The sequence below is a fragment of the Microcaecilia unicolor genome, chromosome 11 (genome assembly GCF_901765095.1).
Source record: "Microcaecilia unicolor chromosome 11, aMicUni1.1, whole genome shotgun sequence".
Classification (NCBI taxonomy): domain Eukaryota; kingdom Metazoa; phylum Chordata; class Amphibia; order Gymnophiona; family Siphonopidae; genus Microcaecilia; species Microcaecilia unicolor.
The window spans coordinates 78,408,918-78,516,886 of NC_044041.1; the positions used below are offsets into that span (position 1 = coordinate 78,408,918).

At 45.6% G+C, this 107,969-nt stretch overlaps 1 protein-coding gene across 1 annotated transcript; it reads left to right on the forward strand.

The window, feature by feature from the left end:
* Nucleotides 1-20,794: 20,794 nt before the first annotated feature.
* Nucleotides 20,795-68,146, forward strand: ABHD17A (abhydrolase domain containing 17A). Its single transcript, XM_030217417.1, has 4 exons — nucleotides 20,795-21,865; nucleotides 28,594-28,788; nucleotides 61,279-61,458; nucleotides 62,749-68,146. Exons 1-4 carry the CDS (start codon nucleotides 21,546-21,548, stop codon nucleotides 62,975-62,977), a joined length of 924 nt encoding a protein of 307 aa, XP_030073277.1. The 5' UTR covers nucleotides 20,795-21,545; the 3' UTR covers nucleotides 62,978-68,146.
* Nucleotides 68,147-107,969: the final 39,823 nt, after the last annotated feature.

Sequence of the window (107,969 nt, forward strand, 5' to 3'; positions counted from 1 at the left end):
CCCTCTGGCAAACAAGACCTAATACTTGGTGGCAAAACCCTTGTTGGCAAGCACAGCGGTCAGACGTCTTCTGTAGTTGATGATGAGGTTTGCACACATGTCAGGAGGAATTTTGGTCCACTCCTCTTTGCAGATCATCTCTAAATCATTAAGAGTTCTGGGCTGTCGCTTGGCAACTCGCAGCTTCAGCTCCCTCCATAAGTTTTCAATGGGATTAAGGTCTGGTGACTGGCTAGGCCACTCCATGACCCTAATGTGCTTCTTCCTGAGCCACTCCTTTGTTGCCTTGGCTGTATGTTTTGGGTCATTGTCGTGCTGGAAGACCCAGCCACGACCCATTTTTAAGGCCCTGGCGGAGGGAAGGAGGTTGTCACTCAGAATTGTACGGTACATGGCCCCATCCATTCTCCCATTGATGCGGTGAAGTAGTCCTGTGCCCTTAGCAGAGAAACACCCCCAAAACATAACATTTCCACCTCCATGCTTGACAGTGGGGACGGTGTTCTTTGGGTCATAGGCAGCATTTCTCTTCCTCCAAACACGGCGAGTTGAGTTCATGCCAAAGAGCTCAATTTTGTCTCATCTGACCACAGCACCTTCTCCCAATCACTCTCGGCATCATCCAGGTGTTCACTGGCAAACTTCAGACGGGCCGTCACATGTGCCTTCCGGAGCAGGGGACCTTGCGGGCACTGCAGGATTGCAATCCGTTATGTCGTAATGTGTTACCAATGGTTTTCATGGTGACAGTGGTCCCAGCTGCCTTGAGATCATTGACAAGTTCCCCCCTTGTAGTTGTAGGCTGATTTCTAACCTCCTCATGATCAAGGATACCCCACGAGGTGAGATTTTGCGTGGAGCCCCAGATCTTTGTCGATTGACAGTCATTTTGTACTTCTTCCATTTTCTTACTATGGCACCAACAGTTGTCTCCTTCTCGCCCAGCGTCTTACTGATGGTTTTGTAGCCCATTCCAGCCTTGTGCAGGTGTATGATCTTGTCCCTGACATCCTTAGACAGCTCCTTGCTCTTGGCCATTTTGTAGAGGTTAGAGTCTGACTGATTCACTGAGTCTGTGGACAGATGTCTTTCATACAGGTGACCATTGCCGACAGCTGTCTGTCATGCAGGTAACGAGTTGATTTGGAGCATCTACCTGGTCTGTAGGGGCCAGATCTCTTACTGGTTGGTGGGGGATCAAATACTTATTTCCCTCTGCAGAATGCAAATAAATTCATATACTTTCCACAATGTGATTTTCCGGATTAAATTTGTGATGTGCTATCTCTCACTGTTACCAATAACCTACCCTTCAATTATGGGCTGCTCATGTCTTTGTCAGTGGGCAAACTTACAAAATCAGCAAGGGATCAAATACTTATTTCCCCCACTGTAGGTGCCATAATGTGTGAGTGTAAGTGGACATACACATGAGTGGGACTTGGGTGCATTTCCTATTTACATACACACCTCATACTATACGTTGTGGGCACTACATGGTGTACTTAGATATGTTTATTTAGTTATTTGGATTTTGCTCACACCTTTTTCATTAGTAGCTCAAGGTGAGTTACATTCAGGTACACTGGGTATTTCTCTGTCCCTAGAGGGCTCACAATCTAAGTTTGTACCTGAGGCAATGGAGGGTTAAGTGACTTGCTCAAGATCACAAGGAGCAGCAGTGGGATTTGAACTGGCCACCTCTGGATTGCAAGACCGGTGCTCTAACCACTAGGCCACTCCTCCACTCTGTTATCTGTTTTGGCCATAGACCTGGCACAATTGTAGGTGTGTTGATGCCAATTTATACTAGTATTCTATAATAGAATATTGGTATCAAGATGCCATTACATAATTGGTGCTCGGCGCTTGCAATCAAGGTGCCTAACCAGAGGGAGCAAGTTATAGAATTACCCTCATACTGTTTAAATACAGCCAGTGCTTAAATTAAAATGCTGACTGCTGCCACTGAAAATTACACCGTATATATCTTTCTTCCTGACTCAGGAGTGGGCAACCATGGTCCTTGATAGTGATTGCTCATCCTTGTCCTAACTGGGTTGTCTTAGCTGTTTCGCTGGATTTATCCACTGTAATCGACCTGGAGGATCACTCCCTTTTACTTTCCCATCTTTCTTCACTTGGTGCAAAAGGAACTGTTCTGTCTTGGTTTGCTTCTTTTCTCTCTAGTTGCTCATATAGGGTTGCTACTTTGTCATCCTCATCCTCACCTTGTCCCCTAGCCTGTGGTGTGCCTCAGGGTTTAATCCTTTCCCCCCTCCTTTTCAACCTGTTCCTTAGTTCTTTAGACATAGTTATTCAATCTATAGAAGTCTCTTGTTATATTTATGCCAATGATATCCTATTACTCCATCACCCAAATCATTTCTCTCCTAGACTTAGCCCCTTCAAAATTGTCTTAGTCTGGTTTCTACATGGTTGATAGACCACAAACTCATTTTAAATAAGCAGAAGACAGTTGTCTGCTGGCTTACCGGCAGGTTATCCTGCCCAAATATCCTGATAACCCTTTTTTGGAACCACAATTCAACCCAGTGATTCATTCTGATATCTTGGTATTATCCTCGATTCCCAGCTTTCCTTTGCTCCCCACATCTTCCATGTGTAAGGCTGTTTTGAGTTTTTTTTTTTGTTCTCCATCAGCCACGCTCAGTTAGGAGGTATTTTGATCAGCCTACTTTCCACTCACTTATTCTCTATTGACTACTAGACTGGATTATGGTAAGATAATCTACCTAGGTTGTTCTCATGTTTGTCTGAAGAAACTACAGTCTCTGTAAAACACAGCTATCAGACTCCTCTGCCATGCCTGTCACTATGACCATGTCTCGCCCCTGTTCTGTAAATATCATTGGTTACCAGTCGAACAATGGGTTCTCTTTAAAACTCTGATACTTGCATTTCAGGCATTCTGTATTCTTATTTGTTACATTTGTATCCCACATTTTCCCACCTATTTGGAGGCTCAATGTGGCTTACATGTTACCGTACAGGCAATCACCAATATTGGTATGAACAAATACAGAGTGATGTAGTAGAGTTCATTGGGTAATCATAGGGAAGGAGAGTTATGTCCTGCATGAGCTTTGGTTACGTTGTGTTGCAGAGTTAGGACACAAGTTGGATCGTTAGGGTATGCCTTTTTGAACAGATTAGTAGTTTCCGGAAGTTTAGGTGGTCATATGTTGCTTTCACAGCGTGTGATAGTGCGTTCCATAGTTGTGTGCTTATATAGGAGAAGCTGGATGCATAGGTTGATTTGTATTTGAGGCCCTTGCAGCTTGGGTAGTGGAAATTTAGATATGTTCGTGTTGATCTTGTTGTATTTCTGGTTGGTAGGTCTATGAGGTCTGTCATGTATCCCGGGACTTCGCCATAGATGATTTTATGAACCAGGGTGCAGATTTTGAACACAATACGTTCTTTGATTGGGTGCCAGTGCAGCTTTTCTCATAGGGGTTTGGCGCTTTCGAATCTCCCTTTCCAAATATAAGCCTGGCTGCTGTGTTTTGAGCAGTTTGGAGTTTTTTAATAATTTGTTCTTTGCACCCCGCATAGATTCCGTTGCAGGAGTCTAGGTGACTTAGTACCATGGATTGAACCAAGTTGGGAAATATTTCTCTGGGGAAAAAAGGTTTCATTCGTTTGAGCTTCCACATTGAATGGAACATTTTCTTTGTTGTAGCTTTCACTTGGCTCTCTAGCATGAGGTTTCGGTCGATTATGAGTCCGAGAATTTTCAGGCTGTCTGAGATCGGGAGGGTGTAGTCTGGGGTGATTATGTTGGTGGGTTTGTGTTGTATTGAGATGAGAGGATGAGACAAGCGTGTTTTTTCAGAGTTAAGTGTTAGTTGGAATGCATTCGCCCATGAGTTCATGATGTTCAAGCTGAGTTTGATGTCATTGAAGATTTCTGTTGGATCATGTTTGTAGGGGATGTATATTGTGCCGTCGTCTGCGTAAATGAAAGGGTTAAGGCCTTGATTGGATAAGGACTTGGCTAGTGGGGTCATCATTAGGTTGAAAAGGAGTGGTGATAGTGGTGATCCTTGAGGTACTCCATACTCTGCTTTCCATGGTGATGATATGTTCAAGTTTGATATCACTTGATAAGTTCTAGTAGTTAGGAAACCTTGATCCAGCTAAGTACACTTCCACCAATCCCGAAGTATTCTAGGATTTTTAGTAGGATCTTATGGTTGACCATGTTGAACGCACTAGACATGTCGAATTGGAGGAGAAGTACACTTTTGCCTGTTGCAATTTCTTGTTTGAATTTGGCTAAGAGAGTAATTAGTACTGTTTTGGTGCTGTGGTTGGAGCGAAATCCTGATTAAGATTCATGTAATATTGAGAATTTGTTAATGTAGTCAGTGAGTTGTTTGGTTACCATACTTTCCATCAGTTTGACTACCAGTGGGATGGATGCTACTTTCACCCTACCTGTCTTCACGGACAATCCCTTACTCACCAGTGCGCGCTCTCAGGTTGATCAATGACCATTGGTTAGTGCTTCCAGTTCCCAAACAAGCCCAATTAGAAACCACATGACACTGGGCTTTTTATTTTGCCGCCCCTACCTTATGGAATTCCCTCCCTCTCTCAAGTTATGTGGAGCCATCTTTGAAAAACTTTAAAATCGCTTTGAAAACTTGGCTTTTTCATTCAGCATTTGACTCAATTTGGTTCCATACTGATCAGTAGTACTCTGCATTTTATTCCTTTAGCCCCCGGTCCATTTTTTCTGTCTTGTCTACGTGAAATGGCCTTGTGTGTTTGCTTGCTCTTTACTACCGACATTTATAGTTCCTTTCTTTTTCACCAAATTTGTTATTGTGAACTGCATTGATCTGCGAGTTAACAAAGGTGATATAGTAAGTCCTAATAAATAAATACATTGAATTAGCCTGTAGAAAAAGATGATTTGGCAAAAATGGAGGAGTAGCCTAGTGGTTAGTGCAGCGGACTTTGATTCTGTGGAACTGGGTTCAATTCCCACTGCAGCTCCTTGTGACTGTGGACAAGTCACTTAACCCTCCATTGCCCCAGGTACAAAATAAGTACCTGTATATATATAAACTGCTTTGAATGTAGTTGCAAAATACCACAGAAAGGCGGTATATCTTCTACTACTACTACTACTTAACATTTCTAAAGCGCTACTAGGGTTACGCAGCGCTGTACAATTTAACATAGAAAGACAGTCCCTGCTCAAAGAGCTTACAATCTAAAGGACAAGTGAACAGTCAGTCCGATAGGGGCAGTCCCATTTCCCTTATTAATATTCTTGTACAAAGTGTACAAGTATGTCCTGCCCATTCCTCTCTCTGTGACTTAACTATAAAAGGTCCTGTTTGGTGCTTTGGAGGTGTCCCACTTCCATAGTCCCTTTCAATCACATCTGTACAGTCTGCAGAGAGGACTGGGGAACACAGCTGCTACTAAACAGACAGGGAATGCAACATTGCTGGAAAGTATAGTAGATACCCATGAAAAGAATGGACAAACTGCCATGACTAGCAGAATATCACTATTTCAATGTGAGTCCACCTTTTCTTATTATTTTTAATTCTTTAAAAGTGCACCATCTACAATGGTAAAATGACAATGTGGTGCAGCAGTAAACATATGGAAATTGGAGCCATATGACTGGCTATTCCTACTAAACCAGTGTGTATTGAGCTATCACCGTGTAAATTTGACTGTACTCCCACATACTCCGCTGTTCTATCCCCAAATGATACCCTGTATTTACTTTGTTTTCGATAACTTTTCACAATGTAACTCAGAATTGTACTGCAACCAATTGCAATTCCATCATTCACAATGTATTGTAAGCCAAACTGAGCCCGCAAATAGGTGGGAAAATGTGGGATACAAATGCAAATAAATAAGTAAATATGCACATCTATCTCATCCAGTACAGGTCAAAGAAAAGATAATTCTTAACAGAACATAACAGATCACATTGAGAAGGAAATTTCAACATATATGTTGCCCCAAGTGCCAGGACTTTTGGCCTTAAAGCCAGAAAGTCTTTCTGGCACTTATGTGACAAATAATAAACAAAACAAAAGGAAACCTCCTTCTATTTTTACACAAATAATTTATCAAAGGGAGGAGATATATAAACAATGTATCATCAGCTCAGAAAATACCCTTAAGAACTTCAGGAAAACGTTGCCTCAAGAAGCCCCTGGCTCTAATATAAATCTCTACGGAGCTCGTCGGGGCCGAAATTGCTTCATCATCGGCAACGCTAACCTATATCTATATATACAGCAGTCTGTGCCCTACATAGGTCAAATACTTTTTTTTATCTTTTAGTTTCTATTTTTCAATTTAAACTTATGAAGGGCATTAGTAAAGTCAGTGTATAACGGCTACTTAACTTAATTCGGTCCGATCCTTCTTAAAGTAAGTCTATAATCGTGGCGCGACCAGGATTATAGACTTACTTTAAGAAGGATCGGACCGAATTAAGTTAAGTAGCCGTTATACACTGACTTTACTAATGCCCTTCATAAGTTTAAATTGAAAAATAGAAACTAAAAGATAAAAAAAAGTATTTGACCTATGTAGGGCACAGACTGCTGTATATATAGATATAGGTTAGCGTTGCCAATGATGAAGCAATTTCGGCCCCGACGAGCTCCGTAGAGATTTATATTAGAGCCAGGGGCTTCTTGAGGCAACGTTTTCCTGAAGTTCTTAAGGGTATTTTCTGAGCTGATGATACATTGTTTATATATCTCCTCCCTTTGATAAATTACTTATGTGACAAATAAGACAGATCAGGAAATATGCAGACTCAAGAGCCCAAAAACCGTTAAAGGGTCATGGACTTGATATACTGCCTTTCTGTCATACAAGGAAAGCAGTTTACACAGTCTGTGCACGTACTTTCTCTGTCCCTACAGGCAGGGCCGTGCCTAGGGTCTCTGGCGCCCCCCTGCAGACTATCAGTTGGCGCCCCCCCCCCCCCCCCCGCAGACTATCAGTTGGCGGCGGCCCCCCTCCCCCCGTGAAAATGATCGCTCACCACTTGCCACACTGACAGGAATTGTCAGCAATATTCTTAGAAACAAATTGCTATACATTGTAAAATAAGATAGCAGATGTAAATTCTCAAAGTGGACATATTCCAAACACTAAAATCATAGGCGGTCGGTGGCCCAACTGTTTGGGGAGGCTAAAGGGGGCGGGGTTAGGGGGTGGGGCCAGGGGTGGAGCTTAAATCCATAATTGTCTGATAACACACAGAAAAAATGAATAAGTAAAAATAAAAGTCACAATACCTTTTATTAAATTTAGATATTAGATATGTATCATCAATGAGTTAGGTTTTGTGCTATGCCTCATGAATATGCATGAGATCGATTTGCATATGATGTAGGGCATATGAATGTGACTCCATCTCATTAAGATGAGTTAAGGGTATTCTGAATCCTGACCAACAGCAACTGCCATAACCCTGAGGTCTTGAATTCCACATATGACTCTCGGTTATGATTACGACTTTGATCCCCTAAGTAGGTTTTCAATTAAATTTAAAGATCTTTATTTTTTTTTAATGTATTCTAAATTCTGTATAATTTCATTTTACGGTTTACAACTTAAGCCTACTTTGCATTACTTTCCAATTGTTAGCACACTGGTTGTCATGAATTTATGTTAATTCCTAGATTTGACCAGTTTCTTATCATGTGAGCTGCTCTGAACTTCAAGGTTTCAGTGGGTTATAAGTTCTGTTTACTATTAGTATTTTTATATTTAATGGGGGAGAGATTGTGGATAATTTTCAACTACTAACTCTGAATCGGTTTCTTGTCTTTCTGTGCTGACTACATAAAAAGCAACAGCAATATGCTTGCAAGCAGTTTCAAATCCCACACACCTGTCAGTGCCCATGAATGTGCAGACCTGTTTCATCCAGCTGCAGAGCACATCTTCTGAGCCGTCAGCGCTAACTCTCCCCCTGCTGCGCTGGCGCTGCTGGCGTTCGCGCTTCAAAATGGCCGCCGAGACTTACAGGTCGGCCGCCAAGACTTCAGCAGAAGTCTCGCAAGGCCGCCTCTGAAAGACTCGGCGGCCATTTTTAAAGCGCGAATGCCGGCAGCGCCAGCGCAGCGGGGGAGAGTAAGCACTGACAGCTCAGAAGATGTGCTCTGCAGCTGGATGAAACAGGTCTGCACATTCATGGGCACTGACAGGTGTGTGGGATTTGAAACAGCTCCGAAGACGAAGAGTCAGGTCGGTAACGTGACGGACTGGGACCGGATCCTGAGGGAGGGGGAGGAGCCGGCTTGCTGCGGCTGGGGAGGCTTAGCCTCCCCAAGCCTTCGATACCGGGCGCCTATGACTAAAATGAAAATAAAATGATTTTTTTCTACCTTTGTTGTCTGGTGACTTTCTTTTTCTGATCATGCTGGCCCAGTATCTGATTCTGCTGCTATCTGTCCTCTTAACTCCGTTTCCAGGGCTTCCTTTCCATTTTATTTCTTTCCTTTCCTCCTTTCTTCTTCATTTCTGGTCCTCAGCTTCTGCCTATTTTCTTCATCCATGTGCAGTTTATTTCCTCTCTTCCTTTTCCCTCATTTCATCTCCTTCATCTTTCTTCCCTCCCCTCTATGTCCAGCAATTTCTCCTCTCTCCCTGAGCCCTGCCCTCCCATCCATGCTCCTCTGTCCCATGCCCCCTCCATTCATCCTTTTCCAGCAATACCTCTCTCTCCCTGAGCCCTGCCCTCCCAATCCATGCCCATCCATGCTCCTCTGTCCCCTGCCCCTCCATTCTTCCTTTTCCAGCAATTCCCCTCTCTCCCTGAGCCCTGCCCTCCCAATCCATGCTCCTCTGTCCCCTGCCCCCTCCATTCATCCTTTTCCAGCAATTCCCCTCTCCCTGAGCCCTGCCCTCCCAATCCATGCCCATCCTTGCTCCTCTGTCCCCTGCTCCCTCCATCTCTATCCAGCAATTCCCCTCTCTCCCTGAGCCCTGCCCTCCCAATCCATGCCCATCCATGCTCCTCTGTCCCCTGCCCCCTCCATTCATCCTTTTCCAGCAATTCCCCTCTCTCCCTGAGCCCTGCCCTCCCAATCCATGCTCCTCTGTCCCCTGCCCCCTCCATTCATCATTTTCCAGCAATTCCCCTCTCTCCCTGAGCCCTGCCCTCCCAATCCATGCCCATCCATGCTCCTCTGTCCCCTGCCCCCTCCATTCATCCTTTTCCAGCAATTCCCCTCTCTCCCTGAGCCCTGCCCTCCCAATCCATGCTCCTCTGTCCCCTGCCCCCTCCATTCATCCTTTTCCAGCAATTCCCCTCTCTCCCTGAGCCCTGCCCTCCCAATCCATGCCCATCCATGCTCCTCTGTCCCCTGCCCCCCTCCATTCATCCCTATCCAGCAATTCCCCTCTCCCTGAGCCCTGCCCTCCCAATCCATGCCCATCCATGCTCCTCTGTCCCCTGCCCCCTCCATTCATCCTTTTCCAGCAATTCCCCTCTCTCCCTTCCATGACCCCCCCCCTTCGCATCCATGCTCTCATCTCTCCCCTGCCCTCCCGCTCCCATTGTTCAGCTGCCCACCCTCTTCTCTCCCCCCAACATCCCTTTTCTTTTTTTTTCTTTTTAAATTTACCTCCGTGGCGGTTCCGGCAGCGCAGCGTCAGTGAAGGAGGCGGCGCTATTCTGACGTCAGAAGGCGGAACACAGCGAAGGGAAGGCTAGCGACGTCGGGAGCGCCGCCTCCTTCACTGACGCTGCGCTGCTGGAAACGCTACGGAGGTACATTTAAAAAGGAAAAAAAAAGAAAAGGGATGTTGGGGGGAGGGTGAGCGAGGTGAGCATGGTGCGGCGGCGCCCCCCCAGAGGGAAACGCCCCCCTGCCATGCTTACCTCGCTTACCGTGTTGGCACGGCCCTGCCTACAGGGCTCACAATCTGTTTTTGTACCTGGGACAATAGAGGGTTAAGTAACATCAGAAGCATGTAGTTCCCACTTCCATAGTCCCTTTCAATCACATATGTACAGTCTGCAGAGAGGACTGGGGAACACAGCTGCTACTAAACACAGAAAGCCTGTGTAGAGAATCTGTGGGACCGTTAGATCAAAAAGGAGCAAAAAGGGCACTCAAGGAGGACAAGGCCATAGTGGAGAGATTGAATGAATTATTTGCTTCGGTTTTTACGGAATAAGATGTAAGAGATCAAAGGTGATGATGCAAAGGAACTGAAAGAAATCTCAGTGAACCTGGAAGATGTACTGAGCCAAACTGACAAGTTAAAGAGTGATAAATCACCTGGACTAGATGGCATATACCCTAAGGTACTGAAAAAACTCAAATATGAAATTGCTGATCTGTTGTTAGTGATCTATAACCTGTTGCTAAAATCATCTGTAGTACACAAAATGTTTACTAAAGTTTTGAAGTTCCATTTGGTTACCTTAGGAGAAATGTAACCAAATGGGGCTGGAGGAAACACTGCCTTTTTTTTCCCATTGTTTTATGTTTTTATATGTGTACTATGGCAAATACCACATTGTTGTTAAATATCTGTTTCTTTTTCCTCCACGCTTGAACTATTAATAAAGACTTCTTACAAATCATTTTTAAAAATAAATAAATAAATAAAAATCATCTGTAGTGCCTGAAGATTGGAGGGTGGCCAATGTAACACCAATTTTTTTAAAGGGTTCTGGAGTGATCCGGGAAATTACCGACCAGTAAGCTTGACTTCAGTGGTGGGGAAAATAGTGGAAACTATTATAAAAAGAAAATTACAGAACACATAGACAAACATGGTTTAATGGGACAGATAGGTTTAGCCAAGGAATGTCTTGCCTCACCAATTTGCTTCATTTCTTTGAAGGCATAAATAAACATGTGGATAAAGGCAAGCTGGTTGATGTAGTGTATCTGGATTTTCAGAAAGCTCTTGACAAAGTTCCTCATGAAAGACTCCTAAGAAAATTAAAAGTCTTGGAATAGGAAGCAATGTCCTGTGGATTAGGAATTGGTTATTGGACAGAAAACAGAGGGTAGGGTTAAATGGCCATTTTTCTCAATGGAGGAGGGTGAATAGTGGCGTGTCATAGGGATCTGTAGTGAGATCAATGCTATTTAACATATTTATAAATGATCTGGAAAATGGAACAAGTGAGGTGATTAAATCTGCAGATAAAACAAAACTATCCAAAGTTATCAAAACACGTGGATTGTGAAAAATTGCAGGAAGACCTTAGGAAACCGGAAGACTGGGCATCTAAATGGCAGATGAAATTTAATGTGGACAAATGCAAAGTGATGCACACTGGGAAGAATAATCTGAATCATAAATACCTGATGATAGGGTCCACCTTAGGAGTCAGCACTCTAGAAAAAGATCTAGGTGTCATTGTAGACAATATGCTGAAATCTTCTGCTCAGTGTGTAGCAGCAGCCAAAACATCAAACAGGATGCTAGGAATTATTAGGAAAGGGGTGCAAAATAAGACCAAGAATATTATAATGCCTCTGTATCGCTCCATTGTGCGACTTCACCTTGAGTATTGCATTCAATTGTGGTCACCATATCTCAAACAAGATATAGCGAAATTAGAAAAGATTCAAAGTGTGACTAAAATGATAAAAAGGGTGGAACTCCCATATGAGGAAAGGAGGAAGAAGTTAGGGCTCTCCAGCTTGGAAAAGAGACACCTGAGGGGGGGGATATGATTGCGGTCTATAAAATTCTGAGTGGTGTAAAATGGGTAGAAGTGAATCAATTTTTCACTCTTTTAAAAAGTACAATGAAATTATATGGAAATAGTTTTAAAACAAATAGGATATATTTTTTTACTCAAATAGTTAAGCTCCGGAACTTGTTGTTGGAGGATGTAGTAAGTGGTTAGTGTATCTTGGTTTAAAAAAGGTTTGGACAAGTTCCTGGAGGAATTTGGCAGAAACCCAAATAGTAGCAACCTTCCATGCTACCAATTCCAGGGCAAGCAGTGGCTTCCCTGTGTCTGTCTGCAAAGCAGACTATGTACATTTCCTCCAGGAACTTGTCCAAACCTTTTTTAAACCCAGATACACGAACTGCTGTTACCAGATTGTAGAACTTAGTAGTGGGCAGCAAAAATATAGAGCAGGTCACACAAACCATAGTGTTGCTGCCTGAGCATTCGTAGATCTCTGCCTCCTGTTGTTGAACTTAGTAGTTGGTGCAGATGGGCAGACAGGATAGGATGTTGTTTATCTGTCATAATTTTTCAGATTTCTATTCACCTCTGTAGCCTTCAATGGTATCACCCTGTCAAATACCTTTTTTGAAGGATATAAACATGGATGGAGTAGGTCCAGAGGGTGAATGATAGGGGAAAGAGTGACACTACTGGTCTATAGAGCTGAATGATTGTAAAACATTTCTTTAGGGAGGATAGGAAGATTATAGGGAGGGCCTAGAACCTATTTCCTATCCTAGCTGTTACTACATCCTCTGGCAAAGAGTTCCAGAGCTTAACTATTCATTGAGTGAAAAAATATTTCCTGTATTTCCATGAAATTTCATTGAGTGTCCCCTAGTCTTTGTACTTATTGAAAGAGTAAAAACATTGATTCACAATAGTACCTCCTAAAGATATGTCTAGCACTTGTCCAAAGGAGTGCCCTACAGTACCAATGAAGACTTTGGGAAGTTCAAAGTTTTCAAATTAGTCTTCCTTACTTGCTTTTCAAGATGTTCCAACTTACAACTCATGGCTTTGTTATCCTTCATTGATGCAACTTCCATACTTTTAGGTTGTCCTGCCTGTTGTTCCAAGGTTCCCTATCTGTCCTCCTGTTGGGCTAGTCTCACCCTGTGCAATGTTACCTTATTCACTATATCTAAGGGAAAGGAGATGGAATTTGATATACCACCTTTTTGTAATAACAATCAAAGTGGTTTATATATTACTAGCCGTTGAGCCCGTAAAAACGGGCTAGTATAGGAAAGGGGGGGGGGTTGAAAGCCCCTTCCCGTCGCCGCTGCAAGGCCTCCCCCCGAGTCGCCGCCACCCTTCCATCCAGCCCGGGCCCTCGCTCCACTATTGAAACAGCGAGGGAACGCAGCACACAGCCCTGCTCTGCTGAGCTGCTGTCGCCTTCCTTCTTCTTCTCTGCCTGTGTCCCACCTGCGTGTGATGTAACGTCGTCGAGGGCGGGACACAGGCAGAGAAGAAGGAAGGATGGCAGCTCAGCAGAGCAGGGCTGTGTGCTGCGTTCCCTCGCTGTTTCAATAGCGGAGCGAGGGCCCGGCTGGGTGGAGGGTAGGGGGAGCGTTAGCGGTTTCGTCCCTCACAAATGGGCAGTAGAGACCCTCTCTGTTCCGCCCCATCATAACGTATTGGCGCGGGGGCGGGGCAGAGAGGGTCTCTACTGCGCATTTGCGAGTGAGTACGACACTCGCCATTTATATGTTTGATATACAGGTACTTATTTGTACCTGGGACAGTGAAGGGTTACGTGACTTGTCCTGAATCACAAAGAGCTATGGTGGGAGTCAAAATCAGTGCCCCAGGTTCTCAGGTGATTGACTAGAAAAGATATAACCTGCACAAGAAAAGAAGTGGCACAGGCCAGATCCCACTAATATGTGAAGCTGTTCAGAGAAAGCAGATGAAAAGGGTTAATGACAAAAGAAGAACAGACTTGAACATCTGACTATCAGGCTCATTTTCGAAAGAGGACGCCCATCTTTCAACACAAATCGGAAGATGGGCATCCTTTTCACAGGGTCGCCCAAATCGGCATAATTGAAAGCCGATTTTGGGTGTCCCCAACTGCTTTCCGTCGCGGGAATGACCAAAGTTCACAGGGGCGTGTCGGAGGCGTAGCAAAGGCGGGACTTGGGCGTGCCTAACACATGGGCATCCTTGACCCATAATGGAAAAAAAGGGCATCCTTGACGAGCACTTGGACGACTTTACCTGGTCCTGTTTTTCTTACAACCAAGCCACAAAGAGGTGCCCGAACTGACCAGATGACCACCGGACAGAATCGGGGATCACCTCCCCTTACTCCCCTAGTGATCACTAACCCCTTCCCACCCTAAAAAAACATCTTTAAAAATATTTTGTGTCAGCCTCTATGCCAACCTCAAATGTCATACTCAGGTCCATCACAGCAGTATGCAGGTCCCTGGAGCACTTTTAGTGGGTGCAGTGCATTTCAGGCAGGCAGACCCAGGCCTATCCCCCCCTACCTGTTACACTTGTGGTAGTAAATGTGAGCCCTCCAAAACCCACCACAAACCCACTGTACCCACATCTAGGTGCCCCCTTCACCCATAAGGGCTATGGTAGTGGTGTACAGTTGTGGATAGTGGGTTTGGGGGGGCTCAGCACACAAGGTAAGGGAGCTATGTACCTGGGAGCAATTTCTGAAGTCCACTGCAGTGCCCTCTAGGGTGCCTGGTTGGTGTCCTGGCATGTCAGGGGGACCAGTGCACTACGAATGCTGGCTCCTCCCACGACCAAAGGGCTTGCATTTGGTCGTTTCTGAGATGGGCATCCTTGGTTTCCATTATCGCCGAAAATCAGACACGACCAAGTCTAGGGATGACCATCTCTAAGGACGACCTAAATTTCAAGATTTGGGCGTCCCCGACCGTATTATCGAAAAGAAAGATGGGCATCCATCTTGTTTCAATAATATGGGTTTCCACGCCCCTCCACCTGGACGTTTTGCATGGATGTCCTCAGCAAAACTTGGATGTCCCTTTCGATTATGCCCCTCCACGTATACCCCTGAGGAAAGAAGGGATAGGGGAGATATGAATCAGATGTTTAGGTACTTCAGAAATTAATATAAAGCCATATCTTTCCTAGAGACTGGACAGCAGTAAAACTAAGGTACATGAATGCAGGTTACAGGGTGGTAGACTCAGTACGTGGAATACACTGCCAGTGGAGGTGGTGGACACAAAAGCAGTTACAGAATTCAAAAAGACATGGGATAAACACAGAGGAACCCTAAAAAGAAAGAGGATGGTATCAACACAAACCTTAACCTCAAGGATGTTGATGTTAGGATGTGCAGTAGTGGTTCTTTGACTGCAACTGCAACTCCAACTGTACGGAACCAAGGCCAATGCCAGACAGACTTCTACAGTCTGTGTCCCATATATGGCAAGAATAGGATGGGCTGGAGTGGGTATAGATGACAACTCCAGTAGCTGGGACATAAGGACAGTGATGGTTTAAAAATGAATGGATAACGAATGTGACTGTGGGTAGATTGGATGGGCTGTACAGGTCTTTATGTGCCATCATCTACTAAGTTACAACAAAACATAACACAAACAAAATGAATCTAATAAAACAAACATGACAAAAAATTTTTAAAAAATGTAATAAGATCATAGTCATAAGACCTGTTGAAATCAGCAAAAGCAAGGGTACATAATGCAGAACTGGTTATTGAAAAGCCTCACTAAATAATAGGCTTTAAGATATTTCTGAAAATGTACAAAGTTACCAATAGGAAGAGCATTGCAGTGTATCAGACCTACAACGTAAAATATCAAAGTGCAGTACCCATCCAGTGTGACATCTTCAGAAATAGGGTATGAATCTTGAAGTTAGGGTAACTCTGGGACCCTCCCTCAACCATACTTTGCAGTGCCACCATACTTGGTGGCTGGCACTGTCATTTCATTCCAGTGCTAAAACAGCAGAACTGTGGAAGGCTCCAATTTAGCAGGTATTTAACTTCTAAACAATACACACCAACAGCCATAGGTGCCAGCTCAGTGGGTGCCTAGGCACCCTCAATATTTTTATATTTACTTTATTAAATTTGGAGCACAAATCTCCATGTTGTTACACTATCCTACTATATAAATGAAGAGTGACCGACGTGCTGCGCATGTGCGGCACGTCACAGATCTCTCCCGACGTTGTTAGAGGCAGGAACAGCGACACGTAGAGGCAAGACCAGCGGCACATCACAGGTCTCTCCAGACGTGGTTAGAGGCAGGACCAGCGGTACGTCACAGCTGTCTCCCAACGTCGTTGAAGCTCCACCCCCCCCCCCCCTCCCCAGAGAGAGAACCATTCCCAGGCAGTCCAGTACCGGATGACTGCTGGCAACGAAGAGCTAAGGAGTCCAAGGTTTTCCAAGGAAAAAAGGCTACTGCAAGTTTTGTATTAAACCTCATTTGAGTTTCCCTAAAACTTCCTGCTTATACAATAGTGTGCTGATGCGCAGCCAGGTCTACCTTTCTGCAGCCGGTTTCTGAGATGTTTTTTTTAAGTCGCTCCCGTCTCTCTCTCTCTCTTCAATACGCCATAGCCAACATGGCGGACATTAAAACGCTACTGTCCGCTCTTTCAGCCAACCCGAGCTCCACAGCCATTCTCATAGTGCATCGCGCATGTGCGCGGCCACGACAGGGACACAACAGGCGCACCGGCACAACTGCGGCTTCAGAAGGAAGCCTGGACACTGAGAGCTCACTACATGTGTGGTTGGGAATACGCACAGGCAGGCGAGGGGAAGAACTGAAAGGAAGGAGGAGGCAGTCGCTACTATAAGGCAAGCATGCGGCGCTGTTGAGGATGTAAACAACTCTTCCCGCTGAAGCATGAGCATGAACAAAATTTCTGTTTTCAGAATTGGGGATAATTTTGCCTTTATGTCAGCTACCTATTTCCCCAAACTTGGCTATATCTGACCTCCACTTAACCCATCCAAATGGTTCTCTCCAGCGACCCCTCACTAGGACCGAAATGAAACTCATAACACATCTCCCTCTACTGTCTCAGGGACTCCTACCAACTCTCTCTCACACACACACTCTCTCTCTCTCTCACTGAACTCACTCTCACACTCTCTCTTTCAGACAGATGCGCACACACACACACTTTCACTCTCTCACACACGCAAAATACTAGAACAAGGGGGGGGGGGCAGGCGACTCAAACACGAGCCATGCTTTGCTGCCTCAAACAACTGGCTATAAGGAGCAACTGACCCTCCACTGTCACAGGGAGTCCTATCAGCTCTCTCTCTCTCACACACATATACACACACACTCTCTCTTTCGATCGATGGATGGATATGGATGGGATGGGAGGGCAAGGCAGAGGACAATCTCTGGGGAGGGCAGAATTGCAGGACACGGATAGGAGGACAGGGCACAGGACAATTGATGGACATGAAGGGAAGGACAGAATCGCAGGACATAGAGGGGAGGGCAGGGCAGAGGAGAATCGATGGACATGGATGAGATGGGAGGGGAGGAGAGAATCGTGGGACACGAATGGAAGGGCAGGGAAGAGGAGAATAGCTGCACATAGAGGAGAATCACCGGACATGGAGGGGAGGTCAGAATCGCAGGACACGGAGGGGATGGGAGGGGACGAAAGAATCGCTGGACATGGAGGGGAGGGCAGGGCAGGGGAGAGAGGAAAAATCGCTTAGACAAGAGCCTTCCTAGGGCCCGTTTCAAATGGGCTTGGTTCCACTAGCATTATAAATATTCAATAAAAATATATTGCAAGAAAAATAAATCTCCATGTTGCAAGTGTTTCTGTATCCCAGTTACTTCTCCCACCTACCCCTTTAGCCTATTGGCTGGCATGTCTGACCAATGGGCTACAGCAGGAACAGAGATATTTTGCAGCCTATTGGCTGGCCGTGTCTGACTGATGGACTTCAGGGGGAGGAGGGAGCAGCTGTAACTAAGGATAGAGGCACTGCCTGCCAGCAGCTGCTAATGGGGAGGGGAAGAGCAGCAGATAGACACAAAGAAAAGGGAATGAGACTAAGAGGCTCATTTTCAAAGCACTTAGACTTACAAAGTTCCATATGCCTCTTGGTCACAACTTTATTGGCATGACAATTTTACATGTATTGCCAAGTAATATATTTAGCAATTAAGAGACAGAAAAGTACTAGAAGAGGAATAGAGAGGGCTAAGAATAGGTAATGGGAATTGAGAGGTGTTAATGGTTGGGAGAACTAGAAGAGGCATAAAGGAGCTGTATGGGGAAGAGAAGCTGGATGGTGGGGATAGACTTAGAATTCAGCTGTAGGGAAAGGAATAGGAAAGGGTAAGTGAAAGTGGAGGAGTAGCCTAGTGGTTAGTGCAGTGGACTCTGATCCTGGGGAACTAGGTTCGATTCCCACTGCAGCTCCTTGTGACTCTGGACAAGTCACTTAACCCTCCATTGTCCCAGGTACAAAATAAGTACCTGTATATAATATGTAAACCACTTTGAATGAGATGGGCTCAGAGGGAGATAATAGGCTATAATGGAGGCATGGAGCTGGGAGGAGGAGACATGGTTTGGAAGACAGGAAGAAAAGCAGGCAGAGGGGACGCAAGATGCAGAGGAAAAAAGAAGCTGAAAGAGATGGAGTGTATCTGTGGGACTGGGAAAGATGAGAGTAAAGAGGTCATGATGGAGGGAAGAGATATGAAGGTGGGAGAAGGGGCAAGAGGGGGTGACACTAGAAGGAAGTGAGAGATGGTTAAGAAACAGGTTATGGAGTGGCAAACACATGGAGTAAAGAGAAATGAAATAAATAAAGACTGGAAAAGAATTAATAAAAGACAAAGAACATGAAGGCAGAGAGGAAGCATAAGAGAAGACCAAAAATAAGCAGAGAAAGGATATAAGACAAACTACAGGCACAAAGGTTTGAACATTAAGTTTAGTAACAATTCCTGTGCAAGCTGGTGAGGAACAGTTGGTATTTTGCCATTCTCCTCCAGCCTTTTGGTCACCAGGATAAGTAAGTTATTGTACTGAAGGGACACAGGGGAGCAGATAGACTTTTGGCAGTATGTGATGTTTAGGGCTGAAAATTTGAAAAAGAAATTGAGAGGGACATCATTTTCCTTTTTCACAAAAATAAAACAATTTGTGTGATTGTGGGTGGTATAAATAGGCCAGGCTGAACTGGAAGGGATATGACTGTGTGGTTTAGATGGACTGTGGGTGGAAGGAGGGAGGGAGAAGAAAAATGAAGTGGAGTAAATCAGTAGGGATGAACTGGGATTGGGGAGGAAGAGAGACTGGCTCTTCTTTAGCCACAAGTCCTCCTAATGTATGTATTACCTGCTAAGACCTACATCTAATATGGTCTGGCCAGTTGTGCTTATGACCCTGCCATATTTTGTTTTCCTTTTTACAGGCATGGTAATGTGTGCCGAGTTGAGCACCCCCAATCTTTTTGAAAAGTTGGCTCCTATTCCTATGCCAACGGCTTTGATAAAACATTTAAGACTAAAGCCTATAACGTTTGTAGAATGGAAAATATTAGTAAAACCTTAAGGTGTTATGAAATTTTCAACAAAAAAAATCCTAGGTGAGAATAGTCCCAGTTTTAAAATAACTAATTTTTTTAAATGGCTAGGTAGTGAAAAACAGAGACAGGTCAGCCCTCTCCCACTTGTCTCTTCTCCAGAGACAACATGCAAGACAGAGGATAAGAGGAGACCGCTGTCTCTGCAAAGACCATTTTATAAATCCCAACCCTAATCTTAAAAAGATTATCTAAATTCCACTCTATATTTCTCTCAAGAAAACATGTAATTTGACTCACTGTATACTTACACAGAAGTATACAGTACTGGAGGATGGTAAATAAACATAACAGCCTTATGTTTATTAAAAAAAAAAAGACATGTAGGACTGAATTTTCTGGTGAACCTTCTTAGCTAGGTTAAGCAGCCTTTTGCTTTTTGTTCTTTTGATTGCCCAAATCAACCCCTTTTAGATTAGTATTGTTTAACATTTGATAACTCGCCCTTTTTAAACATCTATTTTCAAAGGAATACATTATAACAAATAAATTCATATTTTACATAAACCAACACTAACACCATCAATACAGAATCTCCCCAATACGGATACAAGGTCCAAATATTCCACAGGTAGATTAGGTCGAGTCTGATCTGCCCTTCCTCAGCTCGGCTTCCTCTGCCAGCACAAGCCTTGTGCCTCCCTCCTGCTGCCCCTGGAGGGAATGTGCTGCTCGCAGGGCGAAGGCGTCACTTCCACTTCGGAGCTGCTGCTTCTGTCACATCCGCCACTTGGAGCCTCCAGGTCAGGAGAAAGTGAGGAAGGGAGGGGGAGGGGAGAGCGATCAGCCCCGGCGGGACGCGTTGTTGCTGCTGTTGGGGGCCACGCGGTAGCGTTGTCCCTTTAAATCCCTTTAGGCGAACGCTGCTCGGCCTGGTCCGCTTTCAGGAGGTCACTGGATCAGCGCCCGACCGAAGTCCGTTTCAGGAGCTTTTGGCCTCGATTACACGCGGCAGCAGGTTAGACTGGATCATCGGAGTCCTCCTGGCTTCCGATCCCGCTGCCCCCCCCCCCCCGAATGTTATTTTATGGTTGGGCGCACGGGGGAAGCAGAAGAGGTAAAATCCCTTGAAAGAAAATGCAGTTACCCAAGGAATCAATGTCAGCCTCTTTGCTGTTTTGCCTTGATTACGGGTTTGGTTCGGTTTCTTTTTGAATTTCCAGGATCGAATTCTGGCTGTGAATCGTAAGGTGTTTGGTTTTTATTTTCCTGCCATGTTAATCTCTATGTTGACATTATTATTAATATGCCAGTTTCCCCCTCTCTCTTCTCCCAGGCAGTGCCGAACAGGGATACTTTCGCGGTTTAAAGCCTCTCAAGCCCTGACGGTCCTTGAACGAACTATTTTTATTTAAACTCGAGTTAGATTTTACAAGGCGTTGTTTTAATTTTATATATATATATATATATATATATATATATATATATATATATATATATATATATATATATATATATTTATGTTCTAAAGACAAAGAACAACGCTCAGTGTTTTGTCATTTCGCCGCATCTGTGTTTTTGTAACAATAATGGATGTTTAGCCTAAGGCTGATTCCTGAGGAAATTCTAATTTATAACCGGTTAAATATATTAATATACTGGAATATTAATTGTAAAATCCTCTCTTGTTCACTGGATCTGTTTTGAGGGTATTTCTGGCCGTGTATATCATTGGTAAATATATACATCCAGAGGCAATTTATTCTTGGGTGTTATTGGTTACATATATACATGTGTCTGGCATGTATATGTCTTTTCTTACATGTATGCACATGCATGTAAATTGTTTAAAACTTGCCCAGTGGTGTAATTCCTGACAGTATTTCACATCCTTTGGGGGTGGGGGTGGGGGGTGGAATAAGCTTTCTCCAAACTTGTAAACTATTTTCTTTTTCTTCCTTGTCTATCACTTTGATTTTTTTTTAAAGAAGACACAACTGAGTTTGGCTTTATTTCCTATCTAATTAAAAAACTGAAACTTCCTGTTGTCCCCAAAAAATAGTAGAAAGAAATGTTAATAGTGCTGGTGATACCATGAAAGGGAACTGTAGGACTTTTTTCTAATGCAGAACAATGGCTAGTAGATGACTAAAGTGGCATACAGAAATCACGCCAATTCGGCAGTTTTTAGAAAGGGATCTTTTTTTCTTTATTTTTTTGTTCATTGCAATTTGACCGCTCCCCCTCTCTGCCATGAACGGGCTCTCTGTTAGTGAACTCTGCTGCCTCTTCTGCTGCCCCCCTTGCCCAAGTCGGATTGCGGCTAAACTGGCATTCCTGCCACCAGAACCTACTTATGCTCTGCTCCCAGAGGCGGAGGGAGCAGGGCCTGGAGCTCCAAGCAGCACCAGGGGAGGAAGTGGCATCATGGCCCGCTGGAAGCTTCATCTGATGGAGCGTGCTGACTTCCAGTACACACAGAGGGAGCTGGACATCATGGAGGGGTTTGTGACCAAGAGCAGCCGTGGGAATCGGATCGGGTGTATGTACATCCGATGTGTGCCTGGAGCAAGGTAAGGGACAGCAGCAAGTATAAACCAGGTGGCACAAAGCAATTTTCTTTGGAAGAGATTTTCCACCTTATTTCTGTACTAGAATTTATACACACACAACTCTGCCAGTGCACCTCACTCCTGCCCTGCAGCATCCCTGCTGTTCCGATACTGAGGATCATCCCCCACCCCATCTTGTCAATGCACCTTATTTCAACCTTGCAACATCTCTGTTTTTCCAGGACTGACCCTCACACACCACTTTTCCCATATGTGCTACTCCTCCCCTGCAGAACCTTCTGAACCCCAGTACTGAGCCTCCCCCCCCCCCCCCAACAAACACAGCTCTGCTAATGTATTTCTGTCCTGCCTATAGCATCTTCTGATATTCCAGCACTGAGACCCTCGTATACACAGCTCTATCAATGCACCTCACTCCTGCTTTGCCTCACCCCCTGATATTCAAATACTGAGAGCCTCACTCACAGCTCTGCCTATGCAGCTCACTCCTGCTCTGTAGCACCCCCTTCTATTTCAGTATCTTTCTTGTTTTTATTTAAGACTACCTACCCTAGTATAGTGGGATCATTCGACAGAAATGTGAAGAAACGTTTACTGGAGAATGCCCAGAATCACCACCAGAAACAACCAAAACAGGGTCAGATTTCAAGGTGCTTGGGACACATACAGAGGGTAGTGGTAGGGATGAGGGAGAGAAATGACAGGAGACCCAATATGTCTGTGAGGACACAATAGGCAGGTGGGACTGGGCAGATTGGCTGGGTCAAGTGGCCCTTATCTGTCAAGAGCTGTGTCAGTCAGTGTGTGGGCATCTGCTTATACAGCTCCAAATGTGGCAGCACCAAACATATTTCACTATTCACAGTAGCCTATATCTCCAGAAGTGGACGGGGATAGCAGTGACTGATTTAGGGGGTAGTTATTAAGCTGGGCTAAAGGTTGGGCTTCTACCTTGCCTTAGTTTACCATGGGAGTGACTAGCCTGAGATGTCTCAGTACTGCAGGTCAGTCACTGCCACAGTACATGAATAACTCAACTTAGTAAGCTGCACTATTTGTACTGCCTGGGAGCACTGGGCCGATATGCCTTAAAAGGTCGGGGCAACTAATAATAAATCACCCCCCCAAGCCACCCTCATCATCGAGCCCTCCCCCCTTTTTTTTCAAGGAAGCGCCCCTGGGCCTACCTTTAGACATCTCTGGGGTTTAGGGTTGCTGCTGCTTGTGCCAGGTTCAAAAGGGTACTGGCGACCCCTAATGGTAGTGTTATATAGCAGTGTAACACACATTTTTGTCATTTAACTTGCATTAAGGGGCAAATAATGGGACTCTTTTACCATGCAGCTCTAGAAAGTGGCTTCTGGTAGCCCCAACGTGGGTCTTTTCCACACGCTGAGGCCGCTTTTAGCGCTGCCGGTAAAAGGCAGCTTTTTCTATTTTTCCAATAGTGGCCACGTGCTATTTTCTTCGTTAGCACATGGGCCTCTACCACTGCTTGTTTTGTAGGTTGCAAGAGCTCTCGTACTAACCACATGCTAATCAGTTAGTGCACGGTGATGCGCAGTACATGCCTACTCTCCGCCCCCAACCTGGATAAATATAATAAAATATATTTTTTAGCATGTGGAAAATGTGCACAGATACCAAAATTACCACAGGACACCTGAGCACACCCCACGGTAAGGGGATGGGACTTGATGCTTTTCAGTGGTTACAATCAAAGGTTTTTGCATATTATATGCAAGTATTTATTTTATACCTGGGGCAATGGAGGGTTAAGTGACTTGCCCAAGGTCACAAAGAGCTACAGTGGGAATCGAACCCAGTTCCCCAGGTTCACAGGCCACTGCACTAACAGCTAGGCTACTTTTCCAAGCATACATTAGTGTTTACCGCAGCTTAGTAAAAGGACCTCAATGTGTTTAACGGCTGTAATGTGCCTTAATAACTACCTTCTTTAGTATAATGTCTCCCAGGTATTGGAAATTGTTACTAACAATTCACATATAGTATAGACTGTTTGTGTGGATTGCAGCTGCATCCACATGTTGTAAAGAGAAAGTAGTTGTGAGAGAGCCAATCATTCAAACTGAAGGTAGCTAAAAGGTTCCTGGATGTGTGTGTTATTCTGGCCTCTAGACTGTAAGTGCAGTGACTGAGGAAAAGCTGTAGGCTACTCACCCCTAAGACGATTTAGCGCTTGGTAACAGCATTGGTGCTGACGTTGTCGCATGAAAATCTCCTCTGGCTCACATGCAAGCTATGACTTTCTAAACTTACCCACTTCTGGGCTCCTTTGCAAGACTGATGGTGTCACAGATGGCATTGCTGTTAGCAGTGGTGTAGCTAAGGGTAGGCCTCGGTGGTCACAGGCCCACCCAGCAGCAGCATCACCTCAGTACCCTCTCTCCCTCTCCTCTCCAGTGGCCCGGTATCTGCCACTGTTTCTGAACCCCCTCCCCGGTGTACCTAGATGGTCATAGCGATTAATTTTCTTTTCTTTCTGTGCCGGCCCGGTAAATTTCCCTCTGCTGTGTCCTGCATGAATCACTGTGGCCGACTCTGATTTGTACATTGGGGAGGGGGTTCCGAGACAGGGGGAGTTGCTGGGCCATGGGTGGGGGATTGGGGAAAGAGGGAGAGATGTTGGATGTGGGGGTGGAGGAGCTAAGGGGAATATTTTAAAAAATATTTTATATATCTGCGGGGGGGGGGGGGGGGGGGGTGGGGGGGGGAGGCCCATCCAAGTTCTCTGGGCCCACCCAAAATACTAGGTCTGGCTACGCCACTGGCTACCCAGTCTACAGTACATCCTGACCCTGGCAAGGTCCCTGGTTTCAGATCAACTCCTGTTGCTGTGAATTTAGCTTCCTTTCTCTGGTACCTGGGTTACTGATTCAGTAAAGCCAACACCCACAGAAGGTGATCTCTCCACAGGAGAAACAGAAAGTCAAATGTACAATCAGTGGATCCAAAAAAGTCCTCTCACAAACGGTGTATCCCACCGTTTGTGAGAGGACTTTTTTGGATCCACTGGTTGTACATTTGACTTACTGATTCAGTACCCACTTCAGGCAGTTTTTGAATTAATGAATGGTGTCTCCTAAAATAGAGAATAGTGCAGTTTCTGGAATCCAGTGGATTACATGGTTTTAGCAGGGGTCAGTGTTGTCTGATGAATATGATCAGTTTATTTGACTGGGTGACAAGAGAGTTGGATTTGAGGGAAGGCTTACTAAAGTCTCCAATGACCTATTACTGGCTAAATCCAGAGGTCAATATTCTATCCTCATTCTTCTTGATCTTTCCACTGCTTTTGACCGTGTTGATCACAGCATACTTCTCGATACCCTGTCCTCACTTGGATTCCAGGGCTCTGTTCTTTCCTGGTTCTCTTCCTACCTCTCCCTCCGCACCTTTAGTGTTCACTCTGGTGGATCCTCTTCTACTTCTATCCCTCTGCCTGTCGGCGTACCTCAGGGTTCTGTTCTTGGTCCCCTCCTCTTTTCTATCTACACTGCTTCCCTTGGTTCATTAATCTCATCCCATGGCTTTTCCTACCATCTCTATGCTGATGAGTCCCAAATCTACCTTTCTACCCCTGATATCTCACCTTGCATCCAAACCAAAGTTTTAGCGTGCTTGTCTGATATTGCTGTCTGGATGTCTCAACGCCACCTGAAATTAAATATGACCAATACCGAGCTTCTCATTTTTCCCCCCAAACCCACCTCCCCACTCCCCCTGTTTTCTATTTCTGTTGATGGCTCTCTCATTCTCCCTGTCTCCTCAGCTCGAAACCTTGGGGTCATCTTTGACTCTTCTCTCTCCTTCTCTGCTCATATCCAGCAGATCGCCAAGACCTGTCGTTTCTTTCTTTACAACATCCGTAAAATCCGCCCCTTTCTTTCCGAGCACTCTACCAAAACCCTTATCCACACCCTTGTCACCTCTCGTTTAGACTACTGCAATCTGCTTCTTGCTGGCCTCCCACTTAGTCACCTCTCCCCTCTGCAATCGGTTCAAAACTCTGCTGCCCGTCTTGTCTTCCGCCAGGGTCGCTTTACTCATACTACCCCTCTCTTCAAGTCGCTTCACTGGCTCCCTATCCGTTTTCGCATCCTGTTCAAACTTCTTCTACTAACCTATAAATGTACTCACTCTGCTGCTCCCCAGTATCTCTCCACACTCGTCCTTCCCTACACCCCTTCCCGTGCACTCCTTCGCTGCATGGATAAATCCTTATCTGTTCCCTTCTCCACTACTGCCAACTCCAGACTTCGCGCCTTCTGTCTCGCTGCACCCTACGCCTGGAATAAACTTCCTGAGCCCCTACGTCTTGCCCCATCCTTGGCCACCTTTAAATCTAGACTGAAAGCCTACCTCTTTAACATTGCTTTTGACTCTTAACCACTTGTAACCACTCACCTCCACCTACCCTCCTTTCCTCCTTCCTGTACACATTAATTGATTTGATTTGCTTACTTTATTTTTTGTCTATTAGATTGTAAGCTCTTTGAGCAGGGACTGTCTTTCTTCTATGTTTGTGCAGCGCTGCGTACGCCTTGTAGCGCTATAGAAATGCTAAATAGTAGTAGTAGTAGAACTTAAATTTCAGTAGGGCCTTTGACACAGTTCCACATGGATGACTTTTAAACAAACTGAAAGCCCTGGTGTGGGCTGTAAAGTGACCTACTGGATTAGAAACTCTTTGAGTAAAGGGGGCAAAAGGTTTTTGTAAATGGCGCTCAGAAGCTAAAAAAAAAAAAGCAGGGCTAATTATTTGGATGCAGCAAAACAAAGCAGAGGTAATCCAGAGAAGGTTCAAGGTTAGCCACAAAAGTAATCGATGTGGAACCTCCCTGTAGGGGCGGAAACAAGGACAGTATCTGAATTCACTAAGGCCTGATACAAGCGCACAGGATCTCTGAGGGAGAGTGGGCTGTTGAACTGGATGGGCAGATTGGAAATGCCATGTGTTTTTCTGCCATCATGTCCTATGTTTCTATGAGGTCATATATTGTGATACAAGCCTCTAGAAAGCTTCTGCCCAGTGATACAGTTTTTCTGGCAGACATTATTAGACAAACGATTAGGGCAGGGTGACTGTAAAACTCCATGTCGTAAAGATCTGGCTGTGAATATAAGAATAAATAGCAAAAAAGCACAAGGAGCCTTCAAGAGTGGGGGTATCTCAGCCTTGCTTTATTGATCAGACCCAACACTGTCTGTGTCTCAGCGAAAAACACCTGCATCGGGGGCCTAATTATAGTATTTGAATCCAAGAAAATAAATCATCCAGTGTTGAAAAACACCCTTGTCTTTAAAAAGACAAATCTGCGGGAGACTTGAATGGAATGGCGCCAAACAGAACAGCGCAAAAAATACAACTGGTACTTAAGAATATTTCCCGCCTTCAACAAAACCAGTGTGTGTCAGCAGCCAAATGCATAGAAAAAGACAGAAACCTGCCCCAAATGCTGGAGACTAAGGCAGTACCCATCTTTAGAAAGTTCCAGCAGCATGTGCTACTCATCAGGTGCCCTGTCTCCCTCTGCAGTTTCCTCCTGGCACAAGCTGTGTTTTCTCAGGAGGCTTCCCAGTGTATCGTTCTTAGAAGCTTACCTCCACAGATATTTATTTATGTGCTTCTCCTGTGACTGGAATTAGGGCAGAGTATGAGAATAATTGAACTGAGGGCCTGAGTGAAGCTGAGCAGCACCGCTGACCTAAGCCTTGACCCTGCTTTGAATATCAGATTACCACGGTACTGGCAATGTGTGGGTGAACTAGACCAGGGACACTAGTGGAGGGAGGGAGGGGGTGTGCGCATGTGAAGGGGACACGTGTTGTGTGGATGGCCCAAAAGCTCTGAAGAGGTGAGATTTTTGGCTAGTAATGGAGGAAGGTCCTCTATTCATCAGTGGAAAAGCACCATAGTAAAGAACATTTCAGCACAGAGACAGTTAAAATGTCCAAAACAGAGGAGATCTCCACTAAAAGAGAGAGAGAGAGCTGCCTGTGCTGGAGTAAGAAGGGTGAAGGAATGTGCTTATGGGGATAAACAAGGGACCCAGAGTTCCTCTGACACACAACTAGCTCTGTCATGGGTGTGGCTGCTGAATATTCAGTCTCTCTCTCTGAAACTGGAAAAACCTGCTTGGGGCAGAAGAAGGAGGGTCTGCTTTACTGTAGAACTCTGTTTTTAACGACTGCTGGTAGCTGCTATTTGGTACTGGAGCTCAGTCTTCCACAGAGGTGGGGCTCAGACTTTCATCTTTCCTGGAAAAGTGATACGTTAATTTGTCTTTAGTGATTCCTAGAATTAACTGACAGGGCTATCCTTACAGGCAGGTGACCTCCGTGCAATGATCCCCAATATTACAGCCACATGTGAGGGACCCAGCCTTCCCCAGCCATCTCCAGACCATGCTCCAGACCAAAATGTGCCCTCCCACCGCGAGGTCTGGCTACGCCCCTGGTTTAGTATGTCCTTACATTTGCCTTTCCCACGCACTAAGCCCATTTCTAGTGTGGCTGTAGGGCTTTTTTCTATTTGTTTTATTGTTAGAATTAGTGTGCAGTCATATGTGAGAGCTCCATATTCCCTGAAACACTCCACACTCCTAATTCTTTTCCACGGTCAGTTCTACTCCTTGATGCTCTCCAAACTAATGCTTTTATATGGTCCATTCTGTCTGTTATGGGTCCTTTACCTCTTTCAACAGGTTCACTGTCCTCTTCTCACATGGAAACGCAGTGGACCTGGGCCAGATGAGCAGCTTCTACATTGGCCTGGGTACACGCATCAACTGTAATGTCTTCTCCTATGATTACTCAGGCTATGGAGTGAGCACAGGCCGGCCCTCTGAGAAGAATCTCTATGCAGACATTGATGCTGCCTGGCAGGCTCTGAGGACGAGGTAAGACTTATAAACCATACACATTTTGCGTCCCAGGGCTTCACGTAGGTCAAGTACAGAATGCTGTATATGATACTGGCCTGCAGCCCCTCCCCTACCTGCTTCTCTCTCAGAATTGTCAGCAGCTATCGCTGGGTCAGAAAGGAAACCCCAAACCAGTCCTGGTTTAAAATCACTGCCTGATTAGATTTCTGGCACTGACACTGGATTTTCTCTAAGGATTGATTTCTGGAGTCTGGCAGTGAGGTTTGGCACTGGCAGGGGATCAGTTTTTGAGATCTGACAGTGGGATTGCAGTGGCCTGTCATGTCTAAGAGCACTGTAGTGTGTACTAGGGATGTGCATTCATTAGAAATGCAATCCAAGAAACCATTCAAAACTCACAGAATGAAAACTCCAAGTAGACTTTATTAGGACCCTACATGGTCCGTGTTTCGGATATAAAGCCTTCATCAGGGGTCTAAAAACATAACATACAAACAAAGTAAGAATAATATATATATTAAAAATCAAAAATTAAGAATTAAAAATTTAAATCATATTAAACACAACATAGAGAACAATGTCTTTAAACAAGAGCATGTTACACATAACATAGGAAACAATATTTCAAACAAAATAAAAACTGATATTTGACAAATGTAACATTAGTCATATAAAATAGCCATATGCCGCCTTATAAATTTAGGATATCTTTGAATTATTATTATTAGTATTTGTATAGCGCTACCAGACGCACGCAGCGCTGAACACCTGACACAGAGAGACAGTCCCTGCTTAATAGAACTTACAGTCTAAAAATACAGACAGACAAGACAATTAAGGGCGATGTACATACACTATGACATTTGGATGAACTCACAAACAGAAAATGTCATTTATGGCTTCCAAAATATCTATACAAATCTCTCTATATAGTTATTAATCATGCATTACTCCATTTTATTATCAGTACAGAAATAAAATAATAATGAAAATAAAAATAAATATTCATTATTTTTTTTTTTACTGTTATGTTTTTATATTATGAATTATTAGCTTATACACCCACATATATAAATACCAGTAATACATTAGTACTATAGTTCATTATGAATAATATATTTAAGTATTTTTGTACTGATAATAAAAATGGAGTAATGCATGATTAATAACTATATAGAGAGATTTGTATAGATATTTTGGAAGCCATAAATGACATTTTCTGTTTGTGAGTTCATCCAAATGTCATAGTGTATGTACATAATTCAAAGATATCCTAAATTTATAAGGCGGCATATGAATATTTTATATGGCTAATGTTACATTTGTCAAATATCAGGTTTTTTTTAAATTTTGTTTGACATATTGAGGCATATTTTCAAAGCACTTTGGGAGGCTAAGTTCCATAGGTTTCTATGGAACTTTGGGAGGTTAAGTGCTTTGAAAATGAGCCTCATTGTTTCCTATGTTATGTGTAATATGCTCGTTTAAAGACATTGTTCTCTATGTTGTGTTTAATATGATTTAAAGTTTTAATTCTTAATTTTTAATATATATATTATTCTTACTTTGTTTGTATGTTATGTTTTTAGACCCCTGATGAAGGCTTTATAGCCGAAACACGGACCGTGTAGGGTCCTAATAAAGTCTACTTGGAGTTTTCATTCTGTGAGTTTTGACTGGTTTCTTGGATTGGATTTTCTTCCACTCTGCATTTGTGCTCCTTGGTGATTTTGTGGAAGGTGTGAACCTCTTCTTTTTTCATTCATTAGAAATGGCATTTCTCATGACATTTCATTTAATTTCTAACCCAAAGTAACAGGAAAATATCTGAAATTTAATTTTTCTCCATGTCGTCAGTAGTGCACTCTGATACTGAAGAAGGTGTAAACTGTTGTACAAACGTGTACAGTGTTCCCTTCATTTCCCCCTAAAACAAAAGGTCCCATGAACAACATGGGATACTAAGCAAAAACAATTTTGACCTGTGTGGGAAAGCGCGGGGTACAAATGTAATAAATAGTGTATGCCTCAGTAGCTGACCCCAGTGATTCTGATAGTCTGTAGCTGATACCCTGAAGGCACTGCCCGTCTTTATTATCATTTCACACTCTCAAGTGAGCAGTGGGAATCTCTCTTGGCTGCACAAAATATATCCTGTTTGTATGGCCTGAAATGGCCTCTTCCTCTTGGCCACTTTCCAGGCTCTGTCACCTCCTCCCTCAAATACCATATGCTCATGTTTCAATTTTAAATATGCCAATTCAGGTGACCAGGTAGGGATCAATTAAAAATTGCTTTGTAGCCTTTTATTAGGAAAAAATACACTCCTACGAACATAAGAATATAATAATAGCTATTCTGGGTCAGAACAATGGTCCATCCAGCCCAGTATCTTGTTTCCAACAGTGGCCAATCCAGGTTACAAGTACCTGGCAGAATCCCAAATAGTAACAATATTCCATGCTACCAGTTCCAGGACAAGCAGAGGCTTCCTGATGTCTGTCTCAATAGCAGACTATGGACTTTTCCTCCAGGAACTTGTCCAACCCTTTTTTAAACTCAGATATTCTAAGTGGTTATTGCTTAGATATCTGTATCTATGGGACCAATTTGACTAAGCTGCTAGTAAATGGGTTTAGTACAGTGGCGTAGCTACATGGGGCCCATGGGTTTGCTGGTGGGGGTCCCCAGCCCCTGCCAGTTGTCCAGCGCTGGTCTCCAGTGCCACCACATTGCCTGCCCTGCTGTGTGTTCCCCTCACGTCCGGCACACTCCTTTTAGTGAAACTGCTCAATTTGCTGTGGCAGGGCGGGGGGAGGTGCGGCAAACCAAAATGTGCCCTCCCACCGCGAGGTCTGGCTATGCCCCTGGTTTAGTATGTCCTTACATTTGCCTTTCCCACGCACTAAGCCCATTTCTAGTGTGGCTGTAGGGCTTTTTTTCTATTTGTTTTATTGTTAGAATTAGTGTGCAACCATTTAAAACAACGCGGGAGCACTTACAGCCTCCTATGCAGGAGGTGCTAAGGGCTTCTGTGTTTATGAACACGATAACCATAGTAACATAGTAGATGACGGCAGAAAAAGACCTGCACGGTCCATCCAGTCTGCCCAACAAGATAACTCATATGTGCCACATTTTGTGTATATTTTACCTTGATTTGTACCTGTCTTTTTCAGGGCACAGACCGTATAAGTCTGCCCCGCCTCCCACCACCTTCTCTGGCACAGACCATATAAGTCTGCCGAGCACTATCCCCGCCTCCCAACCACCAGCCCTGCCTCCCACCACCGGCTCTGGCACAGACCGTATAAGTCTGCCCAGCACCGGCTCTTGCCACCCAATCTCGGCTAAGCTCCTGAGGATCCATTCCTTCTGAACAGGATTCAGTTAGCACAACAGTAATATCAGCATGCTAGGTGATTAGCGCAGTCACGCTTGCTCTCCTCCCCTGACATGCCCCGCCCAAAAATACCTAAGAAAAAATAAATACCACGTGCTTAGCATGCGCAGATGGAAAAACTGACGCAGAACACTTCTAGCATGTCTGAGTTAGGCCTATTTTCCTGCATTAGATGCGCGTTGGCTCCTAAAGGGCCTCTGTTTTAAAAAAAAAAAATTATTTTTAAGCTACATTGTTGTAAAAATTGATACAAAAGGAGGGACATTGTAGAAAGGATGTCCAACTCAAAACGTCGCAAATGTTCTAAAATACATATGAGATGGACGTTCATGTACCAGAAACATCCAGCTTGAAATCCATTTTGCATGAAACGTCCAGATTATGAGCAGGAAAGAACAAAGGACATGGACACTTCTTTGCTGCCACACAGATGTCCATCTTGGACACACATCCATGCAGAGCAGAGGAGTAGCCTAATGGTTACAGCAATGGGCTAAGAATCAGGAGACCCAGGTTCACTCCCACTTCCAGCTGTTTGTGATGTTTTGTTTTGTTTTAAGTTGTGAGCCCGCCAGGAACAGAAAATTACCTACTGTACCTGAATGGACCCCAATATCCTTTAGGCTTGCAGGTGTCTTATATATTCAATTACAGTAGGTCCCTGGAGGGCTCACAATTAAAAAAAAAAAAATCAGAAACAGTTGGGATTTGAACCTGGATCCCTTGTTTCTCAGTCCACTGCACTAACCACTAGCCTACTCCTTGGATCTGCTTGGTGCTGTGTTAAGAATGTCCATAATACCTGAAGCTGTCATAGGTCCTGGTATCCCTTGGCAGTTTCACATTCAGGGGAGAGGGAGGTGTCAACAACTACTGGGGGATTAAGGAAGTTTCTTGCTTTAATCCCTTCAGTGGACAGTTGCTCAGTTAGAGCACCTTTCTATAACTTGGACATAACGAGTACCAGGTTTAAATATGGGCATCCACCTCTGTAGACTTGGATATCCCTTCCCCTTCTGTGATTGGAGTTGGACGTCCATATTTTGGGCTCTCCCTAGTCCTGCCAAAAACTTGCCCAGACAACACGCCATATGGACACACTACAGTGTTAGACATCCATATCCTACCTTTGTAAAATTGGGATTTGGACGTCCATGCAATATGGACATCTAAATACCAGTTTTCAGATGACCAAAATGTAATAAATCAAATTAAAAATAGTATAGCAGTGAATGACTTGATTCGAGGGTTCCTTCCAAGTTTCAAAAGAGGTGGTTAAGTGATGAGCTAAAGTGAAATGGCGATTTCACTGCTCCCTGGACAATGGCAAGCCTGAGGTCAGTTTCCATTTGTGCTGTGTCTTGCCGTGCACTATAGATTCTCTGGCTGTAGCATATCAAACCTTAGTCACATAGACCCAAAATGCTTGCTTTACTAAGGCTTTTCTCCCATTTTGTTTGTATGGGAAATGGGGTTAAAATTTAGTATATGTGGCCCGACATAGAAGGAAGCTGAAGCACATGCAGCCTGCAGATAGGGTGAAATGATGCAGAATAGAATAGTTGACTGTCAAAACAGGTTATTCTGCCACAGTTCTACTCTGAAGGACAAGCGAATGGTTACAGTGAAATCCAAAAATGCTTTACAAAATTGTGTATGAAAAGGAGAAAGCCTCAGTGTTCCCGTCTACCAAACATAGCAAAAACAATAGGGGTTAAAGGGAGAATCTAATTGTTGGCTAAACTCCTTAAAACAAATTGAGGCATATTTTCAAAGCACTTAGCCTTCCAAAGTTCCATAGAAACCTATGGAACTTTGGAAGGCTAAGTGCTTTGAAAATATGCCTCATAGTGTTGCAACTGCTTAATAGAACAAAAACACCAATATTGGTTGAAAAACTCCTATGTAGAAACGATGTAACTTGTTAATCAGTTCAAAAAACATATCTGTATCCCACTGGACCTGCACCACAACTGTAATGATGTCCCTACTATGCCGTAACTATACCAAATTTGAAAAAACTTCCATAAGAAAATCAACTTAGTGCGTCCAGTCCAATGTAAGGTCCCTTGTTTCCAGGGCTTAATTTGTAGACAAAAAGGAAGTGGAACTGGGTGTGGAATGGGGCGGAGCCAAAGCCAGAAGTGAATTTACTCTCCTACACACACAGTACTTCATTTGTGGATTAAAAGGAAGCTGGTATGTACAGATACTTGGAAAATTCATATATTTAATTTTTAAAACGTTATTAAAGAATATCACCCAGAGTAGTACAAATTTGCAACATTATCAACTAAACCTTGGACTAATCAGTGTTTCTCAACATTTACACATTTGATACCATAGTGTTTTCCTCAGAAAACTTTGGCAACCAGGTGGCATGAAGGAGACTGTCTTGCAATGGCAAAAGGAAGCAAGTGTATTGCAGGGCAGAGAACCTGTGTTTGGGGCTGAGGAATGCTTAAATTTCCAGATACCTTTGGTCTAACTCATTCTAGCTGTTCTTATGAGTTAAATGTAAACATGCTCTGTATCCGCAAAAATCCAACCTCCACACCACAACAGGTAGGACATTTTTACTTGGAAGTCGTCAAACAAAAAATATTATGATTCTCATGTCATCTGAGCAACAACCCATATCAACTATACTCCAGAGGTTTTAAGTTTGTCAATGACTATATTCAACTTTATTTAATTGCTATTCAAATACAATGCATGCCTAAAAAAATCACATTCATCATAACCCAAACCACACCACTATTCCATACTACACACTTTTCATTCACTTCCTCATTCATCACATAACCTTCTTTTCATGTGATTGTTTATATTCCCTTCTAGTGCCAGTTAAAGAATTATTTTACATTTTCTCTTTGACATTTTAACTTTCTCAAGAGTTCATCAGTTCAAACCTTCCCTTAGATTACAGGTAGTCTTTCCAACTTCAGTGGTCCTTTGTTGCTGACTAGCTTCTTCCCTTGAGTCACACACAGACTTTCCAGTTATGATAATCACTTGCTGTTAAATGTTTATTTTATCCTGTATGCCTCTGGTCTTTAGAAATGAAAAATTAAACGTTTTCCGCTTTCCATCTGATATCTCATCACTTCATATCCATACTAGGCACTCAGAAAAAGGAATCAACTCCCCCTCGCAGTTATCATGTTTGTATCTTCCCGATTAGGATTTCCACATCATTTTCTGAATAAACTTAACATGTCAGCTTGTTCCCCAGTACGGACCCGTATTTCAAACTCTTCATCAGGAGGAACAAAAAATCCTTTCTCCGAGGACAAGCAGGCTGCTTGTTCTCACTGATGGGTGACATCCACGGCAGCCCCTCCAATCGGAATCTTCACTAGCAAAAGCCTTTGCTAGCCCTCGCGCGCCGATGCGCACCGCGCATGCGCGGCCGTCTTCCCCGCCCGAAACCGGCTCGTGCCGGCCAGTCTTCTTTTGTCCGCGCTCGGTACGGTCGTGTTTCGCCGTTCATGCCCCGGAAAGTTGACCTCGCGCGTCGTTTTCGACTCGTTTCTTCCCAGAAAGTTTTAAAAAAGTGTTCGGAAGAGCCTGTTTGGTTTTTTTCCTTCCCGTATTTCGAGCTTTTCGCCCCGGTAAGTTTTCTTTCGTCGTCGAGGTAGGCCTCAGTTAGGCCTCGGTCGAAATTTTCTTCTCCCTATTTTTGTGGTGCCAATTTTCGTCATTTCGAGTTTTGATCTCGCCGGCGTGATTTTTCCGCCCATGACATCGAAGCCTTCCAGCGGCTTCAAGAAGTGCACCCAGTGCGCCCGGGTAATCTCGCTCACTGACAGGCACGCGTCGTGTCTTCAGTGTCTGGGGGCTGGGCACCGCCCTCAGGCCTGTAGTCTGTTCCCTTTTACAAAAGCGGACTCAGGTAGCGAGGTTAGCCCAGTGGAACATTTTGTTCTCGGGCTCTTCGTCGGCATCGTCACCGGGGGTATCGAGTGCATCGACGTCTTCAGCGTCCAGACCTTCATCCTAGGCTGCCAGTGCATTGAGGCATCGGCGCTGAGACATCGGACGACTGTATCGACGTCAGTGGTACCGGGACCTCGTCTGCTGATGTCGTCGGACGGTGGTGCTTCATCTGGAGTGCAGGTGAGGGCTGTCCATTCCCCTGCTGGTGGCGGTGAGCCTTCGGGTGGGTCTCCCCCTACCCTGAGGGCTCCTGCGTTACAGGCCCCCCGAGACCGACCTTCTTCGGCCTCGGCCCTGAGGAAGAGACGGCTGGATTCTACGTCCTCCTCGTCGGTGCCGGGAAGCTCCGGTGACATGCTTCGCAAGAAGTCGAAGAAGCATCGACACCGGTCCCCTTCCCGTGTCGGCACCGAGAGCTCTGGGTCGCCGAGGGAGTCGGCACCCAGCAGGCATCGGCACCGAGAGGACCGCTCACCCTCTGTCCAAGAGGTGTCGATGCGCTCCACTCTGGACAGCCCGGAACAGCCTCCACGCCCGGAACAGACTCTGACATCGACGCCTGCATCGACCTCCATGCCTTTTTCTGCAGCCGCTCTGAACGAGAGCCTCCGGGCCGTTCTCCCAGAGATCCTGGGAGAGCTGTTGCGCCCTACCCCTCCGGTACCGGGGGTGCTTGCGCCACCGGTACCGTTGAGCGTGGCGCCGGCTGGTCCATCGCCCGGGGTGAGGTCTCCGGCGTCGGTGCCGCGTGCGGTACCGACTGCGGTCGCCTCCCAGGAAGGCTCCCCGACTATGTCGGCGGAGGGAGCTTCGCCGGTGCAGGCGAGGGAGTCTACCTCTCGACGCCCCCACCGTGGCCGTGGTTCCACGGAGTCGAGCCGAGCACGGTTGCAGACACAGGTTCGTGAACTTGTGTCTGACACCGAGGGTGAGGCCTCGTGGGAAGACGAAGGAGACATCAGATATTTCTCTGACGAGGAGTCTGAGGGTCTGCCTTCTGATCCCACTCCCTCTCCTGAAAGACAGCTTTCTCCTCCCGAGAGTCTGTCTTTTGCTTCCTTTGTCCGGGAGAAGTCTACGGCCATCCCCTTCCCGGTGGTTGTGGAGGACGAGCCCAGGGCTGAAATGTTTGAGCTCCTGGACTATCCTTCTCCACCTAAGGAAGCGTCCACAGTACCCATGCATCATGTCCTAAAAAAGACATTGCTGGCGAACTGGACCAAGCCTTTAACTAACCCCCACATTCCCAAGAAGATTGAGTCCCAGTACCGGATCCATGGGGACCCAGAGCTGATGCGCACTCAGTTGCCTCACGGCTCTGGAGTTGTGGATTTAGCCCTAAAGAAGGCCAAGAGTTCTAGGGAGCATGCTTCGGCGCCCCCGGGCAAGGACTCTAGAACCTTGGACTCCTTTGGGAGGAAGGCCTACCATTCTTCTATGCTCGTGGCCAAAATTCAGTCTTACCAGCTCTACACGAGCATACACATGCGGAACAATGTGCGGCAGTTGGCGGGCTTGGTGGATGCGCTCCCCCCTGAGCAAGCCAAGCCATTTCAGGAGGTGGTCAGGCAGCTGAAGGCGTGCAGAACATTCCTGGCCAGAGGGGTGTATGACACCTTTGATGTTGCGTCCAGGGCCGCTGCTCAAGGTGTGGTGATGCGCAGACTCTCATGGCTGCGTGCCTCCGACCTGGAGAATAGAATCCAGCAGCGGATTGCGGACTCGCCTTGCCGTGCGGATAACATTTTTGGAGAAAAAGTCGAGCAGGTGGTAGAGCAGCTCCACCAGCGGGACACCGCATTCGACAAGTTCTCCCACCGGCAGCCTTCAGCCTCTACCTCTACAGGTAGAAGATTTTTCGGGGGAAGGAAGACTGTTCCCTACTCTTCTGGTAAGCGTAGGTACAATCCTCCTTCTTGACAGCCTGCGGCCCAGGCTAAGCCCCAGCGCGCTCGCTCTCGTCAGCAGCGTGCGCCTCAGCAAGGCCGCTCGGCTCCCCAGCAAAAGCAAGGGACGAGCTTTTGACTGGCTCCAGCAGAGCATAGCCGACATCCAAGTGTCAGCGCCGGGCGACCTGCCAGTCGGCGGGAGGTTGAAAGCTTTTCACCAAAGGTGGCCTCTCATAACCTCCGATCAGTGGGTTCTCCAAATAGTCCGGCAAGGATACGCCCTCAATTTGGCCTCAAAACCTCCAAATTGTCCACCGGGAGCTCAGTCTTACAGCTTCCAGCACAAGCAGGTACTTGCAGAGGAACTCTCCGCCCTTCTCAGCGCCAATGCGGTCGAGCCCGTGCCATCCGGGCAAGAAGGGCTGGGATTCTATTCCAGGTACTTCCTTATGGAAAAGAAAACGGGGGATGCGTCCCATCCTAGACCTAAGGGCCCTGAACAAATATCTGGTCAAAGAAAAGTTCAGGATGCTTTCCCTGGGCACCCTTCTTCCCATGATTCAGGAAAACGATTGGCTATGCTCTCTGGACTTGAAGGATGCCTACACACACATCCCGATACTGCCAGCTCACAGGCAGTATCTGCGATTTCAGCTGGGCACACGTCACTTCCAGTACTGTGTGCTACCCTTTGGGCTCGCCTCTGCGCCCAGGGTGTTCACAAAGTGCTTGGCTGTAGTAGCAGCGGCACTTCGCAGGCTGGGGGTGCACGTGTTCCCATATCTCGACGATTGGCTGGTGAAGAATACATCCGAGGCAGGAGCCCTGCAGTCCATGCAGATGACTATTCGCCTCCTGGAGCTACTGGGGTTTGTGATAAATTATCCAAAGTCCCATCTTCTCCCAGTGCAGAAACTCGAATTCATAGGAGCTCTGCTGGATTCTCGGACGGCTTGCACCTATCTCCCAGAGGCGAGAGCCAACAACTTGTTGTCCCTCGTCTCGCGGGTGCGAGCGTCACAGCAGATCACAGCTCGGCAGATGTTGAGATTGCTGGGCCACATGGCCTCCACAGTCCATGTGACTCCCATGGCCCGCCTTCACATGAGATCTGCTCAATGGACCCTAGCTTCCCAGTGGTTTCAGGCTGCTGGGGATCTAGAAGACGTGATCCACCTGTCCACGAGTTTTCTCAAATCCCTGTATTGGTGGACGATTTGGTCCAGTTTGACTCTGGGACGTCCTTTCCAAATTCCTCAGCCACAAAAAGTGCTGACCACGGATGCGTCTCTCCTGGGATGGGGAGCTCATGTCGATGGGCTTCACACCCAAGGAAGCTGGTCCCTCCAGGAACGCGATCTGCAGATCAATCTTCTGGAGTTGCGAGCGATCTGGAACGCTCTGAAGGCTTTCAGAGATCGGCTGTCCCACTAAATTATCCAAATTCAGACAGACAACCAGGTTGCCATGTACTACGTCAACAAGCAGGGGGGCACCGGATCTCGCCCCCTGTGTCAGGAAGCCGTCAGCATGTGGCTCTGGGCTCGCCGTCACGGCATGGTGCTCCAAGCCACATATCTGGCAGGCGTAAACAACAGTCTGGCCGACAGGTTGAGCAGGATTATGCAACCTCACGAGTGGTCGCTCATTCCCGTGTAGTGCGACAGATCTTCCAGGTGTGGGGCACCCCCTTGGTAGATCTCTTCGCATCTCGAGCCAACCACAAAGTCCCTCAGTTCTGTTCCAGGCTTCAGGCCCACGGCAGACTGGCATCGGATGCCTCCTCCTGGACTGGGGGGAGGGCCTGCTGTATGCTTATCCTCCCATACCTCTGGTGGGGAAGACTTTGTTGAAACTCAAGCAAGACCGAGGCACCATGATTCTGATTGCTCCTTTTTGGCCGCGTCAGATCTGGTTCCCTCTTCTTCTGGAGTTGTCCTCCGAAGAACCGTGGAGATTGCAGTGTTTTCCGACCCTCATCACGCAGGACGAAGGGGCGCTTCTGCATCCCAACCTCCGGTCCCTGGCTCTCACGGCCTGGATGTTGAGAGCGTAGACTTTGCCTCTTTGGGTCTGTCAGAGGGTGTCTCCCGCATCTTGCTTGCTTCCAGGAAAGATTCCACTAAGAGGAGTTACTTCTTTCTGTGGAGGAGGTTTGCCGTCTGGTGTGACAGCAAGGCCCTAGATCCTCGCTCTTGTCCTACACAGACCCTGCTTGAGTACCTTCTGCACTTGTCTGAGTCTGGTCTCAAGACCAACTCGGTAAGGGTTCACCTTAGTGCGATTAGTGCATACCATTACCGTGTGGAAGGTAAGCCGATCTCAGGACAGCCTTTAGTTGTTCGCTTCATGAGAGGTTTGCTTTTGTCAAAGCCCCCTGTCAAGCCTCCGACAGTGTCATGGGATCTCAATGTCGTTCTCACCCAGCTGATGAAACCTCCTTTTGAGCCACTGAATTCCTGCCATCTGAAGTACTTGACCTGGAAGGTCATTTTCTTGGTGGCAGTTACTTCAGCTCGTAGAGTCAGTGAGCTTCAGGCCCTGGTAGCCCAGGCCCCTTACACCAAATTTCATCATAACAGAGTAGTCCTCCGCACTCACCCTAAGTTTCTGCCAAAGGTTGTGTCGGAGTTCCATGTGAACCAGTCAATTGTCTTGCCAACATTCTTTCCCCGTCCTCATTCCTGCCCTGCTGAACGTCAGCTGCACACATTGGACTGCAAGAGAGCATTGGCCTTCTATCTGGAGCGGACACAGCCCAACAGACAGTCCGCCCAATTGTTTGTTTCTTTTGATCCCAACAGGAGGGGAGTGGCTGTAGGAAAAACGCACCATATCCAATTGGCTAGCAGATTGCATTTCCTTCACTTACGCCCAGGCTGGGCTGGCTCTTGAGGGTCATGTCACGGCTCATAATGTTAGAGCCATGGCAGCGTCGGTAGCCCACTTGAAGTCAGCCACTATTGAAGAGATTTGCAAAGCTGCGACGTGGTCATCTGTCCACACATTCACATCTCATTACTGCCTGCAGCAGGATACCCGACGCGACAGTCGGTTCGGGCAGTCAGTGCTTCAGAATCTGTTCGGGGTTTAGAATCCAACTCCACCCCCCTAGGCCCATGTTGTTCTGTTCCAGGCTGCACTCCTCAGTTAGTTGGTAATTTTTTAGGTCAATCTCAGTTATGTCCTCGCCGTTGCGAGGCCCAATTGACCATGGTTGTTGTTTTGAGTGAGCCTGGGGGCTAGGGATACCCCATCAGTGAGAACAAGCAGCCTGCTTGTCCTCGGAGAAAGCGAATGCTACATACCTGTAGAAGGTATTCTCCGAGGACAGCAGGCTGATTGTTCTCACAAACCCGCCCGCCTCCCCTTTGGAGTTGTGTCTTCCCTAGTCTTTGTCTTGCTACATATGAGACTGGCCGGCACGAGCCGGTTTCGGGCGGGAAGACGGCCGCGCCTGCGCGGTGCGCGAGGGCTAGCAAAGGCTTTTGCTAGTGAAGATTCCGATTGGAGGGGCTGCCGTGGACGTCACCCATCAGTGAGAACAATCAGCCTGCTGTCCTCGGAGAATACCTTCTACAGGTATGTAGCATTCGCTTTAACAAACAAAGGCAAGTATCAATCAATATTTAAAAAGCTTCTACATATATTAATTCATTTACACAAAAGAGTCTTAAATCATGAGCTGCTTACCGAGGGGAACCATGTCCAAATCTTGCCCCCTTTCACATCTGGTATCACAACCTGCCCCTTTGGTGATTGCTTGATTTTATAGGGTAGGTACTCTCCCTTAATTAGAAGTCCTTAAGCTCCAGTTTGTTATAACTACCACTCCACTTCTAAATTTAAACCATTGGGGACCACTGTGTGCCATGAGAAAATTAACCTTTGTTGTTGCACCCTTAGCGCTTCACTGATATCTCCGCCACGCTTCAGAGACACATAAATTAATGCTGTAAATCGTTAGTCCTCCACTGCGTGATTTGCTTCCTGCTAGTGGGCCACTAAAGGGGTTTCAAGGCGGCCATTTCTTATACAGCTTAAATGTTCAGCTATACGCTGCTTTAACTTTCTGTTCGTTTGCCCTATATAGTATAGTTGGCAAAGGCATATTATACAATGCACCACCTGCTGCGTCTCACAGTTGGTGTTATGTTTAAAAAGAAATCTTTTTGTTGAACCCGGAATAAGCACATTATCAACTGACAAACGACATAAATCTCTCAACTACCAGGCACACTATGGAATATAAAACCTGAAAAAAATTCCAACTCACTATACATGTAGCAAACCTGACATACAACAGTAGCACTAATTGCTAAAATTCAAATAGCAAGAACCCTACTTATGAACAGGCAACACTACAAATATTACACTGGGCTGTAGAACAGCAATACACCTATTACTGGTGAAACAGAACAAGTGGGATTTCTATAGATATCTACCCAGACTACATGCAAACTACATATTGCACCTTGGTCACAGGCAAAACACAGTGACAAGACCCTCAGCAAACAGAGATCACAAATTAGAAACCAAAATATAAAAACAAAAATTGAACTGGTAACCCCAAGAAGTCAAAACTCAGCACTCAACACTGGAGAAATAAAAGCAAATTCATTTACTCTTATATTGAACACACATATTCCAGTTCATAAATTCAGAATAAAAACACTTTTTTCCTACCTTGTCTGGGCATTTTCCAGTCGTGTTGGTCCCAGTAAGTTTCTCTCTTCTGCTTTCCTGTCTATCTTCTGCCAACTTTCTCTATTTGCCCTTTTCACACCTCGCTCTTCCTGCATTCTTCTATTATTACCTCACATGTCCTCTGACATATTTATCTTTCCCTTTTAGCTCTTTCCTCCTTTCTTTTCTGCCTTTCTGTCCATTCAGATTTCACCCTCTTTCTCACCCTCCTGTTCTTCAACTTCTCCTTTTTACTGTTCACATACCTATCAACTTTCCCTCAGTCCCTAGCTCTCCCATTTCCAATCTCCCTCATTCTCTTATATCTTTCTGTCGCTCCCCATTACACATTTTTACCCTCCATACCTGCCCATCTCCTTAACAATCCCTCATAGCCTCTCCCACATATTGTTCAGCATTTCCCCGCCCTCGACCTTTGTAGCTCAGGATCTCGAGTGTGTTTGTCTGTCTCTCATTCTTTTCACCCCCATACTGTTGTAACCCAACATCTTACCTCTTTCCCCCCTCTCCAACATTTGTAGCCAGTCATCCCCCCTGTCCCCTCTTCATTCACTACCCCAACAGTACATCTTCTCTCCCTCCTTTCTGGCCAACAGTGTAGCTTCTCATTCTTTCTTTCTCCTTCCCCTCATAGTTAGCATCCCCCTCTCTATCCCTTCTTATTCTTCCCCTCATAGTTGGCATCTCCCCCAATCTCTCCACTCCATCTCCTCCACCCCATTCTTCTTCTCTTCTTCAATAGTCAGCATCTCCCCACTCTTTCCCACTTCATATCTAGAATCTTGCTGTCTCTACCCTCCCCTTGTCCCCATTATGCCCTCTCCTTCCTGTGCATCATTTCTCCATTCCCTCACCAGTGGTCCAATAGTTCTCCTCCTACTTCCCCCCCCTCCCTCACCCATTGGTCCAGCGGTCCTCCCCCCCCCCCCCCCCCCCATTCACCACTGGTTCACCTTTTCTCCTTTCTCCCCACCACCATTGGTCCAGCTTTTACTCTTCCTTTACCCCTACCCACCAACCAACCATTGGTCCAGGTTTACTGCTTCTCCCCCCACACACCAAACAATGGTCCAGCTTTTCTCCTCCCTCTCCCCTGTCCAGCTTTCTCCTTCTCTCCCCCACCCCACCATTGGTCCAGCTTTTCTCCTTCTCCCTCCCCTACCTACCCACCATTGGTCCAATATTTCTCCTTCTCCCTCCTTCCAGCCCCCCCCCCCCCCCCCCCCCACCATTGATCCAGTTTTTTCTCCTTCACCCACCATCATTCCAACTTTTCTCCTTTCCCTCCCCCCCCCCCCCCCCCCCCCCCCACCATCAGTCCTGCGTTTCTTCTCCGGGTTCTAGGTCAGTTCCCATCCACCAATTCCTTTCTGGACAATTCCCACTGAACCAGTTCCCACCGCACCAGGGAGGACAATTCCTACCCGTAACCCAAAAAGTATAAAACACACAAAGCAAGTAATCTCCCTCACTTTTCTCTTCCAGATAATTTGTTTTTTTTTTTTGGGGGGGGGGAGTAGCCCCCCACCTCCCCACCGCATTCTTTTACACATCCCTTTCCCCTTCCAGACATGCAGTTCATGTTGCCCCCCCCCCCCCCACACACACACACACACACATACATCCACATATCCCAAACTAGGTTTCAACCTAATTCATGTTTAATCCGGAATCTAAATGTCATAAATAAATAGATAAATACAGACTGCAGTTCATATGGGGGGGAACAATGCCCCCCTCACACCCCCTAACTAGGTTTGAACCTAATTTAGTTCCTCAAAATGATGCATTGATTACGATTTATAACAAATTACTACTTTACCTATGCAAAGTTATTCTGTTATTATATGTCCTCTGTTTGCATCTGTATGCTGCTCTAACCTTGTTCTAGATGCCATTAAAAAAAAAAAAAAAAAGCACTGCCAGGACTTATGGGACCTGATACAAGAAAGAAGCTACGGTCAGTTAGAAATATTTGAAAGGTATTAATCCGCAAACGAACCTTTTCCGGAGATGGGAACGTGGTAGAACGAGAGGACATGAAATGAGATTGAAGGGGGGCAGACTCAAGAAAAATGTCAGGAAGTATTTTTTCACGGAGAGAGTAGTGGATGCTTGGAATGCCCTCCCGCGGGAGGTGGTGGAAATGGAAACGGTAACGGAATTCAAACATGCGTGGGATAAGCATAAAGGAATCCTGTGCCGAAGGAATGGATCCTCAGGAGCTTAGTCAAGATCGGGAGGCGGGGCTGGTGGTTGGGAGGCGGGGATAGTGCTGGGCAGACTTGTACTGTCTGTGCTAGAGCCGGTGGTGGGAGGCAGGGATAGTGCTGGGCAGACTTATACGGTCTGAGCCGGTGGCGGGAGGCGGGGCTGGTGGTTGGGAGGCGAGGATAGTGCTGGGCAGACTTATACGGTCTGTGCCCTGAAGAGCACAGGTACAAATCAAAGTAGGGTATACACAAAAAGTAGCAAATATGAGTTATCTTGTTGGGCAGACTGGATGGACCGTGCAGGTCTTTTTCTGCATCATCTACTATGTTACTATGTAAAAAAGGCTAGGGGAGGGGGAGAAGTCCTTGGGAGGAATTGTCCTAGGTGGGAATTGTCTCAGGGGGAATTGGTGGGTGGGAAATCTCTTAATGGGAACTCGCCTGATACCCTTCTTTCCCCACTTCCAGTGGTCGGGCTTCTCTCCTTTTTGTTCCATCTCTCTAATGCACAATGGCATCCCTCTCCCCCACCCCTCATGCATTTTCAAAGCTGTCGTCTTGTTTTAGAGGTTGCCGGCAGCGAGCAATGATTCACAACCTGCTGTTTGTGCCGACATCAAAGCCTTCTGTCTGATGCAACTTCCTGTTTCTGCATAGGCGGGAAGGTCAAATAGAAGGCTTTGATATCGGCACAAGCAGGTCGTTGTGAATCGCTGCTCGCTGCCGGCAACCTCTAAACCAAGAAGACAGTGTTGAAAAGATATGGGGGTGGGAAGAGGAAGGAAGGGATGCCATCATGCATTAGAGAAGGAGAAAAAGGGATAGAAGCCCGACTGGGGGGGGGGGGGGGGGGGAGGAGGAGGAGGAGGAGGAAGTTATGGGTAGTGACGTCACTTCCTGAGCCCAAAGAAGTGCCAGAATGCCTTTCTCCTTGTGTACAATTTTGTCAAACATTTTTGGATTCAAAGTTACAGCAGGCTGAAAATTCTTCTAACCAGTTATTTCAGATATTATAAGTTAATTGATACAAATGTTCTAAAGATAAACAGCCATCTTCGGATAGTTTAGCCCTTTTTTTTCCCAGACTAAAGTGCAGAAAATTAGAGTTTCAATATTGGATCTGATGCCTAAGTTACTGTTTAGAACTCTCCAGAGATGCTGATGGAGTTCCTGCAGATAGATTTTGGAATTTGAAGTTGTTGGTTCAAAACTTTTAAATAATCTTTCTAAGAAGTCTTGTAAGTTGGATAGTTGCCCATCATTCTTGTTGAAATTGATTTCTCTGAATCTGGTAACCTGGTTAACTGAACTTACGAGGTCACCTATCCTGACTCTACTTCTGGAATAATTCTTACCTCCAGTCTTAAATCTGCTAGTGCAGATTTATCCATAGTAGATAATTAACGGCCAGTTGCAGGTATTCCCTGAGTTGCTAAACTCACGAGTTTTTGGTATATCAGCAATTTCAGGAATTTTATTTTTGTTAATGATTATCTGCATTTCACACAACATAGTTTCTGTCCTCTACACAATACCAAAACTTTGCTTCTCACTTTAAGGTCTGAGGTAAAGGGTATATTGAGTAGAGGTGGATAAGCCGCTTTTTTGCAGTTTGACATTTCTGCAGCCTTTTGACGCAGTTGATCATTCTTTATTGCTTCATAGGCTTGCGGAAGTGGATATAGGCATAAAAGTGACGTGGTTTGGAAATTTTTAAGTAACAGAACTATATGGTTTATAAGAATGGTGTGTTGTTGTTTTTCTAATTCCTGGTTACGGTGTCCCTCAGGGGTTACCATTGGCCCCTTTGGTTTTTAATGTTTATATGAGGCCGCTTGCAGTTTTGCCCAATTCTCTTGGGGTGCAAATATTGTCTTATGTGGATTATATTTTTTTATATCCTGCATTGGATACTTTTGAGCATACTGCAGAAATGTTAATTAAAAATATATGATTTGATTCATGGGCTAGCATGAATTTTTTTTTTAATTGAACAGGCAGACGACTAATATTAATTGGTTTGGGAATTATGATTCCTCGCCTCAAAAATGTGTACAACTTGCTGTAGATGAAACCTTGCAAAATACAAATAAGTCTAAGGTCTTGGGCATTATATTAGATTTGAGATTGACCTTTGACAAGCAAATTACAGCTCTTGTAAAAAACTTTAATTTTCATTTTGTCAGCTTAGAGTGATTCGATCTTGTCTCGGTGTTGAAAGTTTTAGAAGTATAGCCCAGGCTGTTCTCCTGCCGTACTTTGACTATTGTAATTTTTCGTATGGGGGACTTTCTGTGAAGCTCTTAGGGAGAATTCAGCTTCTTCAAAATACAGCTGCTAGGATGATTTTTAGAGTTAATAAAATTGAGAGAGTATCCCCTCTTAAAAAAACTACATTGGCACCTTGCAGTTTCCTTGCGTATAGAGTTTAAAATAGCCAATATGGTTTTTAAAAATCTTTAGTGGGACAAAATTCAGTTTGTTTATCTATGTATTTGAGTCTATTGCCTACAGGAAGGGCTTTTCAATCTGCTCATCTAAATACTTTAGTGTTTCCAAGTCCCTGAGTTGTTTAAGAGCTATTTGAGCAATTTTTCAATGTTTAGTTGTAAAAATTTGGAATGATATTCCTCATCAGATCAGATCTATTCTGTTTTATTTTTTTTTATTTAGAAAACAGTTGGAGTCTCTTTTATTCTCAGATATAGATTCAGTTTAATTTTTAGATTGTATCACTTTTTTAAAGGTGTTTTTTTGTAATTCCATCTGATTGAGATGTCTCTTGTCTTGCAATCTGTAATGAATCCTATGGAGATATAGTAGAATATAAGTTAGGAATAGAATGGAATTTTGCTGTAACCATCCACTTGACTTTCAGAATAGAATTGTGGCAGAATGGTTAACTTGTTTTGACATTAATTTACTGCTTTTCCTTTTTGCATAGTTGACTGACCAGTTGTCCAGAACTGGCCAGGGACTGAGAGGGGTTCAGAGAGACCCACCAGATATACAGTGCATGTTGATTTCCTTTCCTCCCCCCCCTCCCCCGCCCTCCAATGCTGATGCTGGTAGACTTTTCTGATGACCCTTCCTGAAGCATCTCAGTGGAGTATAATCTCCGTTTCAGTGTCAGAGTCTCTATGGTTTAATCAAAATGAACAATTGCTTGACTGCAGATTATAACCATAATGCAGGACTGTCAAATATATGGCCACTTTGCTGAAGTCTTTTATCTGGCCCACCTTCCTGTCCTCTGTCTCCCACCCCAACCTTACCCTTTACATGTAGGTGAGAATGGAGCTTCAGCAGGTGCTCTTCTATCTGTGTCAGGGGTGAACTGACAGTGATATGGGACCCTAGCCATCTTTCAAAAGTGATAAAACTAGATGAAGGCTAGGGAAGAGTGGGCCCCTTACTGCTCTGGGCTCTCGGGCACGGCCCTATTTTGCCATTGGTCAGTCCGCCTCTGATCTGTGCACAGTGATGGAGAGTGTAGACCAGGCTTGTCCAACCTAGGCCCTTGGGCCAAAACTTGGCCCGCCAAGAGCTTTTACCTGGCCCTCAGAAGCTTGGCGGGATTCCTGCTTCCCCCACCATGTGCAAGCTTGAGCCATGTGGTGTTGGAACAAGTTCAGGGCAGGAGCGTAGCCAGACCTGGAGATGGGAGGGGCCAGAGGCCAAGATGGGGGGGGGGGCACATTTTGGTCACCACCCCGCCGCTGTCCTGTCCCCCCCCCTGCCACTGTACATCTTGGCTGGCAGGGCAGGGGTCCCCAACCCCTGCCAGCTGAAAACTTTGTCCAGCGCTGGTCTCCGGTGGCGCCGCATTGCCTGCCCTGCTCTCTCTTTCCCTCACATCCAGCATGCTCGTTTTAGTGAAACTGAGCATACTCAATTTCACTAAAAGGAGCATGCCCAATGTGAGGGGAAGAGAGAGCAGGGCAGGCAAAGTGGCAGCCGCGCCGCCGCAGACCAGTGCTGGATGAAGTCTTCAGCTGGAGGGTGTTGGGAACCCCCGCCAGCCAACCAGGGGCCCAGATCAAATTTGAAGGGGCCCAGACCCCCGTGGCCCCACCTAGCTACGCCACAGGTTCAGGGTGGTCTTGTGGTTTCAAATCTAAAAACACTAACTCAAACTTCCAGCACCACAAGGCTCAAGCTTGCAGACAGCTAAGTCGTGGTAGGGGAAGCAGGAATCCCACTGAGCTTCTGCTGCTGGAACCAGGTGAGGGGAAAGAGACTGGGTGTAGGCTGGAGGAGTGGGGCACGAGAGAGAGAGAGAGAGAGAAAGATTGGATGAAGTCTGGAGAGGGAGACATGAGAGTGAAGGAGATAGGGTGAAAATAGGGAAATATGAGAGGCAGAGAGAGACTGGAGGAGAGGCGTACATGAGAGAGAGAGAGAGGTTGACCAAGCTTGGACTAAACTGCTTTCTTCATTGAAACAGCCCAGCTACCGGTAATAGCACAACTTGAGCTTCCCTAACTCCATTTACTTTTGTTTTTCTATATATATATTTTTTTTATCACTGTCAGAGACTAAACCAGTAGAACAAAAGCTGAGCAAAACTACATGCTTGAGAGGGGGGCGTTATATGCGATGGAGAGAGTGTATGATTCTCAAAAAGAGAGTATGAGTGCACACATACATATTTTGGCCCTCTAAATGTTACAAAATGTTAAATGTGGCCCCTGATAAGGTTGGAAAAGCCTGGTGTATTTGAATCTAGTATGGGCCAGGGAGGGTGTCCCATTGCTTCCACGCATTACTACTACTACTTATAATTAGAGGTCATGTTGCAGTCCCTGATATTGATTATCTGTGTGAGTAGACCAGTGTCGGGCCCAAACTTGGAGGAGCTGCTGCTACACTGGCTCCCAATCAAAGAACGCATTGCTTTCAAAATCTGCACTCTGGTTCACAAAATTATCTACGCTGAAGCCCCGGGATACATGACAGACTTGATTGACCTACCTACTAGAAACACAACCAAATCAACACGAACGTACCTAAATCTGCACTACCCAAGCTGCAAAGGACTCAAATACAAATCAACTTATGCGTCCAGTTTTTCCTACATAAGCACACAACTGTGGAACGCATTACCAAAAGCCTTAAACTACGAACGACCACCTAAACTTCCGGAAAACACTAAAAACTAACCTGTTTAAAAAAGCATACCCTACCGATCCAACATAAATGCCTGATCTTTGCAACACAACAAAACTAAAGAACGTAATGGACATAACACAACTCTTCTGCTGTACGATTCCTTAGTGTGGCTGTGCCATATGAACTTTATCTTACCACACATCACTCTGTATTTGTTTACACCGGAGTCTGTAATGCCTCTCAGGTACTATGTAAGCCACATTGAGCCTACAAATAGGGAAAATGTGGGATATAAATGTAACAAATAAAAAAAAAAAAGCCATAAATAAAAATACTTCAGATCTAAATGGGACAAACTGCTGCTGCCACCATTTCAATCCCAAGGTAAAGGAGTGGTGCATTAGAATGGATGAAAAAAATAAGGAAAAAAATAATAAGAGATCAAATAAAATGCTAAAAATGCAAAAGGCAGAGCTAGGATGTGAAGTTTTATCCTGGCTTTTAAAAAGTTTTGGCTGAAAAAATGAAGGGCAAACTAAGAAACAAGACAAACAATGATATGGTACCAGAATGTGATCAGAGCTTTGAATGGATGTAGAATGTGAGCAAGAGAATGAGTGATGAGATCAGAGGTGCTGCAGGGTCAGAGGGAGGGAATCAAAGGTGTGGCAGGGTGGGTAGAGAATGAATAAAGGATCATCCTTCTGGGATCCCTATTTCTTCCACCTCTGCACCCTCATTTTTTTCCCTGATATCCTCATTGCATCTTCCTCATTCCCTTCTGCCTCTCTTGCCTCTGATCCCGTTTCCATTTCCATGTGTCTTCCCCTCTGTTATTCTCCACCCTTCCATTTCCCTATTTCCCTATCATCAAGCCAATCAATCCATAGACTGGTGGGTTGTGTCCATCTACCAGCAGGTGGAGATAGAGAGCAATCTTTTGCCTCCCTATATGTGGTCATGTGCTGCCGGACATTCCTCAGTATGTTCTCTATCTCAGCAGGTGTGTGGTCACACAGCATCAGCTCTGGCTAGGTCTCCAAGCCTAATTGTTTAGGTTTTGTTGAGTACCTGGGGTTGAGGGCTCTTCGTGAGCAAGTGCAAACCTGGTGGTGCCATGTCCCTCCTTTTCTCCCCCCTCCCGCTGGCTCCGTTAAAAAAAAAAAAAAAATGTTTTTTAAACGTTCAAAAAGGACGTCCATTTGCAGCTGCTCACTGGAACAAGTCATCGCTGCTTGGAGCAAGAAGCAGGTGATTTTTACCTTTTACTAGCAGGCAGGGGGTTCCCCAAACGGTCTCCACGTGGCTATGGCCTCGGATGGCAAGGGCGCGAAAAGACGCTTCCCGGAACGCGTTCACGTGCCTAGCGGGGAAGCGGGGGGATCGAAGGTAGAGTCGCCCTTTTTGGCCGCCCTTTCGGAGCCGGGAGAGTTCACCGGTTTTTCCTCCGGCGCGGCAGCCTTTCCCGCATTAGGCGCCCATCCCCTGCTGGCCGCCCTCCCGGTCGTGACCGGCCACACGGCTCGGTCAGCTTCTTCTTGGGCCGCCCTCGAGATGGGAGACGTTAACAGCTTGGTCGCCCTTGAATCGGGCGACAGAAGTCGGCGAAATTAAAACGCCCTTCTTCCCGCGTGGCTCCTTCTCGGAGTTTCGTACCAGACACCATTTTGGACGCACAACACGCCTCTCCCCCGCTACTGGGAGCGCAGATGGAGGGCGCCTCTAGGGCCGCGGCACAGGCTGCAGAAATGCACAGACTTGGGGGTTTCTCCCCTGAGTTCATTTTGCTGCTGCATCAGGCCTTTCTTATGCAGAACACTGCCCCTGCCCACCTCTCTGATCGGGGTGATGAGGCCTCTATGCTTAAGCGCCCTCGGGTGGATCTTCCACCCTCGGGGGACTCGGTTTCCTCTGATGTGGATGACGGCAGTGTGTCTGAGTTCTCCCAGAGATCCTTAGCAGAATCGATGGAAGAGACTGATCCTCGCTCGGATGGAGCGGATGACCCCTCTGCAGCGCGGCTTTTTCGCTCAGAGGATTTGCCCAACCTGCTTGTGCAGGCCATGAGCATTTTGAAGATTGCCTCTCCGGAGGAAGGCTCTCTCTCAGCCTCTACTGGCTCCGCCATTATGCTGGGAACAAAGCGCCCGCCTAGAACCTTCCACGTTCATGAAGCCATGCAGACCTTAATTTCAGCGCAATGGGATGCCCCTGAGGTGAGCCTGAAAGTAGCCAGGGCTATGTCCCGTCTGTACCCCTTTCCTGAGGGGGAACGGGAAGCCTTTGTCTGGCCCAAGGTAGATTCCTTAATCACTGCCGTGACTAAGAAAACGGCACTGCCGGTGGAAGGTTGCACTGCCCTGAAGGACGCCCAGGACAGGAGAATGGAGGCGGCCTTAAAGTCGTCCTTTGAGGCGGCCGCTTTGAGTTTGCAAGCCTCGGTTTGCGGCTCCTACGTGGCTAGGGCGTGCCTGACTGTTTTGCAGCGGGCTTCCCCCTCGGACCCTTCCTGGAGGGCGGAATGGCCGACCCTGGAGTCGGGTTTGGCCTACTTGGCTGACTTGCTGTATGATGTTTTGAGAGCCTCGGCCAAGGGCATGGCTCAGACAGTCTCTGCGCGGCGGTGGCTCTGGCTTAAGCACTGGTCTGCTGACCATGCCTCTAAATCTCGCCTAGCCAAGTTGCCTTTTAAAGGCAAGCTGCTCTTTGGGGACGAGCTGGACAAGATCGTGACGGAGCTCGGCACATCCAAGGGCAAGAGGTTGCCGGAGGTCAGGACTCGGGCCGGCAGTGCCCGTCCTGGTTCCTGTAAGGGCCGATTCCAGGAAGCCCGTCGGTATCGCCCGGGCAAGTCGGCCTCCTCTGCCTCCGCTTCCTTCAAATGGAACTTCTCCCCCAAGCAGCATTCCTTTCGTAGGGACCACCGTCCCGGAGGTTCGTCCTCCGGCCCGCCCCCAGGGTCGCATACTCAATGACGGGGACCTGGTCCAGATAGGAGGAAGGTTGTCCTTGTTTCTGGGCAAGTGGACCAGGGTAACTTCAAACGCTTGGGTTGTGGAAGTCATCAGAGACGGCTACAAGCTAGAGTTCTGCCAACCCCTAAGAGACGGGTTTGTAAACTCTCCTTGCAAGTCTCAGGTCAAAGCAGCTGCCGTGCAGCAGACTTTGAGCAACCTGATCCGCCTGAGCGCGGTGGTCCCGGTGCCAGTAGATCAGCTTGGCAAGGGGCGCTACTCCATTTACTTTGTGGTGCCAAAGAGAGAAGGATCTGCTCGGCCTATTCTCGACCTCAAGGGAGTCAATCAGGCCTTGAAAGTTTGGCACTTCCGGATGGAGACCCTCCGCTCTGTAATACCTACGGTGAAAAAGGGAGAATTCCTGGCCTCCTTGGACATCAATGAAGCTTACCTACATATTCCCATCTGGCCGCCTCATCAGCGCTTTCTGCGCTTTGCAGTGCTAGGCCGACACTTCCAGTTCAGAGCCCTCCCGTTCGGGTTGGCTACGACTCCGCGGACCTTCTCCAAAGTAATGGTGGTCATCGCGGCCTTCCTCCGCAAGGAGGGAGTGCAAGGCCATCCCTATCTGGACGACTGGCTGATCCGAGCCCCTTCCTATGCGGAGTGCGGGAGAGCTACAGTCAGAGTCATTGCTCTTCTGAGCTCCCTGGGATGGATCATCAACTGTGAGAAAAGCCAGCTGCGCCCGACTCAGTCCCTGGAGTATCTGGGAGTTTGATTCGACACCCAAGTGGGCAGAGTGTTCCTGCCGGACAGCCGGAGCGTCAAGCTTCGGACCCAGGTGGGCCAGTTCCTAGCCTCCTCTACTCTTTGAGCTTGGGACTATGTGCAGCTGTTGGGCTCCATGACGGCCACGATGGAGGTAGTGCCCTGGGCCAGGGCTCATATGAGACCACTACAGCACTCTCTTCTGCGGCGGTGGACTCCAGTCTCGGAGGATTACACCGTACGCCTTCCTTTGGATCCAGCAGTGCGAAAGGCGCTGAGCTGGTGGCTGAGGCCAGGCAAGCTGTCCGCAGGAATGTCTCTTACGACCCCGGAGTAGGTTGTCGTCACGACGGACGCCTGCTTGACGGGCTGGGGAGCCCACTGCCTGGGACGGACAGTGCAGGGGCTCTGGTCTCCAGCAGAGATGAAATGGTCCATCAACCTCCTGGAGCTCCGAGCCATTTGGTTGGCGCTTCTAGAGTTTCTCCCAGTACTGGTGCTGAGGCCAGTACAGGTCCTGTCGGACAATGCCATGGCTGTGGCCTGTGTCAATCGCCAGGGAGGTACCAGGAGCGCCCTTCTAGCCAAGGAGGCCATGAAGCTATGCCTGTGGGCGGAAGCGAATCTGGAACAGCTGTCGGCGGTCCACATTGCGGGAGTCATGAATGTCAAGGCGGACTTTCTCAGTTGCCATACCTTGGATCCCGGAGAGTGGCAACTGTCTGCTCCTGGCGTTCTTGGACATCACGAAACGCTGGGGCCGGCCGAGCCTGGATCTGATGGCATCCTCGGCCAAGTGCCGCGTTTTTTCAGCAGAGGACGGGACCCTCGATCTCTGGGAGTCGATGCTCTTCTCCAGCATTGGCCGGCACAGGAGCTTCTCTACGCGTTCCCGCCCTGGCCCATGATGGGCAGGGTGCTAGGCCTGGTGGCAAAGCATCCGGGCCGGGTGATCCTGGTGGGTCCGGATTGGCGCAGACGTCCCTGGTATGCAGACTTAGTCAGACTCTCGGTGGACAGCCCTCTGCGGCTGCCAGCGGAGCGGGGCCTCTTACATCAGGGTCCCGAGGTGATGGAGGATCCCTCCCCCTTTGGTCTTACGGCCTGGCTCTTCAGCGGAAGCGGCTGAGGAAGAAAGGCTTCTCAGACAAGGTCATCGCTACTATGCTGAGAGCGAGGAAGCGCTCTACTTCCACCACTTACGCCAGGGTTTGGCATACCTTTGCATCGTGGTGTGAGGCAGGCTCTGTATCGCCCTTCACTGCTCCAATATCTTCAGTGTTGGCGTTCCTGCAAGAGGGGCTGGAGAAAGGCCTGTCGCTCAGTTCGCTGAAAGTCCAGGTGGCGGCTCTAGCTTGCTTCATGGGTCGTCTGAAGGGGGCTTCCCTGGCTTCACAGCCGGATGTGGTACGCTTTCTCCAAAGGAATTAATCATCTACGCCCTCCTCTGCACTCGATAGTGCCTACGTGGAATCTCAGTCTGGTGCTACGGACCTTGCAGAAGCCGCCCTTCGAGCCCTTGCCAAGGGCATCGCTGAAGGACCTGACGTTGAAAGCAGTCTTCCTGGTGGCTATCACATCAGCCAGAAGAGTTTCCGAGCTCCAGGCGCTCTCGTGTAGAGAACCGTTCCTGCGATTCACTGAGGCAGGAGTATCGATTCGCCCAGTGCCTTCCTTCCTGCCCAAGATTGTTTCTTGATTCCATGTGAATCAGCAGCTTTACCTACCCTCCTTTCGTAGGGAGGATTACCCAGAGGAGTACCCTGCGCTCAAATACCTGGATGTTAGACGGGTCATCATCAGATACTTGGAAGTGACCAATGATTTCCGGAAGTCGGATCATCTGTTCTTGCTGTTCGCAGGCCCTCGTAAGGGTCTGCAGGCATCTAAGCCTACGGTGGCACGTTGGGTCAAGGAGACGATTGCGTCAGCTTATGTGGTGGCAGGGAAGATTCCGCCTATTCAGCTGAAGGCACACTCTACTAGAGCACAAGCAACCTCGATGGCGGAGTCCAGATCTGTCTCCTTGGAAGAGATTTGCAGAGCGGCTACTTGGTCGTCGGCTCATACCTTCTCACGACATTACCGCTTGGATGTGTCTGCTCAGGCCGAGGCCCAGTTTGGGGCTTCAGTGTTGCGTTCAGGGATTTCCATGTCCCGCCCTAGGTGAGTACTGCTTCGGTACATCCCACCAGTCTATGGATTGATCGGCTTGATGATAGGGAAGGTAAAATTATGTATCATACCTGATAATTTTCTTTCCTTTAATCATAGCCGATCAATCCATAGCCCCTCCCAGATATCTGTATTGTTTGTGTTCTGGTTATATTTCAGGTTCAAGTTCAGTCTTCATTTCCTGTTCACGAGGACTTCGTGTTCAAGTTCTTCCAATTGAAGTCTCTTCAAGTTGAGACAATTTTGTGTTACAGTGAGCTGCTGCTTCCTCTCCCCCCGTTTCGGCGGTGGCTGGATTGATAACTAAATTATGCCGGTGCTCCCTCCCGCTTCGTGCGGCTGTAGGGTAGCTTTGTATCCCTCCCGCCTCGGCGGTGTTAGGGTAAACCAGCTCCTCCTGCGGTTGCGGTAGCAGGATAAGCCAGTTCCCCCCGCGTCGGCGGGTGTGGTTTCCCGCCCACCGCCCCGGCAGTGGTGCGCTGGAATATTTCCCCTCCCCCGCTTCGCGGTGGTGAGCTGGGCAGAGTGTCCCTTTGTGGGTGTAATTCTCTAAGTGCTGAGTCCTGCGGATGGAGCTTTGATATCGACATACTGGGGAATTTCCGGCAGCACATGACCACATATAGGGAGGCAAAAGATTGCTCTCTATCTCCACCTGCTGGTAGATGGACACAACCCACCAGTCTATGGATTGATTGGCTATGATTAAGGGAAAGAAAATTATCAGGTATGATACATAATTTTACCTTCTTCACCTTCCCAGCATCAGTCACTCAGATTTCTTCTCCCCACCCCCCATCAGAAATTTTTAAAAAAGAAGACCAAATAAACTGGACACACTAAATGTCAGAAAGTGATTATATTGTTATAGAAATCATCTTAATCATTGTATATATGCAAATATATACAAAATAGTCCCCACCACCATCTGGCCCCCTTAAAGTGCCTTTTTTTTTTTTTGTCCAGATAGTGCGATGGATTCATCACTTTTGAATTGGTCTTTTTAGTCTGGCTATCAATCTCTGACTTGTTCACCTCTAAGACAGCAGTTAACCTCTATTCTGTGCAGTTTGTGCCTCTGCTCATTTTCTGTCATGTCCTAAGCCTGGGGTAGGAGAAAAACACTTGTTCCTGATCCAATAAACCTCGGACTGTACAGCCTACAGAGGCCTGGGTTAAGCTTGATTTGGGTTCAGTTTATGGACTTCCACCATTGTCTTCCTGCTCCAAGACCTTGATGCCCAAAGTTCCTACACTAAAGTCAACAGCATAAACCTCATAGGCAAGAACAGTGCAGAAACCTAGCTCTCCAATGCTCAAAGCAAATGGTATTCAAATTTTATGCGCGCTAATAAACCGAAGCAAGGGGGAGGAATGTCCCCGGCACATGCACAGAAAAGTTTTGAGGAAAGCGCAGCTCTTCTGCTTATGCCCAGGCAAAGCAGGAAGTGCAAGCATACATTGGTGCTAGTCTTCTGTGCCTTTAAATATAAGCTATTTAAAAATTGTTTGCACTTAAAATTTTGAAAGGCTTATATTTAAGCGCAGGACAACAGGCATCAATGTGTGCTTTCGGTTTTGCTCAGATTCGCACACGTGTTTATTTCTCACTATCTCTGCTTAGAGGCTGCACGTGCTTCCTTCCTCTTCCCAAAGAGCCCAAAACCAGCAGTTAAATGGGAGAACTGCAGAAGAAATCCTCTCCTTGAACGCCTTCCCCAAGCTGGTGGTGAGTTTCATTGTTAAGGCCAGCATTTGCTTCTGTACGGTCTTCTGAGCATTGGGAGAGAATAAGAATGACCTCATTAGCATCCATGTAAATAGAAGTTGTGGCTATCTTTGGCACACACGTTGATACCTGCGCTAATACCCTCTGAACATTCTGCACACGTTAATTTGCTTGCTGTTCCAGCACTAACTTCCCCTAATGTCGGCATTAGGTTTTGAGCATTGGCCCCCAAGAGAGTATAGGACTAAGCAGTTAGTGCAAGTTTTAGAGTGTGTTAACCATTAGCACAAAACCACTGCTAACTGCTTAGTATGGATGGGGTGAGGTATGGGCAGAGAATGGGCATGGACTGCACACTGCAGGTAGCACTGAAACACTTAGCAGAAGGCATTAAGTGCATCCATGTTAATTGCGAATTAACTTAATGTGCAGTAAAAAAAAACCTTTTGTGTGTGGTAACTGCCTTCCTGGACATGCTCAAAAAGAGGTGTTTTTCCCCCCCCCCCCCTTTAGTTAGGGGTGATCTGTTATTGAGCTTCAGTTTTGTTGGCTGGTTTTAGTTTTTCTGATTATTATTATTAGATTGATAATTTATTGTGTATTTTTATGATGTTTTGATTTTTTGTAGTTGTAACATTTGTTTGTATTTTAATTTTGATGTACCCCTATCTGAGGTGATTAATCATATTCAGTAAGTAAATTATAAGGGCCTCTTTTATCAAGCCACACTAGCGGTTCCCATGCGGCAATGCCGACAGGGCCCATTCAAAGTGAATGGGCTTTGTCAGCATTACTGTACTGGGAGCTGCTAGCATGACTTCATAAAAGAGGCCCTAAGTGAGGGATCTATTGGCATTTGCAAAAAACATTAGTCTTCTATCTCATGACTCTTTAATTTTCTCAGGAGTCTTTCATGAGAAACTTTGTCAAAAGCTTTCTGAAAATCTAGATACACTAGGGGCTCATTTTCAAAGCACTTAGACGTACAAATTTCCATTGGTTACAATGGAACTTTGTAAGTCTAAGTGCTTTGAAAATACGCTTCAGTATCAACTGGCTCACCTTTATTGACGTGTTTATTTGTGCCTTCAAAGAAATGAAGCAAATTGGGGAGGCAAGTCTTCCCCTGGCTGAATCCATGCTGACTCTCCCATTAAACCATGTTTATCTATGTGTGCCATAATTTTATTCTTTATAATAGTTTTCACTATTTTACCTGGTTCTGGTCTGTAATTTCCTGTATCACCCATGGAACCCTTTTTAAAAATTGGCATTACATTGACCACTCTCAAATCTTCAAGTACTATGGATGATTTTAATGATAGATTACTTATCACTAACAGCAGATCAGCAATTTCATGTTTGAGTTCTTTCAGTACCTTCGGATGCATGCCATCCAGTCCAAGTGATTTACCACTCTTTAATTTATCAGTTTGGCTCAGACATCTTCCAGGTTCACTGAGATTTCTTTTAGTTCCTCACCATCATCACCCTTGAAAACCATTTCTGGTATAGGTATGTCTTACATCTTCTTCCATAAAGTCCAAAGCAAAGTATTTATTCAGTCTCTCTGAGTGTCCCTTTTGGTCCTTCATGATCTAACGGTCCCACGGATTCCCTCACAGGCTTTCTCCTTCTGATGCTCCTTAAAAACTTCTTACTGTGAGTTTTTGCCTCTGTGGCAAGTTTCTCTTCATATTTTCTTTTAGCCTTCTTTATCAGTGCTTTGCTTCTAACTTGCCAGTGCTTGACGCTTCTTATTTTCTTCATTTGGGTCCTTTGTCGGTTCTTTTAAGGATGTTTTTTTGGCTCTAATAGCTTCTTTCACTTCACCTTTTAATCATGTTGGCTGTTTGCTTTTCTTTTTATCTTTGTAAATACGTGGAATGCATCTGGTCTGGGCTTCCAAGATCACCTGATAAATAAGTAAAAATGTAACTAAAAACAATGGAAACAAACTGCTAGATTGGCTGTTCTGAAAATATTTGTGAAATACAGTATTTTAAATCAACAAAACTCTAGTAAAATGAAGTTTTCTGTGTATACGTCTCATGATCTTGCGGGCTGCATAAAATTCAATGGCAGGCCGCATTCAGCCCATGGTTGACAGATTTCCCACCCCTGTTCTAGAACATTCTTTCCTCTGACAGCTTTACTTCTTGTGAATCATTAATATCTTCAAGGTGGACTATTTGTCTTTATCATATCTCAGCTTTTAGGCTGTATATATTTAGGTTCTTAAGTCTCATGTCATAAGACTTTTGGCGCAGACCCTGCATCATTTTCACAGCCTCTCTCTAGATCACTTCCACCCTGTTTACTCTTCAAAAATAAGACTTTCTGACATGGACATAATACTTCAGGTGAGAGCTCACCAACAGCCAGTACAAAAAAACATTATTACTTCCATTTTTCTGCTGGCCATTCCTCTCCCTATGCACCCCAACATCTCTCTGATCACTGCTTTGTCGCACTGTTTTATTGCCTTAAATAAGAAATCCACTCCCAATTAATGACAGTCACCTAATTCCCTATTCCACTCTGAGGCTCATTTTCAAATCTCTTAAACTTACAAAGTTCCATAATGGAACTTTGTAAGTCTAAGTACTTTGAAAGAGGGGCATGGCTAGGTGGGGCCACGGGGGCATGGGCCCCCACAGATTTAGTCCTTGCCCCCTTTACTTTTGACCCCTGCCGACCCTCCCCCGCCACTTTCGACCCGCTGCCACAAGGTACCTTTGCTGGCGGGGTCCCCAACCCCCACCAGCCTTAGTCTTCTTCAGCGCGTTCGCTGATCTGTGCTGTGAGTCCTGACGTTCAACACATCCTGCACGTTCCTTTAAGTGAAACTGGCGGGGGAGGGTTGGTGACGGGGGGGGGGGGGGGTCGGTGGCTGGGGGAAGCAGGCTAAAATGTGCCCCCCCCCCACTTCCTCCCTCCCACCAAGGTCTGGCTACGCCCCTGCTTTGAAAATACACCTCCAGGTGTACTGTCTGTTCATCTAAACAGAACCCCTTAGTAATTCCTTCATCATTTTTTTTTTTTTTTAAGGTATGTTTCGGGATTGTGTTTGGTGTTCTAGTCCCTACTTTATGGATCAAGCCTCCCATATCCCTGCACCTTGAGGCCTCCCATCAGAAACTTAAAAACTTTCTCAAGATTTCTTTTTCAAAAGGCATTTGATTGCTGATTTTTATTCCCTTCCCATTAGAGTTGAGTGAGTACAGATTTTTAGTTTTGGGGCCCTATGGATACAGCAGCAGAATTGACTTTCCTTTCCTTTCCTTTCCTTTCCTTCCTTCCTTCCTTCACTATCGGAAAAGTGTATTTCACCATTTTCTACTTTTTATTTCTTACTGTATGTAATTTTTATTATATAGTAAACCGCCTGGATGGCTTGTCTATAGGCCGGTAGATCAAATAAAGAGAAACGTGAAACTTAATTGCCAGTTCTAGAGTAAGTGTCCCAGAAACAGAATTCAGACTTTGGTGTAATTTTGTATGAGAACTCTCTCAAACCTGTCCAGACCATTTCCACACAGCTTATGCTTTCGCCTGCAAATTTTTCCTGTGGCTGTGATACTTGGCTGATTTGTCTCTTCTGCCTCAGGTATGGAATCTGTCCTGAGAATATCATCTTGTATGGGCAAAGTATTGGCACCGTGCCAACCGTGGATCTGGCTTCAAGATACGAGTGTGCTGCTGTCATCCTTCACTCCCCACTCACCTCTGGAATGAGGGTTGCCTTCCCAGACACTAAGAAGACGTACTGTTTTGATGCATTCCCCAAGTAAGTTTTAAAGTTGATGGAGGAGAAAGAGGTGGAATCCTGTAACTCTATGCAGTGGTTTGTTTGGTTTTTTTTACACTGGAACTGTAGTGCCTGAACACCCTGCAAACACAAGGGTATCTGGTAGTCTGAGGAGACAGTCAAGTGTGCTCCAAGTCCTTTAGCAGCATTGTGAGAGTTATGGGAAATTGGAGAGTTCTTGTCCCCCTTTTCTGGCTATTGGGCTCCAGTAGAGCATATAACAGCATCTCCTTCCAATAACCAATTCCCTGCTCCTTGTTTCTCTCTCTGTAGGCTTGGGCAGCATATGCAGCAGCTGTCATGTGCTGGAGGTGTATCTGTGATCACAAGTTGTAACAGTACAGGAATTGTGAAGAACCTTGTTGAGGAAGTCACTTAACCCTCCCCTCCATTGCCCCATGTAAGCCGCATTGAGCCTGCCATGAGTGGGAAAAGCGCGGGGTACAAATGTAACAAAAATAAAATAAAAATAAATGCGTGCTGGTGCCTCTGATTTACACACATACATCCTCCCATCCCCACACGCATAGTTTGTGGTTTCAGAGCATGATCTGTACATCCACTCATATCCAGCCCAGAGGAACCAGAGTTTGATGCCTGGTGCAGGTCTTCTAATTCCCCTTTCCCCCTCCTCCCCTCAAAAAAAAAAAATACGCCATCTAAGATTCTGAAAGGTTTCCCATCATTGCCAGCAAAAATGACATGATTTCTAGATATCTTATTTGCCAGCACTGCTTGCCTGCATTCAAAAGATTCTACAGCAGGACATCCTGGATAAGTTGGGATGGAAGGACTTGGGGAAAAAGGTTAGTTATCCCTGTCTCTAATTTTGGCCACAAAAGTTAGGTATCTAGCATTGAAAATCAGCACTAGATGCCCAAATACTCTCCCTCAACCTGTCCACCCATTCTTTAGGTGCTTAAGTTTAGGGGCTCAGTAGGGGGAAAATTTCAGTTAGAAAGATCTGGGTGACTACCTCCTCCATCTTTCAAATTCTCTTTAATCATGCAAATGCTCTCTGAAGGATTATATGTTTTCATGCTTAGGAAGTCTGATAGATGCTTAGTGTGTATCCAAGCTAAGAGTCACAGCTTTGATTGGCCTGATTTAAGATTCCTAAACTCATATTAAAGGGTCTGACTGTCCCCTATTCATATCAAAAGTCCCATTTTAACATATGCAGTGGTGTCTTCAGCTGTTTAACTGGAAAAGTATCATCTGCTTTGGGACTGTGTGTTTATTTTCTTTTCTTATGGACTGTTTTCACAGCATTGAAAAGGTGTCAAAGATTACCTCCCCCGTCTTGATCATCCATGGCACAGAGGACGAGGTCATCGATTTCTCACATGGCTTGGCCCTGTACGAACGCTGTCCCAAGGCAGTGGAGCCATTGTGGGTGGAGGGGGCAGGCCACAATGACATAGAACTGTACAGCCAGTACCTGGACCGTCTGCGCAGGTTCATCTCACAGGAGCTGCTCAGCCAGCATAGTAACTGATGCCTCTGACCCAGTGTGGAGGGGGGAGGCATAGAGCAATTCAGCTCAGCTCTGTTCAGAGATGTGATGAGCAGGGACGTCCTCAGCCCTCACTAAACTTTGGGACAGCATTGAAATTGGAAACAGAAAGAACCTCCTCCTCTCCCCCTCCCCCCACCAAAAAATATACCCAAATCCAGGGTGTATATTTTGTTTTCTAGTTTTCAGAAGTTTGATACAAGCACAAAAGGAAAGAACTGAAAAGCGCTTTTGTGGATAGTATAACACTACTGTGTAAAAATTTCCAGTTCCATGTAGAACAAACTCTCCTTCATTCTGAAGGCTGCAGGAGTTGCTTCAGTTAGGTTTTGTTTGTTTGTTTGTTTGTTTTTTTGGGATAATATCTGTACCCAAGGGGCATCATGTTGTGACTCTTGTACGGTCAGCAGCTGAAGTGACTGTCTCTTTAAAAATGGTCTGTCCCCCTTTTTTTTTTTTTTGTTTCCATTGTCTTAAAAAAAAACTCTCTACAGTCCAATCCATTTCAGCTGGGTTTGAAGAGATGTCCCTCATTCCTGTTGGAGTTGTTTGCTATCTCTGCTCCACTTTGAGTTTTTATCCTTCCATGTGCATAGGGCTGCATTTCCTGCTTTTTCTTAGGAAATTCAGAAGGACGGGTACATGCAGCAGGCATAAATCCTAGCCTGGATGAGCCTCTGGCCTGACCTAAGTGCATGGCTGGTCGACACCCACAAAATTATTAGAATAAGACAGGATGAAATAGACTTAATGATGAATGTCTGAAGTTAACCTGGAAGACATTGTCTTTGTAAGCTTGCAGTAGGGCACTGTTCTGGAAATTGGGGTCAGCTTTGATTTTTGAGCCTCAAGTGACATTTTTTAAGTTGATGAGGAGAATAACCCTCCCCCCACCCTTTCCTATATTTATATATGCAAGTTCTTGAAAGAAGCAGTTTCCCGTTTTCTTTTAGGGCCTGATATTCAGCTGGCAGCGATCAACATTATGCTGACAGCCACTAGCATTAAATCTGGAAATTCAGTGCCAGGGCCTGTCTGGACACTGCATTGAATTTCTGGGTTTCTGGAGCTGGCTAACGCAAAGCCGATTAGGTGCGATATTCAGCACTTAACCAACTATGTTAGAACTGAATTTTATGCCGTCCTATGTAGGCAGTTAACCTGGCTGATTTAAGTGCTGAATATCAACACTTAACTGGCCAAGTGCTGACTCCATCCCCAAAATAGCCAGTTTCCATTTCGGTGCTGACTGGTTATTTTCAGTGGCACTAACCACTTAAGTGCCACTGAAAATTAGCAGTTAGCCCTAAACAGGCAATCTGGCCAAGAGCCATTTCTAGCTGTTTAAATCGCTTTGAATATTGGTCCCTAGTGCTTTTGAACACAGAATGCAAAAGTACCATGTTACTGCATTCAGTACATCTGTCTCGTGGCCGGAGAACTTCATTAAACTACACTAATTAACCAGCAACTTGGGAGGGGAAAGAAGACCTACCTTGGTCTTTATAAATTGCACCACTGGAATTTACCACAATCCGATGAGTTGAAGTAGGGAAGATTTGGCAAGTGCTAGGAAATCAATTCACTTTCAGGGTTTTCCTTCCCTATGTGCTGTACTTTTAATTGAATTAGAGAAATAAGATATGCCATACTGGGTCAGACTAAAGGTCCATCCAGCCCAATCTTCTGTCTCTGGTCACAAGTACCTAGCAGGATCCCAGGAAGTAGGTCTGTTCTTTACTGTTCATACCCAAAGATAAGCAGTGGCTTTGCAAAGTCAATATGGCTAATAATTGTTTATAGACTTTTCCTCCAAGAGTTTGGCCACGGCCTTTTAAAGGGGAATCATGGATTATGGTGCCAGTTGGGCAAGAGTAACTGGGGATCATTTTAGCCCCACTGCAATCTGCTGGATTACATGGATAAGCTGGGTGAGGCGACCAGAAGCCACTATGGGAGGGCTGGCAATATTGAGTGGGGGGCAAGGCTGTGAGATGGGGATGTGGTATACTTGCATAGGAAAACCACACAGAGGTGAAGGAATAAAAACACTACCACTACAAAAGTCACAGTTAAACCCCCCCCCCCCCCCCCAAAAAAAAAAAAAAAAAAAAAAAAGTAAGGTATGCAATAGTACTTCCAACACAGAACCAGGAAGTACCATTGGATACCCTACTTTTTACTTGATACCTTGGCCACATCCTCTGGCAAATATTCCACATTTTGATTTTGCATTGAGTGAAAAAAATATCACAGAACAGAAGTTACCAATAGAAAAGGCTGCTTCAGGTGTTCAAATTACAGCTATATTGTGGCTTATGCCTTTCATTCAAATCAGATTCCCCAATTGTTTTAGGGAATTTGTATATCTGGACCCTATAGGCAGCCATTCTGTTAAACAGGGGGGTGTAGCAATTGCAGGAGCCATCGCAGCACTGCCTATGATCGACCTGTAGTGGGGGTGGGGTATATCAATAGGAGCTCTGGTTGAGGGGAGATGTTCGAAGCCTTCTGCCTATCTTTAAACTCCAAATCTGAGTTAAAAGGTTGAGAGGGGGATCCTTTCATCCTGTGACTGAGGGTGCTGAACCTGATGCAAATTATCCTTCTCTGGACATAGTGAAGAAATTTGGCTCCTAGGGTTTAGTTTGCAAGATCAAAGGACAGTTTGTTAAAGAGGGTAGGGTTGCTGAGAGCTCTTTCATGAGCAGTAGAATAATCTTTTGGTGAGTTTAAGATGAATTTCATTTTATTCTCTTTGTAAAAATGTATGCAATTACCTAGACTGTAATCTGCAGTTGTTGTAAATGTCTGTATCTGATGAGATATGTCTATGGTTCGTTATCTGCCCAGAACCTATTGAGATTAATGCGGACTATAGATCATAAGAAGAGAAGAGAATAAGCGGGAAGCAAATGGCTAACGAGAAGATGTCTCCAGGTAAAGGATAGGTGATGGGAGGAAATGAAGGTGTTCATTAATACTTTTTTTTACATTTATTTTCCATTTATGCAAAATTTTTCCAAAATTTACAACCACAAAGATCTTGATCCAGAAATCCAGTAATAACATAATTAAGGTAAAGACCCTAAAGTCAAAATAAAGGAAAGATATAAAAAAAACCATAAGTCCTCAAATGGCGAAAGCGAAGACTAGAAAGCCTAGGAGGCAGGTAAAATAAGAAATTAACAAAAAAAAAAAAATCACATACAATCTAAATAATTCAAGCAGAACATACCCTTAAACCCTACAAACTGGACTTGGAGGAGGAAGCATTCAAATAAAGCTTGTAACCGTAAAAGATCATAAAAGACATTTCTTATCAAGATCTTTAGTCAAACATTTACAAGGAAACTAAGGGGCCCTTTTACAAAGTGGCGGTAGAGCTGTTGTCACTTTGCTGTGCACCAAGTTGGGACTATGACAGGAGCCCAGTGGTAGTTCTCACCCCCTGTGTGTGCCATTTCTGGTGCTACAAAAATATTTTTGTAGTGCCAGGGCTTACCTGGTGGTAATCGGTGCTTCCTGGTTACCATCAGCTTAGGGCAAGAGCCGTTACCATCACCTAAATAGGTGTAGGTAAGGGCTCCCCCTTGGAAATGACCGCACGCCAATCTCTGTGCTTAGCGCATGGCCATTTCCTTAAAAAAAAAAAAAAAACTACCCACTGTGGTAAAAGGGGGCCTCGGCGTGCGTCAAAAACACATGCCAATGCTACCACAGGCCCCCTTCTACTGCAACTTGGTAAAAGGGCCCTTAGTTGATGCGCTGCCCTTACTCCACTCTCGCACACTCCTAACCTAGTCGGTTGGGGGATGGTCAGTGGAAATATTCAAAGGCACTGACCTGTAAAGTGTCGCTGAATATTAGGCGCCAGCTCAGTAGGGTTTAATCAAGCTTCTCCTGCCCGGTTAAACCTATTTGAAAATTGACCCCAGAGCACCTATCTGGCACTCCTGTAACATTGCTGTCTTGGCTTCAGTCAAATCAGTTTATTAGTGTTACATGGACATAGCTGGCCTTTGTAATTGCACCACTTTGATGTCCGCTTCCCACCGTGAAACCAGTGGGTGAGGAGAAGATGTAAGGGCTAGCTGGCGGTGCATGGGTGTAGTATAGAGCGTCCATGCTGAGGAGTACAGTTACTGAGGGGGAGGGAGGGATAGGGAAAGGAAAAAGAAACACTAACTTTTGGTCAGCTACCAATCCCAAAGCTGACACAGTTAAGCGTGGGGCCCTGTGCAGCCACCCCTGCTCATGGATTAAGTGACTCTGTGGCTAACAGTTTATACACTTTCCCCACTCTCACTTCACAGCTTCCTTAAGATTCTATCTGTGCTCCAATGAAAGAATATTTTTAGGTGTCTACATAACCACTCCCCTTATCCTGCCACGGTAACCTTCATTTTCTTATGGACCAGAGACGTTTAGTGTGTACAAAGTGAGTTCACAGGCCCAGCTGTGGTTCTCAACTCTTCTTTTCTATCTGAACAACTGACTGAGATTCCGTTAAACTGATTTCGAGCTTCATGTGGCTGAGTGTAATTGATCCTTGTATGCCCCATATGGTTCAGACATGAACCCTTCAATAGGCAGGTGACAGTTTCCTGTCCTGTAGTTCTCTGTGCTCAGTGTCGTAACAACTGAGACCACAATGAAACACATACCATTGAAATTTTAAAAAATAAATCATGGAAACTGAGGTGATGCCAGTGCCCATTGTTAAACAAAATGATGAAAAGCAATGCATTTATTTTATTGAAATTGCTCAAAACCTACCACAGTGGCTATGAGCTGAACACCAGAGGGAAGACGAGATTTCTGGCCTTTGGACATGGCTGTTATTTTCAAGGCTGTAGGTAAGGGGTCCTAAAAGAAAGATGTAAACATAATATTTTCACTGTATATGTGGCCTTTTCCCAAAATTTGCTTTCCTCGGAGTCATTAATATTAAAAACAAGTTTCAGCATGTACCGTTGGGTTTGCGTATGTGTGTGCGTGTACTTGTATGTTTTATCCCTGTGTGCATGCATGTACTTCTGAGGGCAGGGGTACATATAGACCTTTTTTCCTCATGTATTTCTATGACCATTTGTGTTTATATTTGTCTGAGCACTCTTTTCATCTGTAAATACATTTGTTTGGTGTTGGTCTCTGGACAGTTCATTTTTTTGTAACTGTGTAATTGGGTGGAACCTTTTTTTTTTTGTCATGGGTTTTGGGGCAAAATCTTTCAAGTGAATGACAAATTCCTGTCAAAATATTTCAGATAAAAGTGAGAACCAGGTAATACTGTATCTTGGAGAAATAGGAAAAGAAAGGATTATGGCAAATTCTTCTGTCTGTATAGTGAAAGCAACTGGTCATTTATAATATGTTGTGGGCTTGGGCAAAACGGTGTAACATGCAGAACTGCAGTTCACTCATGGATTGCTTTTGGGTACAAAGGTTTCCATTCTTGTTTCTTTGTACCTCTAGAGCAGTGGTTCTCAACCAGTGTGTCACCAACATCTGGGAGGTGTGTCATTCAAATATTTTACAGCACTGCTTTCTTTAACAATCCTGTGTATGGCAGGTTGGAGAGAGCCGAGAACAAGGCAGTCAGGTACTTGAAATCTCCATTACTAGTCCCTAGTTCTATCACAAGCCTCAACTGGAAATGTTGCTGGCCTCTGGCCATCCCTCTCCTCCACCTTCACCTGATACAGACCCCAGATACAGAAACGGCATTATCCAAAGTCTGTAATGACCTGTTCCTCGCCAAATCCAAAGGTCATTACTCCATCCTCATTCTCCTCGACCTATCCGCCGCTTTTGACACTGTCAATCACAACTTCTTGACACACTGTCCTCTTTTGGGTTCCAGGGCTCTGTCTTCTCCTTTTTCTCCTCTTATCTCTCCCATCGTACCTTCAGAGTACACTCTCATGGCTCTTCCTCCACCCCTATCCCGCTCTCTGTTGGAGTCCCTCAGGGTTCTGTCCTTGGACCCCTTCTTTTCTCTATCTACACCTCTTCTCTGGGCTCCCTGATCTCGTCTCATGGCTTCCAGTATCATCTTTATGCTGACGACACCCAGCTTTATCTCTCCACACCTGACATCACTGCGGAAACCCAAGCCAAAGTATCGGCCTGCTTATCCGACATTGCTGCCTGGATGTCCAACCGCCACCTGAAACTGAACATGGCCAAGACCGAACTTCTTGTCTTCCCAACCAAACCCACTTCTCCTCTACCTCCACTCTCTATCTCAGTTAATAACACCCTCGTCGTCCCCGTCTCATCTGCCCGCAACCTTGGTGTCATCTTCGACTCCTCCCTCTCCTTCTCTGCGCACATCCAGCAGATAGCCAAGACCTGTCGCTTCTTCCTCTATAACATTAGCAAAATCCGCCCTTTCCTCTCTGAGCACACCACCCGAACTCTCATCCACTCTCTCGTTATCTCTCGCCTTGACTACTGCAACCTACTCCTCACTGGTCTCCCACTTAGCCACCTATCCCCCCCTTCAGTCTGTTCAGAACTCTGCTGCACATCTTATCTTCCGCCTGAACCGATACACTCACATCACCCCTCTCCTCAAGTCACTTCATTGGCTTCCGATCATGTACCACATTCAATTCAAGCTTCTGCTACTAACCTACAAATGTACTCGATCTGCAGCCCCTCCTTACCTCTCAACTCTCATCTCCCCTTACGTTCCGACCTGTAACCTCCGCTCTCAAGACAAATCCCTCCTTCCAGTACCCTTCTCCACCACCGCCAACTCCAGGCTCTGCCCTTTCTGCCTCGCCTCACCACACGCGTGGAACAAACTCCCCGAGCCCACACGTCAGGCCCCCTCCCTCCCCATCTTCAAATCCCTGCTTAAAGCCCACCTCTTCAATGTCGCCTTCGGCACCTAACCTCTACACCTCTACCCAGGAAATCTAGACTTCCCAACTTGACATTTCGTTCTTTAGATTGTAAGCTCATTTGAGCAGGGACCGTCCTTCCTTGTTTATTTTGTACAGCGCTGCGTAACCCTAGTAGCGCTCTAGAAATGTTAAGTAGTAGTAGTATTTCCCTTGCATCATTGATAGCAACAGTGAAATGATTTATACGGTTTTGAATTTCTTTAGCTGTGACTTGTAGTATTCAGTGTGTCATGCACATGAACATTGTCAGGTGTGTCACAAGAGAAGGAAGGTTGAGAACCACTGCTCAGTCACGTTTTCAGTATATCCACAATGAATATTCATGAGAGAGATTTTCATGCAGTGGAGGCAGTGCATGCAGATCTCGCTCATGAATATTCCGTGTGGATATCCTGAAAACATTACTGACTGGGGTGCTTCTAGGACCAGGTTTGCTCTAGAACAATGCTTCTCTACCCTCTCCTGGAGCGCATTCCTTGCCAGTCAAGTCTTTAGGATTACCACAATGAGTTTTTAGATTGTAAGCTCTTTGAGCAGGGACTGTCCTTCTATGTTTAAATTGTACAGCGCTGCGTAACCCTAGTAGCGCTTTAGAAATGCTAGTTAGTAGTAGTAGTAGTATGGCTCAGACAAATTTGCATATAATGGGTCTTTGATATTTGCAGCTTTATTTCATGCATATTCATTGTGGTAATCCCAAAAAAGGAGAGGGTTAAGAAGCACTGCTGTAGAGGTCAGTGTGTATATGTGCATCTGCACATAGGTTGACCTTTTGCCATATATGTCTATGACAAGAACTAGACTTTGTATTAGGCAGAGCAGGCACCTGCCTAGGGGCAGTTGCTCTACCACTGGAACTCTGCTCTTAGTCCTAAAAGAAAGGATCCTACACATTGTTGTCCCTATTTTAAGTTGGCTGACTGCTTAGCTAACATGATAGCAAGAGGGACTCTACCATAATTTGTGACTTTTGAAGGGAGATCTCCCCATCCCCAGTTGTAGAAGGCAGCCCGCTGTTCCAATACCTATGAATGACTGTGTATAAGAAGAAATTATGACTTACCTGATAATTTTCTTTTTTTATAGTCCTGCTAGCCCAGTCCAGAACCTGTGGGTTATGCCCATTGGCCAGCAGATGGAGATAAAGACTAAGGACTTGTGAGATCTGCCTTCTAAGGGCCTTGTGCAGCCTTAGGTCTTCAGTATTTTGAATGACAAAAGCAATGGAGAATAGGCGTATCCACTTTATCTGTTTTGTATAGCTAAAATGAATATAACTACATGAATAGAGAGTTGGTAGATATAAACCCTGTGACAATATATGAGGAAAGGTGTAATGCATGCCAAGCTCTCCTAACAGAGAGGTCTCATGGCCACAATTGATATTTTTAGGAGAGTCTTTGGACTGGTCTGGTAGCACTAAAGGAAAAAAATTAGAAGGTAAAACATAATTTCTCCTTCCTTAGCATCGGTACCAGACCAGTCCAGAACCTGTGGGTTGTAGCAAAGCAATCCTTAAGAGAGACAGGAATCAATACTGTCTGGTTGAAACCCTCTGACTCCAATTCTATACTTTGCTTATAAACACATATGGAAGTAAAGAAAACAATAAGCAAAAACCCAGTTAGTCCTCACAAAACATTGAGGGGTCCTTTTACTAGGCCGTGTCTTGGCGTTTACCGCCAGCTGATTTCTACAGCGAGCTAGAAATGCTACTGCTGCCTAGTAAAAGACCCCCTGAAAGAGCCAGCTTCGCACTATGAAAGGATGATTGCCCTCCTGATGGCTGGTTTCCCTCCAGGCTATTACCTCAGACAAAAGTTCTGAAGGTCAAGGGCCATAAGGACAGGAAAAGTTTTCCTGTTCTTATTGTATCTCTGAGATTGGTAGTATTAATGTAAACAGTAACTTGCCCCCAGATTCTATATATGGTGCCCAGATTTGTGCATGCTTCTGTGATGTGTGTGCAACTTAATTTGACTAATGAACTGTTAACCAGTTAACAACCAATTATTGATGTGAACTAGCACCAATTAAGATTTGCAAGTGCATCTGGCTGCACACCTAAATCCCATAGCACTCAACCCAAAAAGGACATGGCCATAGGAGGCGGCAATCCAAAACGTTGGGTGCAGTGTTTTAGAATATTGGGTTTCTGTGCTCAATTTGGGTGCTGGAATTTACACCAGGTTTCAGCAGGGATAAGACTGGCACCCAGAGTTGGGGGTGGGAACTGTCCCTAAGAACTATTATATATAGGACACACAACCTTTATTTAATAGTGCTTTGTGCCAATCTTTTCCATTGCCCATTTTTTAGCACCATTTATAGAATTTCCCCCTTACTGACCACACTCAGAATCCTACAGGAACTGAATACTTCCCAGGGGATAGATGGTTGTGATAAGACAGGCTTCAGCACGGAAGGAAGGTGAACAAGGAGAAGATTGAATTGAACCATGGAGTTGCTCTAGGAAGGGGAAAGAAGATGTTCCATTATAAACCCTCACCATAGCCATTGTCCTTGGCAGAGGAAATAGCCGTTAGGAGATTCTACAAGGAAGGAATTTTGCAGGATTCAGTTTATAAGTAGACCTTCCAAGATAGCAGGACTACATACAGGGATAAGCTTTGCAACTGATCTTGAGAGAGAGAGTGTATGAGAGTGCAGTAACTCACGATGCACCAGAGGAGAAGACTTCCTTAAACAACCTTGAATTGCAGAACATCACCACTAGCTTAAGATAATACACTTAAACTTTTTTCATAACTGAAGAAGCCAAAATATATATACAGGAATATACCATCATTCTCGTCTAGAGCCTTCAGAATGCAGCAGAAGAGAGCACCTTCCTAACCTGGAGGTAGATGACAAAGACTTCCCTCAAAAACATACCTTGCATCAAGGCAACCTGTTGAGAAGAAAGTCAGGTCTCCAAATCTGGGAACAGCTATGGTTCTATGAAAAAAATATAGAGGGTAACCAGGAAAGGCTTCAGTTCTAGCCTTTCTATAGCACCTCGCTCATAATCCTGAGTGCAACAGTGAGCTAACAGGTCATAAGTAACTGGCTGAATTCCCAAAGAGGTAAACAAACTCCATGCCGCTTTTTTTTCCAAGGACAAGCAGCTTCTGGGTCAAATCCAGAGGAGCCAACCATTGGAAAGCTAGGAATTCCAAACTACATGACAGGAGCGATAAGTAAGGAGCTAATGTAATGCTATTAGAGCCAACACGTAGAAATATCTCTTTTGTTCAGCATGAGAACCAAGCCTTAGGGAATAGAAGCTATTTTCCCAGAGACCAGGATGCATCTTCTGAAAAGATTTGGGAGTCCGTGCTGAGCTCCAATTACATACGCTGGAATAGACTGCATTTGTTTACAAAAAAATTCCATACTTGCATCTGAGGCCACTTGTGGTACTCTTAGCTGATAATGTAAAACATCTCCATCAAGATTGTGACAAATTCTCACCCTCTATCCTTGGAGACAGAATTCAGCCTGCTGTGACTTTTTGACAGTAGATACCGAACTCTATTGTTCCACTGTTTTGCAATTGATTGCTGCAGTGAGGATGACCTCTGAAGGATTACACCTGTAGCAAACAATGACCAGTAGACTCACTCCTGAAGTAGAGAATAAGAATAAGACCACCACTTGATGATGATTCCTGCTAGAAATGTCAATTAATGAAGACTAGGAATGAACATGCCAAGGACTGAAAATGGATCAAAGCCTGGGTTAGGCTAGAGTGGCCACTTTCACCTCCACAGCTTGAATGCAGCTTCCATTCAGATCTGCAACTGGAGCTTCTACTCTCCATACCTCATTGTTGTAGGGATCCTTGAGGGCCCAGTCACCCTCCACATAAACCATAGAATTTTTGGATATTACTGAGGCCAGTTGCATTCCAGAAGACTCAGCTACAGGTTGAGGAGGAAGTCAGCCAAGCAGGGAAAGGTTTGCAAGAAAAACTGTACCTGTTATCTCTTTGCCACCTCCTGCTGATTACTAGCATAATTAAGAAGATTGCCTAGAATGTATGAAGGCTGATCTTCCACCTTGGAGTAATGATGGTTCAACTACCTACACTTTAGAAAACTGCCTAAATGCTGGTGGAGGGCTAGGGAAACATTCATAATGGAAATTTGCCCAAATTACACTTCTGAAGACTTCATGGAGCAGTGTCCTGCATGCACAAGAAACTTCCAGAAGTAAGCAAAAAAAAAAAAAAAAGTACAATAACAACCAGATACAAAAATATATTAAAAAAAAAAAAAAAGCAAAAGACAGAGTTCTGCAATTAAGTAAATTTAATATTATGAAACAATGACAAAATAACTCTATATGTGTCACCGACAGGGTGCATCAGGGTTACTGTTGACATGCAACAAGCAATCACAGATATTATATAGTCTTCACTGGACTGAGTCAGGAATTGTCATTTTTTTCTATATGTTGCTTGTTACCTTTAGGCACAAAAGCGCCCACAGGTACAGAAAGCACATTTTACTAATCCAGGTTTCCAAAGCAGGGGGGAGGGGGGGGGGATATCTCAGACTCAAGTTTCAAGTTTATTGAGTACTTGCTATCCTGCCTATCAGTGATGCTAACTAAGCAGCTTACAGATTAAAATTAAAAGGAGAAAGAGGGAAGGAGGGAGAACTACAATAATCATGATAGTAAAGAGGGAGCAGGAAAACACACTTGGGGGGGGGGGGGATATTCTCAGAGCCTTATGACGCCAGAGTCTATGCATGGAATAATAAAGGACACTGAAAGGCCTCTAGAAAGAGGCGAGTGTTTAGATCAATCTTAAACTGTTCTAGGGAAAATTGAGACCTAAGAGGTTCCAGAAGCTGGTTCTAGAGCTCTGGGCCTAGTACAGAAAAAAATGTCATATCTAATTCTAGCATGTGCAATATCTCGAAAGGTAGGGACAAGAATATGGTGTTGGGTGGATTAATGGAAAGATCAAACTGGGATGTAGTGAGACAGTAGACATGCAAGAAATGAGGGATCACCAGAATTTTATATGTAATACAATAAAAAACTGGGAGCCAGTGAGAGGATTGTAGCAGAGATATCCCCTTAACTCCTCAAGAAAAACTTCTAATTTTCTTTTTATTAGAGCCAAGCTTTGATAATTAAATTAGCACCCATTCCTCAGCTGATACTCTGTCTTCTGTCCAGATCAGAAGCTATAGTCCAGCCTATCCTGAAACTGTATAGTCTGCCCACCTCCATCTGCTGGAGACAGAGAACTACTGAAAACTTAAGGCTGCACAGAACCCTTATAGAGCTCAGCCCACAAGTCTTTAGTCTGCCATCTGCTGGTTGATGGGTATAACCCACAGGTTCTGGACTGCTCTGGTAATAATGCTAAGGAAATTGCTGTATTTTTACCACAGATCCAGGGCTGTTTGGCTGTAGTACATGCCTACATCCAATAAATGAGAGAGAGCTGCTGATGAGAAATTATAGTTTAATTAAGGTAAGATAACTTTTACAAAACACACATTTCATGTATTAATGATTCTTCTTCACTGTCTCTGCCTCACAAACATTAATAGCTGATTCAACCATGTTGGCATTTGAACCAGAGATCATATGGTTGCATACATGTTACAGCTCTACTCTACCATCCACACAGTGTTATTCAAGAACTGCAGGAGCAATCAGAAACAAAAATAGCTAATCCTAGAGATACTGAATAGGGAGGTAAATAGAAACACAGAAAAATGATGGCAAGTAAAGAATATACTGACCATAGGAGACAGCTTGTCCTGAGCACCCCTAGTAATGAGCAATACACACAGGAGTAAAGCCATTCACATGTGCTGAGTGTGGAAAAAGCTTCTGGTAGAAGATACTTCTCACTATTCACAAATTGAAGCATACAGAATTAAAACCGTTAGCATGTACTGAGTGTGGTAAAAACTTCTGTTCTAAGTACTGGAAAGGAAATGAACATGGCAACGCTGATGGCCTCTCCAGGAAGGAAAAGCCATATCCACCCTGACACTGGACTATCGGGGTCTCCCTCTTAAGGGGGTGGTGTGAAGAAACAGTGTGTAAAATGTATTAGAAATTTTCCTGTTTTAATTATGTTCTGAAGTATATTTCTCCTATTTGGCCAGCAGGTGGTGTTTCTTTACTGTAAAGCTGTTTCAGGGAACTGAATGTTCTTTTCCTTTAACACAAGCAGGAAGCAAGCAACAGTATACTTTTAAATCAAAAATTACCCAGCAGTTGTTGCTGGTTATTGCTTCAGTCTTAGCCTAGGAGAAAAGAGAGACTCTTTGCTGAGGCTTGGTGCAGGACTCAGGGGCGTAGCCAGACACCCAATTTTGGGTGGGCCGGGGCCCAAGATGGGTGGGCAGAAGAACTCTGCCTTGTCCCACATGTGATTTGGTCTCTCCCTCTTTCACCTGCATGCCATATGGTCTCTCAAATATCCCCCCTCCCCTGCATACCTTTTAAATAGCCGAATTTCACCGGCAGCAAGCAGCAGCTAATACACTGCTCATGTTGGCCCCACAGCCTTCTCTCTGATGCAAATTCTTGTTTCCGCATAGGCGGGAATACATCAGAGGGAAAGCTGTGGGGCTGGTGAAAGCAGTATCAGTCGCTGCTTGCTGCAGGTGAAGATCTGCTATTTAAAAGATATAAAAGAGGGACAGTTGTTGGGAGTTTTTAGCTGGTGGGGTTAGGGATCCCTGTCAGCCACATCATAGGTGTGCTGCTACTGGGTGGACCTGAGCTGAAATTGGATGGGCCTAGGCCCACCCTTGGCTACGCAGGTGGATCTGAGCTGTGCTGGTGATAGACCCTTTAAGTGGCTGTAGGGTAAGCCCAGGCGGGTAGCTAGGTGTTTTGTGACAGTGTGTGACTAGCTGGTTAATTGCTTCTTCCATTAAAGGCTTAGGAGAACCCAGCTTTTGCCTCCTTCCTGAAGTAGAGAGAGGCCCTTATTCTAGAAGCATCCCCAACTCAAAATGGTAGCATTTAAATGTCTGCAGAGGCCCTGATTTTATTTATTTATTTGTTGCATTTGTATCCCACATTTTCCCACCTCTTTGCAGGCTCAATGATGTTTAAATGCCATTTCAGGCCTGGGCGGGACAACAATACAGACATGCATTCCCTATTTCACATAGCCTACATCTGCATTGAGAAACTTAGAAGCTGGAATTTATACTTGCTCCAAGGCATATCTAAGTGCCTTCTGTAAATCCTGATGTTACCAGTCCCTGTGACGCTAGCCCTCCTAATCATGCCCCACCCCGATACCACCTTTCTCAGCTCTCCCCAACAGCACAATAAAATCCTCCCCACCATCACCAGAACCCACTACCATCACAACAGCACCCCCTGCCATCATCAGACCCCCCTCCCCAACAGCATAATATAATTCTCATCACTATCACCAGACCTCCCCAGCCAACAAAGACCCCCCTGGAAACCTCTATGTATGGGCACAAGCTGGTGTGGCAGCCTCCCAAGGCCAAATGACCTCTAAAACTGCCCTAGTAGTTACCAGGTGCCCCCAGTAAGCTTAGATAAGGCTTTGTGTCCCAAGGGCAATTTTAGAGGGTCTTGGGGCCTGAGGGGAGAGGGTTTGAGAGTGGGGAAGGTTGCCATGTGTCAGGTTCATGCCTACATGTGGAGGCCTCTGGGGTGGGGGATGTTTTTGCAGCTGGGGAGACTTTAATGAACTGTTAGGGGGTGATCGGGTGATAGCTTCCATCCAGAGGTGACTTGTAATCTGTAAGAATTAAATGAGTCCCTTATATGGAAGTTAAGCCCTGTCCAGTGCATCCCAGGATGCACTGGGCAGGGCAGGGTGCTGCCATTTTGAGGAGGACCTTGGTCCAGCAGGAGGATGAGGAAGGGAGTGTTAGTCTCTCCTCCTTCTTGAAGATAGGATGGAGTTGGGGGGTCCGCCAATAGACCACCAGAGCTAGCCTTTGGAGATGGGGGAGGATCCCACTGGACCATCAGTGTTTTTACTTTTTTGGGGGAGTTACATGTTTGGGGGTCTGGGGGGGGGTCTACTGTGACGGCTGGTCTCCCCTATTCCTCCCCTGCTTGGCAAACCCTACCGCTAGCTCCGAGCTGGCATAGGGTTTGCCACGGGAGGAGCGCCCTTGTTTGGCGTGCTGTCCACTGAGCATTAGGGAGGAATGCGGAAGACCCTCTTTTGCATACATTTGCATGCAATTTGCATTCAGAGCCAGCAAGCTCATTGTTTTACATGCTCGCCAGCTCTGATCATTGTGCGCTGGCAAACATAGGCGCTAATCAGGCACTAAGTGCCTCTAGTGTCTGTGTTTGCTTCCAATCATCTGGGCTGAGAGAATGAAGGAAGAAGGAGGGAGGGACTAGGGATGAAAAAGTTACACATATACTGTAAGCAACCTCAGCCAATCCATTTTAAGTGCCAGTCCCTTCTTCATCCCTGGCCCCAGAGGAGAATGTTTTAAAATGTCTTTTTTTCTTTCCTGCATTCTGATTTTGGTAGGCTGGAAGGGTGTGTGCTGGCTCTAAGCTGTGACCCTCAGATGATCCAGTCTTATGACAGTATGCATGTGAGACCCTGTATTAGTGTGGGAATGTTTATGCATGTATAAATCAGATACCACAGTGTGTGCATCTGTATCAGTACATGTGTACAGTTTACAGTGTGAGTCAGCTGGGGGAGAGGGAATCACAGAATAATTGTCCCCTGGACATCCAATATAAAGGCTGTCATTATTTGGCCACTAAAATGGTACTCTCTCCAGACCTTCCTCTGCCAACTATTCCATCTCTGCTGCACTCATGTTAAGCCCCTTAGATTTGTCTCTTCTGGAGGAGTAGCCTAGTGGTTAGAGGACCAGTCTTTAAATCCAGAGGTGGCCAGTTCAAATCCCACTGCTGCTTCTTGTGATCTTGAATAAGTCACTTAACCCTCCATTGCCTCAGGTACAAACTTAGATTATGAGCCCTCCTGGGACATGGAAATACCCAGTGTACCTGAATGTAACTCACCTTGAGCTACTACTGAAAAAGACATGAGCAAAAAACTAAGCTTCCCCTACCCCCTAATTACTTGTAATGTAATAGGGCACATTTTTGTCTTTCTTAAGCAGAAAAAAAACCAAAATGTTTTGTTCCATGGCAGTACACAGGAGAGGAGCTCAGTCAATAGCAGTCAGGGCCATGCCAAGGGTCTGTGGCGCCCCCCCTGCAGGAGATCAGTTGGCGCCCCCCCATAGACGAACAGTTGGTGCGCGCGCACCCCCTCCCCCTGTGAAAATGATCGCTGCCCTCCCATCCACACTCCTCTTTCCCCTGCCCTCCAGCTCCCATGTCCCAACTGCCCATCCTCTTCTCCCCCCCAACAAGATCCCTTTTAAATTTACCTCCGTCCGGCAGCGAAGGCGCAGCGTCAGTGAAGGAGGCGGCGCTCCCAACATCTCTACTAGTCTTCCCTTCGCTCAATGTTCCGCCTTCTTCTAACGTCATTTCCTTGATATCAGAAGAAGGCGGAACACTGAGTGAAGGGAAGACTAGTAGAGACGTCGGGAGCGCCGCCTCCTTCACTGACGCTGCGCCTTCGCTGCCGGACGGAGGTAAATTTAAAAGGGATCTTGTTGGGGGGAGAAGAGGGCGGGCAGTTGGGACATGGAAGCGGGAGGGCAAGGTAAGCATGGTGCGGCGGGGCGCCCCCCAGAGGACGGCGCCCTCCTGCCGTGCTTACCTCGCTTACTGTGTTGGCACAGCCCTGATAGCAGTAGTTCTCAATCTTTCTTCTGTTGTGACATACCTGACAGTGTTCATGTATGTGACACGCTGAACACAAATTCACAGCTGTGCAAAAAAAATCATAAATATTTTGGGGTCAATATTCAAAACCTGTGTGGGGCTACCTGCTTATATTCGGCTCTTAATTGGTTAGCACCACTGAGCTGAATATCAGCATTGACTGCTAAAATGACAGCTGGCTATTTTGTGAGTGGTCCAGGGGTGTAGTTGGCACTTAGGTAGTTAAATGCCAATATTCAGCACTTAATCACCCAAGTTAAGTGACTGAATTGGACTGCATAAAACACAACAGGGGCAGACTGACCATGGGGGCAACTGGGCAGTGCCTGAGGGCCCAGAGGCTCTGGGGGGCCCAGTGCTTCTCTAACCCCCCCCCCCAACACACACACACACTAAAGCCCCCTGGGCCTACTTTGAAGAGCCATGGTAGTCTAGTGACCTCTTTCCCGCCCACCACTGCTACTCTGTCTGGCACCACTGCATCTTCAAAATGGCTGTCAAGACTTCCTGCAGCAGTCTCATGAGACTGCCAAGACTCACGAGACTGCCACAGGAAGTCTCAAAAGCCATTAAGAATAAGCAGCGGTGCTGGATAGAGCAGCGGTGGTGGGCAAGAAAGAGTGGGGTTATTTCCTGCCCCCGAAGAGGCCAGACTACTAGGACTCTTCAAGGTAGGCCTGGGGTGGGGTTAGTAAGTAGGGGGGTGCTGGGAACAAAGGTGGAGGTGGCAGCAGCAGTGAGGGGCTGGGAGGCCCAATCGCCCCCTCTGCATAGGGGCCCAGGTCACTGTCAGTCTGCCCCTGAAACACAGTCCTATATTTATGTGGTGTCGCTTAGGCAGTTCACTGCTGAATATCATACATAACTGCATAAGAAACAGTTGGTCAAATAAGCCCGGATATTCAATGCTGGTGCCTGGACATGGGCTGGCATTGAATATCTGGGGATAACTCTGCCGGTGGCTACAAAAAAACACCACTGCTGACTGAATATCTATTCTTTCATTGTTCTCCAACAGAATTTACTTTAAATGTTTTAAATGTATTTTTTCTCAAAAAGCTTTAATCTTCACTTACTTTCAGTGAGAAATCTGGTACTAATGTGTTACATAGTTTTTTGTTATGGGCTTGAATCATAGACAAATTCAAATTAAACTTACTGTCAATATCATTAAACTTTTACCTATTCTAAACAGAGCACAGAGCTAGGATTTTTCCCTTTACAGGTTGTCATATAAAACAAATATAAATTCAAATTCTGGTGTCACCTCAGTAACAGCAACACAAAATTTCTCCACTGCCAGATACTGTGAAGTAGCACAAAACTCTGCAAATATGCTACTCAGAAATGATGTAGCAAATAAAACTTATAGACAGCAGACCCACAACATTTCCAGTTGCTGTTAGAGGCAGCTGTTATAATTGAGGGTAGGGAAGAAGCAGAAATGTGGACCAGTTAAGGAGATTTCAAGTACCTGACTCTCTGGATCTTAGATCTCCTCAGCTTGCAGGCACAGATGGTTGTCAAGGAAAGCACAGGCTTGCTGTCTATACCAAATTTAGGGGACACACTGGTGTATCTTGAGAACTAGTGGTCTAGACCAGGGATAGGCAACTCCGGTCCTCGAGAGCCGCAGGCAGGTCAGGTTTTCAGGATATCCACAATGAATATGCAGGCGATAGATTTGCATACCATGGAGACAGTGCTTGCACATCTATCGCCTGCATATTCATTGTGGATATCCTGAAAACCTGACCTGCCTGCGGCTCTCGAGGACCAGAGTTGCCTACCCCTGGTCTAGACCAAGGGTTCTCAACCCAGTCCTCAGGACACACCTGGCCAGTCAGGGTTTTCAGGATACCCGCAATGAATATGCATGAGATAAAGTTGCATAGAATGGAGGTAAAACATGCAAATGTTATTTCATGCATATTCATTGTGGATATCCTGAAAACCCTGACTGGTTAGGTGTGTCCTGAGGACTGGATTAAAAACCCTTGGTCTAGACAGTGGTAGCTCAAGTCCCCAACACTGATGATCACCCACTAGTGCTAATAGTGCAGACTTGGATACAAGGGCGTAGCCAGACAACAGATTTTGGGTGGGCCTAGGCAAGAATTGGGTGTTCTCCCCCCCCCCCCCCCCCCAAAAAAAAAAAAATTTATCTCAGCTGGTGGGAAAACACTTCTTTCCACCTTGGCAGCAGGCATGCACTACTACTACTACTATTACTTAGCATTTCTATAGCGCTACAAGGGTTACGCAGCGCTGTACAAGTTAAAACATGGGGAAGGAGCACTGAAAACTGAGTATGCGCAGGTGCCGGTGTTGTGGAAAGTAGCATTTTCGTTACCACCAGGGAGAAATCTTCAGCAGGCAGAGCTTGGGATTCCCACCAGTTACCACTAAACATGTGCTACTGTTGGGTGGGCCTGAGCCATAAATGGGTGGGCCCTGGCCCACCTAAGCCCACCTGTGGCTACGCCACTGCTTGGATATCATATTTTTAAATATTAATTTAATATTTATTTTTTATGATAAAGTTTTAAAGTATATTACAAAAGTGAAAACAGTAATTAATAAAGAAACATAAAATTGCAAGACATGAAGAAAAACATATGAGCAATTAAAAGGTTCAAGAAATAATTAGAAGTAGTGCTTAAGTTATTGTCTGGTTTTTTTTCCATCTTTGATTATGTTGACAGTTTAAAGGAAATTTGTTTTCTAATATGCTTTCATATTTCTTAGACATCAAAATTCAATTCCACTAAATATACATGGATTAATTAGAATTATCTTTCCAGTGACTGATCACTAATTTTTAAGCAATGGAAATCATGAAGTCAAATAGAGAAATAGATTTCCAGATTATGAGGCCCTTTCACAATGTGCTTACTGCAGCAAAAAATTGCTTGCTTACTGTGGGGTAAATTGAGGCATCCTATGGTTAGTTTTGGATGTGCATGCACTAGGGACATAATGACTTGCTCTTATGGGTGGCAGGGCAGCAAAGTAGCCTAGTGGTTAGTGCAGTGGACTTTGATCCTAGGGAACTGAGTTTGATTCCCACTGCAGCTCCTTGTGACTCTGGGCAAGTCACCTAACCCTCCTACATTCAAAGCAGTTTACATATATTCAAGTACTTATTTTGTGCCAGGGGCAATGGAGGCTTAAGTGACTTGCCCAGAGTCACAAGGAGCTGCAGTGGGAATCAAACTCAGTTCCCCAGGATCAAAGTCCACTGCACTAACCACTAGGCTACTCCTCCATTACATAAACCACTTTGAATGTAGTTGCAAAAGGCAGTATATCAGGTCCCATTTCCCTTTCTCTTATTTTAAAATAATCCCACATCATTCAACTCCCTTTTTTCCTGGGAAAATCAGAGCTGCCAAGTTACACACTCCAGGAGGGAGACTTTTTGCCCAAACCTGGATGTCTGCCAACCTCATCCTGGTGCATTATAGGACCTGAAGCACTGATTTAAATGGATAGAATCATGGACTACAAATATTACACTGCTTTGGGATTTAAGTTTAAAACCAGGATTGGTCAAAAAGTCTCCCTCCTGGAATGGGTAATTTGGAAACTCTGGAAAATGTGTTTTCATATCAAATGAGGCAGGGTTTAATGACAGTGCGGCATGAACCAGAAGTGGAGAGAACCCCCCCATGAAGTGGTAATTAATTCATGGCCTGATATCAATCCTAAGAGCTATGTAATTATTTCTCTGAGCAGGAAACCACAGGCACAGTCAAGGCCCACTACTTCTTCCTATTTACTTGTGGCAGTTCATTTCAGAGAGGGACGCGAGTACAGAAGGAGTTACCCTCTCCAATGAAAAACAGCCCGAGAGGCTTCCAAAGCTCACCCACTACAACTACAGTTTTGCAGATGCATTAAAAGATCCCACAATCTGTAAAGATTTCCATTTTCTCAAGAACCAGTACAGCCTCTGGAATTCTGCTTCCAATTTAAGTGAGATTTTACTAGGGTTAAAGGCCCACCACTGTCAATGCATATGGAATTCAAGTCTTTTTTTCTTCTTCCCCTAAAGCCTCAGTTACACTAATGCTGTCCAATAGGAGGTTTTAAAGACATCTCCCAGTTCTCAGGGAACATAGCTCTGTGGGTGCTTGACCACCCCTGATATTGAGAAAACCCTTCATTGTGTCTAATGAGGGGCAAGTTATTTTGAGTTTAGCATCCCCAATCAATTTGAAAATGTGGCTCCTATGTCAGGGATCATCAGGAGTGCAGCCAATTTGGGAACTTCCTCAGGGGCCCGATATGCATAAGCACAAAGTGGCTTTGCTGATAATTCTATTGGCCTGTGATTCTCAGTCACCAGGAATGAGCCTTCTGTATTTTTGTCCGGACCCTCCACTCCTCTTGTTGTTAAACAGACAGAAGAACTACACTGCTCCTCCTCCACTCCTATCCTGCAGAGGACAGAAAGGGTAAAGGGAGAGTAAACAATAGCTCAGGTTTTGTAAGCAAATTTTAAAACAGAGAAACAGATAAAAATGTAGGCAGATAAAGACCATATGGCTTATCCAGTCTGCTCATCCATACTATCTATTCTCCCTATCACTCCCTTAGAAATCCTATGTACTTGTCCCAAGCTCTCATGAATTCAGATACTGTTTTCATCTCCACCACTTCCACCAGGAAGCCATTCCATGAATTCACCACCCTTTCTATGAAGAACTATTTCCTCAGGTTACTTCTGAGTCTGTCCCCTTTCACCTTCATCTTATGCCCCCTCATTCCAGAGCTTCCTTTCAATTGAAAGAGAGTCACCTCCTGTGCATTTATGCCACGTGTTTAAGGGGCCCTTTTACTAAAGGGCAGTAGGGCTATTGCTGCATAGGTGTGCGGAAAATTGGGCCTACTTCCTGGTTACTGCAGGAGCCCAGCGGTAGTCCCAGCCTCTGCCATACACAAACTCCAGTGCTAGAAAATGCATTTTTATTTTTTAGCACTGGGGGCTTACTTACCTGGCGGTAATCGGGCAGCCCTGCGCGTTGCCTGGTTACAACCAAGTGAGCATGGGAGCCCTCCCTTACCTACTCTTCAATGGGTGGTGGTAAGGGCTCCTGTGAGAAATGGCTGCTACAGTAAAAGGGGGCCTTGGCGCGTGGTGAATCCACATGCTGACGCTATCGCAGGATCCCTTGTACCACAGCTTGGTAAAAGCCCTAAATGTCTTTATCATATCTCCCATCTCTCCTGCCTTTTTTCCAAAGTATACATATTGAGATTGTTATACTTTGGAAGAAAAGTGGGAGAGGGGAGATACGATAGAGACATTTATACTCTGTATTTGGTGAGAGATTTTCTGTGTTCAGTGTGTGTGACCATATGATGTATTCTGATAACATGTAGTTACAGTGTTTTCCCAACAGGAGGTGCTTTGTTAATTATATATTTGGATTCTAAGCTTAATTTTTGAATAATACTTAAGGTGGCTTACAGCACTTTTACAATTCAAGGACTAAGGTCCTGCCCTAAATAATTTGTAATTTTAAGTTTGTACTTGAAGCAACAAGAGATAAAAGTGACTTGGTCAAGGTCACAAGGAGTATCAGTGAGGAGATTGGGATTTGAAGCCTGGTTCTCAGCCGATTGCTCTGATCACTGGCTTTCCCTACCTTTTTCTGGGGCCCAGTGTAATATTTTATAGGCATGGCTGTTAATGTTTAAGCCTTAGGTGTTGGAAAGGAGAGAGGGACGGGCCCTCTAAAATATTCCTCTCAGCATTGGCTACATGCTCTCATGGTGTGGTATCTCTCGCTCTCTATTTCCCTTCCCTTCCTCCCTCCCACCATCTGACGTCTCTCACTCTCACTTTTCCTTACCCCCTCCCCCCCCCCCCCCCCCCCCCCCCATGGCCCTCCAAACTTCCCTTTGGCCGGCAGTAGAAGCACTAAAAATATGCTGTCATTTCTGGAGCCATATGGAAACCCTAGGCTGGGGCCTTCCCTATACTGTGCCCTGCCTCCTCTGATGTAACTTCCTATTTCCAAAAGGATGGGATGCAGCAAAGGGAAGGCCCCAGGCGAACCAAATACAGCATGTTTTTAGCACTGCCACTGTTGACCACAAAGACAAGTTTAAAGGACCACCTGGGGGGGGGGGGGAGGAGAGGGAGGGAAAAGAGAGGGACACTTGCTGGAATTCTGAGGAGAGGGCGGGACTCGGGAGAGAATGAGAGAAACTCCCTGGGGGGGGGGACAGGAGGGAAGGAAGAGAGATAGATATATGCTGGCCCTAGGGGAGAAGTTGGACATGGGGAGAAATAAGTAAGCCGCACTGAACCTGCTATGAGTGGGAAAGTGCGGGGTACAAATGTGACAAAAAAAAATGACACAGAGGGGCAATGCTGGACATGTGAGGGGGATAAGAACACAGATGTGTGATGCTGGACAGAGGGGGAAGGATATGGACACAGAGGGGAGATGCTTTTAGGTGGCAGAAGGGGTCTGATGCTGGGGGCAGGGGGCATAAGTGGTCTGTTGCTAGGGCTGGAAGAAGAGGCTTTAAGGTAAGACAGACTGGTGATAGGGGTTGGAGAAGGGATCTAACGCTGGGCCTGGAAGGAGGGGACAGGGAGTTGGATATGTGGTTGGGCCAAAGCTGGGGGTGGCATTGGGTACAGAGCTTGCCTCTCCCCCCAAGCAAAAAAGTGTTCTGTCATGCCTAGCTTGAGCTCTGGGAGCTGGTGCTGTTTTGGCATGGCAGGTCTGATATATGGGTTATGAGTTACTTTTTTTTTTTTTAGCAGAATTTTATGTTATTTTACAGTGTGCCTGATAATATAGGGCGAGAATGTCACTGTTACTGAGGAGATAAAAAAACGCAAAAACTTTTTGCAGGGTGTGTAGAAAAGGGAAGCATCTCAGTTCAGCCTAGTCAGACACTTCAGAAGACTGCCTTCAGCCAATAAAGAAATGCACTTAATTTGAATTATAAATTTATGCTTAGAACATAAAGAAATGCCATACTGGGTCAGAACTAAGATCCATCAAGTGCCTCCCAACATCACTGTGACACTTTCATTAGACACTGTGGACTAATATAACATGTACATATATACTGTATATCAACTAAAGGTCAATGTTTAAATGTATTTATATATTGATTTCTAGTCTGCCTTTATCCAAGGTGTATTGCAATAAAAATAGAATAGTCATAATAGAAACCAGACAAATAAATACAACACTCAAAATATCTATTTGCTTCAACACCTCATAAACACAATCATACCAACCATCTGACATCCCAGTCTTGCCATCAACACTACCTCCATAATTCCATCATTTGGTGTAAAGTTTGCAGACTTTGTATCAATTCTCCCAGGGAACATACAAGCACATTTTCCCTTTACTACTACTACTTATCATTTCTGTAGCCCTACTAGACGTACGCAGCGCTGTACACTTGAACATGAAGAGACAGGCCCTGCTCCACAGAGCTTGCAATCTAATTTTTGAATCATATGTACTTTTAGACTCTCCTCGAGTGGAAAATTGTGAAAAAATCCTTTTACCTAGAGAAATCAGTATTTATTTATTCCTGAGTCGTCCCCCCCCCATTTAGATTGCAAGGGGGCCAACTCAGAATAATGTCAGGAAGTACTTTTTAATGGAGAGGGTGGCAGATACCTGTAATGCCCTCCCACAGGAGGTGGTGGAGATGAAAATGGTAACGGAATTCAAAACTGCATGATATAAATACAAAGGAATCGTGTATGGAAGGCATGAAACCAAGCAAGCTTAGCAGTGCTTAGATAGCAACTCCAATAAATGGGAAGCACAACCAGTGCTGGGAAGACTTCTATGGTCCAAGACCGTAGCCAGACCTCAAGGTGGGAGGGGGCCAGAGCCCAAAGTGGGGGGGGGGGGCACATTTTGGTCCGCCGCCCTGCTGCTCCCCACCCACTGCTGCCGCTGCACATACCTTGGCTGGCATGAAGCCTTTGTCCAGCACTAGTCTCCTGCGCCGCCGCATTGCCTGCCCTGCTCTCTCTTCCCCTCATGTTTGACACGCTGGTTTTAATGAAATTGAGCATGCGCGCATGCTCAGTTTTACCGAAACAAGTGGGCCGGACGTGAGGGGAAGAGAGAGCAGGGCAGGCAATGCGATGGTGCTGGACAAAAGCTTCGGTTTGGCTGGGGACCCCCGCCAGCCAAACCGGGGTTTCCCGGAGCAAATTTCGGGAGGCTCAGGCCCCTGTGGCCCCCTGTAAGTACACAATTGCTATGGTCTGTGCCCTGATCGTGGCTGGAGAGATTTGGATGGGTTGGAGTGGGCTTCGATGACAGCTTCAGTAGCTGGAGGACAAGGTTAGTGCTGGGCAGACTTCTATAGTCTGTGCCCTGAAATTGGCAAGGACAAATCACGATCAAGTAAGCATATGTAGTATCACATCATAAATGGCTTTTGAAAGTTGCTCTTTTGTCTAATTGTATGTTTTTATAGAATTGTTCTGTGTGGGGTGATCATGGAGTCAGCATGTTTGAGTTTAACCAACATTTGGTGGTGGGGGGGGAGGGGAGATTGGAGTGTAGCCTATGGGCCTGAAAATTAATTAGGGAGGAGTGATCTCGGTGTCGTTGTTGATGATACATAGAAACCCTCTGCTCAGTGTGCTGCGGCAGCTAAGAAAGCAAATAGAATGTTAGGTATTATTAGGAAAGGAATGGAAAACAAAAGTGAGGACGTTATAATGCCTTTGTATTGGTCCATAGTGTGACCGCACCTCGAATATTGTGTTCAATTCTGGTCGCCACATCTCAAAAAAAGATATAGTGGAATTAGAAAAGGTACAGAGCGACAAAAATTATAAAGGGGATGGGACGACTTCCCTATGAGGAAAGGCTGAAGCGGCTAGGGCTCTTCAGCTTGGAGAAAAGACAGCTGAGAGGAGATATGATAGAGGTGGTTAGGGTGGTGGACTTTGGTCCTGGGGAACTGAGGAACTGAGTTTGATTCCCACTTCAGGCACAGGCAGCTCCTTGTGACTCTGGGCAAGTCACTTAACCCTCCATTGCCCCAGGTACAAATAAGTACCTGTGTACAATATGTAAGCCACATTGAGCCTGCCATGAGTGGGGAAAGCGCGAGGTACAAATGTAACAAAAAAAATAAATAAATAAAATAAAATAATGAGTGGAGTGGAACGGGTAGACGTGAATCATTTGTTTACTCTTTCCAAAAATACCAGGACTAGGGGGCATGTGATGAAGCTACAAAGTAGTACATTTAATATGAATAGGAGAAAATATATTTTCACTCAACGTGTAATTAAACTCTGAAATTCGTTGCCAGAGAATGTGGTAAAGGTGGTTAGCTTAGCGGGGTTTAAAGAAAGGTCTGACTGCTTCCTAAAGGAAAAGTCCATAGACCATTATTAAATTGACTTGGGGAAAATCCACTGCTTATTTCTGGGATAAGCAGCATAAAATGTATTGAACTTTTTCAGGATCTTGCCAGGTATTTGTGACCTGGATTAGCCACTGTGGGAAACAGGATGCTGGGCTTGATGGACCTTTGGTCTGTCCCAGTGTGACAATACTTATTTACTTATGTGATGGGCTGAGGAGTGTGCAAGGCTCAAGGTTCAACTATTGTGCCCAATACCCTTGTTTTACCCTGCTAGCATCTCACCTCTGATATCCTGGGGGGTTTTGCAAAGGTGTTCCAAAGAACTCTGCAGTGTGTTTCTGCCTGTCTTACTTACTACTCAGACTAATCCTCCACCACCACCCAGGTTGGTGGCCTCCCACAAGATGACCATTTGATAACAGTTCCCAAGCTGAAGCCTACCCAAAATGGGTCATGTGGCAAGGTTCACTAATCTACTTAGCAACAGCTTGGAAAGACTGAAGCTCACCACATGCTTGGCCTGTCGGATACACCTTCCTTCTGCATTTCTTAGTCTCTTCCCTCCACCCTTTCTTGATATACCTTCTTTCTGTCCTAATTAGAGCTGTACTGAATACACATATTCGATTCAGCCCCAAATACATTATTTGTATTCGGCCAAATAATATTTTTCATTATTCATATTTGGCCGAATAGTAAAATATGGTATTCAGTACAGCTCTAGTCCTAGTACCTCTCTCCCCATCTCTTCCTGTTTCTTATCTTCTCTCTTTACCTCACTGACACTTCCTCTTTCCTTTCCGTTTTCTCTTGTATCTGTTACTTACTATTTTCCCTTTTTCTCCAAATACTCTCTCTTGTCTTTCTCATTCCTTTTTCCCACCCATGCTTTCCAGTAAACCTGAGTGTTCTGCTCTGTGTCCTCATCCCTATATGCTTTGGCAGAAAGCTTGTCTAAGCAGATGAGTTTCTTCTTGTAACAAGAGCCCGTTCTGTGTCTCTGTGTGGATAGAGTGGCATGGTTCTGAAACAGCCAGTACAGTTGTTCACTGATTCCTTATTCAGGCTGAACAATGGCTGAAGGCTGGAAGCCTTTGAGTCAGGAAATATAATTGCAAGTCTGGGCATTTTCCTGACATCACAGTACTGGAGGACTGAAGGATGGTTCTCCACATTCAGCATGCCTCCCCCCACTCCAGAGCTTTTAATCCACCCACATGCCCTGTTTATCTAGCAGTAGCTAACACTCACCCAGTGACTGGGAATCTTAAAGAAATATGCCCAAAATGTAAATAAGCATGTATCACTTTCTAAAACTGTATTCCTACTTTCCTCTCTTACATAAGAACAAAAGTGTTATCATACTGGGACAGACTGAAGGTCCATCAAGACCAGTATCCTTTTTCCAACAGTGGCCAACCCAGGTCACAAGTACCTGGCTTGATCACTTATTTTACATTTTGCCTTTTTATAATAAAATGGGCCCGTTCATAGGCTTTCCTGGTGTCTTACAGCATTCAGCATGTATCAAGAGAAAATGTTGCTCTGTGCTACAGAGGTAGTGTTCATAGCACCCCCTCCCCTTCTCCTCCCAGGGGAGGAAGTCATGGTTATTGCTTAAACTGTATTCAGAGCTGTGATGGTCGAGTTTTGCAAAGCTCAGAACCATTACTGCAGTGACCAGACTAGGGAGCCAATGCTCAAAGGTTCATGGTAGAGTTCTCACTCTACCGCGAACTTAGGCAAAAACATAGCCACTGCATGCTCAAACAAATAAGTGTGAAAATTACCGCCACATTAAAATCACAGTAGTAATCTGCAGCTTAGCACAGAATATCAACTTTCCTGCAGTGCCTGAGCAGTGACATTTAAAAAATAAATGCTGCAATTCCTTCCCGACCCCCTCCTAATGTTACAAAAAAGGCCTGGTGGTGTAGTGGACCCCCAGTCCCCCTCCTTACCCCCCCCCCCTAATGTTAAAGAAGGGCCTGTTGGTCTAGTGGACCCCTGGACTCCCTCCCGACTCCCCTCATGTTAAATGAAGGCCTGGTGGTTTAGTGGACCCCTTTCCTCCCTGAGGCCCCAAATAAACTCTCTGGTGATCTAGCAGGACCCCAACCAACCCAAGGCCCTGGCTCCCGTACCTAGAAGGGGGCAAGAGCAATGCCCATTCATTCCTGCCTCTGGTGGGCACCATCATCTTCAAAATGGGATGCATTGGGCATGGCCTATCTCCATATACGGTAGATAGACCCCTTCCAGTGCATCCCAGGATGCACCAGGTGGGGTGGGGCACTGCCATTTTGAAGATGGTGGTGCCCAGATTCAAGTGCGAGTGGGTATTGCTCCTGACTAGATCCCACTAGATCACCAGTGAGTTTTCTTGGGGCCTTAGGGGGTCTTGAGGTCCAGTAGACCACCAAACCTTTTTTTTAACATGGAGGATTGGAGAACCGGGGTCCACTATAGACACCAGGTAAAAAAAAAAACAAAACCTTTGTTAAAAAAAGTAAGACTATTTTTATATTTCAACATTTTTATTGATGACAAAAGAAGAAAAAGACATCCACGATATTCATACACAGAGGTTCAAATAGGAAAAGATATACAATAAGGACCAAATGATACATTTCGTCATCAAACTTTTAACAATTTAACCCCACCCTGCCCCTCTATCTTATGTTCAGCATTTTTTTCCCTTTTTATGTTTCAACAATTTTTTATAGATGATATAATAAAAATGACCGTCAACCATTTCAATATATATCAATTGAGAAACAAGACAAACAGAATACCAACAGGGCGAAAATCGCATCATCAAAATATTAAACATTTTTCCCCCCCCCCCCTTCCTCTCCAACTCCGCCCCCCACCCCACCCCCCCAGATTATATGCCACACCATTGATGTACTTTTAAGCGTATTGCAAACAACTAAAACTCATCCTCCCCCTCTATTGCTGTAACCATCCTCATTCAAAAGAAGCGTAGAGAGCCTGGACTCTTATAGCTCCCCACCCTTTTATGGTTCAACAATTTTATCTTAATAATTCAACATTTACATTGCAGTCTGCCAATTCCATTTGAACCTCTTTAGGTAACATGCCATAACCACACAATAGTAATGTTTACCGTTATCCTCCATAGTTCGTAATAAGTCCCCCTCTCCCCCCCCCCAACAACACTGCTATACCCATCAGACTATTACTTGTCTACTCCCCCCCTCGCCCTCCATCCCCCTTCCCCCTAATTATAGGAAAAAAAACCATAACGATAAATCAGACCAATAAGGAAAAATCCCCCCCTCCCCCCTCTAAGGAGATACCCAAACTTTTGATCTATATCTGAAATGGATGACTCCCTATCAACTTATACCTTAAAGCGAATTGATCACCAAACTCCTCCCTTTAGGAGATAAGCTTTGGATATATGGCCCCCAAATGTCCAGAAACTGCCTCCTCCGCTTAGGGGAATGGCCCACCCCCCTCCTTTCAAATAGCATGAATTCATGCAATCTGTTCCGCCAGTGCCAGAAATCCGGGGAGGACTCCTCCATCCATTGACTCATTATAATCCGCTTACCAATCAGACAGGCCTTGCGAATCAATTGTCGGGCCGCACCCCCCTGTAACAAGAAAAGCTCATGCTTATCTAGCAAGATCCCCATCGGGGAACACATGACTCTCGATCCCAAAAGAGTGCCCAAATACCGAACGATGGAGTCCCAAAAATGCCTCACCTTATAACACCTCCACAAATAATGAAAAAACGACCCCGGAGCCCTCCCACACTTCCCACAGAGAGGAGTGGACACCCCTCCCATCCTGAACACTTGAGACTTTGTTAGGTAGGCCCTGTGTAAAATACGATACTGGCATTCTCTAAGTCCTGCATTACCCGTCAAACCTGGAATCCTAGCTGTCAAAGCATTGAAATCCAAAGCCAAATGCGGCCTAGCCAAATCGTCCGCCCAGCGCTGTTGAATTTGCCCTCGGATCTTGGGCACCATATATCTTCCCAACGCCCTATGCAGCCCAGAGATTAAAAGACGTTCCCCCTGCATTGAATGAAAGAACTGCCGCAGAAAATGCCAATGCCGAGAACCTAAAGCCCCCCTGTCCAATGAATCAACATAATGCTTCAGTTGGGCGTGAGCAAAGATACCTCCCATATCATACCCGAGCCCCAATGCCCCCAGATTCAACATTACCCCCTGCCTATCTAACACATGTTCTAACCTAGTGATACCTTGTCGCGCCCATTTCTGAAAAATCACATTCTCCAAACCTGGTCGGAACAACAAGTTGCCCCGAATAGGAAGAATATCCGAAATCCATCTACTCAAGCCAAACAGCTTCATCATATCTTTCCAAAGACTTCGCAGAGGGGTCAATAATATACTATTCCGTAACTCCACCGGAATCATCCTGCTGGGAGCTTGTAGTAAAAAATGAAAATTACACGGTGTATAATACTGGCTTTCCAATCGTCTCCATATGTAATCATCTCGCGCCAAAAACCAGTCCCCAATGTAACGCATGAGACAAGCCCAATTATAACGCCGCAAATCCGGCAGGCCCAAACCTCCCTCACCCCAGGACCCCTGCAGTAAACTCAACGGCAGCTTTGCCTTCCTTCCCCCCCAGCAAAAACGTCTGATCACCTTACCCAGCTGGTTGAGGTCTCTGGCTCGTAGACAAATGGGCAACATATGCAGCAGATATAGCCATCTGGGGAACTCCACCATTCTGAACAACTGGATCCGCCCAGAAAGCGACAAAGGCAAAGACATCCAAGCTTGCAACCTCTCCGATGTGGCCTTCAACAAACCAGAGACATTCAGATGGTACAACTCGGAAACCCTCATCGACAAACGTAGACCCAAATATTTAAAGGATCCCTGCGCCCAACGAAGAGGAAACTCCCCACCCCACTCCCGCCGTATCTCCTCCGCTGAAGACAACGCCAATGATTTGGAATAATTAAGACGAAACCCAGCGAAGTCTCCAAATTCTCGAAAAAGTTCTAAGAGGGCAGGTAAAGAAGTGCTCGGCTCCGTAAGATGCACCAGCAGGTCATCCGCAAAGGCAGAAAGAAGAAATTCCGTTCGCCCAACTGGTACTCCCTGTATCTCTGGATGCTGTAGGATTTCCCGAATGAGAGGATCCAAAGAAAGAACAAACAAAAGAGGAGACAAGGGACAACCCTGTCTAGTCCCTCTATAGATCCTAAAAGACTCTGAGCGTTCCCCATTTACCCACACATATGCCCGTGGTTCCGAATACAAGACCTCAACAGCATCCAGAAAAAAACCCCCAAAGCCGTAATGTCTCAACACCGCAAACATGTAGGACCAGTTCACCTGGTCGAACGCCTTCTCCGCATCAAAGCTAACTAAGAGCGATGGAAGGCGTCCCCGGGCCACAACTTCTAAAGATGTCAAGATAGATCAAACATTCTTCACTGCTGTCCTTCCCTTCACAAAACCCACCTGGGACTCATCAACCAATGACAGGAGGACCACCGCCAGTCTATTGGCCAAAACTTTAGCATATAACTTCGCATCAACGTTAATAAGAGAAATGGGCCTGTAAGATTCCGGTTCCACCTCATTTTTCCCCTCCTTAGGGAGCACAACTATTTGAGCCTCCTGAAAAGTACCCGGGAGCGTGCGCTTAGCCACCATCGAGTTGAACAAGGACAACAACGGCATTTTGACCTTATCAAAAAACTGTTTGTAAAACTCTACCCTGTAACCATCTGGTCCAGGGGCCTTGTAAGTAGCACACTGCTGCAGAGCCAATATTAACTCCCCCTCCGTAAATGACCCATTCAGGCGGCCACATTGACTGTCAGAAAGCCGAGGTAAGTTCAGGTTCTCCAAATACATATCACTGTCCATCACAGCATCCTGATCCACTGCATATAGTGCTTTATAAAACTGTAAAAGTAAGACTATTTTTAAACATTTGGGTAATTGGGAGGGGGAGGATTACATGGCATCACCTCATGTCAGGAGGGAGGCTGGATTTTGGGTCCGGAGCAGGGTGGTTGAGTTGGAGGGATTGAGAGGTGCCACTAGACACCTCTCCTCTCAACAAACCTAACCTGCTGAAAAGATTCCTGCACTAAACGCATGAGGGAAACTTTTTTCTCTTTTGAACCCAACTGTGGGGTAATTAATGACCACATTTAAATGTGGTCTGTGCTAATGGTTTTAGTGCTCGCACTGCAACAATTTGTGCAAGCAAACCTGGCATTAACAGCATTAGCCCTCAGGTAGGTTGAGGTGGGGAAGGGGCATGAAATGGAGGGAACACCTCAATGAAGTTGTTAATTAAGGCTCATTAGCACATCTGGCCTAGTTCAGAAAGAGCTGGAGAAACAAAGGGGCAGGAGGAAATTCTTCAGATTTTGATTTTAGATGCACAGAATAGAAATATGAAATACATATAAAGCGTATACATGTTACCTTATTATTTCTGAGTCTGTGTTCTAAGTCTGCTCTTCTGAGCAGTTCTTATGGTTCTTGGGAGCTGTCACCTTGTCGCAAATGCTATCACACATTGCAGGAACCCATCAGAACACATCTCTTAAAAGAAGCTGTGCAACAGGAACAAGTCCAGTTGGCACTCTAGTCCAATCCTTGGCTTCCATCTTGGGCCCCGATGCTCAAAGGTCCAGCGGTAAAGCCAACAGCTCAGACCCCATAGTGGAAGAACAGCGCAGAAACCTAGCTCTCCAATGCTCAAAGGGAATGGTATTCAAATTATATGTGCACAATGGAAGTGAAAACAAGGGGGAAGAATGTATTTGGTGCATGCATACAAAATCTGTGCTTACTGCTAAATTCTTATGCACACGCACCAGGCAAGTCCAAGCACACATCGGCACCGATCTTCTATGCCTTTAAATATAAGCTTTTCAAAAATTGTTTTCACTTGAGAAGTCAAATAAACGGGAGTAGAGGATGGGTAATAGAAACTCCACCACAGGAACTGGTTCTTGAAAGATACTTTATTCAATACTTGTACAGTAGGACCCGAGAGGGTCCGTGTTTTGGCGTGATGAAATACCTACCTCAGGGATCACAGTGATATTCAACCAAATGTAAATTGACAGGAATATCCAAAAAACTCTGTTCAAAAGACAAACGGACACCAAGCATAGCCTGTTTGTTTGTGGTTTTTCACATATTTAAGCACTGAAGAAGGGTGCTGATGTGTTCTTGTGTGTTCTGTTTTGCTCAGACTTGCACACATTTGTTTCTCACTATCAGCATTTATCAACTGCAGGGGCTTCCTTCAGCTTCCAGAAGAAGACAAAACTGGCAGTTTAAAGTGAGAAATTCTGAATAAATCTTCTCTTCAAAACCTTCAACGCCACTGTCGAGTTGGTGGTAAGTTCCCAGCGTTAAGGGTATCATTTGTTTTTCTGCGCTGTTCTCTGAGCATTGGGAGGGAAAACCAAATGACCTCATTAACATCCGTTGGAGTATGTTTAAATATAATTTGCAGCCTTCTTTGTCATGTGCACTGTTTCCCGTGCCAGAACCCAATGGAACAATCTTGTGCACTGGTCCAACGCTAATCGCCTCTAACTCCGGCCTTAGGTTTTGAGCATCGGCCTCTTGGTCTTGGAAGAGACCTCTTTTTCTTCTGAATCTTGACCATCACCAGTAGCAAGATTCTGCTTTCTGGCACCTGTGTGATGAATTTCCAATAGGTACATCCATCTGAACAACCCCAAGCCTTGAGGTACACCGGAGCAGTGTGGGGCTATCCACTAATCAGAACCTCCATTCCAAGATGGTGCGTACATTCTGTGAGGCAAATTTTGGTGACTGTAGCATGCAAAAATAATTAATCAGGTCCAAAACAGTCAACTGAGGCTTATACAACTCGTCATCATTTTCAATACCTGCATTCCCAAAATTGTCAATGCATCATGGACGTGTCCCTATCAATGTTTTGCCCTTTGCAGAATCAGCAACACAGCTTTGGCTGCTGGACCATCCCAAGCAAAAAAAATGTTCTGCTTCTCCTGTCAGCCCTGAGTCTTCTTGCTTGCAAGTTCTCTAAGCACCTGCAGATTCTGTTTACCTTCTTTCTTCTAGTGCCTGCAGGAATCTGAAGGGCTGGTGCCCGGGCCAGCAAGTTAATCCCGGCACAGGAGAAAAAGTTTATTCAGAACAGATTGTATTTGTACTTTTATATCCTCTTACTGCACTGCTTCCTGTTTATGACAACTTAAGGGACATGTAAATCTCTTGAGAGGGCTTTGTTAGTCCAAAGGCTTGTTTCATGCTTTTAGATATTAAATATGGGTATTTACAGTAATTTGGGAGCTAAGGAAGGAAGAGGACTCTGCAGTTCCTACTGCATAGAGAAATAGTGATTTTGTTTTTGAAATAAGGAACTTTAGATTTTCTGTCAAGTTCTAAACTGATAAAATAAAAAAATTCTCTCTCTCTCTTACAGACACACACACAGTCTCACTACAAAACACAAACAGCACAGCAGCACAGGCAGTTAAAATGTGATCTACACACATACACTGCCTCACTACAGAGTGCCTCATGAAGAAACCCAGCATATTTTGAGAGATATCAGATGAAGCTATACAGTGACATTCTTCCCTATGCCCCAAAATGCTGCTCAGTGGCCAGGGCACCAGAGTTCCATCCTAAAGGAGATTGGGCTGCTTGGTCCTGGTAAAACTCAGTTAATGACATATGCATCACATTAGTGAAAATGCAGAGCTGGTGTTCTGTAATTCCCTGAAGGTTGGCAAAGGGCATGAATGGGTCCTTTGAGGAATTTCAGCCTATTACTGTCATGAGACTGCATGTTTGAAGCCCAGTCCCATCATGGGACCTAGGCACCTAACTGAGAAAGGGGCTTTTCTTGTTTCACATGCCTGTCATGTGAACAGGGAGGGTATAAAAGTGAAAGCCACGGCCGTGTTTCTAGTTAGCCTGGCTCTTCAAGACAAGAAAAGAAAAGAAAAGAGGAGAGGTGAAGAAAGAAAAAGATGAAAAAATAACCAAGGGGGGAGGAGAATGGTCAGAAAAAGGAGGGAGGCAGAAAGGGGTAAACTAAGGAAAAGGGAGGGCAAGGAGAAATAAGGAGAGAAACAGAAGCCAACTCCCCCCTCACCCCAATTCAAGAAGAGACAGATTGGAGACCCCATAGTGGTGCTGTGCACCGCTATGTGTACAGACCTAGGTGCAAATTTGGGGTCAGGTCTTCCACTGCCTGTGTTAATTGAGGCTGGAAATGCTGTAGAGGCAGACTTCACAGCCCCTGGAGGAGGAGAAGAGGAAATAGGGTCATCATGCAATAAAGACACTGGTGGCCAAATGTAGGGACCATGATTGCGGGGTTCCAGAGAGATCTCTGGTGCATGCCCTTGGCCAAGAACTGTTGATGCAATAAGTGAGCTAAATTAAAATGGGAAAGGGGATGGGACTTGATATACTACCTTTCTGTGGCTACAAACCAAGCAGTTTAATGTTTTATACAGGTACTTATTTCATACCTGGGGCAATTTGCCTAGATAGTTGCAAATAAAGGCTCACAGTACAAGATCCCAGCCCTGGTATCAAATGAGCTGGAAATGCAGAGGAGCAGGAGAAAACTGAAGGCTGAAAACAAAAAAGAGCCAGGAAGAAAACAGAAAATAAAATGCAATAGAGACTGAGAGAAGAAAGTGAGGGGTCGGGGGGGGGGGGGGGGGGGGGGGGGCAGGGAGAATGAGAACAGGTGAGTTAATCAATGAGGGGACCTCTAAACATCAGGACCTAGGATAAGAGAAGCAACCAAGAAATAAAGCCAGCCCTACGGTCCTGCCAGTACCATCTTTGTTTCTGTGGACCTGAAAGATCCATTTGCAGCCGATAAGTGAGGGAGGCTAAAGAATGATGAATGAAGGTAAATGACTTTTTTTTTTTGTTTGCTAGTGTGGTCTCTGGGGGAGAAAGCTGTGCACAGGTTTCCTGCAATCATAACCTCTTGTTTTCAGGGCTGTCTTCATGAATGCTGTGCTTTGAGGAAAGACACTTCTGCCCTTTGGTTAATGAGTCACTTCTAGCTATTTAGGAGAAAGCAGCTGAAATTCATGAGGCTGCAACTCAAGTTTTAGGTATTAGTACAAAACTCTGATATTTGTAGTCAGGAATAAAGGACAACCCAAACCTGGTGGTCAGTCAGTCATACTGTCTTATGGAGGAAGTAAGGCTTGTGGAATTCAAACAGCTAGCAACACCCTGCACAGAGGCAACAGGGCCTTCTCATCTCCACCTACTCTAACCTTCCTCCTTCATTTTTCATCAACATGTAGTGTTTTTTTTTTTTTTGTTTGTTTCCCTCTACTGTTGTCTATTTCACCACTCCTTTTCCACTCCCCCCCCCCCTTTACCAGTCCTTTTCTAAGACAGAAAGGAGATTATGATCCCCTAATCTTTCATCTTATTCCCACATCCATTTCTGCAGGCATTGCCCTTCTACTGTGTGTCTTGTAAGCTTCCCTTTGTCATCCTATGCCTGAGCCATAAAAGGAGGCTGGGATGGTAAGGGGAGGTCAACATGACTTCCAGCTGCTAGTCAAGGTTCTGCTGTTTCTGGGGAAGATCCCAGGAGAAGGCGTGAAAAAGCAAGATCTTCTCACCTTCTTACCAGCTCCAATGAGGCTTCTTCTATCACCCACTTTACAGCTACTGAAATTTGAGGGCCAGGCTTTAACCACCTTGCATAACAATGGAAACAGTACAAGCAGGAAAGCACTTGAAGGCTGTGATGACAGGGCTCTAATTATAATCTAACTTTCCCCAAAAGCATAGTGGTTATAGAAAGAAGGGGAGGTTAGGGATGGGTTACTTTTTTCTTTTTTTTTTTTAACGAGCAGATCAGCAACCTGGGGTGAGGTGCTAAAGAGGTCAGGCTCCTCCTGGAAAGCAGGAAAGAGGGATTAATGCTCTTGAAGCAACCTCTGCCAGTTGCAACTGCATTTCTGACTTGGGCTCTCTGCTGGTGGTGGCTAGTAGCTTGGCAGTCTAAGCCTTGCAGAGAATTCTGTGACATGCCTGTGGCTGCAGAGAAATAAAAAAACATGATATGATTATTATCATGAAAGAAAATGACCTGTTGAAAACATAAAGCATATCTGGGTGAAGCTGCCTCAAACTTTTAGGATGAAGCCCATCCTTTGCTGATCTGTTCAGACTCTCACTGATTTTAAAAAATAAAACCTGACTCATGAAGAAGGAACCTGTTTGGTACAAATTTGGGGGGGGGGGGGGTGCATTAAGCACTAGTGTCAGGGCCGCTGAGAGGGGGGGGGCAAGGGGGACAAAATTCCCTGGGCCAGGCCTCCAAGGGGGGCCCGGCGCCGCAGTCCCAACTACCTTCCGTCGCTGACCGTCTGCCACCGGACCAGGCCCCCTGCATTGAAATCACAGCGCCTCTCACCTCCGTGTGAAAGCGCTACAACAGGCAGCAGTAGATCGTCTCCCATCGGGCCTCGCCTCCTTCCCTCCCTGTGTCCCGCCCTCGCGGAAGTTATGTCAGATGAGGGTGGGACACAAGGAGGGAAGGAGGCCCGAAGGGAGGCGACCTGCTGCTGCCTGTAGCACTTTCACACGGAGGTGAGAGGTGCTGTGATTTCAATGCAGAGGGCCCGGCCCGGTGGCGGACGGAGGGGGGGAGCGGCAGGGGCAGGGCTCCAGGGGCGGCCTTGCCCCGGGCCTGGCCCAATCTCTCAGCAGCCCTGACTAGTGTGTGTGTTTACCGCAACTTAAAAGGACTTTTTTTTGCAACATTAAAAATGGTTTACATAGAGGGGCATAATTGAACGGGGCACCCAATTTTTCTGGGGCCATCCTCGCAGGTTGGCTCCGTGAGGGCGTCCATCGTTCGTTTTGATAATACGGTCGGGGACGCCCAAATCTCAACATTTAGGTCGACCTTAGAGATGGTCGTCCTTAGAGATGGTCGTCTCCGGTTTTCAGTGATAATGGAAACTGAGAACGTCCATCTCAGAAATGACCAAATCCAAGGAGTGGAGGAGTGGCCTACTGGTTAGGGTGGTGGACTTTGGTCCTGAGGAACTGAGTTCGATTCCCGGCACAGGCAGCTCCTTGTGACTCTGGGCAAGTCACTTAACCCTCCACTGCCCGCCGCATTGAGCCTGCCATGAGTGGGAAAGCGTGGGGTACAAATGTAACAAAACAAAACAAGCCATTTGGTTGTGGGAGGAGCCAGCATTCGTAGTGCACTGGTCCCCCTCACATGCCAGGACACCAACCGGGCACCCTACGGGGCACTGCAGTGGACTTCACAAATTGCTTCCAGGTGCATAGCTTCCTTACCTTGTGTGCTGAGCCCCCCAAAAAACCCACTCCCCACAACTGTACACCATTACCATAGCCCTAAGGGGTGAAGGGGGACACCTGTGGGTACAGTGGGTTTCTGGTGGGTTTTGAAGGGCTCACATTTAGCACCACAAGTGTAACAGGTAGGGGGGGATGGGCCTGGGTCCACCTGCCTGAAGTGCACTGCACCCACTAAAACTGCTCCAGGGACCTGCATACTGCTGTCATGGAGCTGGGTATGACATTTGAGGCTGGCAAAAAATATTTTTAAAGTTGTTTTTTGATGGTGGGAGGGGGTTAGTGACCATTGGGGGAGTAAGGGGAGGTCATCCTCAATTCCCTCCAGTGGTCATCTGGTCAGCTCGGGCACCTTTTTGATGCTTGGTCTTAAGAAAAAAGGGACCAAGTAAAGTCGGCCAAGTGCTCGTCAGGGACGCCCTTCTTTTTCCAATATGGGTCGAGGACGCCCATGTGTTAGGCACGCCCAAGTCCCGCCTTCGCTACGCCTCCAACACGCCCCCATGAACTTTGGTTGTCCCCGTGACGGAAAGCAATTGAGGGCACCCAAAATCGGCTTTCGATTATGCCGATTTGGGCTACCCTGAGAGGACGCCCATCTCCCGATTTGTTTCGGAAGATGGGCGCCCTTCTCTTTCGAAAATAAGCCTCATAGTATATACAGGTACTTATTTGTACCTGGGGCAATGGAGGGTTAAGTAACTTGCCCAGAGTCACAAGGGGGAATCAAGCCCAGGTCCCCAGGATCAAAGCCCACTAGGCTACTCCTCCACATTAACAGGTGAGCCCTTACCACCTACAAAATAGGTGTCAGTGAGTGTTCACATGTTAATGGCAACACTGGCCATGAATGCAAATAATGGAAAACCAGCCATTTTACTGCTGCAGTAAAAAAATGGCCTTGGCATGTAGGGAAGACCTGAGTAAAGGCACACTAAAGTCCACTTTTTACTGCAGCTTAATAAAAGGTCTCCTTAGATCCTAAGCCCACTGGGGACAGGAAAATGCCTCCTGTACCTGACTGTAACTTACTTTGAGCTACAAAGAAAAAGGTGTGAACTAATTCCTTCAAAAGCTTTAGTATTACAACACTCTGTTACTCCAATACAAATGCAAGGATGAAAAGGGTGATATTCAGCAAACTACTTTTAGAAATATCTGCTGATGGATTGAAATGGCAATAAATGAAAGCACATAAGATAGCAGGAGTACAGATGACTGAAAATATTTCACAGAATTAAATGATACTGTCCTGACTTGAAGAAGGTGGTTTTGGCCTCTGAAAGCCAAAAAATATACTAAGAGGCCTTTTTACTAAAGGGTGATAGAATCTGGGCTTATCACATTTTAATGTGGAAGCTTCTGTGAACTGAGGGGGGGGGGGGGTCGTTTACGAATCTGTGCTAGCTCAGTGTTTACCACCAGCTAAGTCCAGATTGAACATTGCATAATTTAAGGCTTTTTTACATACATATATTTTTCCAGTTACATGCTAATGTTCGCTATTTAGAAGATGGTAAGTACTTCTACATTAACCAGTTAGCACACGGTAATGTGAACACACTAGCTGGTTAATGCTTTCACGCCCATAGCATGCCTAAAACTAGCTGTACTGGGTCAGACCAATGATCCATTTAGCCCAGTATCCTGTTTCCAACAGTGGTCAAGCCAGGTTACAAGTACCTGGCAGAGACCCAAATAGTAGCAACATTACATGCTACAAATCCCAGGGCAAGCAGTGGTTTCCTCCATGTCGATCTCAATAACATGCTATGTATGGACTTTTCCTCCAGGAACTTTTCCAAACGTTTTTTAAAATCCATATATGCTAACCACTGTTACTACATCCTCCGGCCAAAGAGTTCCAGAGCTTAACTATTTATTGGGTGAAAAATATTTCCTCCTATTTGTTTTAAAAGTATTTTTAAAAATAGGTAATGTGTGGGTTAGAATGCACGAACAGGCAAGATACCACAAAATGTTTTAATGCATTTTGAGGTAAGCCTTTTTTTCACATGCTAACCACGTTAGTTAGGGCTTAATGACCTTTAGTTACAGGGGCCCAAATAAGTCCATATTTATTTATTTATTTTTCCATTTATAGAAGAATTTTATTGAGCAATCAGAGTTCAGACACAAAAACAACCAGTAATGAAAACCAGTACAAAACAGAATCAATGAACAGTGTCCAAGGACTCCAACAATCTTGAATAATATGACAATTCTTCCATCATTTTATGAATAAGGGCAATGGTAAATAGGAATAAAGAGCAACAATGTCCACAAAACCATTAATGAACGTAGTCTAGACCCAAACAACCCTCCCCCACAACCCTGTGGAAAGTTGGGATTGCAAAAAGAAAAAACCCAACCAACCCTGATTTGGGGGTCTCTTCAGATGTCCATGCTGTGGCTGGGTGTGTGAGAGGGGGGGAGGTCTGATGACAAACAGCACAGTGGTACCTCCTGATTTTCCTAGACTAGGAGCAATATCAAACAAAAGGAGATTTCCAATACTTTATTAGAACACTACTATCTCTTCAGGAATTAAACAAAATTCAGTAATAAAAAGTGGAATTGGGAAGATTTTTTTCTTCTTTAAAAAAAAACAACTCTATTTGTTAGTGCCTCTGCTTACCAATTTTGTTTTAGAAGTTCTCTGTCCAGTTTAAAAACCATTTATGTTGTGTGTTTATTTTAGAAGTCTAAGAATAACATAACCAAGAGCCCCTCCTCCAGTGATGCATATGACTTCCTCAATAAGCAGTTGCTGAAGGCATTTTCTTTACTGCACTACTGGTTAGAACAGGCATATCTGTGCCAGTGGTGTAGCCAAGGGTGGGCCCGGGCCCACCCAGTTTGGGCTCAAGCCCACCCAGTAGCAGCACACTTATGATGTGGCTGGCAGGGATCCCCATGGCCCACCAGCCAAAAATTCTCAACTACTGTTCCTCCTGTATACCTTGTAAATAGCAGATCTTTGCCTGCAGCAAGCATCGATTGATACATACTGTTCGTACTGGCCCCACAGCCTTCCCTCTGATGTATTCCCGCCTATGCAGAAACAGGAAGTTGCATCAGAGGGAAGGCTGTGGGGCCAACATGAGCAGTGTGTATTAGTTGCTGCTCGCTGCCGGTGAAAATCTGCTACTTAAACGTTATGTGGGGGAGAGGGGGAATGTTTGAGAGACCATATGGTATGTAGGCGAGAGAGACCAAATTATTTGTCAGACAGGGTGGAGTTCTTCTGCCCACCCATGTTGGGCCCAGGCCCACCCAAAACTGGGTGTCTGGCTACGCCCCTGATCTGTGCTCCTCAGTCCAGAGGTGCTGATAAGAGTTTGTGTATGTTCGCTAGACAGTCTCAGACTTTGTCCCATTTCATCCTCTAATGCACTTAGGGGTCCTTTTACTAAGCTGCGGTATAAGGGGGCCTGTGCTAGTATCAGTGTGTGTTTTTGATGCTCACTGAAGCCCCCTTTTACTAGGGTTACCATATGTCCGGATTTACCCGGACATGTCCTCTTTTTGAGGACATGTCCGGGCAACCGAGCAGGTTTTGCCAATCTGCCCGTTTGTCCGGCTTTCCTATAGGACTGCCCGCCCACCAGCCTGCCCGTTTGTCCAGAAATCTGGACAAACGGGCAGATTGCTAGCCTCCCCTCCCCTTACTTACTACTGCCCTGGTGCTCTAGTGACCTCTTCCGCCTTCGGGGCAGGAAAGAGCCCCCTCTTTCCTGCCCGGAGCGCTGCCCTGCATGCATCCTTCCTAGTTCAGGAGCCGACAAGAGAAGGAAAAATACTAGACTTAGTCCTTAGTGGTGCTCATGATCTAGTGCAGGGGGTAACGATACGAGGGCCGCTTGATAACAGTGATCATAATATGATCGGTTTTGATATTGGCATTGAAGGAAGTGAAACTAGGAAATCAAGTACGCTAGCGTTTAACTATAGAAAAGGTGATTACGACAAAATGAGAAAAATGGTGAAAAAAAGACTGAAAGGAGCAGCTCGCAGAGTAAAAAACTTGCATCAGGCGTGGATGCTGTTTAAAAACACCATCCTGGAGGTTCAGGACAAATATATTCCACATATTAGAAAAAAGGGAAAAAAGACTAAACGTCAGCCGGCGTGGCTAAACAGTAAGATAAAGGAAATCATTAGAGCCAAAAAACAATCCTTCAGAAAGTGGAGAAGAGAACCAACTGAAAGTAACAGGATAGATCATAAGGAATGCCAAGCCAAATGCAAAGCGGAGATAAGGAGGGCAAAAAAGGACTTTGAGAAGAAATTAGCGTTGGAAGCAAAAATACATAGTAAAAATTTTTTTAGATACATTAAAAGCAGGAAACCGGCCAAAGAGTCGGTTGGGCCGCTGGACGAAAATGGTGTTAAAGGGGCGATCAAGGAGGACAAAGCCGTAGCGGAGAAATTAAATGAATTCTTTGCTTCGGTCTTCACCGAGGAGGATTTGGGGGGGACACCGGTGCCGGAAAGAATATTTGAAGCGGGGGAGTCGGAGAAACTAAACAAATTCTCTGTAACCTTGGAGGATGTAATGGGTCAGTTCAGCAAGCTGAAGAGTAGTAAATCACCGGGACCTGATGGTATTCATCCCAGAGTATTAATAGAACTAAAAAATGAACTTGCGGAGCTACTGTTAGAAATATGCAATCTGTCCCTAAAATCGAGTGTAGTACCGGAAGACTGGAGGGTAGCCAATGTTACTCCGATTTTTAAGAAGGGTTCCAGAGGAGATCCGGGAAATTATAGACCGGTGAGTCTGACATCGGTGCCGGGCAAGATGGTGGAGGCTATTATTAAGAATAAAATTGCAGAGCATATACAAAAACATGGACTGATGAGACAAAGTCAGCACGGATTTAGTGAAGGGAAGTCTTGCCTCACCAATCTAATGCATTTTTTTGAGGGGGTAAGCAAACATGTGGACAATGGGGAGCCGGTTGATATTGTATATCTGGATTTTCAGAAGGCGTTTGACAAAGTGCCGCACGAAAGACTCCTGAAGAAATTGCAGAGTCATGGAATCGGAGGTAGGGTATTATTATGGATTAAGAACTGGTTGAAAGATAGGAAGCAGAGAGTAGGATTGCGTGGCCAGTATTCTCAGTGGAGGAGGGTAGTTAGTGGGGTCCCGCAGGGGTCTGTGCTGGGTCCGTTGCTTTTTAATGTATTTATAAATGACCTAGAGATGGGAATAACTAGTGAGGTAATTAAATTCGCCGATGACACAAAATTATTCAGGGTCGTCAAGTCGCAGGAGGAATGTGAACGATTACAGGAGGACCTTGCGAGACTGGGAGAATGGGCGTGCAAGTGGCAGATGAAGTTCAATGTTGACAAGTGCAAAGTGATGCATGTGGGTAAGAGGAACCCGAATTATAGCTACGTCTTGCAAGGTTCCGCGTTAGGAGTTACGGATCAAGAAAGGGATCTGGGTGTCGTCGTCGATGATACGCTGAAACCTTCTGCTCAGTGTGCTGCTGCGGCTAGGAAAGCGAATAGAATGTTGGGTGTTATTAGGAAGGGTATGGAGTCCAGGTGTGCGGATGTTATAATGCCGTTGTATCGCTCCATGGTGCGACCGCACCTGGAGTATTGTGTTCAGTACTGGTCTCCGTATCTCAAAAAAGATATAGTAGAATTGGAAAAGGTACAGCGAAGGGCGACGAAAATGATAGTGGGGATGGGACGACTTTCCTATGAAGAGAGGCTGAGAAGGCTAGGGCTTTTCAGCTTGGAGAAGAGACGGCTGAGGGGAGATATGATAGAAGTGTATAAAATAATGAGTGGAATGGATCGGGTGGATGTGAAGCGACTGTTCACGCTATCCAAAAATACTAGGACTAGAGGGCATGAGTTGAAGCTACAGTGTGGTAAATTTAAAACGAATCGGAGAAAATTTTTCTTCACCCAACGTGTAATTAGACTCTGGAATTCGTTGCCGGAGAACGTGGTACGGGCGGTTAGCTTGACGGAGTTTAAAAAGGGGTTAGATAGATTCCTAAAGGACAAGTCCATAGACCGCTATTAAATGGACTTGGAAAAATTCCGCATTTTTAGGTATAACTTGTCTGGAATGTTTTTACGTTTGGGGAGCGTGCCAGGTGCCCTTGACCTGGATTGGCCACTGTCGGTGACAGGATGCTGGGCTAGATGGACCTTTGGTCTTTCCCAGTATGGCACTACTTATGTACTTATGTACTTCCTGTTCCTGATCTTGGCGCCGATTCAAAATGGCCACCGAGAGTTGAAGTGACTTTGAGAGACTTCAACTCTCGGCGGCCTTTTTGAATTGGCGCCAAGATCAGGAACAGGAAGGATGCATGCAGGGCAGCGCTCTGGGCAGGAAAGAGGGGGCTCTTTCCTGCCCCGAAGAGGTCACTAGACCACCAGGACAGTAGTAAGGTAAGGTGAGGGGGGTGACGGGGAGGGGGAGTGACGGGATGT

Bases quoted from the DNA above. Each gene is read 5' to 3' on its own strand.
- ABHD17A (XM_030217417.1), top strand. From the start codon at position 21,546: ATGAACGGGCTCTCTGTTAGTGAACTCTGCTGCCTCTTCTGCTGCCCC. The intron at 21,866-28,593 runs GTAAGGGACAGC...CTCTTTCAACAG, and splicing joins CGATGTGTGCCTGGAGCAAG to GTTCACTGTCCTCTTCTCAC. The intron at 28,789-61,278 runs GTAAGACTTATA...CTTCTGCCTCAG, and splicing joins TGGCAGGCTCTGAGGACGAG to GTATGGAATCTGTCCTGAGA.